General features: G+C 34.7%; 13 protein-coding genes, 4 long non-coding RNA genes and 1 pseudogene across 23 annotated transcripts; 8 read left to right on the top strand and 10 right to left on the bottom strand.

Moving 5' to 3' along the window:
• Positions 1–13,173: 13,173 nt before the first annotated feature.
• LOC109162753 (probable LRR receptor-like serine/threonine-protein kinase At1g06840) lies at positions 13,174–21,966 on the top strand. 5 transcript variants are annotated; one of them, XM_019311456.1, is made up of 22 exons: positions 13,174–13,755; positions 13,860–13,955; positions 14,060–14,238; positions 14,655–14,805; positions 15,171–15,242; positions 15,328–15,399; positions 15,517–15,660; positions 15,780–15,851; positions 16,306–16,377; positions 16,617–16,691; positions 17,086–17,154; positions 17,478–17,546; positions 17,706–17,777; positions 17,929–18,015; positions 18,620–18,688; positions 18,826–19,328; positions 19,432–19,593; positions 19,985–20,268; positions 20,518–20,569; positions 20,669–20,982; positions 21,016–21,192; positions 21,413–21,966. In XM_019311456.1, the coding sequence occupies exons 3-22, from the start codon at positions 14,133–14,135 to the stop codon at positions 21,758–21,760; spliced, it is 2,970 nt and encodes a 989-aa protein (XP_019167001.1). In that variant the 5' UTR covers positions 13,174–13,755; positions 13,860–13,955; positions 14,060–14,132; the 3' UTR covers positions 21,761–21,966. The 5 variants fall into 5 exon arrangements, with proteins under 5 accessions (XP_019167001.1, XP_019166989.1, XP_019166983.1 ...); XM_019311444.1 differs by lacking the exon at positions 13,860–13,955; XM_019311438.1 differs by lacking the exon at positions 13,860–13,955 and having other exon boundaries at positions 13,174–13,760.
• Positions 21,967–22,367: 401 nt separating this feature from the next.
• LOC109162745 lies at positions 22,368–25,839 on the bottom strand. The gene is made up of 7 exons (XM_019311430.1): positions 25,374–25,839; positions 24,695–24,877; positions 24,287–24,394; positions 23,935–24,132; positions 23,316–23,480; positions 22,939–23,118; positions 22,368–22,860 (listed from the first exon to the last, which is right to left on the bottom strand). Exons 1-7 carry the CDS (start codon positions 25,635–25,637, stop codon positions 22,717–22,719), a joined length of 1,242 nt encoding a protein of 413 aa, XP_019166975.1. The 5' UTR covers positions 25,638–25,839; the 3' UTR covers positions 22,368–22,716.
• Positions 25,840–35,647: 9,808 nt separating this feature from the next.
• On the top strand, positions 35,648–37,122 carry LOC109159428. Its single transcript, XR_002050563.1, has 2 exons — positions 35,648–35,913; positions 36,959–37,122. It is a non-coding gene; the product is annotated as an uncharacterized LOC109159428 (long non-coding RNA).
• A 5,185-nt stretch (positions 37,123–42,307) lies between these two features.
• LOC109162714 lies at positions 42,308–48,063 on the bottom strand. Its single transcript, XM_019311402.1, has 13 exons — positions 47,716–48,063; positions 47,155–47,306; positions 46,313–46,454; positions 46,046–46,162; positions 45,295–45,796; positions 44,905–44,943; positions 44,638–44,759; positions 44,238–44,384; positions 43,690–43,779; positions 43,473–43,597; positions 43,145–43,350; positions 42,807–42,931; positions 42,308–42,688 (listed from the first exon to the last, which is right to left on the bottom strand). Exons 1-13 carry the CDS (start codon positions 47,926–47,928, stop codon positions 42,497–42,499), a joined length of 2,172 nt encoding a protein of 723 aa, XP_019166947.1. The 5' UTR covers positions 47,929–48,063; the 3' UTR covers positions 42,308–42,496.
• A 3,404-nt stretch (positions 48,064–51,467) lies between these two features.
• On the top strand, positions 51,468–54,171 carry LOC109162725 (bifunctional bis(5'-adenosyl)-triphosphatase/adenylylsulfatase FHIT). The gene is made up of 5 exons (XM_019311410.1): positions 51,468–51,683; positions 51,799–51,909; positions 52,916–53,062; positions 53,698–53,796; positions 53,890–54,171. Exons 1-5 carry the CDS (start codon positions 51,507–51,509, stop codon positions 54,004–54,006), a joined length of 651 nt encoding a protein of 216 aa, XP_019166955.1. The 5' UTR covers positions 51,468–51,506; the 3' UTR covers positions 54,007–54,171.
• Positions 51,743–53,029, bottom strand: LOC109162739. The gene is made up of 2 exons (XR_002051140.1): positions 52,917–53,029; positions 51,743–51,910 (listed from the first exon to the last, which is right to left on the bottom strand). It is a non-coding gene; the product is annotated as an uncharacterized LOC109162739 (long non-coding RNA).
• Positions 54,172–55,468: 1,297 nt separating the features above from the next.
• Positions 55,469–62,218, top strand: LOC109162707 (ATP-dependent DNA helicase RecQ-like). The gene is made up of 20 exons (XM_019311393.1): positions 55,469–55,571; positions 55,675–55,787; positions 55,937–56,012; positions 56,093–56,235; positions 56,326–56,412; positions 56,493–56,576; positions 57,101–57,308; positions 57,573–57,658; positions 57,915–58,146; positions 58,261–58,384; positions 58,908–59,044; positions 59,461–59,569; positions 59,799–59,841; positions 59,984–60,155; positions 60,389–60,459; positions 60,558–60,651; positions 60,891–61,109; positions 61,198–61,404; positions 61,525–61,854; positions 61,942–62,218. Exons 1-20 carry the CDS (start codon positions 55,545–55,547, stop codon positions 62,065–62,067), a joined length of 2,688 nt encoding a protein of 895 aa, XP_019166938.1. The 5' UTR covers positions 55,469–55,544; the 3' UTR covers positions 62,068–62,218.
• Positions 62,219–62,280: 62 nt separating this feature from the next.
• On the bottom strand, positions 62,281–64,367 carry LOC109162721 (calcium uniporter protein 6, mitochondrial-like). The gene is made up of 2 exons (XM_019311407.1): positions 63,609–64,367; positions 62,281–63,066 (listed from the first exon to the last, which is right to left on the bottom strand). The coding sequence occupies exons 1-2, from the start codon at positions 64,059–64,061 to the stop codon at positions 62,578–62,580; spliced, it is 942 nt and encodes a 313-aa protein (XP_019166952.1). The 5' UTR covers positions 64,062–64,367; the 3' UTR covers positions 62,281–62,577.
• Positions 64,368–64,956: 589 nt separating this feature from the next.
• LOC109162733 (CBS domain-containing protein CBSX3, mitochondrial-like) lies at positions 64,957–68,091 on the bottom strand. The gene is made up of 6 exons (XM_019311418.1): positions 67,957–68,091; positions 66,863–67,122; positions 66,281–66,362; positions 65,861–65,934; positions 65,446–65,506; positions 64,957–65,318 (listed from the first exon to the last, which is right to left on the bottom strand). The coding sequence occupies exons 2-6, from the start codon at positions 67,115–67,117 to the stop codon at positions 65,176–65,178; spliced, it is 615 nt and encodes a 204-aa protein (XP_019166963.1). The 5' UTR covers positions 67,118–67,122; positions 67,957–68,091; the 3' UTR covers positions 64,957–65,175.
• A 1,573-nt stretch (positions 68,092–69,664) lies between these two features.
• LOC109164084 (mitochondrial import receptor subunit TOM40-1-like) lies at positions 69,665–75,898 on the bottom strand. Its single transcript, XM_019312840.1, has 11 exons — positions 75,641–75,898; positions 74,941–75,022; positions 74,699–74,798; positions 74,520–74,615; positions 74,365–74,415; positions 74,103–74,168; positions 72,220–72,321; positions 71,564–71,632; positions 71,406–71,489; positions 70,333–70,428; positions 69,665–70,153 (listed from the first exon to the last, which is right to left on the bottom strand). Exons 1-11 carry the CDS (start codon positions 75,771–75,773, stop codon positions 70,097–70,099), a joined length of 936 nt encoding a protein of 311 aa, XP_019168385.1. The 5' UTR covers positions 75,774–75,898; the 3' UTR covers positions 69,665–70,096.
• Positions 75,899–77,836: 1,938 nt separating this feature from the next.
• On the bottom strand, positions 77,837–81,209 carry LOC109157876 (glyoxylate/succinic semialdehyde reductase 1). The gene is made up of 8 exons (XM_019305730.1): positions 81,085–81,209; positions 80,126–80,236; positions 79,929–80,030; positions 79,281–79,382; positions 79,057–79,172; positions 78,498–78,576; positions 78,250–78,420; positions 77,837–78,114 (listed from the first exon to the last, which is right to left on the bottom strand). The coding sequence occupies exons 1-8, from the start codon at positions 81,190–81,192 to the stop codon at positions 78,031–78,033; spliced, it is 873 nt and encodes a 290-aa protein (XP_019161275.1). The 5' UTR covers positions 81,193–81,209; the 3' UTR covers positions 77,837–78,030.
• Positions 81,210–86,865: 5,656 nt separating this feature from the next.
• LOC109162692 (MLO-like protein 1) lies at positions 86,866–93,505 on the top strand. The gene is made up of 14 exons (XM_019311380.1): positions 86,866–87,435; positions 87,698–87,755; positions 88,285–88,529; positions 90,396–90,512; positions 90,615–90,681; positions 90,945–91,027; positions 91,153–91,227; positions 91,329–91,417; positions 91,545–91,594; positions 91,721–91,761; positions 91,857–92,066; positions 92,149–92,216; positions 92,867–92,927; positions 93,031–93,505. Exons 1-14 carry the CDS (start codon positions 87,313–87,315, stop codon positions 93,244–93,246), a joined length of 1,503 nt encoding a protein of 500 aa, XP_019166925.1. The 5' UTR covers positions 86,866–87,312; the 3' UTR covers positions 93,247–93,505.
• A 762-nt stretch (positions 93,506–94,267) lies between these two features.
• Positions 94,268–97,655, top strand: LOC109162681 (adenine DNA glycosylase). 2 transcript variants are annotated; one of them, XM_019311372.1, is made up of 7 exons: positions 94,268–94,799; positions 95,231–95,290; positions 95,655–95,774; positions 95,857–95,954; positions 96,138–96,418; positions 96,922–97,031; positions 97,120–97,655. In XM_019311372.1, exons 1-7 carry the CDS (start codon positions 94,278–94,280, stop codon positions 97,192–97,194), a joined length of 1,266 nt encoding a protein of 421 aa, XP_019166917.1. In that variant the 5' UTR covers positions 94,268–94,277; the 3' UTR covers positions 97,195–97,655. The 2 variants fall into 2 exon arrangements, with proteins under 2 accessions (XP_019166917.1, XP_019166910.1); XM_019311365.1 differs by having other exon boundaries at positions 96,138–96,676.
• On the top strand, positions 97,529–98,821 carry LOC109162700. The gene is made up of 4 exons (XM_019311387.1): positions 97,529–97,926; positions 98,024–98,214; positions 98,302–98,371; positions 98,455–98,821. Exons 1-4 carry the CDS (start codon positions 97,761–97,763, stop codon positions 98,607–98,609), a joined length of 582 nt encoding a protein of 193 aa, XP_019166932.1. The 5' UTR covers positions 97,529–97,760; the 3' UTR covers positions 98,610–98,821.
• A 238-nt stretch (positions 98,822–99,059) lies between these two features.
• Positions 99,060–104,787, bottom strand: LOC109162666 (auxilin-related protein 2-like). Of its 2 annotated transcripts, none has more exons than XM_019311357.1 (8): positions 103,836–104,786; positions 101,485–103,054; positions 101,224–101,371; positions 101,041–101,138; positions 100,824–100,889; positions 100,347–100,436; positions 99,916–100,092; positions 99,060–99,706 (listed from the first exon to the last, which is right to left on the bottom strand). In XM_019311357.1, exons 1-8 carry the CDS (start codon positions 104,417–104,419, stop codon positions 99,668–99,670), a joined length of 2,772 nt encoding a protein of 923 aa, XP_019166902.1. In that variant the 5' UTR covers positions 104,420–104,786; the 3' UTR covers positions 99,060–99,667. The 2 variants fall into 2 exon arrangements, with proteins under 2 accessions (XP_019166902.1, XP_019166896.1); XM_019311351.1 differs by lacking the exon at positions 99,060–99,706 and adding an exon at positions 99,741–99,838 and having other exon boundaries at positions 99,903–100,092; positions 103,836–104,787.
• Positions 104,788–110,801: 6,014 nt separating this feature from the next.
• LOC109159379 lies at positions 110,802–111,518 on the top strand. The gene is made up of 3 exons (XR_002050562.1): positions 110,802–110,949; positions 111,090–111,150; positions 111,278–111,518. It is a non-coding gene; the product is annotated as an uncharacterized LOC109159379 (long non-coding RNA).
• Positions 111,519–115,468: 3,950 nt separating this feature from the next.
• LOC109158899 lies at positions 115,469–119,576 on the bottom strand (annotated as a pseudogene).
• Positions 119,577–120,294: 718 nt separating this feature from the next.
• LOC109158133 lies at positions 120,295–123,155 on the bottom strand. Its single transcript, XR_002050314.1, has 3 exons — positions 122,726–123,155; positions 121,183–121,550; positions 120,295–120,875 (listed from the first exon to the last, which is right to left on the bottom strand). It is a non-coding gene; the product is annotated as an uncharacterized LOC109158133 (long non-coding RNA).
• Between the last annotated feature and the right edge of the window lie 7,084 nt (positions 123,156–130,239).

Here is a 130,239-nt window from a genome sequence, read left to right as displayed (position 1 = left end):
TAAATAAGATAACGGTATCATATATAATTACATGATTTTAAAATATTAACTAAAATATTGAACTTGAGAAACAAAATTATTTTATATGCTAACCTAACATAATAAAAATAAAAAATATATAATTACAAAAATAATTATGTGTGTGTGTGTGTGTGAGAGAGAGAGAGAGAGAGAGATAAACTAACATAACCAAGGTTATCTTACATAACCTTAGAAATTGAAGGGAATCACATTCCCTTCAAAATCCTATGTGGAGGGAATGTGACATTCCTGGGGAATGTTAGATTCCCTGAGATAATGTGAACCAAACATAGGAATGTGAGTTTTGGAATGTCACATTCCCTTGGTTATGTTATATAACCTGAACCAAACGCCCCCTAACTGCACTCAAGGATTCCGAACAGCTAACAACCAACGAGGCAACTATATATGATCGTCTGCCGTTTCTCTTGTGTCATTCAATTCGCAGGTTAAATGTGTTCGTTCTTAGTCCATATAAAACTATATACATTAATAAATTATTATAATCTGAGTTATGAACTTAGTATGGTTTGTTTACACCGTCAAATAGAGGTTCTAATTGCAAACGATCAACCAGCTCAAATCAATAAAATAAATCGATCGAGTCAAATTCGAGACATTATATTACCAAGTCAATAGTATAATTAACTTAGTTGGGATTGCAAGTAACTATCCCAGAATTTATATAACTTGATTTAACTGATACCTATATATGTGGTTAGTTCTATATTTATGGTCTTCAAAGATATGGTTACATATTTTGACACGGTTCAAAGTTCATGGCCTTCAAATGGATTATTCATACAGGTACTTATCGTGTCTTCTTTTTTTTTTTTTTTTTTTGAATAGAGTTATCGTGGCTTTTATTATTCAAAAATATTATAAAGTTAAATTTATTTATTTTTTAAATGATTGGTGAGGGTTGTTTTCGGAAGCTCCAAATTGTAGGGGCCCACAGCGTTAATTCTACTACAGATCGAAGAACTCTCCGCCACTCAAAGGAGTCGACGCGACGTTGACGGCTTCGGGAACCCCCAAAAGAATCTTGGTTGCCTTTACTCCACGTCATCAAAGATGAGTCTTACATGTCTCCCGTGGGCCCTACTATCCAGCTATAAACACGTTCATTGTACAGACATGTTGATCCAGCTATCTGCCATGTGGGCTCCAACCATATCTAAACATGCCCAGTAGTCAGCGTCCACGTGGAATTTCATTGATTTCACCCATTCCTATTGACAATAACATTTATCCGACAATTTTTGACTATTATTATACACATTTGATCACTTGGAGAAATTTCGAGTTGATCTAGATTTTTTCACTCAGATTTTTTGGGGGGATTCCTTTATTAGCTAGATTTTTATTCAATTTGTAAATAATAAGGAAGTTATTTGTTTAATGAATCAAAAATTATATTAAAGACCGTCATACAATGATTTTTTTTTTTCTGTTGTAATTTATCTCATATGTGTGAACTACAACCTATTATGTAAAAGTGATGTTTATCAAATACACATTCTCACAGATTTTTCCTCATCGACCAAAATGATGATAATGATGAAGTTATATTTTCAAAGCTAGGATTGCACTTGAATCTATTTGAGAGTCGGACTTAGTAAATGGGAAAAATTGTGATATATGCTTAAATAAGAATCAAACTTTACACCTTTGTGAATTGTGTACTATGTACGAAGGGCAAAATAAAATTATTAAAATAGTGTTATAGCATCTTATCAACACATATACTTTTTTGAAGAGATCAACACATATACTAAAAAGAAAAATTTCTAACGATATATTTAATATTCATTAAGAAATATATTTCCTTATATATGTCAACTACCATTTAGTATGATGGCATCCCGGTTACCATTATAATTAGAGTGGTACTAGGGTGAACCCCAAGCATAGATTAAATAGTACCTTAGAAAAGAAACACAAATACTACATTATAAAAAATTATGAGTATTCTAAAAATAAAAATAAAAAAGTATTTCCTTATATATAAATCCACATCCACATTGTATTTTAATGTAGATTTTTTTTTCCTTTACTCTTTTAATAATTAAGCTTCTTTTTTCCTTTCAAAAAAAAATAAAATTATCACACAATAATTTTAACGAGTTATATTTTATCATTAGGAGTCCAAACACCAACAATTATCAATTTAGTATTAAAAGTATTTTTGTGTTTAATTAGGTCATGAATTTTAGTGATTTTACCTAATTGAGTAATTGGTTCGTTGTTAGAATTAAAGACTAAATTGATATAAATCATTATAGTTGATGATTAAATTGGGTAAAATTATTATAGCTTATGACTAAATTGAGTATTAGTAAAGAGAAAATTATCAAGTTAGCTTAACATATGATTTAATTAGATCAAATTATCAAAATACAATACCCAATTAAGCGCGCGCATACACAAACAAATCGTTTATGATTAAATTAAGAAAAATTACTATAGTGAATGATTAAATTGTGTATTAACTTAACCCAACAGGGTAGCTCAAGTGGCAAATGAGCTTTCTTTGTGGGGGAGGATTCTGGGATAACCTGAGTTTGATTCCCACAAGTGACGATTCCCTCTGGGCCAGCTTCAGTGCTTCTTGGAGTGAACCGGGTGAACCTGGACCGTTAAACGGACAGAGAAAGACCCGGACCACATTGTGGTTTACATCAAAAAAAAAATTGTGTATTAACTCAAATTTATTGAATACTTGACATACAAACTAAAGATCAACTACGACTTAATATTGTATTAATTAGCTTATACGTCACCTACTTTACATTTTCATATATATATATATATATATATATATATATATATATATATATATATATATATATATATATATATATACACACACACACACGTTAAAAAGAAGCTAATTGCATCTAAATATTAAATATGATGTCTTAACAAAAGGTGTATATCGGTTGATCAATCAATCATATTTAAAACTTAATTATTTTGAAAAAAGTTGGTTATGATGATTTTCTATATTTATTTTGCACCAAACATAATACAATTAGAATGATTGATTGGAACATTAGGGCACGACAACCAATAATGCGACCGTACGTACATGAGTTGCCAACAGCCCATAGGTGTTGTAGGTTCTACCTTATATATGACCATCAAATCATAGGTGTTTGATAAATAATTGAGCAACTTAATAGGTGTGACTAATTGATAACATTAGTTGATTGTAAAAAGATGTTTGATAAATTAGTTTATAGTTAATTATAGGAAAAATTATTTTTTTTAAAAAGTAATCGAAAAAATATCATTTTTAAAATTTTAGTATTTTAAAGTAATAAATTATTACAAAATGTTAATTAATCAAACACTCATATTAGCTATTTAACAATGTCAAATAAATTAAAATTGACTGATAAGTTAACTATGTTACTAAACGGGACCCAAGTCTTTTAACGTTAAGTTGTTTTCCAGTGCCCAGAATTTAGCCCCTAGCGGAAGCAACTATTATCCTTGCTTCTTATAAAGATTCATCCACTGGGATCCACTTCAACTTTTTCTTTCTTTCCTTTCGATTTTTTTTTTCTTTCATTTCGATTTTTTTTTTTTTTTTTTTTTTTTTTTTTTTTTTGCGTTATATTACCACTATAAAGATGTAATAACATGGGAGAATTTTCAAAACACAAGAAATAGAGAAGTTGCAACTGCCTAGAACATCACCATTTAATATGCCAATAGCATTAGTTGAGGGATCATATATACAAGCCTACATGATTTGATCAATTACCGTGTTTTGTTAAATGTAAATTGTGTTAAGTATTTTTTATAGGGTGTTAAGGTACATAGAAGAAGATGCTCTTTCTATCTCGTGTAGTATTTTAGAATAAAAGATGAAGATGTGCCTTCATTGTGAATCATGAACTTTCATAATAATAATGGTATAACGAAAATTTGTGACTCTACTTATTTTTGTGACTAATAGTTTAAGTAGTTGTGATTAGTTTTTCTACAATTATATTGATTGACTTTAATGATTTTCAAACAGTGAGTTCGATCATATTAGCATAGTGAATCGAATTGTCTATTAGCCTTATACATGTTTAATATATATTTATCTTTAATTTGCATCAATAACAATTCCTCTTTTATCTTCTCCATGTAGTATTCATCGATTACCATGGGTATTTATAACTCTAATTATTCCATGATGGCTAATTTGACTAGTCATCATGATTGACCTTCACAAAATTATATTGATCGACATGAGTGATTTGACACATTAGATCATATTAATTTCATGGATCAAATCATCTATATGTATTATCAAGATCTAGTAGATATCTATTCATCAATTACAATTCCCCTTTATTAATTTTATCCATGGCCATTACATAGCTACCTTGTAAACACTCGGCCTACAGTTGACCTTCGAGGCCATCAATGTACGAGTATAACATACTATATATCCACTAAAACGTGTGTTTTTTTAAAAAAAAGATCTATAATTAATCTTAACACAAATAATTATAGTAAAAGAAAACGCTATTTTCATCTCCAATATTCCTTCTCTTGATGCAGTTTCCCTTCATTAGGTGTCAATAAATTCATTTAACCCACCACAAGTTAAAAAAGAAATTTATTTGTTCAATAATATGTCACGTAAAAAGATAAATTAAATACTATGGAGTATTATGATATAAGTAACATCATCTTTTTGTGAGTCATGTACGTCAAATACAACATTATCATTCAGACTCTATCTCTCTCAATAACAGTATTATCTCTTTAAATATTGTTTGGAGTATTTGTTAAGAAGTCATCCGTCACAATAAAATTGGAGTTATAGTTTGGAAGTTTAGCGGGGAACTAATAAATGCATTTTGGAATATGGGTGGTGAGGATGGAGATGGAAATGGACGGGTGGGGGCAAAACTTTGTATGCATAATAAAGGAAGCGAAAAATATTCTGTGGTTTGGGTCCGGTCCCCGCAGAGATGGGGTGCGGTCCATCCGAGACCAAACTTGTGGACGAGGTTTATTCGCATTAATGAGGCAATTTATATCCTACACCACGGCGCGCGTTGCACTATGCGTCCAGATGCAAAATGACGTCGTTTTATTATCTTTTTTTTTTGAAATTTCCCGCCCCAGTGAATGGCAGTAATTTTTTCTTTAAAAAAAAACTCGCTGTTCAAGAATGTACATAATGTTATACTAGAATACACATAATTGTATACATGAATGTACATAATTATATAACAAAATATACATACTCTTTTTAAAAGATAATACACATAATCTAACATAATACATAATAAACATAAACTTTTAACATAATACACATCAACTATTAACATAATACACACAATTTTTCTGATTCGGATGTACATAATTGTATAAAAAGAATGTACATAATTGTATAAAAAATGTACATAACTGTATGAACCAATACACATAACTGTATGAACAAATACACATAACTGTGTGAACAAATACACATAATCCCAGCAACTTCCTACCGCGCCTCCCAAAACGACCCCAAAACGACGTCGTTTTGGGAGGCGCGCGACGCACAGTGCTATGTGCGCCGTGGTGTAGGGTATAACGATTGCATTAATGATTATTAGGATATTGTCGTGTCGTGTGACTCGTGTCGTATCCTTTGCGTTCCGGTCCCAACACCGCGAAAGCCCAATCGCCAGCCCACTTAGGTAACTAGTCGGAGGACCCTTTTGTCTAAGATCGCTCATAAGTTTAAATTTAATTACTATTTTAATTCATAAGCCAAGGATCTTAATTATAGTTTAGTGACACCAAGTTACTCTTCCATATAAAAGATTGTGAGCTTGGATCTCAATAAAAGCAATATTAACTTTTTATGCAGATTGTTTAACAAATATAAAGTTAATATAAAAAAAAAAAAATCCTTAACTAATTTCTTAAAATCTTCAAGACCTAAATTGAAATTTGTTTGAGCCCTTTAATAACAAGCAATACATCTGTTTCAACTTGGATAGAATCAAACCTCATCTTTTTCAACCACTTCAAAGCCTCTATGATTGAAACAGCCTCAGCCTGCTTTGGTTGATATAAACCACTCCATTTCATCTCTTTAGCTGCTACAAAACTTAGATGGATCGAGATCAAATCATTAGAAATAAAGTTGAAACAATTCATAATAGAGTCCATCATTTTCAGTACGCAAAAATATGCCAAAGCATAATTGGTAACATGTAACCCTACATCAATATGATTATATTAATTAATGTCAATTTTTGGCCACACAAACTCGTTCGCATGTACGTTTTTGTCATATAAATAGTTAAATATTTAGCATAGTGGACGTAGCGAATTAATTTTAAATTAAAGTGTGTTACACATGGCTTAAATTCACTTTTGAGACTGAAATCATTTTATTCTTCAAGAAATTTTTATTATTTTCAAGTAATTTGTGAAAGGTTTCAACAAACCGCACTAAGGATACCCCGTGCAATGGGTTCAAACCAATAGGGTATTGACAATATATAATTGAATGCATGACATTCATATACGAGCATCATGTTTCACTCACTTGACCATTCACTTCGGGATCGGACAACTGTTTTATTTTGTTAGTTCCTTATAAATATGATATTCTTGAACTTCTCAATGCCTCTCTAGTTCTTTCTTGCAATAATCCACAAGGTTAAGCAAGGGTCCATTGTACTACTGATGCCATTACACATTAAACAATTTACTATTTCTTAGGACATTGATCTAGTGGATGATAAGCGTTATTCAAGACTTGCTTCTAACAATATGATAGAAATTTGATCTTTTGTCATGAACATTAAAGGTTTGAATTTAATGTGGACTACTTGTGTACAGAAGTGAACAGTTTAATGTCGAGTCTTAAAACTAAATTGACTCAATTTACCTCCTCATTATATTTGCATAGACTTTCTCCATTTGATATTTGTCACAACTTACCACACAACCTTCTCCCCGGGAACATTGCTTTGGCCAATACTTTCTCAATTTCCACCACTTGATTTCTAATTTATTAGTTTTTGAAATTTTTCACGTATATATGATTATTATTGTATGACTAATTGACAGAATTAACTAATTTATAGATTGTTAGTTAATAAGATATTTACATGTGAATATTATATTATATACTTCTACCTATGAAATATTTGTGGTGTCTTGTAAATAATATATTTCATGTCAGATAACATCCGAATATAATCATCGGACATTACGTGGCAAATGGACAAATACTATGTATGACATTAGCCTATGAAAATGGAGGTTTTACATGATCTAATCATAATGAAATGACTATTTTATGTTATTGTCATGCATGGGTAAAAAAGTCCTACAAGTTCCTTTCAAAGAGTTGAATCCAATTTATTGACACCGACTTAATTAATTAAATGCTACGTAATATACACGTAGTTTGAAATTTTAACCTAACTTACATGACATGTTTAATTTTCTTCTTTTAAATTAGCATACAATATAAAAATTAAAGCAAACAAAATAAATTTAAAGAGAGAGTTAAGGGGCAGTACAATTCGGATGGACAAAGATCATGTGTAAAGATATGTAGATCAGAGCTCAAGGTGACTAGAGTTGCATATTTGTACCGTACCCTATATTGTTAGGCCATCTTCTCGGCCTCCTACCATTGGTTGGAGTTCGAATACAAACATTCTCGTGTATATAAATAGTGACATTATAAATATTATAGCGAAATAATCTTCATACAAAAAAAAAAAAAAAAATCTTTAAAAAATCACTCACTCACTCTTGTAATTATAAATACTCATGAAGCTTTACACATATTGAATCCAAGCACACCTAATGCCCTTAAGCTGCACATTATTGCATACTAGCATTATTCCTACTATTATTGTATCATTATTCTTCAAGCATACTTGGATTATCAGTCTAGCGAGATTAGCCGGGGTCAATCCAGACAAATTTATGAATGGGGGTAAAAGATTAAAGCAAATGAGCTGATAGTTTAAAAAATAAAAATGAAACACTTAGAGACATATAGCCATAAATATAGTTGGATATATATGAGCGAAAAATCAAAACACATCAAAATTTTATAAATATATATATATATATATATATATATATATATATATATATATATATATATAGAAAAACGATCATATGTGGTCATGTCATTAGGTGTGGTCGTGTGGTCGTATCTGTGTCGTTGAATCAGTTTAATCTAAAGGCTGTGGTAATTCTGAGGATTTTCGCGCGTTTTAGTAAGTGGGGGTGTTATGGTAATTACAGTGACCATTTATAGCGGGCGGGTTCCAGAATACACCAACAGTGTTGACAACATACACCAATAGTGTAATAAAACACACCACAGTGGAACACACTAATGTATTCCCGTGTTATGGTAATTACAATGGCCATTTATAGCGGTCGAGTTCCAGAATACACCAACAGTGTTGACAACATGCACCAATAGTGTAATAAAACACACAACAATGTGATTTTCCTTATTCCGGTGTTTTATGACAAGTTTACCCTTACAGTTCGCTGGGTAGAAGAATGTGCGCGAAAATACTGAAAAAATCTTGATTAATATGATTCATTAGATCTATCTAATCTAATGGTCTATAATTGACCATATGACCACACCTAACAACATGGCCACATGTGATCACTCCTATATATATATATATATATATATATATATATATATATATATATATATATATATATATATATATATATATATATATATATATATATATATATATATATATTCATAACAAAATATAAAACATAATTAATTTGATAAAATGATTCAAATAGAAAACATATTATAAATTGTACATCTCACTATTAATATAAAAGAAGACTTACACATCTTATATTCTAAAGAATAAAAACAATGAATAAGGTTCAAATTGACCACTGAATGTAACCTGAAAATGCAATTAGGCCACTAAACGAAAAAAAAAAAGTGCAATTGCACCACTAAACACACCAAAAACGTGCAATTAGGCCACTGAACACTCCAAATGTATGCAATTTTATCGGATAGCAGGTTACCATCGATTTTAGCAGGTTACCTGCTTACGTGGCAGCTGAGTTGGCATTTTTAATAATTTTTAAATAAATTTTAATGTAAATTTAATAATAAATTTTAATTTTTTAAATAAATTTTAATAATAAATTTTAAATTTTACTTGCTTACCATCATTTTTTTATTTTTATTTTTTAAAAATTATTATTAAAATTTATTAAAAATTATTTTAAAATGCCAACTCAGCCGCCACGTAAGCAGGTAACCTGCTAAAATTGATGGTAACCTGCTATCAGGTGAAATTGCATACACTTGGAGTGTTCAGTGGCCTAATTACACTTTTTTTTTTCGTTCAATGGCCTAATTGCATTTTCAAGTTACGTTCAGTGACTAATTTGAACCTTAGGGTGTGTTTGGAAACCTGGAAAATGAGTTCTGGAAATCATTTTCCAAGTTTCCAGTGTTTGGATGTGCCTGGAAAATCAAGTCAACGGAAATCATTTTCCGTTGACTTTGGAAAATAGGCTTGTTTTGGAGGAAAATGACTTCCCCTTTTTTTTGGGGGAAGTCATTTTCCAACTTTTACACCAACATCACACCACCACCAACATCATCAACACCATACCACCATCACCACCACTATTGCCGCCGCCACCACCACTATACCCCCGCCACCATCACACCACCACCACAACCACCACCAACACCGCAACCACTACCACCACCACCACCACCACCATACCACTGCCACCATCGCCGCCGCCACCACCACCACACCACCACCTTCACACCACCGCCGCCGCCACCACCACCACCATACCACCGCAACCACCGTCGCCGCCACCACTACCACCATACCACCGCCGCCGCCATCGCCACCATACCACCGCAACCACCGTCGCCGCCACCACCACCACCACCATACCACTACAACCATTGTCGCCGCTACCACCGCCACCACCACCATACCACCACAACCACCATCGCCGCCACCACTACCACCATACCACCGCCACCGCCATCACCACCATACCACCGCCACCACCACTACACCACCGCCATCACACCGCCACTGCCGTCGCCGCCACCACCACCATACCACCGCCGCCACCACCACCACCATACCACCGCAACCACCGTCGCCGCCACCATCACCACCACCATCGCAACCACACGACCACTGCCACCACCGTCATACTACCACCACCATCACACCAACACCACTACCGTCGTCGCCGCCACCACCAGCATACTACCGCAACCACCGTCGCCGCTGCCACCATCATACCACCGCAACCACCGCCACCACCATCACACCACCGCCGCGCCACCTCCACGACCATACCACCGCAACCACCACCGTCGCCACCACCACCATACCACCGCCATCACACCACCACCGTCATACCACCACCAATTATTATTATTATTATTATTATTATTATTATTATTATTATTATTATTATTATTATTGTTATTATTATTATTATTATTATTATATAACGAATAACACCACTACCACTACACCACCACCACCACCATAATATTTTTGATATGTTATTAGTTTTTTTTTTTTTTTTTGAAAAACTTAGCTATTTTTATTATATTTAAAATTAATATTATATTATTATATATTATTATACATGTTGTAATATTTTAAATAAAATAATTAAAATGTTTAATTATACAATTCTACTCATTTTCCAGAAAATGAACCAAACACAGAAAAACAGTTTTCCATAATGCAAACAAACACTGGAAAGGAAAATGTTTTCCAGAAAATGACTCATTTTCCAGAAAACATTTTCCAGAAGTCATTTTCCTGCTTTCCAAACGGACCCTTATAAGATTTGTCTCTTTGATCTTTTTCCTAAATTAAAGGCATAACTTATCATTTTACCTAACTCGTATTTTGATTACTTGTATCTGTATATTTTAGGCGATTAGCACTAATCTCAGGTACCTAAGCCAATACTCCAACAATCTCAAAATAAGATGGAATGATAGCAGTTTTTAATTAAAGATGATGTTTTTAATTGAATGAGTAATCAAATCTCATAGTTATATTTTAAAAAGTTATCAACTAAACACTAACTATGATTTTGATCAACATTCTTAATGTGTAGATTTATGAACCAAACACACAATCCTTTTAATATAAGAAACGTTCGTGGTTCAGTGGGATTAGGTGAGCTGTCCATTATTTAATTTGTACCTGCTTTTGTATAATTGTATATCTGTATGCATCCATTACAATTATTTATGAATTTCATCATTTGATTTTTATGTTTGATTCCTAAGTTCAAATCAAAATTAATCATATCTGTTTTCAATTATTTAATTATGACATTTTTAGCCATTTTAAATTATTAAAAGGAGCATATTTCAATAATCCATATATGTACATACCTGATCAAGTTTAAATTTAAAGACTGAAAGTTAAAAACATAACAAATTTAAATTATCCCAATTTATAAATCAGTTAGTCTTTTATGATCGAGTCCATTTAACATAAAATAAGTAATATTTTTTAGATAAAATTTAATATTTTTTAAAATTAATAAGTATTACATTTTTATTGAAGAAATATTATGTCTACTAATATTTTGACAAAGTTATATCATATTTAGTTAATTCATGAATAATTGTTCATTATAAAATATCTTATAATAATTCATGTTAGTAAATACAAGTATTAAGTGTAAATTGCATTTTACATAGTATATTAAAAAGCCGAAATTAGACCCCTCGCCCTATAGCACTCAAGTGATTGATTAATTTAAAATAAATTGGTATATAACTTTTTTTTTTTTGAAACTCTCATAATTCTTTACAAAGTAGCATATATTTTATACTTTATGCACCAAAAAAAATATATATTTTATACTTTCTGAATCTATTTCAGCTCAAAGAATCAATGCCCACACCACCAAGTTCTGTGACCACCCATTTGGAATGATAACATAGATACCATCATACTACATATAGCAGTTGGCAGTTGGCAGTTGGTATATAACTTTGTTGATTATTGAGCCCGCCGTGCATTTTTTTAACGAGTCGATCAATCACCCAATCAGGATTCAAAATCCTGCACTGCTACCTCTAGTCATGACCTTTAAATCATACGACAAACCAACTACGCTAAGCCCCGGAAGACCATACGTTTCTTTCTAATACGATTTACTTATCGTGTATAATTTACTAATTTATGGACTGATACACATAAACGAAGTTTACTTAGTCTACAAGTCTACAATATTGCTCCACTTGGTTTTTCTGGTCATCCAAGAAATAATAAGGGAATTGTCAAATAAGCCTTTGAACTTTACTCAAAAAATTAATTAAACCCTTAAATTTGTCAAAAGTTGCAATTAAACCTATAAACATGTTATTTTGAAGCATTTAAGCCCAAGAACCAATTGGTAACCTGTAATTCCATGTTACCCAAGGTTCTGACGAACTTTTATACACTTTTCAACGATAATCGCGTTTGGAGGAGGCGACCAACTGGTCTGCCTTCTCCTTCTCCTTCTCCCACCGTCGGAGAAGGCGACTAGTTGGTATGTCTTCTCCTTCGCCGGGGCAGGCGACAAACTTGGTCGCCTCCTCCAAATGCGTCCGGCGACTAGCGGTCGCCGGTGATTATTACTGAAAAGTGTAGGAAAGGTCACTGAAACCCTAGGCAACTTGTAATATAACATGTAATTACAAGTTATTAATCGGTTTATGTGTTTAAATGCTTCAAAATAATATGTATGAGTTTATAATTACAAGTTTTAAAAGTTTAAAATTTAATTAACTTTTTGCGTAAAGTTTATGTACTTGTTTGACTCTTTTACCAAAAAATAATAGTACGAGTAACAAAACAACATAAAATGATCAATGCTCAGAGTACCTCATTTTTTTTCGGTGTAAACCACACATTGTGATCCGTGTCTTTCTCTATCCGTTTAATGGTCCAGATTCACCATGTTCCCGCCGAAAGGCACAGAAGCTAGCCCAAAGGAAATCATTACTTGTGGAATCCAACCCAGAGCATCTCATAATCTAACAAAAAACAAACATCATAAGAAGGTGTATCATGGCAAGCAATTGACTTCGTAACGATTTTTAATTCATTGAATGGAATTTTCGTCGCCTGTTTTCTTGCGGCAGACGGGAAAGACTGCTTCAACGGCACTATCCGACTGTGGTTAGCTTGTCGCAAGTGTGAATCCTCAAAGGATCCGAAAAGATGCCATATTCTTCCCAGTGTTCCGATTCATTTTTCAGATTTTTTTCCACTCTCTCAACCCAGAAATATGAACCTTCATCATCATCATCAGTTCATCATATTAATATTCAAGAACAGCTCAACATGTGTGCACAACTACTCCCTCCAGAAAAGTCAACTTTCCCAGTTTCAATATTGAACAAATATATTATATTGCAGACGAAATTGGCTTTTCTCTTTGAATATTTTAAACGAAAGGCTGCTGTTTTGCTCTCGCCATCATTTTTACCCGATCAATGATCATCGTATCGGGGTTGCTATCTACCTACCTAATATTTATCAACCGTACAATAACCCATCCCTCAAATGGCGACCCAGTCAGCGCCAGCGAAGGAAATTCATGTTTTCTTAAGAGAATTACATTTACCAACCGCGCCTTCCTAGCTACCAGCTGCTCATATTGTGGGCAAGCAGTGTTCTTTACTCCTCTGTAAGGTGAAACACGAAATTTCCAATTGAGTTTTAGGTTTCTCTGTTGAGTTTGATAACCCATTTGTTTATTTGGTCAATGATTTTGTTGATGCAATCACTTAGGTAATCAGGAATATTCAATTCTTTTGGACAGAGATATTTTGTTTTCTTTATTTCTCAAGCATCTGGATGTGGGGGGATTGTTTTCATTAGTCAAAAGTTTGTATCTTTAAATTGGGTTTTGTTTGTTGTGTAATACTTTTAGTAATTATATCTGAAACTGGGCTCAGTTGTGGAATATTGCTTGCTTTCTGTGTTATCAGGGGAAGGATGCTCAAGGTTTCATAGTTTTGTAGTTTGAGAGGAGTTTTTGAATTTTGGGTCCGTATCTTCAAAATGAACACCAGGAGAATTGCTTTGATTGAAGTGAGTTTGATTGTATGGATTTGCTGGTTTATGTTGGTTACTGGGGCAGACGATCGAGTTACTCATCCTGATGAAGGTAGCAGCTTTATTTCTCTCGTATCCTTGGTTAGACTATAGAGCTGGTTTCAAGTACTGTATTTTCCCGACCTTATATTGCTGAAATTGTTATGCTGAATGGTGAGTCTAAAGAGTGTGTTAAGATGGAAGTTCACATTTGTTAAGAGTTAAATGAAGATCAAACATTCAAACAATCCAAAGTATACCCAGGATTGAGTTTTCCTTGTTTGAGATGGGAGTTTAAAAGCTAACAAACATGTAGAAGCTTGGGACATGATTCTTTGAAACTCGTAACCTGCCCCTATTTGTCTTCTCAAGCTCTGGATGGATGAACTTTGAGTTCGTAAATAAGGAAATGCCATGCACTATGATATATAAAGTTCTGTTGATATCGATGCTAAAACTGTGGTGCCTTTCAAAATTTTTTTTATGCAGTAAAAGCATTGCGTTCCATCAGGGGAAGCTTGATTGATCCAAATAGGAATCTGAGTAACTGGAGGGCAGGAGATCCATGTGCCTCAAATTGGACAGGGGTGCTATGCTATAATGACACACTGAGTGATGGCTACTTTCATGTGCGAGAACTGTACGACTTCTTCAATTGTGCCTGACTCGTTTTCTTTCTTTGCTTTGCCATGAACATAGATATTACACAGTATTAAGATACCAGTTTCTCGACTTTCCTCATACTATGATTGAACGCTTACATTTCTGCTCTAGTGATTTTTATCTTCTTATTGTATAACCATTACATATTCACATGAGGCCGCAAAGAATCACTGTAAAATGAACAAACTAACCAGTAGCAACCATTACAATCGACAACAATCAAAATGGAGGGCTGAAGACAATTTGATTTCAAACTTTCTACTTGATATGAATCCATCATTATCATTTATTTTTGTGTTATGCCAAAAGTATGAACTCCTCCTCATTCTGTCCTTTTAACAGGCAACTGTTGAAGATGGGCTTATCAGGAAGTTTATCACCTGAGCTTGGCCGCTTATCTCATTTGAAGATATTGTAAGTTCTGATTTCTTGGACATGCTTTTCCCCCCACTTCGTTATTGTTTTTAACCAAAATGTTTACTTTTGTTTGTTCTGGAAGAGATGTGATGTGGAACAGTATTGGCGGAAGTATACCAAAGGAGATAGGAAGTATTTCAACGTTAGAGTTATTGTAAGTTTTAAAATTTTCGTTCATTCATTCTGCTACTAGAATTTTCTAGTTTGTTTCTCAAAAATACACGGCATATTGCCTTTTTCTGATTTTCTTCATCGCTCTTCTTTGTTCCAGGCTTCTGAATGGAAATGAACTGACAGGCCCCTTGCCTGAAGAGCTCGGTAATCTTCCTAATTTAGACAGGATACAAATCGACCAGAATCACATATCGGGTCCAATACCTCTCTCATTTGCAAATTTGAACAAAACGCAACACTTGTAAGGAAACTTCTTATTTGCTCGCTCAAATGCAATGATATTTGACTTTATTCCCATGACTGCCCGGACTTTTCATTTTTACATGTTTTGAATAAATTGTTATTTTGTTTCCTGGACAGCCACATGAATAACAATTCATTAAGTGGACCAATCCCGCCTCAGCTGTCTAAACTTCCCCAGCTTCTTCACTTGTAAGTTGTCTATCTCGCTCTTTTAAGGATGTCTCCATGAAGCATGGTTATCCTCGAACTATAAAAGGGGTTGTCCTTGGTACTTGTCGCTTACATTTACATTCGAATAATAGTCCAAGGTTGAGGCTTTTAACAACTATGTTTAATAAAACGATTCTCGTTCCTGTAGCTGGAAAACATTAACTGATAATACACGGGATAGTGTGATTATAATAATGCAAGCTTCTCAATTAGATTAGTCTTGGTCATTGATGCTGAAAAGTCACAGAAAAAGTTAAATCTTTAAATATATTTTTACATTTTATATAGATTTATGTATACCGTTTTTCTTTCTAATTCTGGACACTCGTTGCCCTAGAGTGCTTCCTTGCCTTCCTTTTAGGCTTTTACCAGACTATTCATTGGCATTATGATTATTTCTTCTTGCTAGTTGTTAATGACATAAATTTCTCAGATTGCTCGACAATAACAACTTAACGGGATCCCTTCCACCAGAGCTGGCTGAATTACCAAAAGTGCTCATCATGTAAGCGGTATTTCTTTCTGCATAAAATATTTATCAATAAAATATCATACTGTTAAGAGTCCCATATTGATAAAATAAGAGAGAACATATGGGTTTATAAGGCCATGGGTTAGACTAGCTAATTGGTTGGATTCAATCTTTTAGTGTGGTTTGACCCATATGCATAATAACCTTTTGGGTTCATCCGTTTATGGGTATTGGTGGCGTCCAAACTTTGAATTCTCTCTCTCTCTCTGCAGTCAACTTGACAACAACCACTTTGACGGGAGTCGGATACCAGAGTCTTATGGAAACATGTCTCATTTGCTGAAAATGTAAGTGAATGCGAAACTTAATTTTGCCCTATATAGAGTAAAGGATGTAAGGCATTCATGATTTATTTTATTTACCTTGACTTTGATTTATCGTGTGGTAAGGTTGTATTTTAATTGTATGCATATTAGAGGATGCAGTTGTCTATTTCCGACCTATGCTTTCACATTGTTTGTTATAGTATTCAAAAGGATCTTACGCTACACTATATATATCCAATCTATGTTTAGCTTCTAAATATTGACAACTTTCAATTTTAATACGTTAAATGATGTTGACAACGAAAGTAATATCTTTGGGTTGAGTTAATATACAAAGACTGCGTGGGGCCTAGGTATTATGTTTCGGATACTGTATCTATCATCTGAGGGCTTTTCGTTTGTCTTTGGTTATCAGGAGTCTCAGGAACTGCGGCCTGCAGGGGCCAGTACCAGATCTAAGCAACATAGCTAATCTCACTTACGTGTAAGTAATATGCCATATGTCCAAATCTATGAGTGTGTAAAATACGAGATGGTGCGAGTTTTTGGTGCATATAACTATATAAGGTGTATTTCATATATTTTTGAACACTTATTATTTAATCAACATCGGTTCCATTGGAAATACAAAACCCTTCGTTGTGGGTTTGAGCCTCAGTGGAGGCGGTAGATTGAGAAAATAGTTATGAACAGATACTGCATTGTAATACAGTCAGTAATATTCAAAAAAAAAAAAAGTCATTACATTTCATTGTATTTCGTTCTTTTGCTCCAATCCTACTCTAATTTTTAATTTTCGCATTTCAGAGATCTCAGCTCTAACCAACTTACAGGGCCCATACCAACAAATAGGCTCTCCGGGAATATCACAACCATGTAAGAGTCTATTTTAAATTCTTTGGACTTAATCGTCTACTCTTAATTATTAGTCAGTTGCCAGAACAGATATTATTCTTTGGCATATTGGTAATCCTATTGAATTGCAAAAATTGTTAGGGTAAAATTTTATGCATACTAATAATATCAAATTTGCAGCGATTTATCAAACAACAATCTTAATGGAAGTATTCCTACAAGCTTTTCTGAACTTCCTCGTTTGCAGAGACTGTAAGCATTTCACCTAAGCCTCTTTTAACAGTTCGATTAACTGGACTTTATTTATTTTGTTTCGGTGTCCTGATTGGAGTTATTCTTCTTTCCAATTAATTGTGCTAAATCGATGGTCGCTAATAAGTTACTCTGCCTTTTTCCTTTGCAGGTCTCTTGCAAACAATTCGTTAAGCGGTTCTATACCATCCACTATTTGGCAAAATAGGAGACTTAATTCAACTGAGAGCCTCTTCCTGTAAGACCTCAAACTCGTAGATTTGTGGTTTCTTCAATACTAAATGTCAACAATTTGCGTGAGAAGCCTACCGATGTACTAGCAAAATGACAATATCTGCACGTTTCCATGCCAACATCCTTTTCTTTTGGTCTTAGTTTAATAGCGTTTTTAGTGGTCGAAGTCTGATAGACACTGTTGCAAAAATCCCGCCTAGGCGCTGGCCAGCCGCCTAGAGAGGCACCGACTAGGTTGCCTAGTTGGCCGATTAGCTATTGTTCCCTTCTTTTTTAAATGGGTTATTGCACCGACATTATTTTGGGCGAAATAACCCTAAATTGTTCAAACTCTAGATGTTTTTAGGTTAATATTTAATATTTAATATTTTAGTATTAAGTATTAAAGTATTAAATAGTTTATAATTATCAAGTCTTAAAAAATTTAAACAAATTTTTAAAAATAAAAAAATACACGGGCGCCTAGGCGGCGATTAATCAGCGCCTAGGCGCCTCCGAGCGTCCGAGGAGTGCCTAGCGATTTTTTCAACCATGCTGATAGGTGAATTGATTGTTGAATAACTGTACATTTGAGATCATTTAATTTGTATAATTCTTGAAAACTGCAGGGACTTTCAGAACAATGCGTTTTCCAATATATCGGGAAGTCCGATTATCCCACAAAATGTCACTGTTAGGTTTGCAATTACTATACTCTTCAGCATTTATGAATTATTTCGTTCTTATGTGTAATACCTGCATTACAATCTAATACCTAGTTGATGTAAATTTTGTCCTTTTTTTTTTTTTTTTTTTTTTCGGTATAATTCTTTAGGCTCCAAGGAAACCCGTTGTGTTCAAATGCTAACCTACTAAATGAGTCGTGTGGACCTTCTGGCAATGAAACTGATAACCGCATGATCTCAAAGAGTATCACTGACTGCCCCCCGTTGGGGTGCCCCCCACCCTACGTGTATTCGTTGCCTTATCCTACTTGCTTTTGCGTTTTACCTCTGCTTGTTCAGTATCGGTTAAAGAGTCCGGGATTCCGTGATATCCGGCCATACCTGAATGAGTTTGCGTGGTACCTGAGCGATGGTCTAGTGCTGAACCTTTCGCAAGTACGCATTGATTCACTTGACTGGGAACCAGGCCCTCGGTTGGAGATGCACTTCGAGTTTTACCCCATTTTCATGGACGTTAATAGCTCCCGTGAATTCAATAAGAGCGAAGTTTTGCGACTTACGGGCTTATTTACTGGATGGCTGATACCTGATAATGATCTTTTTGGACCTTACGAACTTCTCGGGTTCACCCTACTGGGAGACTATTCAAATTGTATGTCACTTTTTTTCATAATCTTAATGACTTTGCTTGGTTTATATGAGTAAAAACCGTAATTTTATGCTCACCGTGGGGTGCGTTTATGGTCCTCTTGCAGATATCCCTCCTTCAACTTCATCCTCCGGCCTAAGCAAGGGAGCTCTAGCCGGCATCATACTAGGGTCAATTGGCGGTGCAGTTACGCTGTCTGCATTTGTGTCACTCCTCATTTTTAGATTGCATATGCGGAAATTCCGATCAGCAACGAGGAGACGCCAAAGTGAGTATCGTACTTGTTGAATTTGGAAGATGGAATGGCCTGGCGGGTGGAGAATAACACCACCCGCCAGTTAGGCGGAAGCAATGATGAAGAATCAAAGAATAGAAAATGTATATAAGACTGAAATATATTAGTATTATATGTGTTTCTAATAAAGAAACATAGTACATATATATATACAAACACATAACTGTAAGTAACTACCCATAACTAACACCTATTCATAATTCATAAACAGAGACAACCCTATAGATAAACCTAACTCTTTATTTTTCTAACAGATAGCATATCATATTTCATCTATTATTTATGAATTGTATATCTCAAAGTTATAGCCTTGTTTAGATGTTTCCATGCTATGTTCTATATCCGTATTTTCGTTATTTTGCAGTGTCAAAGATCTCTATCAAAATTGACGGCGTGAAAGAGTACACTTTTCAAGAACTGATAGCAGCAACGAGGGATTTCAACAACTCAAGTGTTGTTGGGCAGGGAGGATACGGGAAAGTGTATAGAGGTGTCTTAGCCGATGGAACAGTCGTGGCCATCAAGCGTGCTCAAGAGGGATCATTGCAGGGCGAAAAAGAGTTTCTTACGGAAATTGAACTATTGTCTAGGCTGCATCATAGAAACCTCGTGGCTTTACTTGGATATTGTGGAGAAGAAGGCGAACAGGTAGGTACCTTAAAATGCACATCACGTAAAATGAAAGATCGTTGTCTATAACTAACAGAATAGTTTAACGCTAACTTCATTGGTACAATTTATGACCGAAAATTGCATGGTTGAGAAATTTGACACGTGAAAAAGAAGATATTCAAAATGATTCTAAGCAATTATTTCCCGATTAGTGCTTTCACTGTGACACCGTCTAACAGATGTTTATATACGTTTTTTTTGTTTTTTTCTCTGCTTCACATTTAGATGCTGGTCTACGAATTCATGCCGAATGGTACTTTGAGAGATCATTTGTCTGGTAAACTAAGGATTTTTTTTTATTTTTTTTTTTTTGTCGTCTTCCTACTATTATCATCTTACGCCATTAACTGAACTCTTTGCCCATGTGATACGACAGTTAAATCTAAAGATCCTCTAACCTTTGCCTTGAGATTGAGAGTCGCACTGGGTTCCGCGAAGGGCATTCTATATTTGCACACGGAAGCTGATCCGCCTATATTCCATAGAGATATCAAGGCAAGTAACATATTGTTGGACGCAAAATTTACAGCCAAGGTTGCTGATTTTGGACTTTCACGGCTTGCGCCTGTCCCTGATCTCGAAGGGGAGGTCCCCGCTCACGTATCGACGGTTGTTAAGGGTACTCCGGTAAGCATTATCTCTTTGAAAATAAGTAGCCATGTAACTCGAGCAAGCAACTTATTGATGTCATCATGATATGTTTTTGTTTGGAGAACTGAGAGTTCACATATGCTACGAAGTCACAAAAATATGGCGTTCTTGCAGGGATATCTCGACCCGGAGTATTTCCTAACCCACAAACTCACGGACAAGAGCGATGTTTACAGCCTTGGTGTAGTATTCCTCGAGTTGTTGACTGGAATGCACCCTATTTCTCACGGCAAAAATATTGTTAGGGAGGTAAGCTCTTTCCCACTTCATTGTACTGTTGAGTGTTGAACATAACATAATATGACAAGTTGAGATAGTACACATCCTCCACAATCCTATCTCGAGCCTGGGTGTGGGGCCCTTGGAGCGAGGGATTTCGCCTTTTGTGGGCAAGATAGTACACATCTTTTAATTTAGTTGAGAAATAGGCCATAAATTCACACAAGACTTGTGGTTTGCATTGCATCAGGTAAACGTTGCATATTCTTCGGGCATGATATTCTCTGTGATTGATGAGCGGATGGGATCATATCCTTCTGAATGCGTGGAGAAGTTCATAACACTGGCTCTCAAATGCTGCCAAGACGACACAGATTCCCGGCCTTCAATGGCAGAAGTGGTTCGAGAACTGGAAGCCATATGGCTTATGATGCCGGAGTCTGACACCAGAATCAGAGATTCATCATCGGTCACTGATCCGATCAAGGATGTCAGCTCTTCATCTGCATCGGCGCCCATGAAAAATCCATATATTTCAACTGATGTCTCCGGCAGTGACCTAGTCAGCGGCGTCGTCCACACCATTACTCCCAGATGATGCATAAAACCAGGGGCAAAGAAACATGTTTGTATATAGCCATCCATAGAGACTTGTTTCTGTTTGCAGAATTCAGTAGTTAGTTGTTGCTGGACAACATGATTCTGTTATTGTAGTGTCTTGTTTGTTAAGGATCCACTCTCATTTTGATACTTGAATGTTGATTATGGAAAATAAATCATTCTTGATTTGAGTCAGTTAGCTATGAACAACCTAGATTGATTTAGTTTATTCATTCTTGATTTGAGTCAGTTAGCTATGAACAACCTAGATTGATTTAGCTTATTATTACAATCCTTTGCCGATTAACAAACCAAGCTTTCACTTAAAGCCCACATTTAATGACTACATGCTTTCTCATGAATTCAAAAATTCTTAATTTGAATCAATTAACTATGAATAACCTAAATTGGTTTGCTTTTTCAAGTGTCAATTGGCACAAGCGCCTTTTTGTACCTTGTATTATCATGTACACATACATGATTGTATAAAATATTACTCAGTATTAGGAATGATTCCTAATCATATCCAATACATTCATGTATGTATACATAATAGCACCAAGTGCAAAACGCATCATAACCAATCGGTATTGTAAAATGCTACATATGTTCACTACATTTGCATAACCTTAACAAGGCTTTCCACTTATTTTCTTTCAGAAATCCAATATACAGTTCCAAAAGCCAATTTTTGAAGGGATCCAGAATAACATACAAGGAACTTGTTCTTGGTAGCTAAGCTTTTCTTTTGAAATATGAGGGTAAAACATGAGATATGCACATCCTCCTGCAGTCCTGGGCTAGGTAGTTCCCTTCTCTAGAGGTTGAAATATACAAAAAGAATATATAACAGACGCACATGGCCATAGGCCATAGCAATCAGATGCTCACTAAAAACCATCTTAAACCACACGTTTTCATGAAAACAAACTTTCAATTTCAGCACAGACCATTCTATGAAAATGGTTTTGAATGTCTTCCCAAACCATTTTTTGATGGTGCGGGTATGTAAGAGGAAACGCCATCAGAAGCATCCGTAAGCTCTGGGGATGGCACGGGATGAGATGAGAGGTCATTGGTCACTTGGGGAGTTTCAACCTGGAATTGGAGGAATAGGTGAGCTGAGGAAGAAAGCAATGTGCTATTAAACAATTGCAGATTAGTAGATGTGTGTACCTTTATGGGGTAAACTTCAGTCACCTCTTCATTAGTTTCATCCAGGTACACAACATCCTGCATAGTGAGCTGGTGGTACTCGACAATCTCCCTTAGGAAACGGTTCTCGCGTGTGAGTACTGAGTTCTCTTGAGCCAACCTAGCCTTCTCAGCCAAAAGTGTCTCTAGTTGGAGCCTTATCTGATATACACGTATTACCATAATAATCATTACTTCCATTGTGGGGCAAAATTTTAAGCATGAGAAGATTAGAAAAATGCCATGAAATATGAGAAATGATGCATAAAAGAACTGAAAGCAAGTCCAGATAAGTCTAATTGCATGACTCATACACCATGGCAAATGACAGATCAATATTATATAATCAGGAGGAATACCAAGTCATCATCTTCTGGGTTGCCACCTTTATCACGACTTTCTCTAAGAATTCGATTTTCTTCTTCCAGCTGTGCACAACGCTCTTTTGCAAAAGCCAAATCAGCTTTTACAGTCTTAAGCTCCCGTAGTTGTACTTTTGATTTTGCAGCCATTGCATTTGCAACCTGATATACAGAACAGATAGTGTATCAAATAACTCACAACAGCAACTACATGTATTTTGTCGAGAGCATTGGAATATTAATAAGAGCAATTCCATAGAACATTTCATCTATGGTTTCCAAATTCCGGTCTCAAATTACTAGGAAATGGGCTCCACTATCCACTAATAACAAGAGAAGCCATTTGCTGCAAAAGAGTCACAAAAATCCAGCATATTTGAATTCAAAATCAGAGCAACTAATAACTACATATTAAAATTTAAAAAATATATATATAAAAATAAAAGATAGAACTACTCTATTTATGCCCACGGAACCAAAGATATATAGGCATTCTCCAAATAAAGTATAAGACTTGATTTTGCTAAAGACTGTATTGGAGCAATATGTTGTCAATTTTTTATATATATGCATTTTATTCATTATCCAAACCAGTGATACACAGTTGCCACCTTACGTCGCGAGATGCTTTCAGCTGAGTTTCTAAATCAGTCTGTGGCTGGGTTTGCACATTGTTCCGCATAGCAGGTTGCTGCCACACACCACTAACATTTGAAGCTTGATTCTGCGCAGAAGTACTTCCTTTTCTCCTTATTTGTAGCTTTCGAGTTTGAAGTATATCTGCAGTACGATTCTCCACAACTGCACGGCCCTCCTGCACAGGAATTGAAAATATTCATGCCAAAGCAGGGAAGCAGCACCACATATTAAACTGTGTAGATGAAGCATTCATTACAAAGAGAAAAAGAAAATGCAGATATGTACAGCATCATTACAAAAGAAAAGTTAAGGGTGTAAGGCAAGCCTACCTCAAAAGCATTGCCAATGGTGTCGCCAATATAATTAAGGGAAGATGCAAGGGCATCCAACCCTTTCTGCAGTTTATGGTTTTCTGGTTTTCTTTGGCTTTCTGGAAGCTGTTTTAACCATAAAGTGGCAAGGAAACAATGATATAATTTAGGTTTCTTATGTATATATTTAAACCCAAATACATCAAACACGTGGACTGGAAGAAATGATATTAATTAAGCAAAGCATCAATAAAAAATTTATTAACTCATGAATTACAGTTACATATCTGCCTAAAATGTGAGTAGCAATGAAATGGAACATTTGATCAATTGACAAGCTTCCTGCTCCAGGAGTGAAAAATTTACTAAAATCATAAATTATTCACATGTTAAATAAGTTTCTGACTTTCAAAACCTCTTTCTGACCTTATCCCTTGTTGTGGTATCAGACATCTGCTGTGTCCTTGTTCTCCCCACAGCTTCATGTTGTTGTTGCTCCACAATATCATCATCAATAATGGATTTTGCTTTCCTGGCTAGTGCACCCCAAAATCCTTGTTTGGGCTCATTAAAGCTTTTCGTTGAAGTATATCCATAGTTGGATGAATCCTATATACATACAAACAATCTGGCTGAAGTGGAAACATATTTTTCCAAAATAAGCAAATCAGAGCAAGTGAACAATTCAACTAAATCTCTATATCCAACTTCACAAGCTGAAAATCTTATTTGGCTTCAGCTATGGTGGAGAATTCTATATCTATCAATCTAGTTCTAAAAAGAATGAAAAAGCTTTGATTGCTCCTAACATTCAAATTTTCGCTTGTCATATGGACACTATAAAGTCCAAATGAATAACATACTCCTAGTAAATATAGTAAATTTAGATAAAACACTAATATGATTTACGCAAGCTAATCTCCTTCATCAATCCTTTGCCATGCCAAATTCAACTCCGCAGTACTCATACTGAAGCATAAAATCACTCACTCAAGTCCTGCTCCGTTAATAGATACTTGAAAATTAAGAATGTACATGACTTATTACAAAAGCATACGCATAACTCTGAAATGCAACGGGACAAATGAAGTTCCAGAAAGTGGACCTTAGTTGAGGAAGGAAAAGAGGAAGATCTAACGGTATTAGACGACTCCCGAGGAGAAGAGACAGCAGACTCGCCGTAAGCTGAGGACAGAGAGAAGTCGCGATGAGCCGAGGACGCTCTGATGGCCTTCGCGGCGAGCGACGACGAAGAGTTGGCGCCGTCAGGCACTGAAATCGAAAACGGAGGAGGCTCGTGCAGACTCTCAATCTCTTCCCCGGACGCAGCAGAAGTCCTCGGCACTTGCTGCCGCCGACGGTACGCCATACAATCAAAACTTAATGCGCCGCTACCACCACCGCCGCCGCCGGCAATAACTAATTCCGCCGCATTCCATAAAAAACTCGCTCAACTGCTCTCAATCAATGTCACCAATCACCCTCTCCTCCCGATCGTCTCCCTCTGACTACACCTTCTACAGTTTGTCAACGCGTCGTGACCCGCCTAACTTCGCGGACCAAGAATCTGAGATCTGATTCCTCAGCTTCTAGATTTGCGGTTTGGAATCCGGGCCTAGTGTAGAAGCATTGTCAGATCGGCCCACTAATTAATGCTAATCTGTCCGGCCCATATAACTGGCATTATTATTTGGGCTGAAGCCTATAATAAATTAAAGCCCAATAATTGTTTGGCTTGTTATTGGCTGACCAAGATCTATCCAACAGTTATACCATGGACCCGGGTCCTATATACACAATTTACATATTAAATGTTCACAATTTAAATTGTGTACATTTAGTATGCAAAAATTATGAACATTCAGTATATAAATTGTATATTTTTGAACCCGAATCCACAGAATAATTTGCAAGATCCATCAAAATGAGAAGTAAAAAACATTGATTCTTCAGTGAAAAACTAGGAATCTATATATCTGACAATTATATTGTGGATCATGGTACATATTGCAAGATAGATATGCTTATTTTTCATTTGATAATTCAAGTTTTCTGATTTTGCCAAATAGGTACCCTGTCACCTGCGTACAAGAGGTTTTTACCACTTCCCAGTGAAATTTGAATCTCCACATTATTGTTGGAAGTCAAATTAAACATATATTGGGCGACCATTTGAGCTACTTAAGTACTTAGTATACTGAAGGTTCAAACAATAAATAAAATTCTAATTCTAATGTTATAATGAGAATTCTTGAAAAGGATGATTGTATAAGGGGCAATGTTTGAAGGTTGAATATTGGGGAGCGTATAGTATGCAATTATGATGGAAAGAAGACTTCAGCGGCCACCATGATTAACGTCACGTTGCAAAAAAAAGAGTTTGATTCCGAGTTCAAAATTGGCATCATATCATATATATTTCCGACGACAAACACAAAACACCGTACACTCTTTCCCTACCAAACCTTTTTATTTCTTGCCACCATCATAAATTCCTATAATGTTTTTTTTTCTACCTTTTCAACCTTTGCCATGATTCCATTCATACGTTGGCAATCTTGCCGTACCAAGAATCTTTTTCCACTTGGTAATTCAATTACTACATACACCTTTAAAAAAAAAAAGGAAACAAAACCAACTAAGAGCATCTACACCAATGTATAATAGGGAGATAATAGTACAGTCATATACACTTCAACTGATGAGAAGCAAAGATAATATCAAAAATAATCATCTTGCAAATGCCAAGATAATGGCAGAAAAAAGAAAAAAAAAAAAAGAGATCAGCGCGCTTTAGCGCGTATCGCGCATAATGGAGAAAAAGCCGAGCGCGTGCGTTGCACGCGTCTGTTTACATTGATTTTTTATTTTAAAAATTTCAATTTTGGTTTTTCTTTTTTTCTTTTTTTCTCTTCCCTCCCACACTCTCTTTCCTAATCACTCTTACATTATCCCCTCATTCTCCCCAATGTGGATGCTCTAATACGTCCCAATAAAGTCTTCAACAAAAGATGACACATTTCCTGGAAACAAGACACATCTCCTGAGTTTTGGGTTTCAGAATCATGAAGCCTAAGCTAATCACCCTCAAAGCTAGATGCCATATACTTTTCAATTTATATTGCTGAAATATAAGTTAAGGAACGTTAAAGATAGATGTCATCTAGTCAGCACATTAATTTAGCCATCTATTTAATTTACATTTGAATTGAAGAATCATTATTCCAAAAGGCTGAACCACAATCCTAAGGGCCCCCACATCCCGGCCCGACAGAGCATTTGGGAGGATGTAAATCATAGTCAGGGTTTAAAATACCCCAAATTGTCTTTAAGAGACGACAATGTCGACCATTCGCCATGCCAAACTCCTTCACCTCCTGCATTGCCAAATATCGATTAACTTTCAAACTCCATCACCTTCTGCATTGCCAAATATCGATTAACTTTCAAACTCTACTTTTCAAAAATTCTTATCCCAACAAAATGACAAATCATAACATATGCTCATAACACTTGTAGAAACCCTAACTAGTAACTACACACCTTTTTTTTTTTTCCTCACTTGTACTTTTCTAATAATTAGTTGAGATTTAAACACATAACTAAAGATTTTGGGTTTAAAACTTTTGTTACTCGTACTAGATTAGTAGATTTTGAGGTTAACTAATACTTTACATGTACATGTATACTAATTGAGTGAAATTATTAGATCATGTTATTTCTAGTTAAGTACTCCTTATAGTTATCATAATTTTTCCCTTTCGTTAATAATAAAAAAATTCTACCCCATGTTAAATAAACAAGATAAAAGTTAATACAAGAGCAAAGGTAATGAATACCCCATTTATCATATGAAAGAAGACAAAGAGATTGAATGATGTAAAAAAAAAAAAAAAAAAAAAAAAAAAAAAAAAAAAAGAAGATTGAATGATGATCTGTTCTTAACTTCAAAAGGAGAAGTCTATTTGCCTTGAGCCCTCACATTCTAGTATGACAGAATTTTGCCTTAGCCCTCACATTTTGGTATGACAGAATTTTGCCTTAAGTTCTCACATTTTAGTATGACAGAATTTTGAAACTGTAAATGTAACTTAGCGGTTTCTTGCGTTTGAGAACCAGTACTCGGTGTTAACAAGGAGCCCTTTGGAAAACTCACACACTGCCGTTGTTAGGCTTAATCATGAATTCTTACCATCAAAGAGAGATACATTAGCAAAGTTAAATTATCAACTAGACAGCTACAAAGTTAAAGCTTAGTTGGTTACATGGGTGAAGTTTGGGAACAATGACCCTGAATTGAGTCTCATTATTGACAGTGTGGAATCAACTTCTCAAATAAATCTAGCCACAACTGAGTTACCATGATTTAAAATTTCTTAGATACTCTATCGGACCCTTGGGATTATGAATTTAATCTTTTGAGAACAACTACAAAGTTAACGGGTCTACTAAATATTCCAAACCTATATATATATGGAATAATATATACATAATCAATGAACACATGTCAAATAGAGCAGGATGATTTGATTTGTATGATAAGATTATTAATTAATATTGTGTCATGACTCATCCCTTTTTTACCTTTAGGAAATGCCACAACACAGGACTGAACCTTCCTTCGAACAAGCATATAAAATGCTGGGGCAGGCATGCCCTTTTGCAGACAGATCGACATGGAACCGCCTATGATGCCAGGTAGGGGTTTTCTTTGCCTTTCCTAATTCCTATGTTTTCTTGGATTAAAGTTTACATTAATCGGCAAGACGAAAGCTTTCCGTCGCGTTTTTCTTAATGTCTTTTCTAGGACAGTAACAAGACATTGGTCACATGGTCTGCCGGCCTCCATCGCCGTCCCACTTGCAGTTCCGTAGTGGGCATCTAGCGATAATGTCCACATTTGAACCGGTTACGTTTCATGGGATTATTACACGACATGCAACATGATATCCAATAATGTTTTAGGGTCGAGAAATTAATATTCAGTTAGTGACTATGAGAGTATGCATTAGATGAATTTTATATTGTGATTTTAGTCACTATAATAAGATAAATTATCTTAACTTAAAAAATCAGTAAGTGGTTTGTGTTAAAAATTAATTTGTAATTTTGTGGTTACCAAATTAGCGGTTTTAATATTTGACTGGGGTCGTCCGGATATTGTCCAATAGGAATTTAATTTGCAAATAGAATGTTAGGTTTGATTTTAAAAGTTTGGGATAACATCACATTGACGGGTAGGCTAGGAATTGGTATACAAAATGTGAATGGTTAGTGTTTGTACTTGCGCACATGAATTAAGTGATCTATATTATTGATTTTAAAAGTTTGGCATTCATCTTAAAGTTCGCTGGATGTGATTTAACAAGACTACTTCAAGAATCGAACTCTGTAACTTACAATTATCATCAAAATTAAATTATTAATTTTTTTTCGAAGTGACTAATCATTTGAGCTATGTTAAAGTGAAATATTATTATTAATAAGGATTTTTTATATATAATTCAAGTATTTCAATCTCATTAGATTGATTATATTCCTAAAACAGATAAACTCAACTCCATGTCAAAGTTTATGAGAAGTAAATCAAGTATATATAGTTTAAGACCATCATTAAATCATATTATTATACACACAAGGAGTCTAATCCAATCTCATTCAACTCTATAAAAGTCTAATCTATATACTCTTTGTGGCATAATTCATACTCGCACCCTACTATATATTGGAATTGAGTTTTAAATGCAATTTCTTATTAATCACTAACTGCAAGGCATTATTAAGGATTTGAGTTTATTGGAGAGAGTTTGGTAGATAAAGTTTGAGTTCTACTATATGTACTTTCAAATTTTACTCTTCTAATTTTATTATTTCAAAAGGCTGAACCCCAACCCTAAGGGCCCCTCACACCCCGGCCCGACAGAGCATTTGGGAGGATGTAAATCATGGTGACTCAACCGAACATGAACCATAGAGGCTAGACCGATGCTCACTGCGCACAAGGAGCCCCCCTCACTTTGAGAGGTTGCTCCCACACTGCCGCTGGTGAGACTCGATCTCTGGTCATTATTCCAAAGTTTCACTCTCTCAATTTTATTACTTTTTGATATGGTGGTATAAGCTTTTTTTTTTATTTTTTATTTTTTTTATGTGAACCTCATTACAAGTGTCTATATCAAAATTTTGAGTATAGAAATAAAAGTTGAGAGTATAAAGTGAAATTTTATGTACACATAATATTTTTCATAATATAGTGTTTTGGTATACACTATTTGAGTGTTGACTATTGAATATACTGTAATAATGTTGGGTCTATATAGATATAGGGCAAGTAGTAGGTATAGTGTAGCACTTTGCTTGTAATCTATTGGCAGGATTTAGGGTTTTCAAGTCATTTCATTAGGTGATATCCATCACCTCCATCAGACTTTTACAATGTTGTTTTAAATCTATATATACAGTAGCGGCAGCTGCAGGTTAAAGATGGCAGATTCTAATACTGTAATTTGTAGATGTAGATCGAGTGAGAATACGGAGTCATGCATGCCTAGTTTAAAAGAGCAATGGTCACATAGAGAAAACCCCACCACACCATTTCTGGTTGATAAAAAGAAAAATGTTAAATCATAGTGACTTAACATATTCACCAGTAATTTTTGGTGAGATTTTTGAGAAAACAGATTAAAGATGATGTGCAGGAAAGAGGGTGATGAGAAAGAAGAAATGGGTTGCTAAGTTGCTTGCTGGAGAATGAGTATTTGATCGGAAAAGGTGGGACCCGCGTGGGGAAACCAGCTGTGCAATTATTGCGTGTTCGGGCAAACTTGCGCGCCGGCTAAGATCTTCAGTTTTTTTTTTCTTTTCTTTTCTTTCTCTCTAGTTTTTCTCTCATCTTCTCTTTTTTAGTCAGATATGTAAAATTCTTCAAAAATCGTAAATGTTGAGGATGCTCTTAATTAAATTTTAGTGAGAGGATAAGTGTTTAGTGTTTACAATAAGTCACGTCAACGTGAGAGATAGGTGAGGGTGAAACTCCCATAGTGTGACACTATCATAGCTAGAATTTAATTTTGCAGTTTCATTGAGTACAATATTTCACCTTAAACTAATTGAGTTATCAAATAAAGGCTTGGAGTGCATATATCCTTATCACTAACACCACCACGGTGAATGGAAGATAAAACAAAGGAAATAATAATAATAATAATAATAATAATAATAATAATAATAATAATAATAATAATAATAATAATAAGGGAAAATGGCACTTCTTCCCCCTGAATTATATACTTATAGCACCTTTTCCCCCTCAATTATTTAGGTAAGCACATTAGTCCCTTCAATTATTCTAAAAGTGGTTGTTTTCCCCCTAATATATTAAATTGACATTTATACCATTAAAATAAACATTTTATTTATTTTACTTCTCCAACAAATTATTGCGTATACGTAGGGATGACTACGATTCGGTTCGAACTGAATCGGACACTATAGCAATCGAATTAAAAGTTTTCGGTTATGATTCAGATCTAGAACCCAATATTTGGATTTCAATTTATTAAAATTACGAATCAAAAAAATTGGATCCTGAACCGTGAACTGGCGGTTCCGGACCCGATTCGCGATTTTGAACCGTTTTTATTTTAAAATTTTATTTTTATTTTAAAAATAGTCTAAATTCAACAATAAATGTATTTTATTTTTTCAATTCGGAACATGAACCGTCCGTTCCGGGATTTTAATAAACTCTAAATATCGAGTTTCGATTCTAAATTGTAATTGGAATATTTCGGTTTGGTTGCTATAGTGTTTATTTGGTTTGAACCAAATTATGGTCATAATTTGTTTGAGAAGAAAAATAAATAAAATATTTATTTTAAGGGTAAATATGTCCATTTAACATTTTAGGGGAAAAAACAGCCACTTGAATAATTGAGGGGGGGGGGGGGGGGGAAGTGCTATAAATATATAACTCAGAGAGAAAAAGTGTCATTTTTCCTAATAATAATAATAATAATAATATTATTATTATTAAAAATAATGTATTTGAAGGAGTATTAGTCACTATATATGTATCTTATTGGAGATTATAAAAGAAAAAAGAAAAAAAAAATTACAACCTGTGTTAAATAAGTATGGAAAAAAATAAAATACAAAATAAAATATAACTCAACAACATTTCATCCGAACAATGGTCTTATGTGGAGCACTTTTGGAGTGATAAATTATTTCAATGGTATTCACAAACGCACTCTTAATTAACAAAAAGAAGTGATCATTGATTAATAAAAATAAACAAAAACATATTGCATAATTGAAGAAATGTACAAAATGTTTTATATGGCCAGTGACCAAAATTTGGAGAAAATAATTCAATTATAATTAGACAAATGTTATTTTCTCTTCTTGAATTCCTCTCATAACATTGATGCAACAATAAAACCCATTGACTACTTAGAGTATCCCATACGGTTGGGTGGGGGGGGGGGGGGGGTGGAGTGGGGGTTCACAATTTGTGAGAAAAAAATGTTTAGGTAGAGTTGAGAGGGAATCAGAGACCCAAAAAAAAAAAAAAAATGAAAGAGTTTTTCACAATTTTTAAGGATAAAAAAGTCTACACAAATAACTCATCCACGCACTCGTTAGAGATGAAAAAATAAAATTATGAAGAAAGTGAATTGTCATTTTGTGATAAAAAATAATGTAGGAATAAAGTATGAATTCAAATTACATTATTTAATATGAATGAATAGAATTATTATGAATAAAAATGGAAGAAATGGTATATAAAGACTAAAATGCCTATTGTATAATAACAATATTATTAAAGGAGAAATTCATAAATTTCTTCTTTTCCCCTTCCAATATGCTGCTGTTGAATTCCAATTAATTGGGGGGACTCAAGAATTATAATTCAATAGTTTGATTGAATTGTAATTCTCTCAAACAAAACAATTGAGTTTTCATTGGAAATGTATTCCAATTACAATCAACCAAACATATTGTAACAGTGGAGAGAAAATATTTTTGTTTCCTTTGTGACTCGCAAGAGGTGGTTAACTGGATCAACTCAAATACAGAGATCCTCGAGCCTTGTGGTAGACTCATTAACGAGTGCAAAGCTGGCTGAACAAGGACTGGAAAATCAGAGTTCAACACGTTATGAGAAATCAAAATTACGTGGCGGACACCCTTGCAAAGCTAGCTTTGCAAAGACGGCGTGATTGGATTGGGTTCACAAACCCTCCGGATGAGGTCTTGAGACATCTAGAAGCTGATGTGGCGAAGAGTTGGCTCATTGACGAGGCAACGAGAGCTAGGAATTAACCTAGCTGGGTTACCCCATCCCCTCCCTCCCAAATAAAAGCACATTGTAAGAGCATTAGAATAATCGTCATGAGTTATAATTTAATAGTTGAAGGGAATTACAATTCTCTCAAAACAATGGAGTTTTCATTGAAAATGAATTTCAATTACAATCAACCAAACACCTTGTAAGAACGTTAGAATAATTATCAGTTGACAGCTACCCTACAAATTTTGTGTTGCCTTTATTTTTTGGTATGTTGACTTGGCCTACATGACAAAAGATTTCATATTTGAATTCAACCACCATGGTTGTTTTTTTATGATTCGACAGACCCATCATGAATTAAAAATAAAACATTCATTTATTAATCAAATGACACACGATGTAAAATTTAAAAGAAAAATGTAACATTAATTTATTAATTATTTTAACATTCCCACCCCACCCACAAAAAAAAAAAAAAAACAAAAAAAAAAAAAACAAAAACATCTAGATTTATTTTTTTAAACATACACAAACAAAAAGATTAAACTATTTTTGAATTAATATTTATTTCTATATGTATATAGTAGTATTTTAAAAGCAAAAATAAATAAAAGAAAAGTATTTTAAATCCTAACTTAAATTTCCTAATAAAAAGGTATTAATTACATATATAATATCATAATCAATTCTTATAATACTATTATGGTAAGTGCTCATTCAAAATCAGAATAAATATGGTAACGGTTTAATTTCCTTTTGAATTACTTTCTAGTCAATAATATTATTCATAATATTAATTACATTCCATTTATAACTGTTCTTACATGTAAAAAAAAAAAATTACAAATGCCTAGAATCTTTGGTTTCATACCCATTTTTCTGGGAGCATGTCATTCAATAATGTTTTTCTTCTATCAGGAACTTAATCCAAGTTTACAAAATAAATGTAACTATTATCATATTCGCACCCAAAAAAAAAAAAAAAAAAAAAAAGTATTCATCAATGTGCGACTATTGTAAAGGGTTAAGTTGAAGAGTTTCTTGTCATTTCTTTTTTAGCATGTTTGGATGCGTGACTCTTGTAAATGGTGCACTAAGAGCAAGACTTTTCAAAATAATAGTGAAGGTCATTGTGAGATTAATTCATATATAATCATTATGAAATTGATTCTTGGTCAACTTAGAAATTACGAAGTTGTCAACATCTTACATGAAGGGAACCAATGTGCTAACTTTATTGTCAACTTGGGCAATTCAGTTACTAGGGCACGACTGTTTTGAAATATCCCTTGAGAGCATCAAAGACATTATGCCAAGGGACAAGGCGGGAGTAGCCACATGGATAATCAGCTAATACTGGGAGACCTTTCGGTCTCATAGGCGCACAAACCAAACATGAAACTGGTTCAAATTTTGTTGTAAGTCGCGCATAATTGACTATTTTTACTTGAGATGAGACAAATATTTAACCTAAAACTCTTTAATATGGGACACATATAACATTGACATTTGCATTATTGTAGATTGTATAATCTAATTTATGTGATTGTGCAACTTGAAAAGGGTTCATTGGTAGAGCTTCCCCAATAGATTTTACAACTCCATTCGATAGAGACCATACCCCCAAGGTTATAAAATTTCACTAAATTTGTTCTATATAATGTGAATTCCCTTTCTAACACACAATGAGGTTGCTCTATGGTAGTGGTTCAGTGAATCAACAACCACACTTAAGACTTTTTTTTAACGGCACGATAGGAAAATGAGCTCCACCATTTTAGTCTAGAATTAAAATTGGAGTTTTCAAATATAGTTCGGATAAAAAAAAAAACAATAAGCAGAATTTTATTATTATATAAAAAATTTGACAAAAAATTTTGGTACATAACTTTATTCCACAAATGGGGTCAAGTGTTCGAAGTTCAGTGATAATATTAACTTTTTGTGCTAAGAAAGTATGTATGAATATATATTTCATTGTAACAAAGTCAATAGTACTAAAAAAAAAAAAAAAAAAAAAAAAACTTTATTCCACACATGCCAAGATGAAAGGGTTACAGGTGTGGAAGAGATGATAAAAGCTTTATAACCCTCTGTGTATAAATACATCCATCTCTGGTTCTCTTGTAACATCATTCCCATGGCTGTCTACACTCTTGTAGAGATTCAACTCTCTACAAACACAGCCCCCAAACCCTCCCCTTCCCCACCCCCTCCCAAAAACCATTTTTGTTTCTACATAATAACATGGATTCTTGCCAGATTTGCATAGATCCATCTTCCTCCCAGACGTCGCTTTCCTTGAACTTGTTCTAATTCTCATGAAGACAGCGACACTACATACACAACAGTACCACAAAACCACCTTAACTTCCTCCTTTTTTTTCCCATCCTTAACCTGCCATTATCTCCAATTATTTATTCTTATTATGGTTTCCATGGCTGCTCAAAGGATTCTGTGTGTTCTTGCTATTCTCTCTTTCTTGGTTTCTGCATGACTGGTTTAGGGTTTAAAGATCAATGGCTGCATTTTTATGGCTATATGTTTAGATTCAAGAATTTTGTGGGGCAGAAACTGTTTTCTGGGAAATATTTAATGGAGTTTTTTTTTTTTTTTTTTTTTTTTGTTTGTCAGAATTTGTTTTTAAATAGATTTTTCCTCCCTGCATCCTTGCAATTGATGTGCTGGAAATGAATGACAACTAAGCTTGCATGATCTGTTGGTTCACTTTTCTTCTTTTTGGGTTGGATTCATAGTACTTGTTTGGTTTTTTAATGGATTGTGTTGTACTTCATCTGGGCATCTTATGTAACAATTAGGGTTAGGTTTCATGCAAGCAATTCTTGAATCTCTGTTCCTCTTTCCAATCAAATTGAAGTTTTAGAGATTCGATTTGCACTGCACATGAAACTCATTATGTCTGTTGGGTCTTTAGCAGAAATTTCGGCTGTTTCTGCAGAAACCCATATCTGGGTAACCAACATAGTTTAAACAAACACCATTTTAGTCCTAAAAATCACAACTTTTGTATGCATATCGATCTGGGTTCATGTAAAAATGCATTTTTGAAGATTAGATTTTGGGTTGTATTAATATGTGAATAGATGTGTTAATTGGAGGGAGCTTCCTTCAGTCCACTCATGGGGGAATGAAGGGTCAGGATTAGCTGCCGACTCATTCATTCAAACGCAGTAGAGATTTATTGGAGATGAGAACTACTGTGAATGTGTGAATGATGCGGGAGACTAATTTCGCCCTTCTTTTCTCTTTGCTTGGACTGAAGGGAGCTCCCTCTCCCTATCCCTATCCCTATCCCTCTGATATTTGCTTTAATTCCATCTTCTTCAATTCCTGTTTTCATTAATCCTTATTCCTATTCTCCATTTCTATGCAGTCAAAGTAAAGATTTGTCATTCCAGGATTTTGACTAGTCAGTGAGGGCGATAAAGGCCTTGCGTACAGGTGGTCCGAATTGAACCGGATCTTAGGCTGGGCTTATAGGGTTAAGGTTGTAGTCTGAGATAATTGGGAAATTTATATTCCAAAAAAAAAAAAAAAGAAGTAAAGTTTGGTCTTTTTTCATTAGCATATGGTATTTTTACCTTAATTATGAAATTCATTACGTACATTAGCAGTATGAATGTAGTTCACTTGTCAAGTGTTTCAATTCAATCAGATTGAACTCAATTCGCTTATCAAATGTTTCAATCAATATATTATATATCTGCGGTTTGACATATATATTGCAAACAACCCACTTATCGAGTGTTTCAATCACTATTGAAAATTATGAAATTTTCGACCACCTGAAAGTGATATTAAATTAAGTTGAAAGTCTTGTTTCGATCACTTTTGATATTCGGAAAAATTTTTATTGCTATTTTTGATTTCAAATTTATTTAAGATCACTTTTCGGTGGTCAGAAATTTCATAATTTTCAATAATAAATTAATTTGATGATTTGACTTCACGATTATATTAGCACTATAAACTTCAAAGGTTCGATCCTTTGCTTTAAGTATGGGGTAGTCTTAAATTTCTAGACTAATGCTCCTTATAGTTACATTAGCTTGATTGTTTCAAGTTGTTGATCAGAAGATCATATTTGATTGTTTCGAGCTATTGAAGAATTGAAACCATTGATTGGTGATATATATAACTCAATAGCTTGAGTGTTTTAAGTAGTTATATTGACATGTTTCTAACTATTGGGTTATATCATCAATTAAGGGTTTCTAATTATTGTTGATAAAAAATGTCACCTTATAGTTTCATTAGTTTGACTAATTCAAGGAGTTGGATCAGAAGATTATATTAGCTTGACACATTCAAGTAGTTAATTGATTAGAAGATTACGAGAGTGTTTGGCAAATAGTTGATAATGAATTGGATTAATGGATTTAATTAGCTGATAGTATTATTAATTGAGTGTAGAAAGATATTTACTTATTTAGTAAAGTAGTTGTTAATTGGTAGATGATTACATGCAAAATGACGTTTAAAGGTATAATTTATTTTTTTTTGAAAAATTAATTTAAAAAGTTATTTTGATTAGCTTTTTAAATTTTAATGTTTTGAAATAATATAGCTGTTACTCCGTACAAAATGTTAATTAATCAAATACTAATATTGATTGTTTAATCAAGTCAAACAGCTAATAGTAAAAAAAGTTACTTTGAGTAGTAGCTTTTTGAATTTTAATGTTTTGGAATAATATAACTGTTACAAAAAGCTGATTAACCAAACACTGATATTGACTGTTTAATCAAGTCAAACAGCTAATAATGATCAAGCAAGTCAAATTTGACTGATAAATTAACCATGTTACCAAACATGGCCCTATATATTAGCTTAACTATTTCAAGCTGTTGAGTTGTATTTTGTACACTTGTACATGTATTCTTTCTTGAATGGCAATGTTGTTTGCAACGTATTCTTGAGCTACTTGTACATAAACACAATGAAGAGTGTAAATGTTTCCTTGTATTAGGACTCTATATATCTGAGTCTGTTTACTGAACATGAATCACAGAGGTTAGACTTGTGCTCATTGCCCACAAAAAACACTCTTATTTTGAGAGATTGCTCTTACTTCTACACTGCCGCTGGTGAGACTCAATCTTGATCATTCATTCGAAGTTTTACCTTTATGACCAGTTGAGTTGCCTATGCAGATTCTATTGTATATATTCATTCACATTATCTGATCTTATTGTAATTAAGTTCAGAAAATACAATACAATCAATTCTCATTCCTTGAAAAAGACTTAGCTTGATGATGGCTTGACGCCATAGATGACCTTTACAAGATCTCCTGATGATCGAGTTGCATATGATGTCTGGCAATATATATATAATGCAAGCTTCATTTCAAACCACATTGATGTCTGTCCGAGGAACAAAACAAAAACCTCAATAGGTCGAATAATGATGCAAAGGAATCTAGTAGAAACAGCAGGCGGCATTTGTACAGTTACTGTAACTGTGTATGTAAACCAAACCAAACCAAGTTAATCTCTCTATCATTCAGTCCAAAAGACATGCAATAAATAGTCATTCAAAAACTCCGGCTAATTAATTTAATGGTTCATTGGAACTTGTAGCTTAGTTGCTGCCATTATTGTTTTTTAATGGAGTTTGTCGATTTTCGTGAGCTTTTTTACATTGAAAATATGAGGTTTTGTGTGGTGTTCCCCCTGCCTCTTCCCTCTTGCCTTTGCTTTATTATTTAATGCACTATTCTCTTTCCCCCATACATGCCCAAGACCTAGCTAGCTACTTAAACATAATAGCTGTTGCATGGACTAATCATAGTACTATACTATGGTTTTTTTTTTTTGTTTCTTTTTAAAAGTAATTATAGGATCCAAACTTAAGTATTCGTTGGCAGTACATCCACACTCAACCTTTTAACCACTAAATTATGTCCTAAAAGGTTCTGCTAATGTATAATAGCATGCAAAATACATAAGGAAGATAAATCGTATTAAACTTGACTATAGAGCACTATCAAGAATTGAGGTACAAGAATCATATTTTACTCACTTGATCACTCCTTATGCGATACTTGATCAACCCTTTTGGAGCTGTAATAGATTGAGTTTCAAAATTAAGCATTCCAACTTATAAAAATTTAGTGGAGGAGATAAGTTATAAGATGTATGTGTCTTAAGAATTTACAAGTTTTTAAAAGTGCGTTTATACTAAAATAGAATGACAATCACTTTAATTATATATAGTGCTTTTAAAGTGCGAGAAAGTCAATCAGTTTAACTATGTTTTCTATAGTGTTATATATAAAGTTGTGAGTGCATTTTACATTTGATAATTTTTTTATAATTAATTAATTTTACTTGTTGATAAAAACATATTGCCATGTTTGGTAAAAAATTGGCTTATAGGTCAATTTTGACTTATTTGATCACTATTAATTGTTGATTTACTTAAAATATCAATATAAATATTTGATTAATTAGCTTTTTGAAATTTCAAAAAGCTACTCAAAACAACTTTTTCAATTAACTTTTTAAGAAAAGAAATTATACCAAATAGCTAATTTATCAAACATTTTTCTACAATAGCTAATGTTATCAACTAGTTATACCTCTAATTAACACAATTAACTAATAGCTATTAGCTAACCGTCATTTACCAAACAGTGAAACTTTACATATAATCGTTACATATTATAGAATATAATTCAATGGTATAGCCTTGATTCTATATAATGTTTATGTCTAATCTCAATTACGTTTAAGAGTAGAATCTTTTAAATAATTAGTGGGATTGGTTGGATGGAATTGTATATTGTTTAACTATTTTACTAAAATAAAATAAATTTACATTTTTGTTTTGTGTTTTACATGATTAGTCATGGTGGTTCATTTTGGGACCTTGACTTTTACATGATTAGCTATGGTGGTGTTTTTTTTTTTTTTTTTTTTTTTTTTTTTTTTCTTTTTAAATGACATTGGAAATTCATAATGACTATCGATTCAAGAGTATGTATTGGATAAATTGTACTTTTATATAATAACTTGCAAACCACATTAGAGAGATAAAGTACACTACCATGTACAATGAATTCGACCAAGAAAGTGTTGGCAAAAATTTAACCCCTGACCTATGAAGGAAACAAATACTGCATTGACTTAATTAAACACCAAGAATCAACATTAACTTATTACATTGTTAACTAACCTAGGATAAATTTCACCCAATAATATATTAGGTGACAATTAATACCCTAATTTCAGGAAAACTCTATGATGTCGATCAATACAGGTATCTTTCGCAGCAGGTACAACATAAAATAGCTTTTGCATTTTGAATGTAATTGGAACATTGTGGATGATAATATATGTCCCCATTACATTTGGGTAAATTAAAGAAGACATTAATGTGATTGCCTTGACCGAAAAAATATTGACAATAATTATATTTGTGATCTTTTAATACAATAATTATGCTCGATCTACTAGCCAACCGTTTTAGAACAAGTGATCGTATATTACAATTAACATCAATACCAATCAAAATCTTAGATTTTTTTTCCCAACTTTATTTGAATAATATAAACCTTTTAAAGTTTTGTCAACTTGACAAAACCTCACGTGCATGTAAGCATATAAAGATCGAGAAAGTGAAGATGAAATGGTTGGTTTTGGGCATGGTTTGCCGCGTATCCAAGCAATGGATTTTGTTTGTCATGTCAATATGTCATGGGAATGTGTTTCCATTAGGGTTTAAACTCTTCTTTTCAAGGCTACACTAAACTGGTTATCACAACAATATAATATTGAGTAGTCATGGATTTGAGTTGTACTTTGTGCTGGTGTGTAAAGCAGTTCCAACTTCGCCTGAAGATTCTGATGTTTCTTTCAAATCCATATTAAAATATTGTCTTCCTCGTTTACACCGAGAACCGCAAAGTACAATGTCTATCGTGATTTCGAGTCATGGCACACGGCACTCCTATTTGCTTTTGTTTATAGTTTTATGGACAATTTTATAGTATCATACATATAACTATATAATGTGGTTAACCTTTCAAAAAAAATATATAATGTGGTTAAAAATAATAATTGTTTCTGATTAATGTGAAAGTTGTGGAATATGTAATTTTTAATGTGTAAGTATATGTGATGGTAGAGTAATAATGGGTAAATGAGAATATTATTTTTACAATGAGAAAAGTCTCACGTGACTTATATGCTATGTGTACAATGGTAAGAATACGATAAAACAGTTAAAAGGTAATAAATATTATATTCATAATATATGAATCTTTAGTGCAACTCAAGTAGAATAACATCGGAGGTCAAAAGGTTTTATGGTGATCAAGAAGTGTATTAAATTTAATAAATCCGTCCTTTTTACTAACAGAAAGTCTCTATTTATAGTGTTAGAATAAAAAATACATGTCCGCACGAGTTTAGTTCACTGGTTCTGTAGACAATATTTAGAAGAAGACAGGAAGAAGAAAATAAAACCACATATCGAGTTCTTTGTTGATGAGTCTATGTGACCGCACGACACTAGCAGCTCAAGTTGTCACATACATAACAATGGCAATGTAAGTAACTACTTTATCTTACTCTCCAAGTCTTAGGTAACAAGACTCCTAACCTAAAAGGGCAGACTCAGAAAAGTCTATACCGTATTACACCATCATAAAATATAAGATTCACGAAAATAGTTTTTTACTTCATGTAAAATTAGCTAGTTAATCAATGGCCCATGCTTTAACTTTAAATTTAAAATGATATACATAAAAAGAACTTCTTGATTCAAGAAGCAAAATCATATAATATTATTCAGAGCAGCTACTTTTACAAGAGGGGGTATTAAAGTACATCATCAATAGACAGAAGTTTCTAATAAATGAAAACACTACCACTTTGCACAACATACCAATTTGCAGATAGGAAGCTTAAATGTTCCTCTTTCTGAGCCTCCCAAGATCAACATCCATAAGTCTTGACGATGACGATGGATTAGGAGCCGAGGTTGATAGACCAACAGATTCGGGAATGTCCAGATCAACTCCGGTGGGCGGGTTGGCTATTGTTCTTCTCATATCATAATTACTCCATTGAGGGACTTCAGTTTTCACTTTTGCAATCTGCACATTATGTGAGTACATAAAATCATGGAACAAGAAATCCAGGCACTATATCTTCTACTAAAAGTATGGTGGTCAAAAATGTTGATAAGGTTTAGATTGTCACAAGTGCATTTACCAGCTCAAGATGGTGAGTGGATGAACATGCATCACGGAGTCGTTTTTGCAGCTCCTCTAGTTTCTTTGTTTGGTACCCATGGTTTTCAATTTCATTCGCTTTCTCACCTAATTGCTGGTACAGAGCTGATGAAAAACAAGGGGGTTTGGCCAAAAACTAAATAAGAAAGAAACTAGGAACAATGAAAATTAATGGTGCACTATGATCAACAAATATGCAGAGCGTAATATGAAAAGCTTATTTTCATCATACTTGCCGATCATCATGCTTATGTCGGAGAAAAAAGATTTATAGTTGATAAAGTTTGAAAGCAAGTATAAACAAGGCATAAATGGTACCTGTCAAATTTGATAGTACCCAAACTTGAGTAGGAATATCATAGAGCTTCTTTGCCAGGGTCAATGAGGATCTTAATATCTCTCTAGCTTGTCCAGTATCACGAATCACAAGAGCTAAATTTCCCAACACACTTAAATATTGTGAAACAAGTTGAAGATTCCCCAACCAATGATGTGCTGTCTGCAAACCAGCAGCTAGTCTAACTCTGCAACAAAGTTAAAAGCAAAGTGAGAAAGAAGAGAGAAAAGGTAGTGGGGGAGGCTGGCTGTAATTACCTCAATCCAAATTGAATTTGGAGAAAAAAGAAAATTCTATTAATACATATACCTAGCTTCTTGTAGATTTTGCTGCCTCATCAACAGAAACCCATGAGCAAGAAGAACGCTGGTTTTCTCTCTTACTCCAACAAAAGAATCAATTACATTCAAAATTGGTCCAATGAGATCAACAGCCTGTTTGCAGAATAGTTATGCTTACGGAAATGCTTTTTGAAATCAGAAGTAATGTATATTCTGGTATAGAGGTAATAGGTAAATGCATTTACCTTTGAAGAGGATTCAGCATTGCCAATACAGATATAAGAAATCGCTGCATAGATGTGGCACATAGCTTGCATCGTTTTGTTCTCTGTAAGCTAGACACAAAAAAATAATAAAAAATAAATAAAAATATGTGGTGTAAAGCAGAATATTGATTAAGGAATACCAACTTTGAGTAAGGCTTTCTTATGTACTTCACAAATCAATGAAATGACAATGGTTTATATTGCTACCTGGGACTTGCACAAGTAGACTTTTGTTAGTGAATTGTACCTCAGCGATGCCTTGTTAATAGATGTTTTGCATTATTAATAAAAGGACTATATCACAAAGGCTTTTCACATTCTTTTTGAACTCCATCAATCGAGAAATGATGAACAATGCAAAAGCTTTTTGAGTCTGCTGAATTTATAAAATAGGGAATAGAGGAAATTTTGGATCTACTCAAATCAATGCTGCAAAGAGTCCACTAATGTACAATCTCGATATTCGACGTCAATCTAACAATATGTTTAATAATCGCAAAATTCAACACCACAAGCCCATGGCATACCTTTGAAGCCTCAATGAAATGAAAACTAGCTTCTTCATAGCAGCCAACGGAATGTGCATACTGCCCTCTAAGCATTTCAATTGTACTCTCACATGCCTGTAAAATTGTTGGGAAGCGAATAAACCAATTTCTCATCTGCACCAAAGTCTGTAAAAAGATAGAACTATTAGCATTTACAGTTTTACCTTCAATATATATTACACCTACAACAGATAGAAAAGTATTAATTCAATCACAATGCTTAGGATTCTAGAATATGGTGCCTTGGGGCTATATCTGTTTGAAAATAAGGACCTAAAATCTTCAATAGATGCTTGTAATTTTTTTGTGGAGGAACAAGATGAAAAGAAATGTAGCAAGCAAACTGACAGAAAAAATGCATGAGGCACAGAAAACAAACCTCTTGTGCTTCAACAAATTCAGATCGTGTAAGATCCACTGCAACTTTATTTTCAAAGAACTGCATCAGAAGGTTTAAATAGACACTGGCCATCCAAATGGCAGAGTGTAGCAAATCCACTTCTGCGTGTTACAAAAAACATGTAAGCAACCTTATTCCTGTACTGCTAAAAGTGTGCTTACATTTTTCCAAGAATTCTCCTAAGGCGACTAATTGTAAGTCATTAAAATGAAATAGATCTCTCTAACAAAGAGGACAACAGATCACCTTTTGCCCCATCATTGATCCCAAGTTTTTCAAGTTCCTCTGCAAGCAGCAAAGTAATTTGAGTTCCACATATGAGAATCCAAACTCACAATCATATGTATCATGTGCTTTCAGGAAAAAGGGAAAAAAATTGTGATTATAGGCCACCTTAGAAAAATCTGATTAACTCATTTTGAATGTTCATATAGAACATTAACTGGCATTTATTTCTGTATGCACAAGCTGGAAAATCTTGGCTCTCCCCAACTTTAGGAGTATTACATAGAGTAGAGGTGGCAAATTATAAAGAAAGGTAATAGAACTACGTAAACAAGAAAGAATTTCTAATCATGATCACTTAGTCCCGATCAGGCAAAGGAAAATCTATGTCCTTTACAGGACAGCACTCACCTTGAATGGTTTGTTGGCCAGACTGAATCCTCTTCAGACAATCCTTAAAGAGTCCTTTTGGACGGCTAAATACAACTACAGTGAGATCTACCAATGCATAAATAGCACCTTTTGGTAGCCACTCTCCATCAATAGGAGGTGGTGCCAACTCAAGCTTATCACCCCAGGTCCGTTTAACATTTCCAAAATACGTTGGTTCCAAAAATTCTTTGCCAGTTGATCCTACTCCTGTTAAATTATTGAGCTGTTCTTCAAGGAGAGCCTGTTTCTTAGATAAAGCAGATCTGTCTCTGTAGTTTAAATCAGAATCAGAAAGACTTTTATTCACTTCAGTTAATTCTTTGTTGAGTTCCTTGACATGTTGCATCTGCTGTAAGTCAGACTTCATGGCAGCATCCAATTTTTCAACATGCTGTGCAGCATTCTTGTAGTCACATATCCGAAGTAGATAGAATACTTGCAACAGCTCATTATAAAATAACAGACCAAGGCATTGCTGTCTCTTTTGTGTCAGAGAAGAGAAAACAAAAATTCAAGCATCAGGTCACATCAAAGAAATATATATTTAGAAAAAAACAAAATGAACAGGAATGATAAATTTAAGTACCAAACAGGTAGCAGTCAGAAGTTCAGCTTAAATTGTAGGTAACAAAACAACCATTCTTAGAAATATTCTTTAAAGATGGAATAAAAATATCACAACATATTTTGTTAGCAAGATTACAGACAGATAGTAAAGATATCAACTTACTTTATTTAGATCAATAGATTCCCAAATTAAATTACATTTGTTGACAACTTCTTGAATCGTGCTTGCATTCTCCCATTGCATGAGGTGAACATGCAAGATAGAACTCGCAAAAAACATCTGGCACCAAAAAAATCTAAATTAATAATGAAAATATGAAATACCATGTCCATACAAACACAAAACGTGACATATGTCACATTATACTGTTGAAATTCTCTCCCAAACATTGGACAAGAAGGAGAAAAATTCATCCTAGATAAAGCTAACCTGTAATTCAGGATAACACATCTCAGCTGCAGAATAAAATCCACGCTCTAAAGCGGAAATTGATCCAAGATAGTCTCCCTCAATTATCAAAGCATTTGCAAGCTGAGAATTGAAGTTGCAGCACCATAACCTCGCAGAAAAACTTCAAGCAAAGAGGCATAAAGAAATGTGATAAATAGTATGCAGAAAGAGTCTTGGCAGAAAATAATACACAGACACTTCCTTTTGTAGTTGTTTTATAATACTACTAGAAAGCCACCAATTTACCCATAGCAAGATAACATATATTCTATTAAAGCTTCTTCATCTATCAAACAATATAAATCTCAGAGATCATATCTAAGACAATTAATTTACAGCACTCAATTGATATTTCAATTTTATAAGCTTTCTATAGAGGATGGAAATCAATGCTTCTGGGAGGAAATGATACAAAATTACAAATAAAAGAGGTTTATATATGATTCAGTGAAAAAAAAAAAAAAAACACACACACACACACAATTTGTTTCCAAAAAGCACTTGAATCGCTTCAATTCAAAATCCTATTGCCAAGTAATATGAAAGGTAGGGACATATAACTAGTAACTTAGTAAGAGTACTTCTCCTGTCATGTACTTTAAGAGCATGATTCAATAATCAATAAATATAATATTAGCATCTTTTTTTTCAAATAAGAAATTGAGGAATTGAGAACCTTACTCAACTCATCTGATCCCAAATCCAAGTATAGTGGGGATTTGCGGCATATATTTATTTCTTCATTCACGTATAGAATAATGTATTAAGTATTTAAGTAGCAAAATAGCATCATGCAGTAGCCTAAAGTAATGAAGGCATACCCATCCTCAGAAGATGCAATAAGTTCCAAACCCTTGTTCAGTATCTGTTTTTGTGAAACAATAGCCCCAACAAGATGGTAACATTGGCTCAATAAGCTGTAGGCTCTGCACTTTAGCTCAAAGCATGAAGGAATTGACTTTAAAAGCAATTGCTGAAACACGTAAAAACACTATTAGCAAAAGAGGGTTTAACTTTTTAACCCCAAAAATAAAAACATATTCAACATACTTAGATTTTGAAACTTATTTCCCGGAGGCAACACATGTAAAGACTACTGCACTGCTCAATTCTACTACCTCCACACACACTAAAGACCATTTCAAGTACTATCAACCAAAATTCATCAGAAATCTATCCTAAAATTCAATCCCAAACCCTAAGTTCTAAGCAGCTAGCTCTTTCTAATCAAATGGGGTAACCCATTGGTCAAATAGGTTCATGGAATTTTAGTATCGAGATACACATACTAACATATATTGACGCGTTTGACAATATGAAGATAACAGTCAACGGTGCGAGCAAATCAAGTAAGGAGCTACAGTAAGAGAGGAAGTACTAACGGAACGTTCAAGGTGGGCTTTAGCGTGGTTAATGTTGTTGGAGTGTTTAAGGAGGAGAGTAGCCACGCGGAGACGAGTCTTGATTTCGACAATTGGGAAGAAGGAGACGTCGCTCTGGCATATGGCTTCTAAGCACTTCACAGCCTTTCCGATCTCGGCTTTCTTCTCGTGATAGTCCGCCAATCCCCACAGCCCCTCCGCCACCGCTTCCATGCCTCTTTCTTCTCTAAAATTCGCCGCCGGAAATCAATCGCCGCCGTCGTCCATCACTGACTTTGCTTCTCAGACTAAGCAAAAATTCGCGGGGATTTTTTCTGTTTCTTACGTTTAAATGTATTTAAGTGCCAAAATGAAAAAAAAAACACTCGTTCATTTGGGAGTTTTATAACGTGTGATTACAAAATTAATTGCTTATCAATTTAATTGGGGTTGTCTTTTAATAATATAGTCATCAATTATTATAATTTATAGTGGAGGATTTTGAAAGTAAATCTATAAATCACATATCGCAGCTCTAACTACGCTAAAATATAACTTAAGATTTCGACTACAATTTCAAAACGGTTATAACGACATTTTGATGTATTTTAAAAAATCGTTTAGAAAATTTTCGTCGTCATCAACTAATCGATGTTGTCGTTCATCATTGACTTTTCACTATAGTTCATAATAAGGAAAAAAAAAAATATTTTTTGTACAGTTAAATCGTAATTAAGTGTCAAAACGAATCCTTACATCTCCCAATTTGCCAAACCATTATAGAGTTATTGCCTTATTAGTTGTCTCCTAATATTATTGTCACTGGATATTATGGTGGAGAATTTTGGAAGCAACTCTATATGTCACAAACTTGCAACCCTAAGAGCATTACCACCAGCGCTTAATAGGGAGAGATTGGTACAGTAATATGTAGCTCAACAAATGAGAAGCACAAATTTTAACAAAAATAATGCTCTTGTAAAGATCAAGAGAATGGCAGGAAAAAAAAATAAAAATGAGCAGTGCTACATTGCGCATTAGGCGCAAATCTTGACGCATGTTTTTAAGTACCATTAGTAATTAGTTGCCAATTGATTGTATTAGTGAGTATGATCAACTTATAATATTAGTTGTTTGTAAATAAGTGATAAGTAAAATTAATGGTTAACTTTAGCGAATAACATGTAAAATGATTGTCGATGACATTAATTATTTTCATAGAATCAGTAGTATTCAAACAAACTTTACACGAAAGTGCAACTAAACAATTTAACCTTTGAAAAGTGCTATTAAACATGATGACTTATTAAAATCCGTCAAATAAGTCAAATATACTGATAACCAACATGTTACTGGTATGCAGATCGTTGTTGATAACAATCAGAGAAAAATCGACGAACGGTTACCAATCGCCTAGTTTGGTTGCCCTATTCAAAGGCAACCGGCGTCGATCGTCAAAGCTGATGAGTATCGTCGAAATCCTACTAACATGCTATTGCAGGTCATTAACTAATTTTGAGGCTTCAATGTACGAAAATAGCATGTTCATGAGATTAATTATACTTTTACAATTTAAGCGTCTAATTACACATTCGTGTAAAGCTTTATAGCCTATTTGGTATTTTTCAATTTTATAATAATCAACTATTAATAATTACATATAAATGAAAAAAATTATTTAAAAATGATCGGTTATAACAATAAAAATAAAAGAAAAAATGACACTTTTTCCCCCTAAGTTATATACTTATAGCACTTTTTCCCCCTGAATTATTTAGGTGGCTCTTTTTCCATCTGAAATGTTAAATGAACATATTTACCCTTAAAATAAATATTGCATTTATTTTTCTTCTCTAACAAATTATTACTATAATTTGGTTCAAACCAAATAGGTACTATAGCAACCAAACCAAAATATTTCAATTACAATTTATAATCAAAACGCGATATTTAGAGTTTATTAAAATCGCGAACCGGATGGTCGGTTCATGTTCCGAACTGAAAAAATAAAATACATTTATTGTTGAATTTAGACTATTTTAAAATAAAAAATAAAATTTTAAAATAAAGACGGTTCAAAATCGCGAACCGGATCCGGAACAGCCGGTTCACGATTCATGATCCAGTTTTTAAATTCTTAAATTTAATAAATTGAAATCCAAATATTGGGTTCTAGATCTGAATCATAACAAAAAACTTTTAATTCAATTGCTATAGTGTCTAGTTTAGTTCGAACCGAACCGTGGTAATCGCTACATATACGCAATAATTTGTTGGAGAAGTAAAATAAATAAAATGTTTACTTTAAGGGTAGAAATGTCAATTTAATATATTAGGGGGAAAAACCACCACTTTTAAAATAATTGAGGGGGCTAATGTACTTACATAAATAATTGAGGGGGAAAAAGTGCTATAAATATATAACTTAGGGGGAAAAGGTGCTATTTTCCCAAAATAAAATTTAAAGAACTTTTATTAAAGTTATTATTCTTCACTGTTTTCACAAATGTAAATACATGAATAATTCAGAGGGAAAAAAGTGCGATAAGCATATAACTCAAGAAAAAAATATCGTTTTCTATAATTACAATTAAATTATTTTTATTTATTTTCATATTTAGTTATTAATAATATAAATACATAAATCATGTTATATATCAATTTTTTAAGATAATTGCAGACAAACGAGTCATATATTATTCAATTAATCGAATAATACTTTTACAATAATTTTATAATCAAATAAATGTATATTTTTAAATTCTATAATTGTTAATAATTTCATCTTTATTTTTATTATGAGTTAATACCCAAAATCGTCCTCGACTATAGTGGTTTTCCTCAATTTCGTCCTAAACGACTTTGGTGACCTAATATCGTCCAAGACTTTTGTGTTTCGCTCAATTTAGTCCTCCATTTGTTATTCCGTCAAAATAGTGTTAAATAAAGGGACAATTCAGTAATGTCAATATTGATCTCTCTTTACTTTCAACTTGTGAAGTGCGGAATTCCTCTTTCTTGTACGAATTACACCCAGAATTACTCCCGGACCTGCAAATCAAATTTTATATTCGCAGTTTTAGGAGTAATTCTGGGAGTAATTCGTAAAAAAAAAGAGATTTCGCAGTTCACATGTCTATGAGTAAAGAGATGTCAATATTAAAATTACTTAATTGTCTATTTATTTAACACCAAATGGACAGAATAACAAATGAGGGACTAAATTGAGCAAAAACACAAAAGTCTGGGACTAAATTGAGCGAAACACAAAAGTCTGGGACGATATTAGGTCACCAAAGTCGTTTAGGACGAAATTGAGAAAAACCACTATAGTCGAGGACGATTTTGGGTATTAACTCTTTTTATTATCTAAATATATAATAAAAAAATTATCCGTAAATCGCACGGGTAATTAGATAATTATTTGTTCGAATTCAAAAAATGATAACATCATACAACATAATTGATCCAACTTATTTCATCAATTGCGCTATATAATAATCATTATATAATTATATATTTGATCTAAATATTTTTAAAATATTATAATAAATTCATTTTGTGCAACGTATGGGTGAAAAACTTAGTTTAAAATAAAATAAATTATGTGGGTTAAAATAAGAAGTTAAGATAGAAAAAAAAAAAAAAAAAAGGAGAAGAAAGAGGTGAAATGGCCATAAAAAATGTAATAAAATTGTATTTTATCAAAAAGCTAAAAACAAATGAACCAGTAAAGAAAAAAAACAAAATTGTACCTAGTAGGCTAGTACCCAAAATAAGCTCAGTCAGTCGGTCTCCACTCCTATATACTAATGTCAAAGCGAATTCTTAACGTTACTCTTCGTCGCTATTTCTTCGTCTCCGTCTCTTCATCGTCGCCAAGAGCTATTCAGCTGTTCAGAATCACCTTCCCTAACCGGCCAACTTCCGATCATCGGTTCTGCACAACGCGGGTTTTGTCGTCGTTGTCAAATCACTCCCAACGCAAGGCAAACCCTTATGCATTCATTGATTTTGTGATTAAATTTGTCTTTTTTTTTTTTTTTTTCCCAGTATTACACGCTCTATGTTTTAATTCATTGTGTTCTGTGTTATTGAGCCCAGATGGAAGCGGAACATTACCGATTTGGGCCGTATGAAATTAATCCCAAGGAAGTTTTCTACTCATCCAAACTTTCCTATGCTTTGGTCAACCTCCGTCCTCTTGTTCCTGGTACTTGATCCTTTTTTTTTTTTTAATTTTTTTTTAAATTTTATTGTTTGACAGCATTTTTGTGCGTATGAGCTAGCTTCTTTCATTAATAATTTGTTTTCTGTTTAGGTTTTTGGTTAAAATGTGGTATTGCCTTTGCTAAAGTTGCATTGTCCGCAAATGTTGTTAAATTTCCAGTCTTGAAATTCTTATTAGATTGGGCTTTTGAAAGATGTGGCTCCATTTGGTAGAGCATATTTTAAATTACAAATAAGCTATAAAATTTGTTTGGTAAAATGATGAGAGCTTAAAATAATAGCTTATTTTAAAATGTTTCGAAATAAGCAGCTACTGGCATTTAAGTTTTCAGCTATTATCTTTTCAGCAAAGTGTGCCAAGCATAGCCTTATTCTTGCCATATCTACAAGTAATATGTATGCTGGAAAGTTCAAGTTTTAGTAGCTATCTATTTTCTTAAATATCAAGAGTGAACTTGATATGAGCTCAAAGCATCTAATTGTGAGTTGTCTCTTTTCTCCTGCGCAGGTCATATCCTTTTGATTGCAAATAAATTGAGTGGTTTATTGGAATACATTGGGGGATGAGTTTTTGTATTTGACTCAAGTCAGAATGGTGAAATTCCTTTTAGTGATAAAGAAGAAGTTAGATAATTGATGCACTTTGGTTCACTTTAGGAATTCTTGTACAAAACGCTTTGGGGTACAAATATGGACAGCACATCCATAAGAGCCTCCGGGTTATAACCTAGCATAGTAATACCTGTCACTCCCGACATACCTGCTGATAAATACTCCACGTAATCTTCAACTTTTTACTCTTAAATAGTTAAATATACTCTTATTTTCTCTCTATATTTGTTGGATCATTTTTATAGCACATAATGCTCTTGATTATTTCTTCAAATTGTGTGTGTAGGGGGATTGGGGGGAATCTGGGAATTGTTTTACTTGATTTGGTTCCTCTATTTGAACTTCAAGTTGCATTTCTGGTTGACTTAACATAAATGTACATGTGCTTGTCTGCCCAAGGCGTGAAGTGAAGCGCTTTATAGATCTCACTGCTGATGAAACTAGTGATTTGTGGTGTGTGGCGCAAAAGATTGGACGTCAACTTGAGTCCTACCACAATGCGTCATCACTTACATTTGCAATCCAAGTATGTTTTATGAGCTTCTATGTCATTAGTGTTTTCCTGGCTTATGTTCTGCTATTGAAGCAGCCACATAATCTGTCCCAAGACAGACCTGAGATCTGATTATTCTTGCTTTTCTGGGAATCATTCTAGTTTTCTAATTATGGAGTAGTTTGTTCCATATTGCATTAAGTCATTAACCTCAATTTGATACCCCTAAAATTTTCTCCTTCATCACACACACACACCCAAAAAAAAAAAAAAAATCTGATAGGAAAATATGCATCTAGTTTAAATGGTACAGTGATGGCTCTGTCTTTCTAGTTGAATTTGCAATGAAATAAAATAAATCAATCAACGAAAAATTGTACTCCATTCTTGAAAACCAAATAATTGTATATTTGGTCTCATTAGGCTCTAGAGTTGGGGGCTGGTTAAGCCATGCCCCGTCTCCTTTTAGAGGACCTAAGAATTAGTACCCGCTGATTACCTTGTAATTTATCATGGTAACCCCATCCTCATAATCCTTTTAAAAATAGATGCTTAGATTTCAATTAATTTTATGATTTTCTAGTTGGTATGACCAAATTTCATTGTCCAATTCTTTGCTTGCTGTGACCATGAATTTGCTGATTCATTGTCTCTTTCGATGTCTTTAGGATGGACCTCAGGCAGGGCAGACTGTTCCTCATGTTCATGTTCACATCATCCCTCGCAAAAGTGGTGACTTCGAGAAAAATGATGAAATTTATGATGCTGTAAGGATCAAAATTCAAAATCTGCATTGTTTTGCTATTTTCAACTCTTTGCTTCATTTGCTGATAATTATCAATCCTCTGCGCATGGTTCAGTTGGACGAAAAAGAGAAGGAGCTGAAGCAATCTCTTGATTTAGATAAGGAAAGGAAGGACAGAAGCATGGAGGAGATGGCTCAAGAGGCTGAGGAATACAGAAAACTCTTTTTATGAATATAATAGGAATATCTTAGTATTTTGATGGTTGCTAACAGTGGTTTTAGATAATGGGGTCTGGTTATTCAGAGTTACCATCTCTTGTTTGGTGACCAATTTCAATTGAACTTTGTGCAATTTGTAGCTTAACTGATCTGTTATCATACTGTATTTGTGGACATCAGATCCATAATTTATTTTTATTTTTAAATAAAATATACCAGCTTATATTAATAAGGGATCAAATGTAGAGCTGTCAATGCGGGCTGGCCTAGGTAGGGGCAGCCTGCCCTGCCCCCAGGCCTGCGGGCCCACCAAAGCCCGCCTATTTTTATTTTTTTTTAATCATGTGTGATGTGTCCCTAAAATTTAAACTCTAATGTGACTATGTTAATAACTTAATTGCTATCTACTTGAAACACTTATTCATAAGAAAATAACATACACATCATGACAACAATGGCACCAATAGGGGTAAGTATAATTACCAAAAAACTGATAACCGATAACCGTCCCGACCGATAATTTCAGTTATCGGTTATAAGGCAAAAAAAAATTTGTTTATTCGACTATTTGGTTATTTATCGATTATGAAAGTGTAATAACAGCGATCACCGAATAACCGACACTATTATTAATACATATTATATATATTAATTTTAATTATATATATATATATATATATATATATATATATATAAACTAAAAAAAAAAAAAAAAAAAAAAAAAAAAAAAAACTGGCGGGCAAAAAAGCCCGTTTTAAAGCGGGCTTCAAAAACACGAGCCCACCCCGCCTTTTTGGAGGGCGGGGCTGAAAAGTCCGACGGGCTAAGCCCATTTTGACGGCTCTAATCAAATGACGAATACAAGATGATATATGGAGAATTGTAACTCACCCCACTCGTATAGATTGTCATATACATACATATATATATATTTATTTGTTTGTCATCTACATTTTGGCATTTACAGAGGTGGTCATAGGTCAATAACCTAGGTTGAACTACTTTGATGTATGGGAAAGCCTGCAACAGTTATGGGTGAAGCTTGTCTTGTAACATTAACCGGTAAATGAGAAGGTCGATAGACAACTTTCATACGAAGTTAAATTTAAAACCTTATAGTTACTAAACCAATTTGATGAGAATTGTTCTCTAAGGCGCTAGTTTGAATGGACGGTCTTAAATAGATTTACTAGTCTTCTCTAATTATATGTTTCATTTTCATAATATCAATATATAAATTTATGCGAATTCATTACAATTTCTCGATAATTTATATTCATATATATTATAATAAATAATTAAGAATCCAAATTCTATCTTACCATTTCCAGCATATGTGAAAGCATTAATTGAAATTCCATCTATATATTACCCCCCCACAAAAAAAAAAAAAAATCCATGTAATAGTGTCATAATATATAGATAATTAAAATGGCGGGAAATTTAACCAACCGGTCCGCCATTTGTAACGTGGTTGTCGGACGCTCACCATAGCCGCTAGGTTACATTATTCTCCCATTTCCTCTCGTTCAGGCTCCCGCCGCTGAAGCCATGGAGAACATGGATTCCACTCTCAAGGTTCTTTCTTCGTTTCTTTTTTAGTTTTTTAAACTTTTTTTGTATTGCTCATCTAAAACCTAGAATTTCAAAAGTTTTTTCAACATTTTTCTTTCTGTTCCAGAAATACTTTGGGTATTCAACATATCGCCCTTACCAGAAAGAAATAATAGAGAAAATTTTAGAAGGGAAGGACTGCTTAGTTGTCATGGCCACTGGCAGTGGCAAATCACTCTGGTAAGCTTCTATGTTTCAACCGTCATTTTATAATTTGGTCAATAACTCCATTTTTCCTGCTTTGGATTATATTGTAATCATTTTGGTCTTCCTGGGATTTTGATTGACAGTTTACTTTTGATTTCCGGTTTTTGGATTGTATAATAAAGTTATCAGGCGCCTCCATTGATTACTAAGAAGACTGCTATAGTAATTAGCCCTCTCATATCTTTGATGCAAGATCAGGTATGCCATCTATGTGTTATCATTTTGCATTGGCACCATTGGACATAAATTGTGATACTTCTGTATCCTTTTTTACGAAGGTAATGGCATTGAAAGAGAGGGGAATCAAAGCTGAGTTCCTCTCGAGTGCTCAGACTAATCGTAGTGTGCAGAGCAATGCTGAATCTGGCCTCTATGACATTCTTTACATGACTCCTGAAAAGGCCTGTTTGCTTTCTACAAGGTATTCAATCTAAATAATATATTATAATTTGCTGAAGAAACCTCATGGTAAGAACGTTTTCTTGAACTCAATTTTGCACTGCTACTGCAGTTTCTGGTCTAGATTGTTAAAATCAGGGATATGCCTGTTGGCTGTTGATGAGGCACACTGCATTTCAGAGTGGGGCCATGATTTCAGGTTAGAGCTCTATTGCAAGATAAGACAAGATGCAATTAACTATACCAAAAGATGTTTCTAACTATAAATACTGTCTGCAGGATGGAGTACAAGCAGTTAGACAGATTGCGCGATGCTCTTGTGGAAGTTCCTTTTGTTGGCCTTACAGCAACCGCCACAGAGAAGTAGGTCATCACAAATCAGTGATTGCATTTCTTAACTATTTTCCCCTATCATTCACACATTTGGTTTATTGATATTATGGGCAGTATAAAAGTTGATGAGGTTTACTTGTCATTCTTGTTCTTTCTCTTAAACATTACTCGCTGTTGGCATTACTTAAATTATCTGCATTCAAGTATTTCTAATTAGATAACATTCTTCTCTTTTCATAATAAATAATAGTTATAAATGTTGCTTGTTGGCGTTATAATTATAATTATAATTATACTTGACATATTATGCCTTTGCTAAGCTATAAGAGCCTTTTAATTCTCAATGTCTTCTGTTTCCATGTATCATTTTAGATTTATAGGTGCCTAATCTACATATGGAGTGATAACATTTGAGTGCATATACTAACTTTATTCCACATTTCAATAATTCTGAACCTTGCTATATTGCCTAGATCACTATGTTTTATTATCTTTGTTTCTTTCATTGTGGAAGAATGTAGGACCTTTGTGCTAATAACCTTTTAATCTTTCAGAGTTCGGAGGGACATTATGAATTCCTTGAAGATGAAAGACCCTCATGTTGCTATTGGCTCTTTTGATCGCAAGAATATCTTCTATGGAGTCAAATCTTTCACTCACGGTTCTACTTTTGTTAATGAGCTTGTGGAGGAGATCTCTAAATATGTAGAGAATGCAAATTCGACTATAATATATTGTACAACAGTTAAAAATACTGAAGAGGTTATTTGGCATATCATCTGTAGAAATATATTTATCTTTTTATTCCTGCACAAAAATATGCTTAAGTGCAATGATTCCATGCTGGGGCTCTGTTCCAGCATTCGTATGTTTAGAATCACTTATCATACAAGTAGTTATACTGAAGTTCATCCCTAATCTCACACAATATGGAAGGTTTAATCTTTTATTGTGTCATGTTTCACTTATGAATTGTCAAATAAGCATCTAAGCTTGGTTCTGATCTTATTCCCATGGTTGCTGCAGATCTTCAGCTCACTTATTGAAGCTGGAATCAAGGCTGGAATTTACAATGGCCAAATGTCTAATAAAGCACGTGAAGATGCACACAGGTTTTATTTATTTTTTGTTTGCCATTATCATTCACTAGCTCTAGCAGTTATGGGCTAGCACCTAATAGATTTCTTTAAGTGCATTAGATAACCAGCCTATGTGCTGCCACCAATTAGCAGGGTTACTGGCTTATTTTTTCTTGTAAATGCTGTTGATCATCCCTTATAGGATCTCACATCTATCTAATTTTAAGGTTCAACTTTCTAAGTGAATGGGTTAAGCTTGGAATGTAGCTGATTCTTGTACCCTTTGCAGATCATTTATCAGAGACGAGTTCTATGTCATGGTCGCAACTGTTGCTTTTGGTATGGGTATTGATAAACCAAACATAAGGCATGTGATACACTATGGATGCCCAAAGAGTTTGGAGTCTTATTACCAGGAAAGTGGAAGATGTGGCCGAGATGGCATTCCCTCAATCTGCTGGCTTTACTACACAAGAAGTGACTTTGCGAAAGCTGATTATTACTGTCGAGAAGCACAATCAGTATGTTGCCTTTCTGTTATAGTTCTTGGATGGTTCATATGCTGAAAAGACATCTTTTTAGTTTTCGTGAATTACTAAAAATCTATATTTGATCTTATCTTTTTATCTGATCAGGCAGATCAGCGCAAAGCTATTATGGAATCGTTTATTGCTGCACAACATTATTGCTTGCTGGCAGTTTGTAGGAGAAAATATTTGTTGGAATACTTTGGAGAAACATGTGCTTATGATAAGTGTGGTATGGTTTTATCAAAATTTAATTAATTTTCTGTCGTTTACTCGTTTAGTATCTTCACTATCTATTCATGGTATTATAGTTAAATGTAACTAGAAGTGTGTTTCTGTTTTGCTGAGTATTTCAGTATGATGATTTATTTTCAACTGGTTAAGATTTGATTGATAAACTCATTACCTTAACATTTCTTTAGTTAGTGGATTAAGACAGATTTGATGGGGAAATCTAATAAGGCTTAGTTTGGTTGAGTTGAGCAGAGCATTGGTTGTATTCGCAGGTTTTAACTTCAATAAATGAAAGATACAAATACCTAAGAAATTAAACATGCTACAGAAGTGGGTGTAGATTGAAATTTCAGGATGTAATGCCACTTGGGTTTAATATGTTATTACATATCATGTGCTGGAGCTTTTCTAAAACTGTTATGGCCTTATTGGGTTAGATAAATTTCTTAAAATGAACTTCCATATGAAATTGAACTGCTAGTTTAAGAAAGTAAGTGAAATTGGTTCATGTACCACTTCAGGAAATTGTGATAATTGCACCAGCTCGAATAAGGAGAATGATGTGTCAAGGGAAGCATTTCTTCTTATAGCTTGTATTCAGTCTTGTGGAGGTCGTTGGGGCTTGAATCTGCCTGTGGATGTTCTTCGTGGATCTCGAGTAAGTTTTTCTGCTGAAAATTTAAGATAATGACTTCTTAGTAATTGCTGGTCTGAGCTAAGCAGTTGAATATTTGTCTCGATGCATGCCAGTATAGGTGGATTTCCTTGTTGCTTAAGAAAGCATCCTTAGAAGTAGTATAAATCTATTACCAAACAGAAAAGCCTGGTGAGCTAATGATGGCTTCTCTTATGAATTTGATTCAACATCTCTACAACACACCTTATAAGTTAGGATTAGGTCTTTGGATGACTTCATGGTATTGAAAGCTTGTTTCCATTCTAATAAAATGTAGAAGAACATTTCAAGCTATGTGCATTTTATTTGTAGGACACTTTTTTTTTTTTTTTTTGGGTTCTTACTGTTGCTTGAGCTCTCAGAGAAAAACTTCATGTATTGGCCATTTTATGTCACAGTCTAAGAAAATTCTTGAAGCCCAGTTTGATAAGATTCCATTCCATGGCCTCGGAAAGGAGTTGCCTGCAAATTGGTGGAAGGCACTTGCTTACCAATTGATTTCACACGGTATGTACTAGCAATTTTTTGTGTAGACTCCAATGTTTATGTACCTTCATTCTGACTTTCCTATTGACACTAGTACTCCTTCGATTCTGAATCACCCAATGTGTTTTTAGTACCACCATTACTCTCTCAAGGCCCTGGAGACCTAGAGTATGGAGCATATTATTGAAAATTTTTCTAAAATAGGGATAGGATAAGAAAGTAATGTGTAAACCTCTTTTTTTTGGTGCAGGATATTTGGTAGAAACTTTTGATGATGTGTACAGATTTGTAAGGTATATTACATCCTATTTTTGAATTTTTGCTCAAGACGATAAAGTTTTATTTCTCATCTTATCTTAAGTTGCCTTCTAGACATTCTTGTGTTGCAACTAAAATAGAATAACTTTTTAACTTTTTCCCCCCTTAATCCATTAGGGTTAGTCCAAAAGGATTGCAGTTTCTGAATTCTTGCAACCCTGATTACCAACCTCCATTGTTTCTACCCATGACTTCTGAAATGGTGGTTGATGAGGGAAGTGGAGACACATCCACCGAGACTAGAGGAAACAATGGTTTGGCTTCTACAGAATTTGAAGGATTGTCTCAGGTTTGTCATTGCACTGGTATCATTCTTATTTCATTGCAATTGTCTTAAGATTGTTGTAGTTTCCAATTAAAGTATCAATACAAAATTCAATTGCACAATTCTTGTCTTGCCAAAATTTTTGACTGAGATATCCGAGTCTTGATATCCATTGTTCTTTGCATTTATTTATAATCTTTTTCTAAACTTCTGGCCATATTTAGTTCCCTTGCATGTGTAATTGTTTCCTGGTTCAGGCTGAAACACAACTCTATAAAATGCTCTTGGAAGAGAGGATGAAGGTTGCAAAAGCTAATGGAACTGCACCGTAAGTATTTAATGATCTCCTAGCTTAGTGATCAAGAGATTTAACCCCTTTTTTTCCTCCCAATTTTCTTAGCGTGTTTTGGTGCTTCTCACTTGTAGGTATGCAATTTGTGGTGATGTAACGTTGAAAAAAATAAGTTTGACAAGGCCTTCTACAAAACCAAGGCTAGCAAACATAGATGGTGTAAACCAGGTAAACAGTATCACTTGGTTGAGGTTTCTTGCTATGATCTTTCTACCATAATAGGTCTTCTCATGTTTTGGTCTATGCTTATTTTGAACAAACTGGAAGATATTTTCACCTATCATGTTTAGTATAATTATGGCTTTATTGATTGTCACAATCCGTGCATTTTCCAATTTCCATGTGACCATTTGTTTCACTTTCATTAGTATTTCCAAAACTGAAGCTGATTTCTAAAACTATTGCAGCACTTTATGAAAACATATGGCGATCATTTTCTTCAAAGTCTTAAGCATCTGTGTGAAGAACTTAATCTTTCTCTGGATGGAGAGAGATGCACTCAAAATGTTCAACCTTCTGTTTCCGCTAAGATACTTACAGTACCAAGCAATAAGAAATTAACGCCAGCAAAGTTTGAAGCGTGGAAGATGTGGCACGAAGATGGCCTTAGCATCCAGAAGATTGCGGTTGAGTCCTGCTACTAACTAACTCTTGAATTTTGTTGCTAGCTTTATATATTACTAATGTCTACCTGCTTTTCTAATTGCAATTTAGAATTTTCCTGGGAGAGCAGCCCCAGTAAAAGAACAAACTATATTCGAGTATATCCTTGAAGCTGCACGCGAGGGATACCCTGTTGATTGGGCCAGATTTTCTTATGAAATTGGGGTGACTCGGGAGATGTTCATGAACATTGCAAGTGTTGTCTCAAGAGTTGGTAGAGAGAAGTTGAAACCTATTAAAACTGAATTGCCAGAAGAGGTAAAGTATACCGACAGATTTATGAGTTGCATTTGCACAGTTTATTAATGACTTGGTATTTTGAGATGCTAGAACTAGAATTTGATGTTCAATGATTTAAACTGTCTTTTCAATGATCAGGTAACCTATAGTCAGATTAAGGCATATTTGGCGATGCAAGAATTGGGAATTTCAGAGAATGTATTTCCATCTAATCACCAGGCTACCCTTGCAACTGGTGAACAGTCAAAAGTTGAAGAACCAATTGATCACACAAGTAGTGTTTCTCCTTGTGAGGAAATCCATTCAGTATCTAATCTCCAGACTGAGAGCACGGTCACAGATGAGCCCGACTTTTCACCTATTTCTGCAAAACGCCAAAAAATTTATGCGCCAGAGGGAAGAAGTCCAATGAAACTGGAAGCAACAGAGGAATCCTTATTAAGCTGGCTCAAGAAATTTGATGATGGGGTAAGTTGTGATTTCTGAACTTCCGTTTCATAATATCCTTGTTAAGCAGGCAACAAAAATAGACACTAATGCTAGTAATGTGCACAGGCTTCTCTTTCTGATCTTTTGGAGCACTTCAATGGGTCCACCGAGAATTCCTTGGTTGATCTTCTGTGCAATCTTGAAGGTGAGTTCTTGATATTTAGGAGGAATGATGTGTACAAGCTGATGTAACCAGTTAATTGCAACTTAAAACTAAGGAAAAAAAAAAGTCAGGGCAAGATTGTTTAGATGTCTGCTGTAAATAGGGAATTCAAAGCTTAAAAAAGCATGTAGCCAGTATGTGCTTTTCATGTGAATGGAGTTCATTTTGTTAGCAAGAAAATATCATAGTTCATATGCTCTTTTAGCAAGAAAATATCATAGTTCATATGCTCTTTTACCATATATGCAAACAATATTCTACCAAAAATCCAAAATGTTCAGGAAGTTCATCACATTTCTATGCTAATCTTAGGAATAGGCCAGTAATAGCTAAAGAGTTGGAAGCTCAAGGAAACAAGGATTAGAGTTAACAAACCAGAATTGTAAGTGAACAATAATTCCTGGAATCTGGGCATTGAAAGTTAGCTATAGAGGAAGCCCCTTAATAATAGAAAAACAACTCCGTGCCCAGGAAAAACGATGGGCTTGGTGGTTGAAGGCATATATAAATATTATGCAATAAGATGTAAAAGACATACATCACTGCCTTTTCATGTCGTGTAGAAGTTCCTCCAGCTCGACACCTATATGTCGCTTAATAGAAGTAGGTCCTTCCAGTGGTAACTTGCATTTCTTCTGCAACTCCACAAACCCGTGGATGTCAAAATTATACTTCTTGATGAGCTTCTTCTGCTTTGCGAGGTAGAGCCTCTTCAATAAATCTTGGTAGGTTGGGTCTCTTGATGTGAATAGGAAGTAAGTATACCCCATGACTATCCCGGCTGTTGTAGTGAAGAACGCAATTGGCTCCATAACGTCCCAAGAGAATTCCCAGAATGTAAGGCGAAAGAAAAGCCCAACCAGTAGAACAGCACCCCCCAGACCTGTCCATAGGATGCGACGAACCTGCCTGTGTGCAAGCTTGTCGAGCTCATCCATTCTTTCCTGCAGCTTCTTTAGCTCTTCTATGGAGGAGTCATCTTCAGGTAGAAGTGCCCTGGGCACTGCTTTCCTAACCTGATCAATTACCTAAACATTCAAAAAGTAGGATGGATTATATACCAAGCAATAAGTCCCAGGTTTAAATCCACTCAGTGTTTGTGAATCTTCACAAAGTGTAATCAATAACCCCACAATTTGACATATCACACTGCCTTCATCCCTTTACTTTTTCTCTTTCAGGTTAAATGATCAATCAGAGAGATTATAAACAGAACATCTAAAAGTCCCAGGTTTAAATCCACTCAGTGTTTGTGAATCTTCACAAAGTGTAATCAATAACCCCACAATTTGACATATCACACTGCCTTCATCCCTTTACTTTTTCTCTTTCAGGTTAAATGATCAATCAGAGAGATTATAAACAGAACATCTAAAAGGAGCCAAGCACTTTTCCACAATTCCACAAGCCCCACAAAACCTAATTTACTGGAAAATACATTCAGCCACTTACACTATGCAGATTAACATATAAAGGCTGTATATATATATATATATATATATATATATATATATATATATATACAGAGAGAGAGAGAGAGAGAGAGAGAGAGAGAGAGAGAGAGAGGTACCCGATCAGGGTGGAGATGGACTTTATCACGGAAGAGCAAGACGACACCAGCTTCATCCAGAACACGAGCAAAGGCGGCAGCCTCATCGGGAGACTTAGCGATTCCCATACCCTCGCACGCTTGCAGAAGCTCCGAGTATCCAATCACCTCCTTATTCCCCACTCCTAGCTTCTTCTTCAACGCCTCCACATTCACCAATCTCATAAGCCTCTTCACCTCCGCCTCCGAAACCAGCTCCCCATTCCCTCTCCCCTCTCCCTTATCATCTCCTCCCCCTCCGGCTGCCGCGGAGCTACAATAACTCGCCGCCGTCAATCTAAAACCGCAGAAACATCCATCCCGGTTACCTCCGCTCCCATCGAAACACGGCCTTAACCACCTGCTCACCGCCGGCGGCCTAATCCTCGACGCCGCTGCGCGATGTCTCAGCAAAATAAACGAAGTCCTCCACATTCCGTTTCCAACAATCTAAAAACGAATATTAGCACTAAGCAAGCAGTAAAAGCTATTTACGATTAAAATACTTAGCATTAATAGCATCTAGATTATATCGTGCGCCATGATTAAACTCAACGAAGGATTGCAGAAATTAGGGGAAAAAGACGATAGTTGAGGAGAGAGCAGAGATCACGACGATGACGGGTTGGTTAACGACCGTCAAAACGGAGTTAGTTACAACGAATCGCTGTGTTTTATAGTAACGGAGAGAAAGTGGGCAGTTTCCTTAAGCAATAAGCTTGAATTTCGGCCGTTCGAGTTTCGGGCAGACAGGTACGAATTCAACATTTTGAAAGTTGCATTATTTGGGTTTGACCCAGTAATATTGTGAACCTTTCCCTCTTAACGAAACAAGGAAAATGAGTAAAAATTTAATCTAAATCCCCTAAATCAATTATAATGTTCAGTTAAGTTCAAAATTAATTGTGTAGCAGGTTAGTGATATGTGTTTCTTTTTTGAAGACAGTCATAACGCTCTAAATTTTTTTTTTTTTTTTTAATTTTGATTCTTTTACAGTGTGTTTGATTCATGGAATAAGTCGAGAATGGAATACCATTTTCAGAAATAGACCTATTCCATTGTTTGGTTTGTCTTTTCATGACTGAGAATAGCATTTCCGAGAATAAGCTATTCTCTTTGCAGAGGAAATAGCCATTCCTAGGGGATCTCCTGGTATTAGCTATTCCTAAATATTTGGGAATAGCTTTTGGACTCTAATACCGAATATATCCTTTTTGTATTTTATATATATATGAAATATATAAGAATCTGATTCTGATTTGGATCCATGTTAAGTGCAAAAAGAAGATTAAAAAAAAAAAAAAAAAAAAAAAAAGGACAAGCCACAGGCACATTGTTCAACAGTACATTATTACTTAACTTGTAAGTTGGTAGGCTGCAGGCTGCAAGCCACATTAAGAACACAAACTCATGAAAAACATTTACAGGGCTCAGGTTCATCCTGAAGGAGAGAGTTCATAGTAGCTAATATATATGTCAATCAGTAGGTACTGACTGCTTCACTCTACCTTATTGTCATTGTCATCATCATCATCATCGATTCGTCGTCTAGTAACCTCCCTGTATGTACGCATTCAGTCGGTTCAGTTCCTCCCTGTGCTCGCTCACCACAGCGCGAACCACATCACCAATCGACACCATCCCGAGCATTCCCGAGTCGTCTATGATCGGGATGTGCCTGATGCGGTTGTCTGAGACAAACAAGTTCACATCAGATTTTACATTCAGTCATCCGTTTCTATGAATGCAGCCTATAAAGGGGGCAAGAGGAGATGAAATTGAAGAAAAAAAAAAAAAAAAAAAAAAAAAGAATTCTACCTGTCATGAGTTGCATCGCTTTCAGAACTTTAGTCTGAGGCGTGACTGTGATCAGCTTGTTCTGCAAAATAGTTCATGCAGAGATGCGTTATTCTTCTTATGCGGGCCACATAAATAAAATGTGAACGACATCAATTGCTTAATGTTTTGACGAAATATAATCAGGTTGGTTGGCGTGAGTGGCCGTGCACTCTTGTCCCTTAAGAGAGGTCGGGAGTTCAAACCCTCTCTTGTATGGAAACACCAATCTGGTCAACACTTTGCCCCTTAATTGGGTCGGCTCGGTGCGAATGAGAATTAGTCTGAATATGGTACGGGCTTAAAGGTGTCTCTTACAGTTAGAGTCTGCTCAGGACACCTCGTGGTATGACAAAAAAAAAGGTTTTGATGAAATGGACTAGAAAGTTAAGTTTACCTCTTCGGTCATGATATCGCCAACCTTTGTCGATTTAGATGATCTTCCCTGAACTATGATTTTCCTGAGATAATCTGGTGTAGGAAATAAAGGTATAATCAACGATATGTATACACTCAAATGACCGGAACTGCAGCCCAGAAGATACACTGCTAAAGTTACATGGATCTCGGAGATGGATAAATTTCAAGTCTCAAACCTAAAGATCAGCATATTGAAAAAGCAGCCCAAAGTAGAACTCTAATAACTCCGAACATTGGAAGAATGATTAGATTGTAATAATATCGTAGTTAATGAGGAGATCATGTATGTTTATATATAGTATAAACTTTATTAGATTGTAACATTATCCTAATGCTAGAGGTCTAAAAACAGAGAGATCAAAGACATCTTTTAGAATAATTCAGCGCAATCAGATACCTCTCTCGGTGATAATTCCAGCAATAGACTTATCTTCCCCGGGTTTTACCACCACCAAGGCTCCTACATTGTGTTGTGTCATCTGCAAGCGTCATAATTAGCGGAATTTCAGCTCCACAGTCATCAAAAGTAAAACTCAATTTTACTTTCGTTAATGAACTTTTGCCTCAAATTTTAATTTGGACATTAAGACCCCTGTTTGGTAAAATAGTTAGCTTATCAACTAATTTTGGCTCGTTTGACAGCTATTAATTGTTTGACTTGATTAAAAAAAATGTTTGGTTAATTAGCTTTTTGTAACTCCAAAATGCTAAAATTCAAAAAGTTGCTCAAAATAACTTTTTCAATTAGTTTTTTGAGAAAAGAAATTATACCAAACAACTAATTTACTAAACACCTTTCTACAATCAGTTAATGTTATAAACTAATTATACCCTCTAATTAACCCAATCAGCTATCAGCTAACAGCAATTTACCAAACAGGGCCTACATTGGTGTGTTTATGCATATACATATGCATCTATAACTAAGCACATATGTAAGTGACGAGTTAAATTAGAGATAAAGAGACAGAAGACTCACAGACTTCACAGCATCATAAACAGTGTCCTCCGTTGTGCACCAAAGCCATGATCCATCCGCACTTTTGCCCTTCGTTTTCAAAATGTCAGATATGGTTGTGCTCTCAAAGCCGTGCTCTTCAATACGAGCAGCTGAAGTTGACTCGAGGCGCACAGCAAGTGGGCGCATTACTGGACTGGCCAAGCGGACATGTCTCAGAACGGCAGCCTTGAGGACATTGCCGTGAGAAAAGAGTGTTTGCATTCCCCTTTGCATCTTGCCTACAAAGAGAAACGATTCTTGATTTAGACTTCAGAAAACATCTACCATGTAGTTTTCCCAGACCGCTGGTAATATGATTCTTGTACAGATTACAAAACTCTGATTCTTGTACAGATTACAAAACTCTATACAGACTCGATTTACAAAGATGTAAAATCAGAACTCAGAATTGAAGTTCAACAGTCTAGATAAAGTTATATTCTTAAAGAGCAACCTCTTTATCCACTCTATTATTTCAAGTTTTCAACTCAGAATTGACAACAATGAACACAGAACACAGTAAGGAAAACATCATATTAAGCAACAACAACAACTAAAACAGCAGATTAAAGCCTTAAAGAGCAAATACAGAACAACAAATTCAATTCATACTAACAGCCTAACATCCTACAAAATTGATAACACCAGATTAAAGCCTTTTGGGTTCCAAGTTCATCCAAAAAATGGAAGCTGATTATAGGAACACTTAGCACATACAGAACAACAAATTCAATTCCTTAAAACACCCAAAAGTTTTGTTTTAGATTTGTGCTACTGAATAGCCTCTCTGATCTTTAATTTACACAACTAGTTTAGTCACCACTGACCAGTAAACTCAAACTTTCTCAGTTATTCCCCAAAAGATCTTAGCTTTTACAGGAAACTATCTTTCTAAATCCTCAAAAGATACCACCTACCCATGCTTCCACAGACCAAAAGAATCAAGATTCAATAAATATTTCCCACACCCTTCACTCCTAATCCCTCCAGAACCACATAAAGATTCGGATAAACAGACAAGACCCAGTAAAGAATCAAGAGCAACAACAAAAGCCCAGAAGGCAGAAGCTAACCTGAGCAGATTAGATCCAAGAAAACAGAGCTGAGCTACTGAGATGACTGATGAGAAGGCGAGAAGCAAATCTAGGAAGGAGCAAAAAGGTGCAGGCTCTCAGAAACAAAAAATAAACTGATTCCTACTCCTTAATAAAACCTGGGCACCACACTAAGTAATAGTATTATTGCGCATTTCTCGCTATAGTGTCATCATGTAAAATATTTATATACAATAATGTCATATTGGTACTATTAGTAATAATAAAAGATAAGATAACCCATATATTAATATTAGTACCTTATCTTAACGCAATCTGCTGACAGATGGAGAACTTAAACTTATTACTCTCCCTGTGATTTAGGTAATAATAATTGCTTAAACTTTAATTAATGTTAAAATTGTGATTCTTTTTAAATAAAAAATAAAAAGCATGCGCAGGTTGTGAAGTGTAGTGGATAAGATCACAAGATAAAGGGGACCAACGCAGCGCTAGACGCAACAGCGCAGCTGAGTCATCTTCCACTTGGAGCATATCAGAACGCTTCATGCCCCACGGAATCTTTTCATGAAGCGATAACACATAATAATTACGGAGTACTATATTTATCATTTTTTATAAAAGACGGAGTATAATTTAATTATAATATTATTATTTAACTAATTATTACTGAGTATACTTTATTATACGAGTAATTAGTTTCCAACTTTCCACCTGCCGCCTGTTTTTGACGGTTTTTTTTTTTTTAAAAGAAAAAATACTATATGTATATTATTTTTTATTACCAACTTTTATTTCCACACACAAAAAAATAAAAAATTTATCAATATTTATTACATCACGAAATAAAATTTAGATTTAAAAGTTATATAACTTTTTTTTTTTCACCATGGAGGCAGGTAGGGCAGTGGGTCGTTATCCGTACCATCCTCATCAATCTTAATCAAAGACGTTACGACTCCCTGTTTGGGTGTTTTTTTTTCCCTAACAAAGCATTAACATAACTACCATTCCAAAAATTTCCTCCGAATTCTACTATATGTACTTCTAAATTTAACTCTGTCACTTTTATTTCATGATCTGACAAACAAGAATTGGATATTTTCATTATGTGGGTTCCAAAAAAAGTGTCTACATCAAGAAATTGTGAGGGAGAGTAAAAATTAAGAGTAAAAAATAGAAATTCATGTAGTATTTTTCTTTCACCCAAAATAAATAAATAAATGTTCCCAACAAATAAAATTTCTGCTACATATTTGAATTAATTGGAACATGTCAAGTCAACGTAAAAATATGAAATAAAAAATGATACATACATTTTTCCAAAAAAAAAATAAAGAATGATACATACACTATTATTCTTTTCACAATTCTTAAAAACCCTATGCACCTAGTTCCAATTTTGAAGCATATGGTAACCAGTTCAATTGAATTGGTCACACAACTAGCTTAATAACTATGAAGTACTAAATTTAACTCTTCATAAGAACCGTCTACTAATCGACTAAAAGTTTGCCCATAAATCAAAATTTTGAATCAAGTTCATAATCCTTTAAATTTTTTTTTAATAACTAAAATATCATGCTTTAAGAGAATATCTACGACTAGAAGGCTGTCATCAACACACAATAAAAGAAAACCCATTGAGGGGGCCGACACAAGTTGGGAGAGCCCACTGATTTGTATGCATCCATAAATCCATGGGCTGCTAAGTCGACCTTACGAATACTAGTACTAGGAAATATTAAATGAAATGAGTGTTATCAACGTCACATCAGAATCCTATCTTCAAACACACACAAGTCTTTTCTGGTTCACCACCATCAACAGCAATCTGTGCTTTTAATTCACAGTTGCATACAAATGTATAGAAGCCAGAATAGACATTCTTTTGAATTATAGAGAAGATTGAGATTCTACAGCTATAAACTGGCATCTAATTTCTCCAAAACTGCAAAATCAACACTGGTGCTAGTTGTTGCGCAGCTGGGGCCTTTTAACTTTAACAGGGGGTCAATCAATAGAAAAGTACAAAACTTGTCGCTTTGATTCTAATGAAAAACGGAATAAAGAATCACCAATCAAAAGACTCTCGCTCCCACCATTCAGCTCAAGTATTTGGGTGATGAATGATGAAACATCTAAAAGCCTCACATTTCTATTCTCCTACTGTAAGCCCAAAACCAAACTTGTAATCTTTCTTTTTATGATCAACCTGCAGGCCATAATATATGCGCACATCAGAACATTATTTGAAAGCACATTATTCTTTCGTGGAGATTCATAATTATACAGTTGTCTTGCTTGGCACCCATAAATAAAAACCATATTTTCGATTGGCAACTGATATGAAGGATGATAACTATATGGAGCAGAAAAGTAGAGAACGGGTACCTCTGCAGAGAGGATAAAATTCACACCCATGTTCAATCGCTCTTCCAAGAAAGCAGCAACACAGCCGGTGGAATCAATCTTCCCCCTCAGACGACACTGCCATTGAAACCAATGATTTAGAGATTGTGAATAGTTTGCAAGTGTCTTATCAACAATGCATGTTGCCAAATGCAACAAAAAGAATTGTATCACAATGGTCTGTCAGGATGGAATACACATGATTGGGATTTTTTTATGAGTATGCTTACGAAAGCACTTCGTATCAAGTGGGGTTCATTTTTCTTTTATTATTATTTCTCCTTTAGAATTTTCATAAAAGTCACATTTTCAGCAAGATACACTTAGCCTTGCAGATTTGCCTTTGATAACTTTTAGTTGAGAAAATTTTAGAGGCCAGGCATAATATTGCACAGAAATAATTCATTCTTTCAAGACTTACATCTTCTATCACCAGTTGAAAAGGGAAAGTTATACAAGATGCAAGTCCCAAGCTCATAAAAGTTTCACATAAAGTGGGGCAGAACAGCTCTTTCATTTTTCCTCAGATGTCTTTCCCAGGCAAGTAATGGATTTCTCTTACTTATATTAGCTTTATTATTTCTCTCTGCCAGTTCCTGATGTTGCAAGTACATATTGTTGGAAAGTACTATGCAATTCAATCACCTTAAGAGAGTGAAAAATGGTTTTAAAAAGAAATATTAAAGATCAGTCTATCATTTATGTATGTGGATGATAAGGTCCAACATCATGAAAATATATTGAGGTTTTATTGTTCCATACATACAAAAACTATTACACTAGCACATCATTGGATTGGGATTTGAAAATGACTTTGGCAAGATCAGCGTTGCTGACTTCTAAAGATGCTTATGTGAAGAAATATGGCCACCAAGGCATACCCAAGAACAATGTTGACGTGTTTAATCATAAAAATCATTATTCTTAACAATTAATAATCAATACCAGTGATAATTCCAACAATTCCAAAGGAGTGGAGTACTAGGAAAAATCAAAGAGAAAAAAGTGCAGGACCATGACAGTTGTTTTAGAAGATTTACAAGAGTAAAAATTACCTGCCGAAGAATATAATCATAACCAACACTTGCTGTGACATCTCCAGAAATGTAGTTGTACATGAAATCTGTTGCTAGAGAAACCTGCATTGAAGAAATGCCTTAATGTAAGTGCATGACCAGGACAGACATCTGCAAAAGATGTCATAGTTTTTTACCTTCTCTGAAACTTTTTGAACATAGTTTAATGCAACAAGTCCAGTGCTAGCAACTTGTCCTGTGGCAACCTGTAGGCAGAATGACAAACAATACTAGATAAATAAATGCTGAATCAACTTATATAATCCCAATTCCCATCTATCCAGTAAAAAAAAGGTCCAATTACAAACAACACATGCAAACAACCAAACAGAAAATAAATAAAGACAAGTAAAAACCATAAAACTTTTGTCACCTATAAACAACTTAATTTTCTAATATCAGATGAAATTGGAACCTTTTGCCTTTAAGACATTCAATTCAATATTTCTATGTGTACTGAGGAGAAAAATAGAAGTTCCACATCTAACCCTCATGTTTCAAAGATTGCTTGTGAAAACATGAAATCCAAATTGACCTTTAAACACGTAATGATAGAAATAGTAAAGAATATATTATACTGAGAGTCTGAGACCATTTAAATGAACGACCAAAAGAGTTGCAAAGGATGTTAGACATTGGAAATTTTCGAATACTAATTGGGATAAAAGATTAAAAAAAAAATGTTCATTGCTGTATTGTATCTTTCAACAAACTGGCCCTAGTCACTAAACCAGAGAATGCATACTATGTAAGTGATAATGGAACAAACACTTTAAAAAAGGTCTGGCAATACCATCTTATCTGTGTTGTACCGAGCAGCATAACCAATGCCTGATTTGCGATGCTGTCCAGCCCAGAATACTTCACCACCCAGAGATAAATGTGGAGTCACACTCTGTAAAAGAATATCAATTTAAAAAAAAAAAAAAAAAAAAAAAAAAAAATTGATGGATAAGGAGAGATGGAGTAGAATCCAAAATCATCAGGTCATTATCACCCCCCCCCCCCCCCCCCCCCCCCCCCAAAAAGAAAAAAAAAAAAGGAAAAATCATAAATAACTCATGCTAAGTGGTCACTGGTTGAAGAAATTTTTGGGAAATGGGATCAATGGTATGAACTATGAAGCTTAAAGTAAGAGTTTTAATTCTAAATTTCTAACTTCCTCTAAAGGGTTGTCAACATATTGTAGTTTTAGGCACTTAAATTTTACTGCACTTGTATATGCATACATGACCTTGCTAATCAAAGAGGACAAACCAAGGTCATCAAATGGAAAGGTGAACAGGTATATGTTTGCCTTCAACTTTATGGAATTCGAACTGAAAGGAAATTCAGTAATTAAAAGTGAGAGAAATTGTCACCATTGGCTTTGAGATATCTTGTTATGAAATGAAAATGATTACATAAATCAAAGCATACCATATAAGCAATGTATTTCCAAACATAGTAGCTGGAGAAGAAACAACTGAGGAAAAATATATATGTGTATGTGTGTAACACATCTCCATTGCAATTGTCTAAGTGGGTTATTATGATACCTAGTTGATCACAATCCCAGAAATGTAGTAACTAATGCAAAGAGTTGAGGGATCCAAGGGAAAACTCAATGATTAAAAGTGGCAGAAAATATTACCATGGGCTTTTAAATCTCTTGCTATGAAATACAAAGGACAGGATAAGGCAAAATTTACCGAATCAGTAATATTAATCTCCAAATATAGTGGTTGGAGAAAATAAAAATAAAAAAATAAAAAAACACAAATGTATAATATGTGGGTTGGGAGAGAGAGAGAGAGCACAACTCCACTACACTTTTCTAAGGCTCCTTTTGGTGGAGTGTCAGATTAGAGCAATTAGAACAGTGATGGTGAGATTAGTAATTGGATAACTCCAATTCCACTCATCCCACCCTTACCCATCCAATTGAAATTTCTACAATTGGAGGGGTAGACCGCTCCAACAGTCCAACCACTATATCAAACACGCCCTAAGTGAAATATTAAGATAACTAGTTGATCTCTAGTCCCAAGAATATGGTAACTAATGCAATAAATTAAGGAATCCAGAGCAATCCCTTATTAATCAGAAATTTCAGGCACTTGCAGACTATTCCTAGAGTAATAATTCAGAAACTTCATGATCAGATAAACTAGTGCAAATGTGTAATGCAATATTAAATTTGAGGAGTCCTTTATGTTACACTTGAGGATACACATGCAAACTGATCAACCTATTCATTAAATAGGGAACTCTCAATGAAGGTAACTTTTACAGACTCATGGTCAAGTTCACCAAATCTCTATCTTATGTAAGTTATTAGGCAACTCACTCAAGCTGGATGATTCGCATGATATTTTCATTCACTTATGTTATCCTTAAGACAAACAACAATGTTCATGCACCTTACACTCTCATTAGGGATTATAGCCAATCATCTGAACAAACAAGATACTGTACACAAAAGATATTTCAAGCATGTTGCAGACTGCAAAGGTCAGAACACCTTGAACTTTAACCTGATTAGAAATATATAGCTGTAAATGCCTGTTTAAATGTATGTATGAATATATGTATGTATATGCATATGCGTGTTTAAATAATTGAATAAAAAATTTATTCACTCTCTTGGGACAATAAATCTGTCTAAAGTAAGCATAAGAAGACTTGATCATTCACCTGAATGTAATTGGCTCCAAGCAATCCACCATTCCCTAGTTGAAATTGAGACCTATAGTCTTTTCCCTGAGTATAATTGTAGAAACCTATTATCATCTTGACTTCACCCAGTCTAGAGCATACACATGTAAAACATAAAATTACAATAAAAATTGTACCATGGCAAAGCCAGGTAGACATAGATAAGATGGTTATGTAGCAGAAGAACAAGAATTATTAAAATGCAAGCATAAAACCAATCCTATTAGTGCAACGGCATTACCTTGTAGTCAAAATTGACCATCCCTTGGGACATATGTGGCTCATTTGAGAGCTGGTAAGAAAACATAACAAGAGTCATCTAGGCATTCTTGTAGAAATAACTGCATCAAAAATTTCAGACAATAAAGATAAAACTATAAAGATCTTATATTTTACTTGAGCATTGGCCTTCAAAGAAAGATTTTCAGACAAATCACACTTCACCCTAGCATTAAGCCTCCCATCTGTCATCAACCTCCCAAGAAGCATCAACTGTAACAAACATGCAGTATTCACAAAATAAGATTGTTGCAAGATGTCCAAATAGTTCAGAAAGGAGTACTTCAACTACACACCTTTGGATCTATGAAGTTTGCACCAAACTCATAATGAGAGGTTGGAATTTTTATTGTTTCTGTCGACTGAGAAGGAATTTCTGTGGGTCCCATGAACACACTGATATACCATGAAAAGGAAAACCAACCATGTCAAACACAGTATAAGTGTATAACAGTTTCCCCTTCCTTGGATAAAAGGAAGGTATCCAGTGAAAACCAAGCATCTTCCACTGAAAATATATATACATATATAATTGTACCTATGACTAAGTGAAAATCTCTGATTAAGTGCTTTTGTAAAGTCAAACCGCATGCCTTCAAAAAGTTCTGGCTTCAAGGACACTATCAAGATAGTAAAAAATGAATTAAAATTGTTGGATTGGAATGATTCAAACCCTAATTTAACATCACAAAAGCTTCCATGAAACCAGTGAATAACCAAATGGTTCACAACTACCCAAAAAAGTAATGGTGATGAGATTATGATGACAGCTAATAATAATAACAGACCTGCAGGACATTGTGAGTGTATTACATGATGATAACATGCAGCTAAGATTGTCTACATGCTTAGCCTACACAGTAAACATTACCTGCTCATTATTTTAGAGGCCATGCACATTGAATATGAACTATAGATATTCAGACAGTGTAACTTATTGTCTTCAACAAATCATATTCTGCAAATTTTCTTCCTAGAAATAATCGCCAAGAAGCTCTCAGAAGAAAAACTAAGCACTTGATAACACGGAGTACTGTATTAAAAGTTCGACATGAATTCCAAGGTTTTAGGAACTGTATTCACAGTAATAAAATTGGAATAAACTAATAGCGCAACTAGCATTCCTGTATTCCATTTCAAGCTCCATAGAATCCAGGAGAAGGTAACAAGTTCAAATGAAGAATAAAAACAAAGAGAAAAGCAATGAGATCAAAGGCGAATAGCTATAAAATACTGACTAAAAGCTTCGCGGTGGATTTCCTCATATGGAATAGGGCAAGGCAGGTTCATATAATCGACTTTTTCCGGTGCCGCCGGCTTTGAATCCGCAGGTGGAGCTGCGGCGGCAGGGGGAGGGACAAAGGCAGCCATTGCTGATTTGATTCTGGTCTGGCTTCGGATTCAGCTGCGACTAGTAAGGAAAAAGGAGAGGGTGTGAGAGACACAGAAAATGAAAAACCCTTCCCCAAGGACTCAAAAGTACCGAAAACCCCTAAAATCTGCTCGGTGTGTAACCCGACCCGTTTTATCATCCGGGCCGCAGTGCTTGGATTTTTTATTTATTTTTGGGCAGAATAGGCAATTCCCAGTCGTTATATCGTGGACCGCGGTGCACATACATCACGGTCAAAATGACGCGCCATTAATTTTAACGGAGCACGTATTTTTTTGTATGTTAATTACCAACTGATACTATAGTATATCTAAACCGACACTGTCTCACGTATTATTTTTATATTATCAAATGAAGTTGTAGTTATATCAAAATGATACTGTAGTTGTGGTGAAATGAGACTACAGTGTATATAAAATGAAACTGAATAACATTTCACATATTTGAGTGTATATTGTACAATAAAGTTGTAATTATATCAAAATGATCATGTAGTTGTTTTTAATAAAACTATAATGTAGATAAAATAAAATTAAATAGCATTTTCACATATTTGAGTCTATAAATATCGAAATGAAATTGTAGTTGTGTTGAACTGAAATTGCAGTGTATACAAAATAAAAACTGAATAACATAGTTACTTTTTGCGGAAGGGTGCGGAACGGCGGGAAACAGATGCTGTTTCTTTTCATTAAACAAAACGACGTCGTTTTGATACGCAGTGCATAATCGATTATGCACTGCGGTGCACGATATAATTTGCCACAGTACGCACCCACTGATACTGCTAATTATATGTAAGCAATATAAAATAACACGAGACCAATTAAAGCAAGTAAAATCTTTATTGATCACGGTAAAGGCCCTAAGTACAATCTACTTGGTTGCTCTGAGTACCGACTGAGTGCGGTCGGGATTCTCTAACAACAACCTATCGATCGTCCAAAAGTCCTTTACACTGTAGCTACTGTGGGTATTTATAGCCGCTATGCCGGGGACAGGATTCCAGCCGTTCGGCATGTCCTCCACGTAGCCACCACGTGTCATCCCCCCGGGTGCCCTGTCTGTCGCCATGAAGAGCCGCCACGCGTCCTTTCGCGTCCTTGTGCCAGCTCTTTCGTCGAAGGGCTACCGCTCGGTGGTCGACACCAGCGTTCGTGCAACTTCCGGCCGTTCCCGACCGGGGTCTCCATGGAAAAAGCCCGACCTGCCACCTGCAAAGATCAGAAGAGAAAGACAAAGGCAGGTCGGTCGTGGTGGAGCTTATGTCGGTCGGGATATTCCCTACCACCCACGATATAATTTGTTTATTTTGACACTAGTTTGCCTTTAATATTTGACTGTATCAGTGTATGTATAACCACTTTGTAAAAATCGGCCTAGGCGGCTTGCGCCTCTAAGTCGTTCCGCTTTCATCGGCCTATGCGGCGTGCGCCTCTAGGCCGTTCCGCTTTCATCGGCCTAGGCGGCGTGCGCCTCTAGGCCGTTCCGCTTTCATCGACCTAGGCGGCGTGCGCCTCTAGGCCGTTCCGCTTTCATCGGCCTACGCGGCGTCTAGGCACTAGGCTCCTCTAAGCCGTTCCGCTTCCGCTTTCATCGGCCTACGCGGCGTCTAGGCACTAGGCTCCTCTAGGCCGTTCCGCTTTTACTATTACGCGCCCAAAAATCAATCGGGCGCCTAGGCGGCCGGTTAAGCGGCAAAATCGACCAAATTCGACCGAAATCGCCAAAATTAGCCTAAGCGGCCAACTCGGCCAATTTCATCCAATTTTGACCGATGTCATTTAGTCCCCGTATACTTAGTTTGATACTTTGAATCTTTGGATGATTGAAGTATTTGAGTATTTTTATTTTTTAATATTATTTTGATGTTATGACTTATTAATTATCATTATTTCATTTATTTGGATGTGTTATTTGATTGAATGTTGAAAACAACCACAGTAAAATTGTCAAACTGCAATTGTGCCACTATTTTTTTGGCGCCCGACTAATGCCTAGCGCCTAGTGCAACCATGTGTATAACCAATGTGAAAGGTTATGGGACAATTCTGCAATTACTGTGCATAGTTCAATTCATCAACTAAGAAGCAACTTCAAGAATACAACCAGGTGATCCACAGTAGGAGGATGCAGTTTTCACACAAGAAAATGTTACAGAGAAGGCCCGAAGGGTGATGTCTTTATTCCTATCCAAGTGATCCTCATCTGAAATACAGATCCGTGTTATCAGATTCAAGGCTGGGCGTGCTTGACAGTCTCGTACACAGCTGAAAAGTCGAGGTCACCCAAACCCAAGCTCCTGGCCTTCTTGAATGCCTAGCAGCAAATAACATGCCAGAACGATAAATAAATTTAGAATGAGCAACAAAACCCCAAAAGGATGTCCCCAAGTAAAACGGTAAAGCAAAAAACTTCAATGCATGTTACAAGATCATTTGATGAATGTCGTACCTCGTTTGCAGCAGCTGCAACGGGCATTGACACTGCGTTTTCGTCCCCAAGAGCAAGGGCCAGCCTCATGTCCTTCTGCTGATGTTTCAGAGGAAATGCGGGGGAATAATTATTTTTTATCATGGAAGGTCCTTTCATCTTGAACATTGGGTTAGCAACTGCTCCAAGATCCTGCCAGAAGAAATTTTCAAAATTTTAGTCTTAAATCTGCAGGTTATTTATATAGAATATGTAACCAATTTGCTCACCAACACATCAAGGAGAGTTTGCTGTTCCAATCCACTTTTGTCAGCCAGCACAAGTCCTTCTGAAAATGCATTCATCATGCTGCAGAATAGACAATAGCAAAGTCAATTCAGCAAAATCATTAACTTTGTTTGATTGAATCTACAAATTGCATCTTTAAATGTGCATATCTAAGAGGGATTTGTTTATACATTTAAAGAAAATGAAAATAAGAACTTTGCAAAGGACATGCATGCTTTTTTCTTTTACTGTTTTAAGCTCTCCTTTAGTTTTATTCTTTTGGGAGGGTAAATGGAGAAACTAAGAGCCATTGGCTACTTTTGAGAATCAAAGCACACCATTATACATATAGTACTATCTAGAACCCTGAAAAACAAGAATAGTGAACATGGATTTGGAAGAGGAAAGAATTTCTCAATCGTATGGAATAAAAGAAAACAAACTTTTAGTTATATAGCTTAAAAGAGCATACAGTTTCCCGAATACCATTGTCCACTCCATTCACACATCTTGTTAAAAAATGGAAACAATTGTAGCAATAATACAAGCACCACTTGTTACCTGCCCATTACCATGTTAACAACAAGTTTCATTTTTGCACCATTCCCCACCTGTCCCAGGAAAAAGGATTTCTTTCCCAATACATCAAAAGCAGGAAGTACTTGATCATATAAAGCCTACGGTAAACCGGAAAAAAAGGTATTACAATTTTTTTTTTTAAATATCAGAAGAAATGCGCCATAAGATAATGATGACATAGATACCGTGCAGACATGTATGTTTACCTTATCTCCAGCAGATAGGATAACTAACTGCCCATCTTCAGCGGGCTTTTTACTGCCTGAAACTGGGGCTTCAAGGAAACTACCACCTTTAGAGATAATTGCCTGCAAGAGTCATAGTAAAAAAAAAAAAATATTAGCCACTCAACTTTCCATTCTTTTCTCTACCCTCACCTCCTTTCATCTATTTTACAACATAGATAAGCTGCAATCCATAAAATTATGCAGAGGAGCATCATCCTAAATCAAGCAAATATGCAATGATGTGCACAACAGTGTAACGCGCATCTCTGTGTATGTTTTCTTCAATTTCACAAATGTTGTGGAATTTCTTTTGTAAGATACTAATTATTTTGTTTGGCTAATGTGTGATTCTCCTATTGCAAATAAATATTGATTATGAAGTATTTGGTAGGATGTAAATCACGGTGACTCAATGGCTCAGCATAAAGGGCCAAATGCCGATGCGCACAAGGGATCTGCCCACTTTGGGCATAATCCCCACACTGCCGCTGCCGAGGTTTGTACCTTGGTCTCTTCTCCCAAACTAACAAGAAGTAGATGGTTTCACATACAAGTGAAGTGAAACCAGTATTTTATAGGATAGAAAACCTTGTGATGGTGAAGCACGGTTGGGAATCTAGTTCAGACCTCATTGATTTTCGAAGAAGTATCAGCATCAACAGTTGACATGTCAATATAACCCTTCCCATCACATATTTGCTCAAGAACACCATTTTTGTCGAAAACCACCTAAGCAATAATCAAACGTGAGTAAGGTCCTGAACTTTAGAATATCAAAACTATAAACACCAATCAGGAATCAGGAAGTTGAATTCTTGACTAACTGAAAGAGCTGCAGGAGGGTCAGACAACATTCCGATTGTATACTTGCATTTCTTTACTACTGCTGCAGGAGTTTCTCCAACAGAAGCCCCATGTTCAACTAGCTCATCACACTGCATCCATGAAAATATCATGATGAATATGCATTCCTTGGCTTGGTAGGATGTATTTTATTCTCAATGAACGACATAGTAGGCAAGACTTGCTGGCATGTAAATAATCGCTAGTTCCATCATTGTAAATCAAAGACATAAACATCTGGGTCATCATGCAAGGGCGCAAGGCAAACCATTAATAAGTGAACTTTTTTTTTAACAAACAACGATTAATTAATTAGTACAGAGTAATATCCAAGTTTAGAACATCCCGAATAATAGAGGGAGGGTTATGGAACCACTGACTGATCCCCTAGCTAAGACATGGGCGATTCGGTTTGCAGACTGTCACGAGAAACTTTAGGCAGTTAAACAACCTAGCTATTTGTTTTATATCATTCACTATATCATTAATTAATAAGTCAACTTAAGAACCAGCATTTGTAAATTTCCAAATTCCTATAGTAAATTTGGAGGGGGGAATGATAAAAAAAGCTACCTTTTCAATAATTTGAAAGTGAAATTTTAAACTGATTATCACTTACCAGCAAGTAAAACCATAATCTAATACGGAGTATATGACACTAGAACCAGGACAATGAATATTATCATCAGTTCAAATATAAAGTTAAGCATTCATACCACAGCCAAATATAATTATGGATTTTTTATTTTTGAATTTAGTTTTCTCTACTGCTGTCTATCACAGATTCAACCACATCAGTCAGTCATCACTATTCAGTAACCATTCCAACAACTTATATCTAAACGAGATAGATCTTCAAATCATCAATAACAATATATGCGCACATAACCATATTCATCTATGCAAAAATCCGTTTAACAAAGATAGATGCCATATTTACCCGAGAAAGAGTGCGATTCCAAACAGTGACCTTAAAGCCATGGCGGAGCAAGTTCATAGCCATAGCTTTCCCCATTATCCCCATCCCTAAAAACCCTATCTCCTCCATTTTCCTCGCTCTCTCTCTCTCTCTCTCTCTCTCTCTCTCTCTCTCTAACTGCGTTCACTGTCAATGGGAGGCTGAATGCTCTCTGCTTTGCTCTTTCTCCACTCAATTACTCGCTCTATTTATTGATTTTTTTCCTAAAATAAGTGCAAAAATATGCATTGCAAATGACGTCATTGTTGAATTTGTTTTCTTTTTTTCCCAGTAAATGTTACCGAGTATTTGGAGTTTTGGACCCACAATATGGAGTTTTTTTTCTTTAATAAAAAAAAAAAAAAATCAAGTCATTACAAAATAAACCTATCTTTGTTACAATATAGATTTTTGATTGTTACATGCATGAGAAAATAAATTACAGTATAATTTTATTATTAGCTTTTGTTAATTAATATTCTTTATAATAATGGCACTTTTATTCTATTATTCAACGAAATGATAAAATTGTCATTTTGTTGTTAATTTAATAATAAAAAATGGTGAAATAATGACTTAATTTGCTATTACAAAGTAAAGACTACGAAGTACATTATAACTCATGAATAAAGTGTAGGTTTTTATAGGGTGGAATTGTCGACAAATAAATATAAAGAAGTAAACTAACATATGTTGTGTATATTTGACCGGTTCAAACCAATAAAATTGTGGTGACTAAGTTAATAACTTGACAAATATTTAAGCCTGATTTTCTAATTTGATAAGTAGTGAAATATATTGAATTATGTCAGGGTATGATGATCAGTCGGTATAGGAATGTGATTGAATACATCTAGTTAGTGTTTTTTTTGGGGGGACTGAAATGCATGTGTATGGTGATGGTTACTTAGAAAACGACTATCTAGCTCGTGAGTTGTAAAAAACGGATCGCCGTTAATACAATTATATGTGAACTTCATAGTAGATTATAATGTAATATTTAAACTTTAAATATTTGTTCTCATGTTAAATTATTGTGTTGAAATTACTTCACTACTTAAGTTATACTCTTGATAATATGATTTTAATTTTAATATGAAAATTATGTCATTTTCTTTGTAAATGTAACAATTAATGGTCTGAGTGACTAAGTATGTGCGACATTATTCTCATACGATAATGTCACAATTTGATTTTTTGTTTATACCCTCTTGGTTAAACTTAATATACTAAATTTTTATCCAATTGACTAAGCTCGTCCTAAAAAAAATTTGTAAAATATTATGGGTTTGTTTTTTAAATGGCTGATTCGTCATTTTTAACGTTTTGACCATGTTAAAATGTCAAAATTTTCGTTTGGTAACTCAGCTGTTTGAAGCATCAGTTTGCTCCAAACCATTGAAGTTCCAAACGCTGCAAAATGCAACGTTTTGAATTAGCGTTTTGGGAAAGATTAATTCCTTCTCCAAAATGCCCTCCTATATGTTAATATTATAACTATTAAAAAATAATAATAACAATAATCTAGAGAGCCTAAATGAGCCTTAGGCTCCTTTTACTTTCCCCATCCGATGTGGAAACACATTAGATGGGGAAGTGTAGAAAGATGGGGAATTGAACTCTTCTTATAGAGGAGTTCAACCCCTTCTTTCTCTTTTACTTTCGATATATATTTTTATTTATTTATGTATTTATTTATTTTTTATTATTATTACTCATTATTATTATTATTATTATTACTATTATTATTGTTGTTGTTGTTGTTGTTGTTGTTGTTATAATAATAATAATAATAATAATAATAATAATTATTATTATTATTATTATTATTATTACTATTATTATTGTTGTTGTTGTTGTTGTTGTTGTTATAATAATAATAATAATAATAATAATAATAATAATAATTATTATTATTATTATTATTATTATTATTATTATTATTATTATTATTATAGTATCTTGTTAAGGATTTTTTTAATTACATAATAATAATAATATTGTTATTATTATTGTTATGACTGTTTTTTTAGTTCTTTTTACATTTTAACCGACAATCTAAACAGCTAATTTTATCAAACATCTTTTTACAACCCGCTGATACAATTCTCTGGTCAAACTTATTAACACAATCCGCTATATATGAACCGTTAATATAATGCGATAACGCTAATCGCTAATTGCTAAACAAGGCATTTATATAATAGTGACAATTACTTTATTTTTTGCAGTCACCTTTTTTATTTTTAATCTAAAATCGTTCTCAACAAATATTTTTAAAAAGTTTAAGAATACTTGGATATCATAATCATGCGTCTTATCTACTTGTTTTATTTGACGATTGACCGGTCGATTTCCGCCACGTCACCGTATGTCTCTTCCACTCGTCTTCATAGTTTAGGATTCGTCCGATTTTGCCTTGGTGTTTAACTGTTTAAGTGTACTGTGTACTCCGTGAGGTGTCGATTCAGTGTGCGCGGGTTCACGGAGGACCTCACACCTTAATGGGCTTTGCAGGTGGGCCGTGACAATATTATGTTGGCGATGGGCGCGGGAGCGTTATGCTATGCGTGCAAGCGTGTGCACTATGCATGGTGCACACGGTTGTAAAAACGACGTCGTTTTAACATTTGACTTAAAAGAAAAAAAAATTTAGAATTATATAATTACACATTCATAACTATACATCCAGAATTATATAACTACACATCCATAACTTCATAACTATAAATCGATAATTATATAATTACACATCCATAACTTCATAACTATACATCTAAAATTGCATAATTGCACATCCATAACTTCATAATAATAAATCCAGAATTGCATAACTACACATTCATAACTTCATAACTATACATTCAGAATTGCATAACTACACATCCATAACTTCATAACTATAAATCCAGAATTGCATAACTACACTTCCATAACTTCATAATTATACATTCAGAATTACATGCATAACTACACATCCATTATTTCATAACTATACATTCAAAATTGCATAGCTACACATCAATAACTTCATAACTATACATTCAGAATGTGGAATTATAACTTCATTACTATACATTCAGAATTGCATGCATAATTACACATCCATAACTTCATAACTATAAATTCAGAATTGCATAACTACACATCTATAATTTCATAACTATAAATCCAGAATGAGAAATTATAAAATTATGAACATATGTTTACGTAACTAACGGCAATCCAAAATGATTTTATTTATTTATTTTTATTTAAGTAAAACGATGCTATTTTTCAATCAGTGTGCACCATGGTGCACATGGAATTATGCTGTGCAACCGAATGCACCATGCGTATGGTGCATACGATGCAAAACGATGTCGTTTTGGTTAAAAAACGCGCGTCCCACTTAAAAAAGAAATCAGGTTCGATTCCCGGCAATAGCATTTTTATATATCTATAAATTCATAACTATATATCCATAGTGAATGAATGAAGTAAAAATTCACAATGAATGAACTAAATATCCATAATGATTGAACTAAATATCCACAATGAATGAACTAAATATCCAGAAATTCATAACTATATATCCACAGTGAATGAATGAAGTAAATATCTACAATGAATGAACTAAATATCCACAATGAATGAACTAAATATCCATAAATTCATAACTATATCTCCAGAAATTCATAACTATATATCCACAATAATGCTATTGTCGATAATCGAACTTGATTTTTTTTTTAAGTGAGACGCGCGTTTTAGTCAAAACGACGTCGTTTTGCATCATATGCACTATGCGCATGGTGCATTCGGTTGCACAACATAACTATTGGATGCAGAGCATAATTTGCCATGGGCGCGTGAAACTTTCAAATGTCCAGCCCATCCCATGAAAAATATAAGATATTTTTTTAAAAAAATTTTTTAAAGAAGGGCTGAGCTCATAAGTGGAAATATGAGTTAGACTTCCACAAAATTTTGTTTATTCCCATTTCCTCATATCCAAATGCTCACATAAACACATACTTAATACTTTAGTATTGGTCTCTAACTATTTTATTGTTTATCACATACATAAATTTTAATAACATTGAAGGGGACAATTTTTTGTTATCATACTATGTTAATCAATTGAATCTAATATGCTTGAAATTGAATCTAATATACTTGCCATATTCAAGCTATAATAACAGTTCAAACTGAAAAGTTTAAGTTTGTTAAATATGTGTCATGTTGCATTTAGTGCACACACCATGCATAGAATTGTTGTGCAGCACAATATGTGATGCATCACCTTTGAGTCCTAGGCAATTACTTGTGTTTAGATGGGAGATTAAGATTCTAAAAATTTTAAGTGGGTGGTTGTCAGTTAACTAATTGAGTTAGTTATTTTGAGCAATAGAACATTTTATTTTTTTGTTTAAGACTATTGGGATGTTGTTAATTACAGTCTAGTAGTTTTAAGAAAAGGGTATTTCAGACTCTTAATGCTCTACATGTGTTGTAAATCTTGCCGAAATTGAAATTCAATAAATTGCATTGAGCTTTGAGGAAACGTTCGAAGAGGAGAAAGAAAAATTTTCCGACTGAGAAGGAAATGGAGAATAAAGAGAAGAGGGGAAGAAAAACAATAAATTGCTCTCATTATTTTATCCATTAAATTTTTTCGATTATTTTCGCCAAAGGGATTGAAATTGAGAAAAATTGAATAGTTACGGTATTAAATTGCAGTCTAGTAGTTTCAAAAAAAGGGTATTCCAGACTTCCAGTGCTCTACATGTGTTGTAAATCCTGTCGAAATTGAAATTCAATAAATTGCATTGAGTTTTGAGGAAACGTTCGAAGAGGAGAAAGAAAAATTTTCCAGCTGAGAAGGAAATGGAGAAGAAAGAGAAGAGGGGAAGAAAAATAATAAATTGCTCTCATTATTTTATCCATTAAATTTGTTCGGTTATTATCGCCAAATGGATTGAAATTGAGAAAAACTGAATAGTTACGGTATTAAATTGACAATTTTGAAACTCTTTGATTACAATTAGCAATACCTCAATAGTCATAGGACAAAAAGATAAAAATTTACCTTTTGACCAATTAGTAGTATCAACTGATTATAGAAAATGTGTTCAATAAATTAATTATTTAATTTAAATGTAAAATGACGTATATTGTACTATTTAGTTAGCTCTTAAATTACTTTTACAATTTATTGTTGTTGATGTTATTAAGCATTATAACTATTTTTTTTTTTTTGGTTTTATTTTCAAGAATTGTTATAATTATAAAGAAATAGTCCATTGTTGATGAGAATTATATATATATATATATATATATATATATATATATATATATATATAAACATAAGTTGTATATATATAAACATAAGTTAATAATAATTCAACATAATGATTAACACAGCTAAAAGTGTTTGCCCCGTTAATCAATTCAAATGTTTCCTTAATGATATTATAAAATGTAAATTGATTTAAAAAATAATAAATTAAATAAATATATATAAATAATAAAATAACCAACAACTATTAATGTTAACTTATATTTTTAAAATGAAATGCAATAAGCTAAGCTTATATCCACCTTTAAGTTTGGACTTCATATAACCCGCCCACAAATCTATGAAGAAGTAAGTCGAGTCAATTTAATTTCGAAATTTAATATTCAAGTGTAGACTTTTAAGCATAAATAGCCCAACACAAATCAAAATAGCCTTTAATATTTGTAACATAAAGCCAACTAACCCTCATAATAACGCTAGAAGTGTGCCCATTTTATTTTAATTTTTGAAAGCATGGTTCCAAACTTCCAATTCTATACATTTGCATGCTACTTAAGGTGTGATAATGAATGCAGACGTCAAACGCGGTAAAACAACGTACGCAGGATCGTTGATGCAATGATGCCCCACTCGCTGCATGTTTTCACGTTAACTTGAAAGAAAAAGTCGGATCACGTCCACGCTCGTCTTACAATTCTCTCCGATCCACCTACGAAAATCCATATTCGTTCCTTTTTCAATTCTCCAGCAATTTTTTAGATTGTTTCAAGGTTCGTGGACTCCATATTCAATTCCTTTCAACGTTTTTTCTTACAATTCAAACAGCTTACGCCGAGCGAGGATCGAGTAGTGTGCGAAGAGCGAGCGAGAAGTGTTTCTGAATTTGATCGGGTTTAATTTGCTGCGGTGGAGAAGGAAATACATACAAAATGGGCGAGGGGGATGATAAGGACTCGTTGGCGTACTCGCCGACGTGGGTGGTGGCCGCCGTCTGCACTTTCATCATCGCCATTTCCCTCTCCGTCGAACGCATCCTGCACTACACCGGATCGGTTCGTGCTCTTCATATAACGTGTAATTTTTCCAATCACGATTGCGTTTTTCTCGCACGTACGCCTCATTGCTCTGAAGCAAGCGGTTATCTTTTGATATGGGGATCCGTGAAATAATTTCTAGCTCCTTTTCTGTTCGAATTGGATTGGATTAATAATCCGTTGTATTTGAAATGAAATCAACATTTTTCCTTTTCGCTCCGGCGGGGATATATATATATATATTGCTGGAATTGATTTAATCTGTTAACAATTTGTTCAGCATCTGAAGCGGAAGAATATGAAGCCCCTATACGAAGCTCTCCATAAAGTTGAAGAAGGTTAGTTCATACCTCCTCCCTCTTCCTCTCTCAAAACCTACTTATATTTGAGCTCAGGCATGACAACCCTAATAATACTGTTAACTATCTTCTTCTGAATTTATTAGTGCATACTTTCTGGTATTGCTATGGTTTCTTTGTAACTCAAGAAAATAAGAAATGAAATAAGAAGAGGTAATTCTTCTTAAAAGGTTGAATCCATAATCTCAAGGGCTTCCACACTCTAAGGATAAAGCATTTATTCTTTCCAAAAGGTTGAACCCCAACTCTAAGTGCTCTACACTCCGACCTGCATCTGGGAGAACCTTTGATTACTGCGCACAAGGAGCCTCTCACTTTGAGAGGTTGCTCTCACACTGGTCGCTGGTAAGACTCGATCCATGGTAATTCTTTCTAACTTTCACGACCAGTTGAGCTACCCATGCGGATCGGACAGAGCATTTATGATGTATAAATCATGGTAACTTAGCTGAACCACATAGACCAGGAGGATGTATTCATGAATTGATAACCAAATGTGTGGGTGCAGAGTTGATGCTGTTGGGGTTTATATCATTGCTGCTGGCTGTGTTTCAAGATCGCATAAGCAAAATCTGCATACCTCCGGAGGCGATGCATCAAATGCTTCCGTGTACGGGACCTCAGGAAAAAGCCGCTGTGGAGTCTGAAATGGCGGCTCCTCCTGTTTACCCAGGCGCAGAGTTCGATAATCAGCAATCGCCGCCTCCACTGCTCGGTTTCCACGATGAAGGCGCTCCTTACTGCGCTAAGAAGGTAACATAGTTTGTTCCTATTCTTCTTCTTCTTCTCCCAACATCCAACCCTAATGATTCTCCACACTCTAGCCCGATATAGTATATGAGAGGATATAAAGGGATCTTAGATTACACGATGATGACATTATTTTTGGAGTAACAAGGAAACACTAAGTGGGCACGTGGTAAATCCCGCATTGTGATCATAATTGGATGATCAATCTATGTTAGAGATGTCAATTGTACTAATGGAGAACCCAACCCCGCCTTGACGGAAATAGAGAGAAGTTTTGGGGTCGTTTACCAAAATAGAAAAATGGAGAATTTTCTGGAAAAACAGAGAATTGAAGAAGTGGAAGAATGAAAAATGGAAAATTTGTTTACTAAAATCTTATCTCTAATTTCCTAACTCCTCTCCATTCTCCAACCTTATGTACAATTTTAGAGAAAGATTATTTGGATATCTCCAAATGGAAGAGAGGAAGGGGACGCGGGTAAACAGTGCATGGTTTAAATAGGTCTTTGGTTTGAATCCTCCTGTGCACGTACTAATGTGCTTTCTTTGTTTTTTTTGTTTTTCTCCTTTTCTTTCGTTTCTTTGCCTGTTCTTTCTTTCCTTTTATTATTATTATTATTATTATTATTATTATTATTATTATTATTATTATTTGTTTTTCTCCTTTACTTTCGTTCTTATTATTATTATTATTATTATTTGTTTTTCTCCTTTACTTTCGTTCTTATTATTATTATTATTATTATTATTATTATTATTACTCCTTTTCTTTTATTATTATTATTATTATTATTATTATTTGTTTTTCTCCTTTTCTTTCGTTTCTTTGCCTGTTCTTTCTTTCTTTCTTTCTTTCTTCTTCTTCTTCTTTTATTATTATTATTATTATTATTATTATTATTATTATTATTATTTGTTTTTCTCCTTTAATTTCGTTATTATTATTATTATTATTATTATTATTATTAGGGTCGCGTTCTGGTGCGAATAGCGCGTCTAGGACGAAATGCGAACCAATCAGCGCGCGCCACGTGTACAGATCTAGGTGCACATATATTTATAACTAGGTTCACATATAGTTATTACATGCACTTGTAGGTGAAAGTAGGTACACTTGTAGGTGAAATTAGGTGCACCCGATCATTGAATGTTGACATGTGGCGCGCCCTGATTGGTTTGCATTTCGCACCTGAGCGGCCATTTGCATGAGATCGCACCCCATTATTATTATTATTATTATTATTATTATTATTATATCTTTGTTGTAGAAATGTACAAATGCTATATGAGATTATTGTATTTAATGAAATCAGAAAATTAGAGAAATGAAAAATTGGAGGAATAGGGAATGAAAATGAGAAAACTGGAGAAATGAAAAATTGGAGAAATGGAGAAGGAAAACTGGAAAAATGGAGAAATGGAAAACTGGAAATGGAAAAACAGAAAAATGAAGTAAACGACCCCTTTAATTCTCGGTTGAGGATGGAAGCAGGGATGGAGAGTACTCTCCCAACCTGACCTGACCCCACCATGAATATATATATATATATATATATATATATATATAAGTATAGAAGTATAGAAGTATTTAAGATACAACTATATACATTTCCCGCTTCCGCCCGTTGACATCTCTAGTCTAGGTTGATTTGACTCAAATCAAGAATATTGATAAGTCATTTTTGCTGAGAGTGGAACTTGAAACTTGTAACCTTGTGATTACCAATTCAATACCAACTTGACCGTGGTTACCCTTTAGGTGAGGACATTTTATTTATCAGTTGATCTGGTTAATCTAGCTCTAAGAATACTGTCTCTCCTGAGTCTGGGAGTCAGATTCTAACAGTATATACATACTTATTTTTGCAGGGTAAGATGCCAATACTATCTGTCCACGCCTTGCATCACCTGCACATCTTTATCTTTACCTTGGCAACCGTGCACATTACATCTACCCTCATTACCCTTATATTTGGAGTACTGAGGGTCAGTTCAACTTTCAAGAACTACTTCGATTGCACATTGATATTTTGTTGCAGTGTTCTGTTTCTGAAATGATTGGCATTGATATGTTAACTCATGGTGTAGATACGGCAATGGAAGATCTGGGAGGATGAAATTGCAAAAGCTAGTTACCAGACTGAGACTGAGTCTGGTATGGATTCTCTTATCTAATTCTTTAGTGGATCAATCCTGGACCTCCTGGTATAGTTTTTGCCTGGCCATTTTCTGGTTTATTTCTGTTGTGATACATCTTTGTCTGAATTTCCTAGACGGTAATAAGTAATAACTATTGATTTGTAAAGAATAATACTTTCTGATGATTTAATTCATTATTCATAAAGTGTTAGATGTACATTTGTTATTTAATCTAGTTATGAATTGAATACCCGTGCTTCTCTGCTGTTATGCAAACAGGGATCACTGATGTCCAACAACATGATTTCATTAAGTCTCGATTTAAGGGCATTGGTAAACGTTCAACTATCTTGGGTTGGTTGGTATGCTGCTATTCTCTATATTCTTTTTGAAAATGGAAAAGAAATGCTAAAAATCCTTGTTTTTCCTTTACATGATTGGAACAAAAATAATTTCGATTTACCTTCCTTTTTGTTGAGCTTTGCAGCACTCCTTTGCTAAGCAGTTTTATGGTTCTGTCACCAAGACAGATTATATGGCACTTCGTTTGGGATTCATTATGGTAACTATTTCCAAATGTCTATTAGTTTTGATACATTGGCTTCTCGATTTACATGCTGCAGAGTTGCTCGATGCTGTGTTTACAGTAACTTTTTTTCACAGACGCATTGCAGAGGAAATCCAAAGTTCAATTTCCACAAGTACATGATTCGCGCGTTGGAAGATGATTTCAAGAAAGTTGTTGGAATTCGGCAAGTGATAATGAGAAGTTCATAATAAATGTTAAAACCGTCATTTTATAATCTTCTTTTGCTTTCAGTAACCAGTTGCAGCGCTTTCACTGTCATGATTTTTTAAGTATCTTTTATGTTTTTACAGTTGGTATTTGTGGATATTTGTCATTCTCTTCTTGTTGCTGAACATTCACAGTACGTAACTTTCCAAGCTCTTCATCCTGCAATTACCATTGCATCCTTTCATGTCCATTAAAGTATTCAGATTACTTTCTGTTACAGTCTGTTTCTTGATTTGATTACATTTATTCGGTAATGCAGATTGGCATACATATTTTTGGGTATCATTCATTCATTTTGGAGTGAGTGACAGTACTAATTTCTTTTTAATTTTTTTATTTTTTATTTTTGGGGTTAATTTCTTAATGTTTTTCACGAGTTTGTTCTGTGTTTCCAGCTTGTTATTGCTGTGGGTACTAAGCTGCAGCATGTGATTATACAATTGGCTCATGAGGTTGCTGAGAAGCATGCTGCCATAGAGGGTGAACTGGTTGTGCATCCTTCAGATGATCACTTCTGGTTTCACCGCCCCAGAATTATTCTGTATTTGTTACACTTCATTCTCTTCCAAAATGCTTTTGAAATAGCATTCTTCTTCTTGATATGGGTAAGTAAAACTGACTGTGCCTTGGTGGTCTTGATTGTTCCTGCATTTACAATTTCACAGTGTAGATTTAATCCCTTTGCAGACGGAATATGGCATTCATTCCTGCATAATGGAGAAATCCCAGTACTTTGTGCCTAGGCTCGTCATAGGGTATGATCACTAACTCCCTCTGATGTTGTTGTTATGGTAAAATGACCACTTTTTCAATACCCGTTTGTGAGTAGCTATGCTCGCTATAGAAATGACGAATGTATAAATATCTACATTTTTTTTAACTGTTGTGACATTTCTACATATAGTCCTTGACTATCATTTAAACATAGTCATGTCTTCTCTATTTTCTGGAGTTTTGATTATCACTCCAAGTATAACAAACATATAGTCCTTGACTATCATTTAAACATAGTCATGTCTTCTCTATTTTTTGGAGTTTCGATTATCACTCCTAGTATAACAATCTATTACAGCCTTCTGGATTGTAACATCCTCTAATACACCCACCCACGATATTGTTGTTGACCATTTTTTTAACACACTTTTATTAGTTATGCTCACTATAGAAATGACGGGTAATAGCTAGTGTAGTCACCATCGCCTCCACTGAGGCGCGATCTCATGATCTCTCATATGAGAGAATCATTACATGTCATCTGAACACAAGATGTTTGGCATTGTCATGTCTTTTCCATTTGTTGGAGTTTTGACTATCACTTGAAGTATAACAAACTATTACCCCCGGGCCCGGGCTTTCCCTTGATTCTCCCTGTATGTAAATTTTAGCTGTGAGATGTTGTTTGCAGGTTTATCATTCAGTTACTTTGCAGCTATAGCACATTGCCACTGTATGCCATTGTTACACAGGCAAGTTCTGCAATAATCTGCACCAAACCATTCCTGAACAGTACAGCTCCTTTCAATTCCCTGTTGTCTTTTAATCTGTTGATCTATGGGATATGATGTGCAGATGGGAAGCCACTTCAAGCAGTCGATATTTGACGATCATATACGAGCCAGCCTCGTCGACTGGGCTCAAAAGGCGAAGCAGAGGCAGGGGCAAAAAGCTGCTGCAAATGCTGCTGGAGATGAAGGTTCATCATCCACAGCCACAGGCGTGCAGACGGGAGAGATTCGGTCAGCCAACAACCAGGACCAGTCAGCCATTGATATTCGCCAGGCTTAAAGAATCCTTTGCAGATTGCAATATAATGCCCGTTTTGTCGATCTCCAACTTCCACAACTCTTTGCAGCTCAGGCTCAGGATCTGATCATTTGTGTATATAGGTGATGGCGAGTCCCCCGCGCTCACTGTACTAAATTTTGTATCATGTAATGTGGTTTAAGACTTAAGAGTACTATACTAAATTTTGTATCATATTGTGAGTCTAATTTTATTGTAATGAATGAATATGTAAGATCACGATATTTAACGAGTTGAATTATATGGTAGAGTAAATTTCATTTTTAATTCTATGACTATTGGGGTTTTGTTAATTGCAGTTTACGAGTTTCAAAACTGTCAATTTAGTTCATTAATTACTCAATTTTGGTCACTTCCAAATTGTCGGTCAAAACTTACCAGAAAATATTATAAATTTGGTTGATTTTTTTAATGGAAAATCTCACATATGTTACTTAAATGTTCACTCTAAGTAAAATAATGATCCTAGCTAACTGACTCAAACAAAAAAAAAAAACCAATAAATAGTTTCATACAAGGAGGTGAACTTAGAACCATCAATAGTCTGGTCAATTTAACTAAAGATATGTCAATTGAGTTATAACTTGTGATTCAATGTATAAAAAGTGATAGTTAAAACAATCCGTTATTACCTATTATTCAACACAATCAACTATTAACTAGACAACTTAGTTGATTCTTATGTACTACGTAATAAATTATGGACAATGATATATGATCGAAATATAACAAAAATTACATTTATCATCAAATTGGAATATGCTATACATCATTATATTGATAACATAGGTGTAACCACAATAGTAGTAGTTGGTTGTGCAATGATCCATTGATACAATGATACTCCTTAGTATACTACCCAAATTGAGGGCAAAAATGGAAAGTGAACTTTTAAATGACTAAATTAAGGGCTACGATAATATGTTAAACAAGAGGGGTTAAAGTGTGATTATAGCAAAAACATTACTCCTCCAAAACATAAGCGGATAAGGAAGGGCTTTGTTCCGGTTCGGATGAGCTGTGCCATAGATTCCATAAATTCCTACTTTCAAACCCACTGTTTAGCGGGAAAAATAAAACTATCTCTGCTCACAATACGAGCTCACCGCCACCGTTCGTCGCCGAAAATCACATCTATGGACGGCGGCGCCGGCGCCGGCGAGAGGAGAAGGCACACCGTTGCCTCGAAACCGAACAAGAGGCCTCGGCGGAGCTCTGAAGCAAGGCTCAAAAAGGAAGTTCCCGCCTGCGGGGGAGACATAGAGGATACCGTCGCTTTCACCGGAGAAGAAACCACAAAAATCAGGGCTTCTCTGTTGCACTGGTACGATCGCAATCGCAGGGACCTTCCTTGGAGAAGAACGAGTGATACTAAAGCGAATGGTGATGAGGGTGAGAGAGAAAGGAGGGCTTATGAGGTTTGGGTTTCGGAGGTAATGCTGCAGCAAACTAGGGTTCAGACGGTGATAGATTACTTCAACCGGTGGATGCAGAAATGGCCGACTGTTCAACACCTCGCTCGAGCTTCTCTTGAGGTGTTGTAATACTCATTCAGTATTTTGGTTTTCTTGATTGAATTTCTAGTTTAATTTCATTTCATTTTTGGATAACTGATGGAAACCACAGCCACTCCACAGTGTATACGGGTAAATCCCGTCTTGTGACCTGATTGAGAAAGGTTCACAACAGCCAGTCTAGATTACTCATGACTGATCGCTCAAACCGAGAAGGTCAATCGACCGCTCACACTTAGAGCCGACCTAGATTGTCCATAGACCATAGGTTGCCCCCACTATGAGTTGAACTTGAAACCTTATGATTACTGCTAAATGCTAATGGCTAGCCTGATCAACTTGGCTGAGGTTGCCTTTTAATGTTTTTTCTTTTATATGTAATAGATGAGAAAAATCGAATATGGTGCCTATAATTTAATTTCATTTTTGACATTATTGAAACTGGTTTGCAGGAAGTGAATGAGATGTGGGCAGGTTTGGGCTATTACAGACGGGCTCGATTTCTCTTAGAGGTTAGCTGTCTCTTGTATACACTATTTGTTTTCTTCTGTGATTAGAAGTACAGAAAAGTGCTATACATAAGCAGAGATTCTGGTCTTTGCAAATTTTATTTTCTGTTGATAAAACAGAGATAAAGTTGGTAGCTTTATGACTTCTAGATTCAATTAGCTTTAGCAGGCATAAGATGAGTGGTAGCTGAAAATGAATGGTGAGGTTAGACCCTGATATTTGATCTGCAGTATTATGCCAGAAATCTATTCTTCATGTTAAAGGATGTTTTACCACCAAGCTAAATGTGTAAATGTTCATAGTATATTGTTCTCGTATCTTTTTAGCAAGCATTGGTTTATTTATACGGATAGCTGTATTTTGCAGGGTGCAAAAATGATTGTTGAAGATGGTTGTGGTTTTCCAAACACAGTTTCTGGTCTTCGTAAGGTTAAGGGAATTGGTGAATATACAGCTGGTGCCATTGCCTCCATTGCCTTTAATGAGGTCAATATTTTCATCAAACTTTTGCTTTGAGAATGCTTTCTTCCCCGTTTACATGTTTCTGGTTTACACATTTCCTATTTAGGCAGTGCCAATTGTTGATGGAAATGTAGCCAGGGTCACTGCAAGGCTTAAAGCCATATCTGCAAATCCTAAAGACAAGGTGACCATCAAGAACTTTTGGTGAGGTTTGCTATTATGAAAGAATTTCATTTACTGTTTTCTTCCTCAAAATAATTAGGGCATATTTTAACATATAAACGATTTCCATCCCCAGTAATGATATGTGATAAGAATGTAGCATGACCTTATCCTATGGTTTTCTTTACAACCCTTAATTTTGTATTCCGACTTGTTTTGAATTAGGAAACTAGCAGGTCAATTAGTCGACCCTTGCAGGCCTGGAGATTTAAACCAGGCTCTCATGGAGCTCGGTGCCACAATATGCTCCCCTGTGAACCCGAGTTGTGATACATGTCCTATCTCTACTCAGTGTCGTGCTCTGTCACTCTCTGCCCAGGACGAGTCAGTTGTAGTTACAGATTTCCCGACAAAAGTAGTCAAGGCCAAACAGAGGCATGATTATTCTGCCGTGACTGTAGTGGAAATACTAGAAAGCCAGGACATGGAAGAACACGAATCTAACAGTAAGTTTCTCATTGTAAAGAGACCAAACGAGGGTTTGCTCGCTGGGCTCTGGGAGTTTCCGTCCGTCTTGTTAGATGGAGAAGCTGACTTGACCTCGAGAAGAAAGGCTACAGACAATCTTCTCAGATCCTCATTCAACTTAGACACTAAAAGGTTATACAGTGTAAATTCAAGGGAACATGTTGGAGAATATGTTCACATCTTCACTCATATTCGTCTTAAGATGTACATAGAGCTGTTGGTCCTGTGTCCAAAAGGTTCTACAACACTTTCCCTTCTTTAGTTTAAAAGAGTTTTTTTTTTAGTACTACCGACTTTGTTACCATGTAGTATCTGTTCATAACTACTTTCTCAACCTACTGAAGCACAAAGAGTCGATACCGCCCGCCCTTATTGGGGTTCAAATTCATGACCTCCCATTTGGGAGAGTCACTTCATGTCACTAGACCACAAGGTCATTGACAGTTTAAAAGAGTTTATTTTTTATTATTTGTTGGTGCAGGAACAAGAAATGTGCCTGGTAGGAAAGAAGGTAAGGAGGAGACTGCAATGTGGAAATATGTTGACAAAAAGGAACTTTCTACCATGGGATTAACATCTGGAGTTAGAAAAGTAATGTTGAAATCTTAAATTAGAGTTTCTATTGACTTGGTAACCTTTATTTTAAAAAAAAAAAAAAATTGTGAATTTTTGTATGCAGGTGTATGACATGATTCAGAAGTACAAACAAAGTAAATTGGATTCAATCTCAGAGAAACAAAGACTGAGAAAGTAGATTGTAGTGCCACTTGAAGCACACCAATTGAGAAAGTATTTTGGCTCAAGAAAAACCATAACAATTTTTTTTGGGGTGACGAGGGAAACAAGTAAGCACTACTGGGATATGTACTGAGTAAACGAGAGAAATTAGCAGGCACTATTGAAGGTGTAGACTGTTCTTGTGTTTGATTGAAAAAGTATTTATAAAAATGGAACTCAAATATTTCACTCATTTGATTTTGGAAGTATTTAAAATAGAATGAAAATTTTGTAATTTTTGTCTATACTCGATTCGGGGGCTCAGCACCACTACTTCACAAACTCTCACAGTGACGATCACAAAATAAGTGGCATTTATTCACCTAACCTCACTGTGTGGATAACAAAGGCTCCTTCTCCAGCTCTCTCTCTCTCTTCCTACTTCTTTCTTCTCTGTTCACCGCTAACATTTATCGTTCTCCCCCTTCCATAAAAAAATATTCTCAAAAAGAAAAAGAAAAGAGTAGGAAGTAGACATAGTAATGTTTGATTAGTGGAGAGATCAGAGAAGAAGCTCGATTAGGCTTACTTGTCTCAGAGGCGATGGCGGCAACGACGGGAGGATCCATCGCGGCGCTATCCAGCTTTCGTTCGTCTTCCAGTCTCAGCCGTAAAGCTAAGTCCGGCACTTGCGTTCCGGTGATTTGCAGAGTCGTCTTTCCGCAACGAAACATTGCCTGCTTTGCCGTTCAGGAATCGTCCGCAGCAGGTGATTTCTACGTTCTCACCTTCTTCTTTCTCGACTACGTGTTGCTTTTTTTTTTTTTTTAAATCTTGTTCGGTAATTAATGGCGGTTGAAAACTAGTGGCTGCTGAAACGAAAAAGGAAGAGGAGCCGGTTGAGGAAACGGAAAAGCCGAAGCGAAAACCGGTCGCCAAAGCGCCTGCCAAACCACTGCCTCAGATGATGGAAGAGGATGTCATTCCTTCATTGAAATCGACTCTACAAGCTCAAGATGATATCACTGAACTCGAACTGTCTTTCAACGATAACAAGGTTAGGTCACTCTTCTATTACACAATCCTTTCGCTCCTTAATTTTTATCTCCCAAGTCTTGCAATCAATTTTTATTGATTGTTTCAGCTGGAGGGTTCGTTTCTGAAGAAGGGTTATCCATATTCCTTCTGGGCGTTTTTCCCCAACGGACTTACCGGTATATCTCACATCTTCATCTGCTCATTGCTTGCATATCTACATGAAGAAGAAAGAAATCTAATGTTATTAATTTGGTGGCAGGTCCAAAAGGATTCTCACTTTCATCATATGGAAATGGAGCCAGCACTGTAGAACCTTTTCTTGTTGACGAGAAAAAAATTACAGAGAAACACATTGTGTTCTGGGTTGAGAAGCGTTTGGCTGCTCAGGGGATCATCCCTGTCTGGAAAGAATAGGCATGTTTCTCAATTTCCATTCAACACATGTAAAATCACCACACACCATATTTTCTCTTCTGTACTGTATCCCTTTGCAGTTGCAGAAACAGAGAATAACAAATTCCCAAATCACAAAGTTGTATGTACTTCCCCACTTCTATGTAATCAATTCAAGACCTCACATACAATCATCAGAATATGGAAAATACTATAATATTTATTTCATTCTCTACTTCCAACTTTTACTCCCACACTTCTCAGTGGCAGGTTTTCCTTGTCACCCTGAAAAAAATAAGTTCTATCTTTATGGAAATTCTGACAACTAGTCAGAATGAAGCAATATAGTACAAGTTTTGTCAGTAGAATTTTTAGAAACTGAAAGAGAAGCATAAATCTCATAAAGAAATAGAGAATAAGACCTGGCTTCAATCCACAACAGTATGAGGTCTGTTGATAAAACCATGGTAGAAATGTACAATCACTCTACAAAATTTGTTGTGAAGAGGCAACAAATGCAATCATTGGTAGAAATACACTGACACTATACAAGCCAAAAATACATAGAAATGAGCAGAAAAAGAATACATTTTATATTAGCTCCCTGCTAAATATGAATGCGGTTCTCCTGAAGATTTATGTATGGAGATTAGAGGGGGGAAAAGAAAACATCTCTCTTACACAAACAAATGCGAACTTTAACAAGAAGCATAAAGAATTGGCAAAAACAAACAAAATAATCATCTGATGCAGATGAAGTGGGCAATCAAATGTGACATAGAAGCACAGGAAGATTGGATATAATACTAGTCTACACCAACCAGTCACTTCAAATGCCGTATAACCCCTCTCTGGCATTGAAACAATTTACAACGGTCGTATATTTTACTTTACCATGCATCTCAGCAGCAGCTACAAATGCTTCACCCCATACCAGCAGCTTGCAAGAAGCAAGATCCAACACCAATGGGCACGAAAAAATTGTGGGCATCATAGCATGAGCATCTCTGGTAACTGTGCACACAACTTCTATAGATAGTAGTCCAAGAGCCATTCAAAAGTAATCAATGAATGTAGATCTAGAAAAGCTCCTCCGAGTTAAATTTGTTCCATGCTTCCTATAAAAATGCACCCAATATAGTAAAGCAGCAAGACAAGGAGAATAATAAAGTATAACATTTTGTTGTTTCAGAGAGGGTCAATCTGCTGTTTAACTAGAAAAATGAAATACACACTCATATGAATCATACCATATTTCCATTGACTAAAAGAATTGATAATAATGATATTTAGGAGAAATTTGATATTGATCACTGAGAAAAAGTACCTTCAGGAGATCAAAGACCTTCTCAGCAATATATTTCTGCTGAAGAGTAGCACCTTTCTGTTGCACCTTATCAGGATGTATACAAAGGGTTGCTTTTCTATATACTTTCTTGACAGATGCACCGGTAATCAAGTCTGTCAAGGAAACAGGGTGCCAACCACATTCAGGCCAAAGAACCTGATCATTCCAACAAGAGTAAATATTACACCCTTTACCAGAAAAAAAGGTAATTAATCCAAACAATTACCCAATAAACCCATCTCAAAAATATAAAACTAGTGAAACAAGGGAAGGTTGCTATTACGCCAGGAGGTTAGTAAAGATAAAAATAAGCCTCATCCAGTTTCCTTGTTCTGTTTTCACTTTTTTTGGTCTTTTGGGGCAAGTGATTATCTCTAATAAGAAATGAGAAAATTTTTAGCCAAACGCACATATTGCAGAGTTGATAGAAGTGCACGCAGATTTCCTTCCTTCCCAGCAGCCCATCGCTTGATTTCAATATCCAAAGTCTCCGCAATCCTCTGAAAGCAGATCATACAAACCATCAGATATGATATTAAAAAAATGATGTTGAGATGTTATTTAGAGTGTATTTGTGTTGTTCAGAAAATGATTGAGTTAATTTGTAAAGATACAAAACTTTCTTTTTTTTTTAAATGTCACATAAGAAATTGTAAGCTATTTCAGATCATGAGGCGAGTAAGGTATAATCTTATTTTTAGATAAAGATTCTAACATCCTAATTATTATTTTTAACAAGCTCAAAATTTTAATAAGTAACATGGAGGCATCTCCATCCCTCTAAAAAAATGATGTGGTGCTCAACAAAATCAACTGGCATAGCTTATAAAAAGTAGTGTGATCTTTTTAAGTTGTATTAGTTGTAAGCTGCTCAAAAAGACACTTACATGTCTTTCTTCCTGATCCCTTTGGACTTGAAGGTCACGTTGATTCTTTTCAGCCAAAGCTTTCGCCTGCACAATCACATATATCAACCATGCAGCCAAAACTACTATAGTACTATATACACAATACTAGGCAAGTATACAGTATACTCAAGGGTATCCTATATAGCAGGTGGTCCAACATGCTAAACCAAACAAGCAAGTGCATTTGAAAACATACCGCACGCTCTTGAGTACGTTGATGACGCTCCAATCTAGCTCTTCTTCTTTCCTCACTCTCTCCATCGACTTCCTGGAACTCCCCAGATGATGAAGCAGCTATTCATCCAAATAAAGTAAACACAAATTCATGAGATGGATTTAATATCTAAGATGTCATGCGTCACAAGGGAAAGCATGATACCTCCAAAAATTGAAGACAGATCATCTACAATATTATTGGCAGATGACACTTTCCTCATGTTATTAGAGGAGACCCCACCAGAAGAAAATGTTGACTTTGTCCCCTCAGAACTTCCCTTATTATGGAATTGTGTATCAAACATTGTTTCCTTGAAAAAAAAAAAGATGAAGAAAAGGAAGATCTCAGAAAATATGCATAATAAAACCACCAGTGTTGCAAAAGGCTTCCTGTACATATCATGGAGTTCAATAGGCCACTCACTGGAGAACTTGTCTTTGGCACACTGCTTGCTCGAGTACTAAAGAAGGATTCAAGATCATTATCATTCCTTTGCTGACTCATCTTAGCAGCAGCAGCAGCAGCTCTCTCTCGAGCCTCTGCAGCAGCTCTCTCTCGAGCCTCTGCAGCAGCCCTTTCCACAGCAGCTCGTTCTGCTCGACGGCGTGCCTCAGCCTCAGTCTTTGCTTTTTCTCTTGCTTCTCTCTCTCTTGTTTCCGCATTTTGCCTTTCCCTTGCAGCTGCTGCAGCTCTTTCACGAGCTTCTGCTTGTGCTCTCTGAACTGCAGCCCTTTCAGCCCGTTCTCGAGCTTCAGCAGATGCCTTCTCAACAGCAGCTCTTTCAGCTTTCATTCGTGCTTCAGCTGCTGCTTTTTCGCGTGCTTCAACTGCTGCCCTCTCACGCGCTTCCTTTGTAGCCCTTGCTACAGCTTGCCTAGCCCTATCCCTTTCAGCCTCCCTCTCTCTTTCAAGCCTCACTCTCTCCCTCTCTTTTTCAAGTCTCCTTTGTTCTCTCTCTTCCTCTTCCTTTTCACGCTGACGGTGTTCACGCTCTAATCTCTCTTGGTTTTCCCTATGTTCTCTCTCATGCATGACCTGTTCATCCTTTTCCATCTGCACAGCTTCCTTACTTCTAGCAGCCTTCACATTTTCTCTTTCCCGGACTTCCTTAGCATGTCTAAATTTAGCCTCAGCCATATCAACAGCCTCTTTCATTGCAGCAGCAGCAGTGTTTGCATTCATTTCTTCACCAGAAAGAACATCGACATTTCCATCAACACTGTTTCGAGTCCTCCCCATGGCAAATTCCTCAAATTCATCCAGATGTGATACTGGAGGGCTCTTAGCAGTGGAGAAAGCAGGTTTAGTACTTTGAGAGTATTGACTGTAACTTGGGGATGAAGAATATTCATCAGCTCTTCTTCTTCCGTGTGAAGTGAAGAAACCAGCCTCTGGCTTTGAGGTCCACCTTGGAATTGGAGGTGGGGGCCGTGATGGAGGTGGAGCACTAGTAGGTTGTGTGCAAAGAGGAACCTCTGATACAGTAAGCCAAATATCTTCTGAAGGTTGCTCTGGTTCCTCAGATCTGGGAGATGAATCCACCTGGGAGTTTGTCTCAGTATGATTTGCACTTTCATTTGGAGGAGAAGCAGATTGACTAAAGGACTTATGAGTCTCTGCAGAGGGCATGTCGAACAGAGGAGGCTCCTGAGAGTCATTCCCTGGAATCTCAGAATATCTGAAAGAAGATTTTCCACTATTTACATTAGACTCATCCATCAGTGGTCCATCTCTTGGTGGCACAGATTTACCAAAGCCATTGAGTGGATCCAAGCCATCAAATACATTCCCACCAATAGATGAAGAATCAGCCTTAGCACTTCCAGATTTACCAAGCTTAGTAATTTCTTCAAGTGGATCAGAAAATACCCCAGGAGAAGATGTTGGGGCTGAAGATGTTCCTAAAACAACAAAAGGGTCATCCATAACACTTGATGTCTGACTGGAACTACCAGGTGGTTTGGAAGGTTGTTTATTTGACCCTGTAAATGGCCTGTGAAAGAAGAACAGTCAACTGTTCTTTAGCTTATTCAATTGAAACTATAGGGATAATTAAAACTTTGAAATGATTGCTATTTCATCAATTTAATGTATGACACTGAAAAAATATGTCAAGAAAAAGCTATTCAAGCTTTCCACTATGGCCTCACTTGATCTAGTTAATTTTGAAACCATGACCTGAGGTTTTTATGTGTAATTTCACTTACCTTCACAACAAATTTGAGTTTTGGCCAACTTTTCAAAAGCTTTAGAAAGTACAAAAAGGTACTCTTTACAAGAACTTCTAAACACAAAACGCATAGTTCATTGAAGGGATCACAATAGTGAAGATGGACTTATCAAAGAAATCCCTTTTTCTTTTCCTCTGAAAATCAAACCAACATCCTACGTTGATGAAGACAACATACCCTATACCTTGCCACCTGCAGATATAACAGTTCATTTTCACCAATGTCACACCACTCAATGCTCCAGGCTCCAGCATATATCCACATAGGAGGTTAATTATTCATATGGACATGACTGTAACTTCACTATCACTTGATCTAAATACAGGTTTCACTTCACATTCACCACCACCAATCACCCAAGAGGGCAGTAAGCAAACTACTATATATCATCAACAATACTATTTATAATCTTTACGCAGTATAATCTAATTCAACTTAGGATTAGATCACATGCTACATTGACACGACCACTGCTTGGTGAAAGTATAACTAGACATAAATAACCAGAAATGTTACACCATTGGAGAAAGATATTTAATGTACCTGTTAGTACTGGCTGCACTACTGCTGCCAAAACCAGCTAGCAGATCATCAAACGCTCTCGAGCTTGAGTTCTTGCTGCTCTGGGGTTCTGCCACCTTCTCATTCCTCCCCAAATTCCCAAACAGATCATCAAACTGGTTACTACTGTGATTCTTTCTAGGCGGAGAAGTCATTGAGGCAAACACATCACCATCAAATCGGGCCGTTGACGAAACCGATTTGCTCTTCAGTCCTGGCAGTCCATCAAAAATATCCTCGTCGTAGACCGGCTTATCATACACGGGTACAGAAGACGTCTTGCTGCTGCTATTGTCGTAATTGTTCTTCGAATCATTTCCGGGCTTGAAAATTGAATCGTAATCCAAATCGTTCATCGCAGAATAGTTTTTATTGCTATTGCTACTGGAACTCGTGTATTTAGGCGGACCACCGAAAACGTCGCTGAACAACGCCCCATCACGATCGTCGAACAACGGCGAGGAGGAGGAAGCTGGCCGGCGATCACCGGCGCCGGATCTCATGGGAGCCGATTTTCCACCAGGTCGCAGCCCAAAGTCTCGGGCCAACACATCCAGGTCGTCCATTGCGGAGACAGGTAGCTGCGCACGGTTCGAGCTAAGCTATGGCAGATCTGAGAGCCGATAATTGCCCTCAGAAGTAGGGCAATGGCCGCCGGTATGGATCTGAAATTCCAACCGACGTCAAGGCCAAAACTGACCAATTCGATTGTTCTGAGTAGATAATTTTAGGTTTCCTAATTACCACAGAAATTATATAGATACGAACCGAATCTATATCTATATTTGGTAGTAAGATAGAAGAGGTTAAATGTTTGATTAGGGTTTGAAGTATGAAGATGAGAGGGGTGATGAGGTTTCTTCTCTCTTCTTTCGTACTTCGACCTCCGTCGTCTTGTTCTCTCTGCTGCCAGTCGACGTCTCTCTTATTTTTCACATTTTTACATTTTTACATTTATTATTATTATTTGATTTGAAATTTTCATCGACGGCTCTTCTTTCCAAAAATCAATTTTAGCCTTCACATTCTCTGTATATTTTATCTTGGCATTGAATTTTATCCAATTCATTCTTTACGCGGTAAGGACAGATATATGGTCCTTTCGGCGTAACGGCGACGGACGTTTGGTCAGGTAAGACGTTTCAATTCTATGTTTTATTTCTTCTCTCAAATACTGAATCAGTGAGTTAAGCTTTTGTGAATAATTCTATGTTTTCTTTATTTCAGTGACATGGACATATTAGAGAAATTTTGTGTAGTGAAACTCGTAACTTTTAATACGATAATGTGTTTTATTTACTTGACTATTAATAGATTTTGGAGCATTCATGTGGTATTTGAAAATTATATCTCGTTAGAAGGGACAATGACCTCATGCTAACCATTCTCACTTTTACTAGTCATACTCACAAAACAATCAAGTTAACTTGGATCAATCTGCTCAAACAATCAATACTTATTTAATCGGTTAAGTTAATTGATTTTTTAGGTTAAAATCTTATTGTTTTAACTCTACAACCTTTAACTATTACATTTCTTGGATAAATTCAACTAATATTTTTAGTATTTAAAATATAACATTATAACCGTTTAATATTAACAAACTAATACATTTATATTACTAAAATATAAATTTAAAGTATCATTTGATAAATCCAAACTTCTAATTTCAAATTCTAGCTAAAAAACATAACGTAGCAGGTGACTCGAACTCTAAATCTCCACATTCAAGTTTAGAAATCTAAACACAAAACATAAAAGTAAAGTTCAAACAATGTCGATCCACTCGGTGTCAAGAGGCAAATTATGATGTGCATCCGTATGCACCGTGCACGGTGCATACGGATGCAAAAACGACGTCGTTTTGCATCAAAATACGCATCCTACTTTTAAAAAAATCAATTTCGATTTCCGGCAACAACATATGTTATTCATTTTTAGTTCATACATTCTGGATTTTTAGTTATAAAATTCTGAAGGTATAGTTATGCAATTCTGGATGTATAGTTATGCAATTCTGAATGTGTAATTATGAAGTTATGGAGGTGTAGTTATGCAATAATTCTGGATTTATAGTTATAAAGTTATGGATGTGTAGTTATGCAATTCTGGATGTATAGTTATGAAATTATGGATGTGAAGTTATGCAATTCTGGATTTATAGTTATAAAATTATGGATGTGTAGTTATGTAATTCTGGATGTATAGTTATTAAATTATGGATGTGTAGTTATATAATTTTGATTTTTTTTTTTAAGTTAGACGTCAAAACGACGTCGTTTTTGCATCCGTATACACCATGCATGGTGCATACGGATGCACAGTGTAACGATCCGTGTCAAGATTGCTCGTTCGAGCCATCAAACATATTAGATCAATATAAATTTTTATTGAGTTACAAATATTTCAACTCTTGAGTCACTAATATTTTTATCGTGTCGCGCAGTCCGTGGGTTTCAAGTTAAATTTACATCCCTATTGATTTTTGCATCTCGTGAAATGAGATATGGAATACTATTTTAACTGTCGATTTCACTACCATTATTATTTTTTTTTTTTAAATTTCAATGAAACAACTAAAAGCACAATTAAATAATTTTATCAATAATCTACCTTTCTAACTATCATTTAATATCACCGTTGCTATTATGTTTTCAATATTATCCATTTTAAATTTTTATTTGATACAACCATTTTCAATTTGAAAATACAAAATTACAATTTCATAACAGCTAAAGAGGAGATAATAGTTCAAAACCCCCAATGCAACTAAAATCAAACAGTCCTAAAGTAATGTTCATTGGATTGAGATAAGTTTCAGGGAGTATTTGGATTTTGTCCTTCAAGTTCAAGTTTTCAAGCCTAAGTTTGTGTTGAGTATATGGCATCCACTTTCTCTGTGTACCAGTAAAAACATTACTCTTGTAGCTCAATAATCCATTGGACAGTAAATTTCATAGATTTGTTTGAATTTTGATGAACAAGATTGTCCCATATATTATCTCTTCATATTACTCCACCTCGCCCATTAAATACATTAGTTAAACTATATATGGACTCAATAGACCCATCATCATACCCATGAGAAGATAAAACAAGTTAGTGGTCCTATTTGATAAATGGCCGTTAGCTGTTAGCTGATTGAGTTACTAAAGGGTATAACTAGTTGATAACATTAGCTTATTGTAGAAAAGTATTTGATAAATTAGCTTTTAACTGATAGCTATTTGGTATAATTTCTTTTATCAAAATGCTAATTGAAAAAGTTGTTTTGACTCTTTGAGCAACTTTTTGTATTTTAGCATTTTGGAATTACAAAAAACTAATTAACAAACACTTATATTGATTTTTTTAACTAAGTCAAACAACTAATAGTGGTCAAATAAGCCAAAATTAGCTTATAGACTAACTATTTTACCAAGCAAGACCAATATAACTTTGAGACTTAAAGTAACACTAGTAATTGTCCCGTGCGATGCACGAATAAAAATTATACAATATTAAGTTAAGTTATTTTAATTAGATATATAAATATATCTCACAGTAGTAGACAAAGTAAGGCATGACAAAAGTTAAGAAACATTGAAATAAAATTACAAATTATTAAATACTTGGTGGTACAACTAAATGAATACACAAAAAAAAAAAAAACATTTAAATAAACTATTTAACACTTGAAAAGTAGATAAAAGACAAATTATCCAAAGAAATGTCCAATATCCAGCAACATTTGTTTTTCAGCACACAGAGCATATTTGAGTTATGAAAGGTGAAGGTTCCACCAAGCACACTTGTTATCCAAAAAAGTCCTCAAGAAATCTTACGAATAAGCTCTTTCTCATTACATGGTGTGTTACCTTTCAAACTTGTGAAGGGCCTTAGCTGCTACATACACCATGGAAACTTTTCTAAAGTTAATTCTTTCAATACTATTTCATAGTTGAATTTTAACATATGTGGGTGCAAGGCTGCAAGTTAGTTTTGTAGGTATAAAAGTTTGTAATGCCAGAGAAATTTGACATCATAAACCTTTTGATCTAAAAAACTGTTTATGAAATTTGCTAAATGCAGTTTTGGTAAATGAGCGTGTATAACAGTGCCCTGTTACCAAAAAAAATATAGCATTGGTTATTATTTTCATATTTTGAGTATTTTGGATTTTGTTTTTTATTCAAAATAATGTATAAGGATATGTACCTCTTCATCGTGGAAGACAACTTCTTTGTTTAGACAATGGAAGACAATTTCTCACTACTACGCACATACCACCCTTTGACAGGGCACATACCAAAAACGCACATACCATGCTGGATAACATCAGTATTTTTCCCAAGGAGAAGTACTCACCGGGATTTTGTTACCACCAAGACACGAAAATGACTTGTACATGTTAAAACAGTTTAGATACTTATGGTATTATTGTTCTGTGCAGTTTTCTAAATTAATGCCATCAGACACTATATGCATTTGTATGTAAGTATTTCATATTTTAGAACTGCTTTAATAACTTTCACAGTATACATAGCTTAGCTTAATACGATATATATCTATTTTTGCAGGTAATAAAGCATACCATAAAATGAAATCAAACAATGCCTAGGATATTCACATCTGTCAAAGGTATGTTATACCTTTATAGTTGGTAAATACCTGAATCTGCAAAGAAATTAAACAGCATACAGCAATTATTTTTTTGAGCTTTTGAACTTGAAGTTGTTGTATTTAATTACTCCTGTTTAGCTTGTCTTAATTTTTTATTTTTTTTTGAATGTTGAATCTTGCATCTGTGTTGCAAAAACAATACTAACTAAACTATTTCTGCAAATGATGATCTTACAATCTGATTACACAGTTTTGTTGCTTACAATTAGGACTTTATGCTTATACAGATAATAAGTAAATAAATAACCAACAAATAAAGTATTATTTGACCAATAAGAGAATATTAAATTCTAAAAATAACTTTTTAAATTCATATGATCAATACATCACAATCCCATACTAACACTCTACTGTGGAGAAAAACTACAACCTCATAACAAAGCTTAAAAATCATGGTGCAAAAGTGTTGCACCATGATCACAATTATCTTCCACTACAACTACCTGCTAGTAATAGCAGGTGTGACTCAAAAAAAGAGGATCATACAAATGTATTGATAGCAATTGGACTTGCTGAATTATGTATGCCTTTTCCATGATTCTTCTCATTTGTTTATTTCCACTCTTCCTAGTTTTTGTATTCGTAAAAACATAGAGAAAATATTACGAAAAAATATATATATATATATATAAAACATACCTCTTGATCTTCTACTTCTTTACATTGGCTTCACTCCCTCTTCTTTTCAGGATTTATGTATGCAGACTGCAATGCGGACCCATATTGTTGTTCTTGTATTCATTGAAGAGATGTTACCGCGAGAACATTAAAACTGTAGTGTGTATTTTGCAGGTATTTCTGTGTTTTTAGAAGCAATCTGATGTTGAAGTGTTTGTCTCTTATACAAAGAGATGTATTTATAAGTAGGTTTAGGAAGTGCTTGTATACCAATCGTCAATTTGTAGATTTATATTACATTGTTAAACCAATCGTTAATATTGGAAAGGCCAAGCAACTAATTAAACATCACCATATTTAATAGATTTAATAGCCGATCATTAATTATTTCGGCTATGTAAACATTCTTAGAACTTTGGGATTCTCCTTCAAAACTGGACGGCAGAATTAATATTTTTAGGAGCCCAACGATATAAAAAATCTGATGTACGCATTTGATATCTATGATCTAAACACACCATTAGTTTAGGTGAGAATTTATTTGGCTTTAGCATTTACTATTTCTTATGGCTATTTTATAATAGAGATATACACTTTTTAGTACAAAAAACTAATATAAGGTCAAACCTCTAATATCTGTTACATGTATTAAACCATGTATTGTCGTTGAATTGGAAGCAAGTTTTAATTGAAACTTTTTATTAACTAGACGTCCTAGGGTACAGTTCAAATTTACATAACATTAAGTTTAACGCCAAGTAGCTAGCTTGTAGCTCAATGACATCTATGTGGCTATTCTAAGTCAAAGATCACAGACACGAACCACAGTAGAAATAGTTGATTTGGCTAGTAAATACGGAGTAGTAAACATGACAAAAAGAAATTTGTGTCCAACAACTCATATTGGTGTTTTAATTTATACATGGTCAAAGTATTTGGGTCGAGGCAACTGTATTGGTGATCAGACGTTCCCGAGTTTAGGCGTGTGTTGTGAAATAGTCTAAAAGTCCCTCTCCCTAGTAATAAATGTGCCTTATATAGATGTCTGGAGGGGACACATACAGAGTGCCTCGCATGCACACCACATATTCTGCATGCATCGGTCTCAAATAATGACAATCTTAAAGGGTGGCTGACTATCACATTCTCAGGATATAATTGGGGTGATTGTGGTCAATTCAAACTTACTTCTTAGATAATAAAGGTCTTTACTCAGGATAATCTTTCCGACGGTCGGTTCTTAAGGCCTAAGCACGAATTGTAACTATTAAATTACCTGTGACTATTCGGCTATTCGTGTACTTGTAAATTTTAAAGGTATTTTTATTAGGAATAGTGATTTTTTTTTTATTTTCCTAGTATTTTCGACGTATTTAGTCTGTTATCTTTAATTTTACTTAATAGTAGAATGAGTTTTCATTCATCATTAGGGTTGGTTTCCTATTCCTTTGCAGTTTATGTTTACTATTTCTATGTTTTTTTGGCGTTCTCTTCATCTGAAACACTATACTACGCCTTTCGCCGGAAATGGGCCACCTTAGGACGTTGAATTTCATGTTAATGCCGGCACCTAAAGTAGGATTTGGAGGGTAAAAGTGTTGCAGCCATGAATTTATGATTGGGGGAGACAGAGTCACTGGTTTATTCCTTTTGTGAGTTGCTCTCTCTTGTGTGGTTATCTTTTAATAGTACACTGTAATTTTTTTTTTTTCCATTTCAGAGACGAATGAATGCATTTGCTGAAAATAAAGCTCAACAAAGAGGAAAAGTGAAAGGTAAAGTGGACTGATTGAAAGATGAAGTCACCTTTTGACAGGTAAAATAATTGATTAATTGTCCCGAGAGAATGCCTATACACTGCTCTTAATACTCCGTGATGAAGTTATAACTTTTACAGTTTTACTAACCTGAAAATTCAAGTATACAGGTTTATTCTTGATCACTCTTTTTACAGAGGCTTAATATCTAGGCATGGAGGATCCGCCATCAACCATCTCATTAGCAACCTAACCACAAGGTATCACATCGGCTTTGTAAATGCTTTTCAACATGTTGCTCCCAACTCTTCAAATATAAATAGAATTATCCAGTACCTTATTAGGGATTTCAATTTCATTTATCTAACAATTTTTTGACTAGAACAGAATTCGTAGCTCGAGGATATTCACATCAAGCATTGCTAGGAATAAGGGAAGGTTGAGAAGGATTGCAGTGAGCAGGTAAATTTTTTGGTTTCTTTCTCCCTTTCTAAGTTTTTATTTTTTCTGTGTTTGTTTTGTTTTGGACTGGGAAGAAAGGGGAGGGGAATACATATGATTGTGTATTTGTATATGATGGTATGCTTTACAAATTACATATACATGTTTTCCTTGTCCATTGCATTTTTGTTTGAATGTGTTCTTGAATGTCTTGTAGTTCTTTTCGTTTCGTTATATTTGTGTGTTTTTTATTTTTTTCCATGCATTAATTTCCTCCTTTTACTGTTTATTTATGTATCTTTTTGTTTGAATTGTGTAGTTATATAGATCGCTTTATAATTTTGTGTAGTTTTGTGTTATTTTTGCTTTATTATATTTGTTCATTGCATTTTGTTTTGAATGTGTTCCTAAATCCTGAGTGTTTTGTAGTTCTTTTCGCTTCGTTATATTTTTGCATTTTTTTACCGTTCACTTTGTTCGTTAGTGTTCTTTTGACATATTTTTAGTTTGAATTGTGTATTTTCTATATGATCATTTTATAATTTTAGTACTTATGTATACTATGAGGAGTGTTTATGATGTATTTGGTTGTTTTTCATAATCTATAGCATTTTTTAAGTGTTTTTGTATAGTTTTCCTAAATCCTGAGTGTTTTGTAGTTCTTTTCGCTTCGTTATATTTTTGTGTTCCTGAATGTTTTGGAGTTCTTTTCGTTTTGTTATATTTGTGTATTTTTTGTTTTTTTTCCATGCAGTAATTTTCACCTTTTACTATTTATTTTGTTTTTGTTAGCTTTCTTTTAGCGTATTTTTTGTTTGAATTGTGTAGTTCTATAGATATCATTTTATAATTTTGTGTAGTTTTGGGTTATTTTTGTTTTGTTATATTTGTCTATTGCGTTTTATGTTTTGTTATATTTTTGTATGTTTTTTTTTTATTTGTCCATATGTATAAATTTTCTCTTTCTACTGTTCATTTTGTTCGTTAGCATATTTTTAGTTTGAACATTCATTTGTTTACTAACAAGTATTTATGATGTATTTAGTTGTTTCTCTATTTATAGCATTTTTCAAGTGTTCTTGTGTAGTTTTTGGTTCTTTCTCTTTATGTTTTTACTGTATTTGCTTTGTTATATTTGTGACTTTTGTTTTTTGTCCATTACATTTTTCTTTGAATGTGTTCTTGAATATTTTGAAATTCTTTTCGTTTTGTTATATTTGTTTTTTTTTTCATGCATTAATTTCTCCCTTTTATTCACTGTTCATTTTGTTTTTGTCAAGACATATTTATTTTAAGTGTTCTTGTGTAGTTTTGGATGATATTTTTGCTTCGTTATGTTTGTTCATAACATTTTGCTTTGAAGTTCCTGAATGTTTTGGATTTCTTTCTGCTGTTTGTGTATTTTTTGTTTTTTTTTCCCATGTATTAATTTTCTTTTTACCCCGTTCATATTTTGTTGTTAGCGTTCTTTTAGCGTATTTTTAGTTTGATTTGCGTATTTCTAAAGATAATTTTATGAGTATTTTTTACGTATTCAGTATTTTTTTTTAATTTATAGCATTTTTCAAGTGTTATGTATTTCTGAATGTGTTTCGGAATGTCTTGAGTTCGTTATATTTTTGATTTTTTTTTCGTGCATAAATTTCCTCTTTTTATTGTTCATTTTGTTTATTTGCGTAGTTGGTTCTTTCTCTTTATGTTTTTCCTGCATTTTTGTGCTATTTTTGCCTTGTTATATTTATCTATTGCGTTTTTTTTTAATGTGTTTCTGAATTGTCTTGGATTTATTTTGTTTTGTTATATTTGTGAGTTTTTTGTTTTTTGTTATGACGTATGTATTTATAGCATTTTTCCTTCTTGTATAGTTCCTTGTGTTCATTTGGGTGATATTTTTGCTTTAAATGTGTTCCAGAATGTCTTGAAGTTCTTATTGTTTTTTTTTTCATGCATTAGTTTTCCTTTCTGTATAGTTCCTTGCATATATTTGTGCCTTTTGTTACACACTTTTCAATGTGTTTATTTTCTCGCTTGATTATATTTGTGCTTTTGATTCTATTCGTTCTGTTTTTCTTTGATGAATGTGTTTTTATTATTTTTGACATTACTAATAGTTTGTTTTTCTTAATTTTTTCTTTGAAAGTGTTCTTGGATTATTTGGAGTTATCTTTTCGTTTTGTTTTAGCGCATGGGAAAACACACAAACAATTTTCTCTTTTTACCGGTTTAGCGTTCGTTTGCATATTTTTTATTATTTTTGACATTGCTAGTTGTTTTCCTTAATTTAGCATTTTTCAAGTGTTATATTTTGTGTGTTGTGTTTTTCTTTACATGTGTTTTTAATGTTGTCTATTTTTTATTCTTAATTTAGCATTTTTCAAGTGTATATTTGTCTGTTGCGTTTTTCTTTTTTTACTTAATTTAGCATTTTTCAAGTGTTATATTTTGTGTGTTGTGTTTTTCTTTACATGTGTTTTTGGTTGTCTATTTTTTATTATTAATTTAACATTTTTCAGGTGTATATTTGTCTGTTGCGTTTTTAGACATGTGTTTCTGATGTTGTCTATTTTTATTTTGACTTTTCGTCTCGTTTATTTTCTAAAGTTTTTCATGCATTCATGGGTTATTCATGCTTCATTATATTTGTGCTCTTTTCGTTTTGTTTTGTTTGTGTTTTTTTTCCCTGCACTAATTGCACTTATTTTCCCTTTTTATCGATTTATTGTTTTACCGTTCGTCTGTATATTTTTTATTTTTTTTTTTACATTGATTTCAATGAGTATTTTTGAAATATTTTGTTTTTCTAATGTTTTTCATGCATTTTATGGGTTATTCTCGCTTCATTATATTTGTGCTTTTGATTTTGTTCGTTCTGTTTTTCTTTGTGTTCCTGGATAATTTGGAGTTCTTTTCGTTTTGTCATTTTTACCCGGTTTATTGTTTTTGTTAGCGTTCTTTTTGCATATATTTTATTATTTTTGACATTTTTGCTAGTTTGTTTTTCTTAATTTTTTTCTTTGAATGTGTTCTTGGATGATTTGGAGTTTTTTCGTTTTGTTTTGTTCCTGTTTTTCTTTGAATGTGTTCTTCGATGATTTGGAGTTCTTTTTGTTTTGTTTTGTTTGTATGTTTTTTCCCGTGCACTCATTTTCTTTTTGTAAGTTCATTGTTTTTTGTTAGCGTTCTTTTTGCATATTTTTTATTATTTTTGACAATTTTTTCTTTGAATGTGTTGTGTTTGTGTGTTCTTTTCCCATGCAAATTTTCCCTTTTTACCGGTTTATTGTTTTTGCGTTCTTTTTGCATTTTTTTTTATTATAATTGACATTGCGCCCGTTTTCCTTAATTTAGCATTTTTCAAGTGGGGCGTTTTTCTTTCGATGTTATCTATTTTTTATTCTTAATTAGCATTTGTTTTGTTAAGGAGTATTTTTGAAATATTTTGTTCGTTCCGTTTTTCTTTGTGTTCTTGGATGATTTGGAGTTCTTTTCGTTTTGTTTGTTTGCGTGTTTTTCTCCCATGCATTTTCCCTTTAGCATATGTTTTATTATTTTGACTTCGCTAGCTGTTTTCCCCTAAAAGTGAAATTTTTTGTCTGTTACGTATTACATGTGTTTTCATTGTTTATTTTTTATGTTGCGTTTTTCTTTACATGTTTTCGATGTTGTGTGTCGTTTGGCATAATTTTAGTTTGAATTGAGCATTTTGAAATAATTCTTGTGCCCCCTCTTTATTTTTGTGTAGTTTTTTTGTCTATTGTGTGTGTTTTATTTTTAAGGAAATTGACGGTGGACGATTGCTGCAAGGCAGGTTGTAGGGGCTGCTGATTGGTAACTGGTGTTCGAATGCGACTGGAGGAAACTTATAGAAACCATTCGGCGGGCACAGGACAACCAAGCTAGCGAGGGAAACATTATTGAAAGATGCCGCAAGGAGGCAGCGAGGAAACCAGAGGTGGAATTCGTGCATGCTCAAGGAAGGCAACACGGCTGCGAGGGCAAACTGGTGACGAAGGCGCTTTCCCACTCGATCGGATAACATGACCAAACTAGGCATGGATCTTTGAACTTTGGGGTTCTCCCCTCCTAAATACAATGAACACTTTCACTTCATTAATTAAAAGTATATAATAACCCCACTCGAACTCCACTACTCATGTAAATTTATTAAAAAAATAGATATGAAGAAGCTAGCTTTCATGGTGTACTTTCAGACCCTAGCTTTCACGAGACTTTTTATATATAATATGTGATTTCATGTGATTTTTTGTTCTTACGAACCTCATCTGCTGTTTGGCTCTTGCCTCCTCTTACGAAATGCATCTCTGTTCTCAACTACTGCTGCAAGGTTCTGCAGCAAAGAGCTCAATTTTGGTCCCTTGCCATGAGAACATCAGGGTCAACACCAACAGATCCTTGTGCCCTATACCAGCAGCAGCAGCAACACCAACTCACCTACTTCATCACGACTCTTCATTAAAAGCAGTTTGGCTCTTCTTTCTACAGAAACTGCTTGAGCAGCCCTAGTCTGGGGCTACCCCAACTCCCATGGCAACATCAGGACGATAAACTTTCATCTCACCATCTATAATCCACGATCAAGAACACGTGCAAGCAACTCATCAGTAGCAGCATTTGAAGGAGCACAGACAAGCATCCTAGGTTTTGGGCAAAGTTTAGGGAGAGTGCGAAATATATTTTGATCCATGCTTAGGAGGACTTCATCAATAGATCCAGAGGCAACATTATCCAAGTTACTCTCATTATTCTGCTTATAGCTTTCAGGTGCCAATTTCTTCAGAAGTGCAGTATAGTAGTGCTGATACTGAACAAGATGTATATCACATTTAGCCTTCCCCAGACAGCTGATACCTTCCCCAGACAGTATGTGTCTTACCTGTACCAGGGGGGCCTTGTACCAGGGTGTGAAAGGCCATGGTCTTGCCTCTTTGCAATCCCATTAGTCCCAGCAGCTGTATGCGTTGCAGCCCACTGGATTGCTGCTAACTGGGGGGTATTGAAAGTCCTGTGCAAGTACTCAACAAAGTTTGGTGTGAAGCAGTCAGGCATTGCAGGTGTCTGCTCCTCATATTTGGGGAAATGCTCAGAACTAGGTTGGAGAATAGCATTTTGCATCTAACATAGAGAATAAACAACATTGTTACTTCATCAGAAAAAGGGCAATTACTAAAACAAAAACTTCATAATCATAAAACATACTTTAGTTAGTACCTGTGAATTAAGCCGGCGGAATGCATGCAGAGCACATACTCTCTTTGGGTGGTTGCAAGAGAGCCCAGCACAGTCAGAAACCAGGTGCCCCTTGGTTGTAATTTCCTCAGAATATTGTAATCATCAATCTTGCTGAAACAATAACAAGTATCTTTTTCTCAATGGTTTGCCCTGAAAATATGTATTTGCTTAGTGCAGAACACTGACCTGTTGTAATTTCCTCAGAATATTGTCATCATCAATCTTGCTGAAACAATAACAAGTACTCCGTATCTTTTTCTCAATGGTTTGCCCTGAAAATATGTATTTGCTTAGTGCAGAACACTGACCTGTTGTCATAAGAATCCCCAACATAGAAGTGGAGGATTGCCCCAGGAGGGTCCCTTTTATCAATAGGTATATGCCGCCTTACTGTCACAGCCACACGACCATTTATCTTCGCAATCTGACTGCTTTATAAAATCCGTATCATAGTTAGCTAAAAGAATTTGATATGCCATCTCAAAACTCCAACAAGCTATATATAAACCTGATCCAGGTCGAGGAGTGGAAAGAACTGCAACATCTCCCTCTTTGAATGTCCATTTGTACTCACTTTCTGGAAGAAGTATCACATCATACCATCCTGCAAATAAGAGGGGTTGAGGAAAAAGCTAACCAAACAAAAAGAATATAACAACAATGAAGAATGGCTATAGTTACACCAACTCCTCATTACCTAAATTGAGATGATGTGGAAGACTTGGAGGAAATTACAAATAATCATACAGAAATGAATAATCTATTTTTCATATTTCCGCAAGTCTTCAGATTGCCTCACATAAGTTTTTGAGATTGAGCTAAACCATTTATAAATATTCAACAAAGAAAGCTTATTTAATCATACATCATGACTGTACTGACTTTACACCTAGGAATCAAATATTGCCATGTAGATAGAATGTGCTGACACGTGAATATAAGAAAATTATCACATCAAAATTAAAGCATAAATCTGTATTTCCATAACTTTTTTCCCTGATGAGATTGTTGTCTGAATTTTAAAATATTTGAAATTAAGCTCTTGGAAATATTTGTCCTTTTCAGCTATTCCTTTGGGTTAAATAATAACCTAATTTTGAATGCATTTGCAAAGTAACAGTATAATAAACATGTATACTACCACTATCTAATTGTTGAACACTACAAGAACATGAGTAAATCTTATAAAATAACATACGTAAAACTACCTCTTTCACGTCTTTCAACATTTTTTACATAAACTTCGACGTGTGATCCTGATTCAGTTACCTCCTCCAAAGTACTGCTCAGTTGGGCACGACATTCCTCAAAAAGCAGAGGTTCAAACACTCTAACATACTCTTCCACAGAGTCAAAGCTACCAGGAACACACTGTAGCTCTGTTTTATCTGAAATGCAAAAGAATATAATAAGTGCTAATCCACACAGAAGAGGCAAAATAGTGGTGTAATGTGAAATATCAATCTAGAGCATAAGTCACAGACATATACAGAAAGAAGTGAGGGCACATATAACACTCCTGAAAAGAATGAGAGAACTTATGAGAGAACTTGTTGATGCTTATAAAGGTGCTAGCAATAAAGCAACTTCAAAAAAATATAAAAATGAGAAGAATTTCAGATATCACAACAAAACAAAACATCACATGCATAAGAAAAACAAAAGTGGTAACTTTCCCACGTTTATCAACCCAAAAAAGGTCTATGGATAAACAGAGCTAATAAAGAATGCACACTATGAAAATCTTTATGACTATAATTATTTTATATGGTCCCTGCAAACAAACTAATAATTATTGAATTAATTTTCTAGGAGACAATCTGTCATCCCACAAGCTTTCCGGACAGTAGAGATGCCCACCAGATGAAGCTGTAGGATCCCCTCCTTAATGTGTGGGCCTGAGTAATAGAAAGATTACCACTCACTTAATAAACTATTACAGCAAATGCTCTTTTCACCAAAATATCACATTGTGGGGTGCAGGTTGCAATCCATGATCTAAAAATAAAAATAAAAATAAAAAAATCACCCGGAAAGAAAATATCAATTCAAAACTTATCTCCTCAGCTATTAGCATTGCAAGAGAGAACAAACAATTATCACAAAAAACTATTGGAAAATTTGCCAATATTATCAGGAACCAGAAAAATGTTTCAGCCAGCAGTTAAGTGCCTCTTAAATGAAGATAGTTGAAACAGAAATACGAATGAATCATCAAGCAGCAGGACTTAACGAAGCATGGTTACACCAAATAATCTTATCCATAACGGTTTTTATTTTCAAGTAAATCTTTCAGGTAAAGCAGCAAAAAAAAAAAAAAACAAAAAAAAAAAGGTAACATCATGTTTATTTTTGCTCCTTCTATAAAAGACTGGTTCTCACCTCAAACTCAAAACAAAAAACTACAATACCACATATAGTTTGATCATGGTTATATTTTCATCTCACAATATTGAATATTCTATATTTAGAGTTGAGGTTAAAATTGGTTAAAATGAATTTACACAGCCAAAATCAATAGCACAACAAGTAAAACTAAAGCTTTAAAAAACATGATTATTTATTGGAAAAAGAATTAGATACCTGACTGATGCCATAACTTCTCATTCGTCACCTCACGCAGAAGACGCTCAACTGATGTATCATGGTATTGGGCAGTTACAACCGGTTGCTTCTTTGAAGGAAGCTTTTTTGCTCCGAATTTTGGATCCATTGAGTTTTGGCCAATCAAGGCAGGCTTCCTAATAGGAGGCTGTGAACTCTTAGCTTGCATTTGCCTCTGATCTGAAGGTTGATAGCAAAGGTAGCTTTTGCAACAGTCGACAGGCACCGTGCCTGGTCTGCTCAAGGAATCCAATGCGAAATTGGGCTACTGCAACAAAATCTAGGACTTGCTTCTTTGCTGAATAGAGCAAATGAGCTTCTGTCCTTTTGCAACATCTTTAGGCAGTGGCTTGCCATTCGCACCGGTTGATGCTGTAACTGAAACAACCATAATAATTATTATTATTATTTTTAAAAAGGGGAAATCCATGGGAAAATAGGGGTACTGTGTTCTCTAGTCGGTACAATGTTTGATAATTGAAATTGAAATCCCAAATAAGCTAGTGGAGCTATACCGTAAAAGTAGCAACATTTTGAAAAGCATTGACGAAACCAATGTGGTGGTGCCTTGGGGCTGGGTGCTAGAGAGTTAAACAAAACCAAATACACAACACTAGTTTTAAATAAAAATGAACCCTTAAAAAATGATAAAAATAAGGAAAAACAACACTAGCACAAAAATAACAAAGCGCAAAAACCCAAGAAAGAGGAAAAAATAAAAATTATTTTTAAAAAGATTTTTCTAAATAAAATCTGGAGCGATCAATTGTTGACCAGATGAAAACTAAAAATTAAAATAAAATACCTGTACTGTTTCTGCTTAAACCTTTAACCAGAGTAAAAAAAAAATACGCTGTCAAAGGGGTTTAAAAAATCAAGCAATAAAACCTTTTCCTTTTCCTTTTTCTTTTTCAGCAAATGTATTCTTCGTACTCCCAATGGAACCAGTGAATCTGACCCCCCCCCCCCACCCCCACCCCCCCGGTTCATGGCTGCAACTTTTTACAATCAAATGGATTGAAGAAAACACTCTTTAAGCACGGCCCCTTCCCAGGGCCCAAAACAAAATAAACATACAAAAATAATACTCCATATAACCACAACATTTTATTCCAGGCAATGCTTGATGTGACCTAGATATGCCTAGGGGCCTTGTTGGCTGCTTGTGGTGGTTGACAACAAGTGATCGAGAACCACTTGGGCATGGGGCCATTCATCAATTATTTTACCAGTCAGAGAAGGTGGGTAATTTCTTTCTTTAGACTCTGGGCTATCCCAATTTACTTTTTCCCTTCTCTTTGTTGATCTTTTTTTCTGCATTGTCTCAGAAAGAGAGCAACTTACAATGGAATAAGCTTTTTTTCTGCATTGTCTCAGAAAGAGAGCAAACTTACAATGGAATAAAGCAGTGACTCTGCCTAGGCTTCATGGCTGCAACTTTTTTACCCCCCAAATCCTACTTTAGGCCAGGCATTAACCTGAAATTCGACGTCTTTCCGGCGAAAGGCAGATTGGCGTGAAGTGTTTGAGATGGAGAGAACGCTGAAAAAACAAAGAAACAGGAAACTGCTTGGAAATAGGAAGCCAACCATAAACTCCAACAGGACTTTTCCTAATAGGTAGCTACTTTGGCAGCAAGCTTGCTCTGAGAGCCAACGATGTAATTTGCCACTTATTCCACACCCAAACCCTATTTCAAAAAGAGAATCACTTGTGAGACTGAATAACAAGGATATTCAAAATCCCTAATAACAAAATTGTACTGTTACAAACATCTTTGACCAGAAATACTCAAAATCTATCAGACTCGTGGGAAGGTTGAAAGATGACACAGAAGAACTAGAAAATTCTAAAATCCAACAGTGCATTGGGGAGAAGGGGGAAAGATAATGCTCTTCAGGTACTCCAAACTGCATTCTGTTAGCCAGCTTCCACAGCATGTCTGTAAACAAGCTATTATTAGATTAAACAAGCTATTATTAGATTGCATAACACACCTGAGACACAAGTCAAGAAAATGCAGGTTTAAGTTGGAAGAAATCATCAGTAGTATTTCTTTCATCTTCCTCAGTTGTCCACCCCCCCTCTTTTTTTTAGGTTCAGAATCTGGAACAGGAAGTGATCTAGGCTGTTTGGAAGTGGTCTCTATCTTCTTACAAAACTCATCTAGGAGAGATCGCCCAGTTTTCCCCGTTGGGTCCTTCCCTTATGGAATCAACACATGCAGCAAGGGTAGCTTTCGCAGCTAACAGTCGACAGGCACGTCCTTAAAGGAGTGTGCTCTGAAATATTTCTGTCTGCTCAATGCGAAATTGGGATGTTGCTCTAGAGAACCAGCAAGGTTCTTCTTTTTAGCACCAAGAACCTGGACCACATTACAAGCAGGTTAGGAAAGACCACCAGCAGTCCCCATAAGTTTTGCAACAACAGCATTTCCTAGTTGAGAGAGAGGTTTGGAGCAATATACCCCATTCAACTCTAAACAAAATTGGACTCGACACAAGCTTCAATTGTCTTTTGCAAGACATCTTCAGGCAGAGGCTTGCTGTAACTGAATTATAAAATGATCTTTGGAAATACACAATTCAAACTAAAAATATGCCAAAGAATGCTAACAAAAATAAAATGAACGGCACAAAGGAGAAATTGGGAAAAACAATGTTAGGGGTACTGTGTTCTAGTCAGAACAATGTTAGATAATTGATATCCCAAATAAGCTAGTGGAGCTATTCTTATTTATACTGTAAAAGTGGGGAGCAACATTTTGAAAAGCATCACTTATAAAGAGTTAAAACAAAACTAAAAACACAAAACTAGTTTGAAATTAAAATGAACCCTTAAAAGTTAAAATGATAAAAATAAGGAAAAACAACACTAAAACAGCAAAAATAAGTTATTTTAAAATATAATGTCAAAATTGTACAATGAACTTTGAAAATACACAATGAAAACTACAAATATGTAGAGTAAATGTTAAAAAACCAACTGGAAAAAAAAATGCTTAAAAAGAAAAACTTATGGAAACCAAAAAAAGAAAACAAAAAAACAAAAACAAAAAAACAAAAAAACAAAAAAAAAAACAAAAACAAAAACAAAAGTTAGAGCACAAAAATAACAATATAGCTTGGAGTTGAATTATGGCAGATCTAACTTCATAGACGAAGAGTGTTGAAACCTCCTTGCCACACAATATTTAACCTCTTTGACAAGAAGCGATTGAGACTGACCTACATTACTTTGAACTATCATGATGTTATTAAAACTGTAAAACTATTATAACCCCCAAAGTATTATGACATAATAAAATAAATTTGTAACAGATACAAATAGAGAAGAAGTCAATCATTATGAGGAACAGTCTATAGGCAATCAATATATTGGGCCAATTCATCAATTATTTTACCTGTTAGAAGGTGGGTAATTTATGGCTTTCTTTTAATGAGTCCAATTTACTCTTTCCCTTCTCTTTGTTGAGCTTTTTTTTCCGCAAATGCATTCATTTGTCTCAGAAAGATAACCACACAAGAGAGAGCAACTTACAATGGAATAAATCAGTAACTTTGCCTTCCCAATCATAGCTTCATGGCTGCAACTTTTTTACCCTCCAAATCCTACTTTAGGGGGCCGGCATTAACCCTGAAATTCGACGTCTTCCGGTACCCGTTTCCGGCGGAAAGCGGATTGGCGCGGTAGATAGTGTTTTTGAGACGGAGAGAATTTTGAGGGGTGGGAGAGAACGCCGAAAAAACAAAGAAATAGGAAATTTAAACTGCTTGGAAATAGAAAACCCTAATCTTAGGCTGAAATTCGACGTTCTGGTGACCGTTTCCGGCGGAAGGCGGAGAGTGGGAGAGAGTGTTTGAGACGGAGAGAACGCCGAAAAAATCGAAAGAAATTGAAATCTAAACTGTGTAGAAATAGGAAACCCTAAACTCCAACGGTAATAAAATTGAAGTCGGCCCCTTATTTTAATTTAACATTTTGAATCACTGAAAAAAAAAAAAAAAAGTTTTTTTAAACAAATAAAATAAAGGACCGACTCCCTCATTCCCTATTTCCCTCTCAACGTCCCTCATTCCCTATTTCCCTCCCCGTTGAGAGAATTTAAAATTTATTTATTTTTAATTTTCAATTGCTCAATTTTTCTTTTGAACATAATTTCCTCTTTTTTTCAGTTTATTTCTTTAATTTCATTAGATGTCCATTATTTTTTGTTATAATTTCAAATTTAGACCTAGATTTTAATTTTAGCTATTTAATAAATTATTTTTTTTATATTTTTAGTCTAACATTTTTCTATTTTTAGTAAGAGCATTTTTATCTCTTCACATTTTTCTATGCGCGTAGCTATCATGTCTCACTAACTCTATAGCATCATCATATTGCTACATTTTTTAGTATATAATATTTGAATGTGTCACTTGTGATATGTGTTTCACAAGTAGTTTTATATTTAAAACGATTAAAATGAACGTACAAAGACAATTAAACCATTGATTTTGGATCATTGGAACTATGACCCTGTTTGATAACAAAATTGGCCTATTTATCAATTTTGGCCTTATTTGACCACTATTAATTGTAAGAGTTAATAACCGAAATGGTCCCTTGACTATAGCGAAATTACCGATTTGGTCCTTAACTATTATTTTTACCTAATTAAATCCTTGACTATGAAAAATTTATCCAATTTGGTCCTCTGTTTGGTCAGCTGTTAATTGACTGTCAAAATTGAGGGTATTTATGGAATTTCAATACATGCGCCATTTCCACTCTCTAATGTTTCTTGATTTTCTTCCTTTCCTCATCTTCGGCTACCAAGGATTTCTTTAGCAATGGTGTGTGGGTCAAGTTTGTGATTTTATCACTGGAATCAAAGTCGCTTTCCACAATCAGCATTTCGCTTTTCCCACTGTCATTTAGATCTGTGCTAGACAATATAGTAACAAAACTTCTTAGAGCTAATAGCCCTAGCAGGAAGGCGCGCCCGCGGACAAACATGGAAATTCTGGCCGGTTGCTGGGTTGAAAAGACGGAGTATCCAACCAAAAATTTGAGATTTTATTCTGAAATCAAAAATCCTGGGTATCAACAAGCGCAAGGCAAATTGGTTGAGCCAGAGCCCAGAGTTGTATCAAGGAGGAAATATATAATATGGGTTGGAATTTTCTTGAGTTTGCTGCTTTGTTTTGGTGTTTACGTTTTCATTTTATTTGTATATATTATGAGTTTGTTTGAATGTTAAAAGAGAAAAAGAAAAGCAGTTTGGGGTTGTGGTTTGTGCCACCATACAGAAGGTAGAGAGACGAGGGTGGCTGTAGTCTGTAGAGATACCCACTTGGAAAATTCTATGGATTGGATGCACAGTCGCCGAAGATATTAGATTGGAATACACAGTCGCCGGGGGTATTAGATTGGAATACACAGTCGCTGAAGATATTAGATTGGAATACACAGTCGCCGGAGATATTAGATTGGAATACACAGTCGCCGGAGGCATTAGATTGGAATACACAGTCGCCGGAGGTATTATTGGATGGTTTGACGTTGAAAGAGGCTGTAGAATTACATTTATGTCCTCACTTTTGACGGTAAGCAAACTAGCAAACTAACGGAGGACTAAATTAGGTAAAAATTGCATAGTTAAGGACTTAATTAGGTAAGAATGATAGTTGAGGACCAAATTGGTAATTAAGACATAGTCAAGGGACCATTTTGGTTATTAACTCTAATTGTAATTAACGCAATCAGCTAACGGCCATTTACCAAACAGGGCCAATAAATAGTTGATAACATTAGCTTATTGTATAAAAGTGTTTGATAAATTAGCTTATAGCTGTTTGGTATAATTTATTTTCTGAAAAAAGCTAATTGAAAAAATTGTTTGGAGTAACTTTTTGAATTTTAGCATTTTAGAGTTGCAAAAAAACTAATTAACCAAACACTTGTATTGATATTTTAACTAAATCAAACAATTAATAGTGGTCATGTCAAAATGGATAATTTTGATAGATTATTAACAGAAGCTAACAGATGGATTAAATTGAAAGCAATTGTCTAGAGTTATTGCAATCATGACAGGAATAAATAAATAAATAAAAGATATGGCAAAATTAACCAAACAGGCATAACATAGGGGCCAAGTTGATATTTTAGCCAATTACATTGTCAATAACTCAAGATTAACCTATGTCCAGTACAATGTTGCATATAGTTACCCAGAAAATGAACATAATGGGGTGAAGTGGGGAGAGAAAGTAATACCCCATAAATTGAGGATAATAATAAAGAACAAAGGATTTTTTTTTTTAATTTAATCGAAAATAGGTCTCAAGACTGCGTCAGTATTTCCTATTGCACCACTACAGTGGAAATCCAATATCATCTATCTGTCTGCAAGATGCATAGCCTGTGTTCACCAAGGCTGTAAACAAGTGTGATATATAACAAATAAACAGTGGATCTATCATTCAAACCGACTATAAAATCTATAACTTCAAACAACAAATACATACCTGACGGATTTCCCATCGACGCAGGTCAGTGTCGAAATCTCCACCAAAGGGACTCGTGAATTTTAACATCTGCACAATGTGTGAATGCTTTTTATATGTTGGAACTGAAGGCAGATAATCGCAGTGTAGAAGAATGCATGGCCGAGATTCGTGATGTTAATGTTCGAAAGAAGCATTTGGTGGCAACGGAATCACGGTGGAAGTGGCGGAAGAGAATCCATATACGGTGGCGGTAAAATTGTCCAGAATTTGGGTGTGCAACTGAGGAAGTTGACTGAGGCCGAATGTGTACTATGCCTTATTTTAAAATTACTACAGAGTATTTCATAATTCATAATTTATTTACGTAAGAGTTAATTCCACAAGAGATCCCTTATCTTTGGTGTTAATTTCAAATTTAATCTCACAATTATGTATTTGTCATTTAAGATTATAGACTATTGTTTTTTTTTGGACATTTTTGGTCCTTATGATCTCCTGACTTTTCCTAGTTGTAATAAGGGCATTTTCGTCTATTTAATTTTTTCTTTTGTTATTTTTTCAATTTCAACTGGTTTAATTGGTTTAGGACTTTATTACAAATCGATTGAAAAATATGGTTACTAAAAATCAAAGGTTACCTAAAGTCCCAAATCAATTAAACTGGTTGAAACCACAAAAATAACAAAAAAAAAAAAAAACTATGAAAAGACAAAAATGTCCTTCCTAAATATATAACAAGTGATGAGAATGACTAAAAGTGTCAAAAAATAATAATTTGGGATGTTAAATGACAAAAACGATAGTCAGAACTAAATTTGAAATTGCCACAAAAAACAAAGGTCAAGGACTCGATCCTTGGTTTTGGGTAGGAGCTGCCCCTCTAGGTCAACTATCTCACCCAAAAAAGGTGTCTAATATATATATATATATATATATATATATATATATATATATATATATATATATATATATATATATATATATATATATTGAGTTTGTCTCATACTACGAATAGGAATAAAACGGGTAGACCCATTCTATAGGTATTGAGTTTGTCTCATACTACGAATAGGAATAAAACGGGTAGACCCATTCTATAGGGATTGGATGCCTATAAATATATTGGTTGTATTCCTAAGAGGTCGGGTCACCACTATCACCATCACTATGAATAAGAGTATGATTTCACTCCCGTGGACGTAGTATATATAAATATAAATATATATATATATATATATATATATATATATATATATATATATATATATATATTTGTGTGTGTGTATGTGTGTGTGTGTGTGTGTAATCTAAAGTATCTTAACCAATATCAATATCAATATTAATATAACAAAATTTCATAAAAGTAAATATTTTAAGATGCATAATTATGGTTTGTGGCATAAATTTTTATAAAATCAATAATAGTTTTAGAGGTTTCGCTGTGATAGTACCCAAGCATAATTTTTGCAACAAAATTCTATAAATTGACGTGATCTATATTTCCTCTTGTTGCCACTTCCGCCGTAAATTAATTATTGAGTGCACATTCAAAAACAAAATCAAATCCTCCTTTCCCAAAAATACAATGATAATAGGCATAATTTATCATTTGTGTTCAATATGTACAATAAATTAGGCGTACCGTTTCATCAATGCCCAATGCGTGATTTTAATTAATTCATAAACTAATTGCAATGCAACAACGATGAAATTACATATAACCAAACGGGTTGTGAATTACAATTCATTTGGAGTATCCCGTGAATTGCAATTCAACAAAATGAAGAAATTACAATTTCGTGAAATTACAATTTCCTCCAACAAAATATTGTAATTGGAATGACCAAAAATTATAGTGAAATTGCAATGCAGTACATGTCTACCAAACAATCTATTTCCAACGTTTCTCATTTCCAACGTAATGTATAACTGCGGCCCTTTTCACCTTCTTTCTCTCTTCTTCTCTTCATCTTTGTCTCCCTTTAGATATTGGGTTTAAACTCCTTGATTTTCTGCAGTTTCTTGAGTTCTGTCTGTATCTTCTCTTGTTCTTTCATTCTCCTTATGTATTAACATTTCCTATTTGGCCTTTAACAACTCCTCAGTTTGCTCCTTTTCAATCTTCAATAAGCTTTTCCTGCATTTCTTGGATTTCCTTCTCAAATGACGACGACGCTTCTGTTTGCTTTTTCGCCTTTGACGCCCCTTTCTTCGAATTCTTATGGCAAAGGCCCTCGCGGTTCTCTTTTTCAGCGGATTCTCCCACCGGAATTGCAGCAATGGATACTTCGTCGGAGACTGAGGCGGCCATTATATTGGCCTCACTTGATGAAGCCTTCTGCAGATTCTTCAATGCCTTTCTGGGTGTTCCTTTATTCGCCAGATTAGCGTCAGCTGCAGCAATGTCGGCCATGGCTTTTAAGGGAGGAGGGCGGAGAATGAGAGATAGTGAGGGTTGATGACGTCAACTGATCTTCACGAAATAGGGTTGATATACAAAGGGGGAAGATTGAGCCAAGTGTGGAGAAGCGTAACTGTTAGATTTTTTGAAATCAAACAGAGTGGTATGTTCTGTTATTAAATTAAACTGTGATGATATACCTTGTTTTCTCTGAAGAAGAATAAAGCAATTAAGGAAATGACTACACTACTCCTATACTTAACGCCACCCTAACTGATGTTTGACGAAAGGACCAGTGATGGAACAAATTTGAAAGTCAAGTGTCTTTTTTGTCCAAATTAAAAGTCGAGGATCAATTTTAGAAAATTGCAATAGTCGGAGGACCATTGCTGGAATTAACTCCTTTATTATTAAGTATAGTGTGATCCGGCCTAACTAAATAAACTGTGAACATAAAAACTTATTAATTTTGTTGGGTTATGGGTCACACATGACTTATATTTGTGTGTGAATATTTTTTTTTTTGGACCCAAAATATTCCTATTCATATTATAATAATAAATAATAAATAAATAAATGAAAGACATTGGAAAAAAGGGAAGTTATGTTTTAAAAGAAAAATTGAGCTATTAGAAATTTAAAAATAAATAAATTTTAAATTCCCTCAACGGGGAGGGAGTCAGTCCATTTATTTTATTTTAGTTTTAAAAAAACTTTATTTATATCTTTGCGAAAATAACACAGATAATTTTGTGAGTCAAAATGTTTAAATAAAATTTTAAAATAAAAAACTGACCGACTTTATTTGTTTTCAAGATTTTTTTTTTTTTTTTTTGGAAATTCAAAGATTTCAATTTTTAAATAGCACAATTTTTTTTTTTTTTTGCCGTTGTAATTTTTTGCCGTTGGAGTTTAATGGTTTCCTATTTCTAAAGCAGTTTAGGTTTCAATTTCCTTGTTGGTTTTTCGGCGTTCTCTCCGGCTCAAGCCCTCTCTCCCAGTCTCCGTACTCAAAGAAAAAACACTCGCTCCCAGTCTCCCAATCCGCCTTCCGCCGGAAACGGTCGACGTCGAATTTCAGGTTAATGCCCGCAAAATTTGTTTTCCTATTTCCAAGCAGTTTAAATTTCCTATTTCTTTGTTTTTTCGGCGTTCACTCTCACCCCTTAAAATTCTCTCCGTCTCGAACACTCTATACCGCGCCAATCCGCCTTCTGCCGGAAACGGGGACCGGTGGACGTCGAATTTCAGGTTAATGCCGGCCCGTAAAGTAGGATTTGGAGGGTAAAAAAGTTGCAGCCATGAAGCTATGATTGGGGAGGCAAAGTCACTGATTTATTCCATTGTAAGTTGCTCTCTCTTGTGTGGTTATCTTTCTGAGACATATGAATGCGTTTGTGGAAAAAAAAAGATCAAAAAAGAGAAGGGAAAAGGTAAAGTAGACTCATTAAAAGATAGGGCCTAAACTACAGTGTAAAGAAAGAAATTACCCACCTTCTGATGGGTAAAATAATTGATAAATTGGCCCAAGAGATTGCCTATACACTGTTCCTCGGCATGATTAATTTCTTCTCTGTTTGTATTCTGTTACAAATTTATTTTATTTTGTCATAATACTTCGTAACAGGTTATATGGCACTTTTACAGTTTTACAAACATGATAGTTCAAGTATTATAGGTTGTTCTCGATCACTTCTTGTCACAGAGGTTTAATATCATGGCAAGGAGGTTCAACATTGTTGGTGTAAGATGTTAGATCTGCCATCATTCAAGCATTGTCTGGAATAAGGAAAGGTTGAGAAGGATTGGGGTAAGCAGGTAAATTTTGTGGTTTCTTATATCTCCCTTCATAATTTATTATTTTCCTGTGTTTATTTCTTCATTCTAGTTGATTGTATATTTGTATATGATGTTATGCTTTGTATAAATATGTCCCTATGAGATTGTATAATTTGTTCTAGTTTTACTGGTGATTTTTGCAGATTGACAGCAAGATTTTTTGACTCTGGTGACAGTAAAGGTTTAAGTAGAAACAGTACAGGTTATTTATTTATTTAAATTTTTAGTATTCATTTATCTAACATTGTACTAACTAGAACAGAGAGCTTGTGGTTGAGAAGGATTGGAGTAAGCAGGTAAATGTTGTGGTTTCTTAT

The sequence above is a fragment of the Ipomoea nil genome, unplaced genomic scaffold (genome assembly GCF_001879475.1).
Source record: "Ipomoea nil cultivar Tokyo-kokei standard unplaced genomic scaffold, Asagao_1.1 scaffold0302, whole genome shotgun sequence".
Lineage (NCBI taxonomy): Eukaryota > Viridiplantae > Streptophyta > Magnoliopsida > Solanales > Convolvulaceae > Ipomoea > Ipomoea nil.
Note: the sequence above shows the minus strand (reverse complement) of the source record. Positions and strands in the feature narration are given on the sequence as shown.

Excerpts from the sequence above, each read along its gene's own strand:
- LOC109162753 (XM_019311444.1), top strand. The coding sequence starts at position 14,133 with ATGAACACCAGGAGAATTGCTTTGATTGAAGTGAGTTTGATTGTATGG. Across the intron at positions 15,243-15,327 it reads TTATCTCATTTGAAGATATT|AGATGTGATGTGGAACAGTA; the intron begins GTAAGTTCTGAT and ends TTGTTCTGGAAG. Across the intron at positions 15,661-15,779 it reads TTGAACAAAACGCAACACTT|CCACATGAATAACAATTCAT; the intron begins GTAAGGAAACTT and ends TTTCCTGGACAG.
- LOC109162745 (XM_019311430.1), bottom strand. The coding sequence starts at position 25,637 with ATGGCGTACCGTCGGCGGCAGCAAGTGCCGAGGACTTCTGCTGCGTCC. Across the intron at positions 23,119-23,315 it reads ACCCAGAAGATGATGACTTG|ATAAGGCTCCAACTAGAGAC; the intron begins GTATTCCTCCTG and ends CGTGTATATCAG. Across the intron at positions 22,861-22,938 it reads CTGAAGTTTACCCCATAAAG|GTTGAAACTCCCCAAGTGAC; the intron begins GTACACACATCT and ends CTCCAATTCCAG.
- LOC109162714 (XM_019311402.1), bottom strand. The coding sequence starts at position 47,928 with ATGGAAGCGGTGGCGGAGGGGCTGTGGGGATTGGCGGACTATCACGAG. Across the intron at positions 45,797-46,045 it reads AATCTATTGATCTAAATAAA|AGACAGCAATGCCTTGGTCT; the intron begins GTAAGTTGATAT and ends CTGACACAAAAG. Across the intron at positions 44,760-44,904 it reads GATCAATGATGGGGCAAAAG|AAGTGGATTTGCTACACTCT; the intron begins GTGATCTGTTGT and ends TGTAACACGCAG.
- LOC109162725 (XM_019311410.1), top strand. The coding sequence starts at position 51,507 with ATGTCAAAGCGAATTCTTAACGTTACTCTTCGTCGCTATTTCTTCGTC. Across the intron at positions 51,684-51,798 it reads CAAATCACTCCCAACGCAAG|ATGGAAGCGGAACATTACCG; the intron begins GCAAACCCTTAT and ends TATTGAGCCCAG. Across the intron at positions 53,797-53,889 it reads ATGATGAAATTTATGATGCT|TTGGACGAAAAAGAGAAGGA; the intron begins GTAAGGATCAAA and ends CGCATGGTTCAG.
- LOC109162707 (XM_019311393.1), top strand. The coding sequence starts at position 55,545 with ATGGAGAACATGGATTCCACTCTCAAG. Across the intron at positions 56,013-56,092 it reads TATCTTTGATGCAAGATCAG|GTAATGGCATTGAAAGAGAG; the intron begins GTATGCCATCTA and ends TTTTTTACGAAG. Across the intron at positions 59,045-59,460 it reads ATGTTCTTCGTGGATCTCGA|TCTAAGAAAATTCTTGAAGC; the intron begins GTAAGTTTTTCT and ends TTTATGTCACAG.
- LOC109162721 (XM_019311407.1), bottom strand. The coding sequence starts at position 64,061 with ATGTGGAGGACTTCGTTTATTTTGCTGAGACATCGCGCAGCGGCGTCG. Across the intron at positions 63,067-63,608 it reads TCCATCTCCACCCTGATCGG|GTAATTGATCAGGTTAGGAA; the intron begins GTACCTCTCTCT and ends TTGAATGTTTAG.
- LOC109162733 (XM_019311418.1), bottom strand. The coding sequence starts at position 67,117 with ATGCAAAGGGGAATGCAAACACTCTTTTCTCACGGCAATGTCCTCAAG. Across the intron at positions 66,363-66,862 it reads TTTATGATGCTGTGAAGTCT|ATGACACAACACAATGTAGG; the intron begins GTGAGTCTTCTG and ends TGACGCTTGCAG. Across the intron at positions 65,507-65,860 it reads GCGATATCATGACCGAAGAG|AACAAGCTGATCACAGTCAC; the intron begins GTAAACTTAACT and ends ACTATTTTGCAG.
- LOC109164084 (XM_019312840.1), bottom strand. The coding sequence starts at position 75,773 with ATGGCTGCCTTTGTCCCTCCCCCTGCCGCCGCAGCTCCACCTGCGGAT. Across the intron at positions 74,799-74,940 it reads AGATTTTCACTTAGTCATAG|TGTGTTCATGGGACCCACAG; the intron begins GTACAATTATAT and ends ATGGTATATCAG. Across the intron at positions 72,322-74,102 it reads TTGGAGCCAATTACATTCAG|AGTGTGACTCCACATTTATC; the intron begins GTGAATGATCAA and ends ATTCTTTTACAG.
- LOC109157876 (XM_019305730.1), bottom strand. The coding sequence starts at position 81,192 with ATGGAGGAGATAGGGTTTTTAGGGATGGGGATAATGGGGAAAGCTATG. Across the intron at positions 79,383-79,928 it reads CTTCTTCGAAAATCAATGAG|GCAATTATCTCTAAAGGTGG; the intron begins GTCTGAACTAGA and ends TGACTCTTGCAG. Across the intron at positions 78,115-78,249 it reads TTGCAGCTGCTGCAAACGAG|GCATTCAAGAAGGCCAGGAG; the intron begins GTACGACATTCA and ends ATTTGCTGCTAG.
- LOC109162692 (XM_019311380.1), top strand. The coding sequence starts at position 87,313 with ATGGGCGAGGGGGATGATAAGGACTCGTTGGCGTACTCGCCGACGTGG. Across the intron at positions 90,513-90,614 it reads TTATATTTGGAGTACTGAGG|ATACGGCAATGGAAGATCTG; the intron begins GTCAGTTCAACT and ends CTCATGGTGTAG. Across the intron at positions 91,418-91,544 it reads AAGAAAGTTGTTGGAATTCG|TTGGTATTTGTGGATATTTG; the intron begins GCAAGTGATAAT and ends ATGTTTTTACAG.
- LOC109162681 (XM_019311365.1), top strand. The coding sequence starts at position 94,278 with ATGAGCTGTGCCATAGATTCCATAAATTCCTACTTTCAAACCCACTGT. Across the intron at positions 94,800-95,230 it reads TCGCTCGAGCTTCTCTTGAG|GAAGTGAATGAGATGTGGGC; the intron begins GTGTTGTAATAC and ends ACTGGTTTGCAG. Across the intron at positions 96,677-96,921 it reads GTTGGTCCTGTGTCCAAAAG|GAACAAGAAATGTGCCTGGT; the intron begins GTTCTACAACAC and ends TTGTTGGTGCAG.
- LOC109162700 (XM_019311387.1), top strand. The coding sequence starts at position 97,761 with ATGGCGGCAACGACGGGAGGATCCATCGCGGCGCTATCCAGCTTTCGT. Across the intron at positions 98,215-98,301 it reads TGTCTTTCAACGATAACAAG|CTGGAGGGTTCGTTTCTGAA; the intron begins GTTAGGTCACTC and ends TGATTGTTTCAG. Across the intron at positions 98,372-98,454 it reads TTTCCCCAACGGACTTACCG|GTCCAAAAGGATTCTCACTT; the intron begins GTATATCTCACA and ends ATTTGGTGGCAG.
- LOC109162666 (XM_019311351.1), bottom strand. The coding sequence starts at position 104,419 with ATGGACGACCTGGATGTGTTGGCCCGAGACTTTGGGCTGCGACCTGGT. Across the intron at positions 103,055-103,835 it reads AGTGCAGCCAGTACTAACAG|GCCATTTACAGGGTCAAATA; the intron begins GTACATTAAATA and ends CTTCTTTCACAG. Across the intron at positions 100,890-101,040 it reads AACGTACTCAAGAGCGTGCG|GCGAAAGCTTTGGCTGAAAA; the intron begins GTATGTTTTCAA and ends GTGATTGTGCAG.